At 48.5% G+C, this 144,179-nt stretch overlaps 2 protein-coding genes across 7 annotated transcripts in view; one reads left to right on the top strand and one right to left on the bottom strand.

Annotated features, from left to right (window-relative positions):
- Positions 1-25,369: 25,369 nt before the first annotated feature.
- On the bottom strand, positions 25,370-118,906 carry NF2 (NF2, moesin-ezrin-radixin like (MERLIN) tumor suppressor). 6 transcript variants are annotated; one of them, XM_077834654.1, is made up of 17 exons: positions 118,382-118,906; positions 91,264-91,389; positions 89,871-89,993; positions 85,951-86,034; positions 79,143-79,211; positions 77,992-78,074; positions 66,775-66,850; positions 66,202-66,336; positions 63,760-63,834; positions 62,010-62,123; positions 58,595-58,717; positions 57,959-58,176; positions 56,083-56,188; positions 46,214-46,341; positions 44,316-44,475; positions 41,935-41,979; positions 25,370-28,317 (listed from the first exon to the last, which is right to left on the bottom strand). In XM_077834654.1, exons 1-16 carry the CDS (start codon positions 118,493-118,495, stop codon positions 41,944-41,946), a joined length of 1,770 nt encoding a protein of 589 aa, XP_077690780.1. In that variant the 5' UTR covers positions 118,496-118,906; the 3' UTR covers positions 25,370-28,317; positions 41,935-41,943. The 6 variants fall into 6 exon arrangements, with proteins under 6 accessions (XP_077690780.1, XP_077690779.1, XP_077690776.1 ...); XM_077834653.1 differs by having other exon boundaries at positions 46,214-46,344; XM_077834650.1 differs by lacking the exon at positions 41,935-41,979.
- Positions 118,907-144,132: 25,226 nt separating this feature from the next.
- Positions 144,133-144,179, top strand: part of NIPSNAP1 (nipsnap homolog 1) — an 18,097-nt gene continuing 18,050 nt past the window's right edge. The window contains exon 1 of the mRNA XM_077834898.1: positions 144,133-144,179. This exon is cut by the window's right edge and continues 54 nt beyond it. Within this exon, the coding sequence (XP_077691024.1) occupies positions 144,157-144,179 (23 nt within the window). The 5' untranslated portion in view covers positions 144,133-144,156.

The raw sequence follows: 144,179 nt of genomic DNA on the forward strand, positions 1-144,179 counted from the left end.
AGCTCCATCACTGGAAAACAATGAGAGCCATGGTACAGGCCAGCCCATTTCACGTCCAAGGCAAAGTTAGCTTGTGGAACTCATTGCGACAAGTTACTGCTGAGGCCCAGGACGTAGTAGGCATCAAAGAGAGGCCTGAGCATTTCTGTGGAGAACACAAATACGCAGAGATTTTTAAAAAATTAGAAAGATAGAAGGGATATAAATCCTCATGCTTCAACCAGGGCATAATCTGAGCTCTAAATGATAGATGGCAGGAAGAAACTTCCTGTGGGAGCAGGTTATCCCTTCACTGCTTTGCACTCTACTTGGAAGCAGCTGGTGGGACCCGTCAGAGACAGGATACTGGATTAGCTGGTCTGATCCAGTCTGGCAGTTCCTATGCTCCTACACTTAACCCTTGTGCTGGCTAAGCCTAGTAAGGGCAGGGCTAGATGATGCAATGGTTAAAGCACCAGTAGTTCCCAGTGCCTTGTCTGTATTAGGGGGCCACTGTTCCAAGAAGCAATCTGGGGAATGACAACGAGCACAGACAAGGCCTAAGAGAGATGAATTCACAGTGGGGCAGAGGGACACTGGGGAAGGCAGTAAGTGGTGGGAAATGTCTGGACAGAAATCATAATGCTTTTTTGGGGGGAGGGGGGACTGTGTCTGAGGCTTTTAACAGACTCCCCAACGAAATCATAAATGACACTTGAACCGGTAAAGGACAACACACCCATTAGTCAACATGTTAGAGCTGGAGATGGATTAGAGCCCAGAATGTATATTTCATAGCGCTTGAAATTAATGATAAGGGAGGAAGTATGGCAGGGTGCGGGTGGTTGGCAGAATGAGCCTTGGCTCTGTAAAGGCAGGAGAAATGAATTCATGCCTCTTCTTTCTGATACAGAAAAGCCTGGAAGGGTTTTTATTTTAAAATGAATTTTCTGCTTGTGTTTTTAGGTTCTTGGTTCAGGTCTCGTCTCCCTCATCCTTTCCTGGAAGGCTCTGTGGATGACTGAAGACTTAGTAGGATGAAGAACTCAGAGATGCTACAGAAGTGAACCCCTGGGAATTAAAGAAGCAAAGTGATTTCTACTGCGAGTGTTTAAAACTCTGGCCTAGATTCTCTTCAGACGTAAATTGAATGGAGCGTGCTGACGGAGGCCGGACCACCAGTTGGTGTCATTGGTGCCAGGGGAGGCGATAGACACTAGTTGAGGATTTGGCCCTCTTTGGCTCATGTGTTGGCTTGCAGTTAAGACGCCAAGAGTGAGACGCCAGCATCTGGGTTCAATTCCTCGCTCTGCTACAGAATTTGTGTGTGGCCATGGGCCAGTCTCTTAGGGCCAGCTGAGGACACCCCCTAACTCACACTGAGACGTATCTTACTGCACAAGAGGAATTCACTGGGGCTGCTTCTAGCCACTGTGACAAAGCTCTGTCCTTGCCTCCGTGGGTCCCACGTTTCCTGGCGGATTTCGCTAGCCTCAGAGGCTCACTGTGATCCTCCATGTAACCCTTCTCTCTCTAGAGACAAGGGTCACGGTCTACTGAGCCATTTTCATCATAAGCCAGCAAGGGAGGTAAGAAGAAGTTATCCTTCCTTGCACAGTCTCTGTTGTCTCCCAGTCTCAGTGATTAATCAGGGGGCAAAGGTGGTGGGGGGGAGCCCGGGCCCACCCTCTACTCCGGGCTCCAGCCCAGGGACCCTAATAGTATCAGCTATGGTAGCTGACCTTTTAGAAACATGACATGTACAATTCCCTGGGCTACTTCCCCCAGAACAGCCCTCACTTCCCCAAGCTCCACTTCACCCTTACCTCAGGGTCTCCTTCCTTGTGCCTGATATGGTGTGTACTACTCAGCCTCTCCAACAACACAACTTCCTCCCACAGCTCCTGACATGCACACCCACCTGACTGACTGGGAGGCTTTTAACTAGTTTCAGCCAGCCCCTGATTGGCTTCAGGTGTCCCAATCAACCTAGCCTTCTGCCTGCCTTCTGGAAAGTTCTTAATTGGCCCCAGGTATCTTAATTGACCTGGAGCAGCTTCCATTTCACTTAACCTGGTACCAGGGATTTGTTTAGCCTGGAGCTAATATATCTATCTCCCACTACTTTTCTATAGCCATCTGGCCTTGCCCTGTCACACCACTCAGGGGGAGTAAAGGTATCTTAGTCCAGCCCATAACCCTCTCTCTGAAACGGGGGTGGCTCCTTCCATTGTCTTCCTGTCTGGACAGGCTGGCAGCTCTCTGGGCAGAGCCCATCACTCGCTGTGCATGTGCAGCCCCCAACACATGGGCCCTGATTTCCATTATGGCTTCTAGCTGCGACCACAAAACAAATAACGATCATCATTGTTGAGTTATTTTCCCTCCATCTTCACACTCTCAGGGCCTCCCCAACAGAAGTGAGTGAATCCTAGGGCATGTCTACACTACAGCCTATGTCGCCCTATGTAAGGCTGACTTCCAGCCACAGCAGTAATTACTACCCTCCTTCTGTCAACGGCGGCATCCTCACCAGCAGCACTTCCACCCACTGAAGAGGGGCAGTGTGGGGGGCTGAAAGCCAAGGCTTTCATAGGATCATAGAATATCAGGGTTGGAAGGGACCTCAGGAGGTCATCTAGTCCAATCCCCTGCTCAAAGCAGGACCAATCCCCAACTAAATCATCCCAGCCAGGGCTTTGTCAAGTCAGGCCTTAAAAACCTCTAAGGATGGAGATTCCACCACCTCCCTAGGTAACACATTCCAGTGTTTCACCACCCTCCTAGTGAAATAGTGTTTCCTAATATCCAACCTAGAGCTCCCCCACTGTAACTTGAGACCATTGCTCCTTGTTCTGTCATCTGCCACCACTGAGAACAGTCCAGATCCATCCTCTTTGGAATCCCCCTTCAGGTAATTGAAGGCTGCTATCAAATCCCCCCTCACTCTTCTCTTCTGCAGACTAAATAACCCCAGTTCCCTCAGTCTCTCCTCATAAATCATGTGCTCCAGCCCCTAATCCTTTTTGTTGCCCTCTGCTGGACTCTCTCCAATTTGTCCACATCCCTTCTGTAGTGGGGGGCCCAAAACTGGACGCAATACTCCAGGTGTGGCCTCACCAGTGCCGAATAGAGGGGAATAATCACTTGCCTTGATCTGCTGGCAATGCGCCTACTAATACAGCCCATTATGCCGTTAGCCTTCTTGGCAAGAAGGGCACACTGCTGACTCATATCCAGCTTCTCGTCCACTGTAATCCCCAGGTCCTTTTTTTTGCAGAACTGCTGCTTAGCCAGTTGGTCCCCAGCATGTAGAGGTGAATAGGAGTCTTCCTTTCTAAGGGCAGGACTCTGCACTTGCCCTTGTTGCACCTCATCAGATTTCTTTTGGTCCAATCCTATAATTTGTCTAGGTCACTCTGGAGCCTATCCCTACCCGCTAGCGTATCTACCACTCCCCACATCTTAATTTCATCCACGAACTTGCTGACGGTGCAATCTCTCCCATCTTCAAGATCATTAATGAAGATGTTTAACAAAACTGGCCCCAGAACCGACCACTGGGACACTCAGCTTGATACCGGCTGCCAACTAAACATCAAGCCATTGATCACCACCTGTTGAGCCCAATGTTTCTATTCACCTTATAGTTCACTCATCCAATCCATACTTCTTTAACTTGCTGGCAAGAAGACTGTGGGAGACCGTGTTAAAAGCTTTGCTAAAGTCAAGATATATCATATACACCTCTTTCCCCTACCCACAGGGCCAGTTATCTCATCATAGAAGGCAATCAGGTTGGTCAGGCATGACTTGCCCTTGATGAATCCATGCTGACTGTTCCTGATCACCTTCCTCTCCTCTAAGTGCTTCAAAATGGATTCCTTGAGGACCTGCTCCATGATTTTTGCAGGGACTGAGGTGAGGCTGACTGGCCTGTAGTTCCCAGGATCCTCCTTCTTCCCTTTTTTAAAGATGGGCACTACATTAGCCTTTTTCCAGTCGTCCGGGACCTCCTCCGATCGCCATGAGTTTTCAAAGATAATGGCCAATGGCTCTGCAATCACATCCGCCAACTCCCTCAGCACCGCTGGATGCATTGTATCTGGCCCCATGGACTTGTCCATGTCCAGCTTTTCTAAATAGCCTTTAACTTGTCCTTTCTCCACAAAGGGCTGGTCACCTCCTCCCCAGGCTGTGCTGCCCAGTGCAGCAGCCTGGGAGCTGACTTTGTCTGTGAAGACCGAGGCAAAAAAAGCATTGAGGACTTCAGATTTTTCCCCGTCATCTAGGTTGCTTCCCCCATTCAGTAAGGGTCCCACACTTTTCCTGACCTTCTTGTTGCTAAAATACCTGTAGAAACCCTTCTTGTTACCCTTCATAGAATCATAGATGATTAGGGTTGGAAGGGACCTCAGGAGGTTCTAGTCCAACCCACTGCTCAAAGCAGGACCCATCCCCAACTACATCATCCCAGCCAGGGCTTTGTCAAGCCTGACCTTAAAAACCTCAAAGGAAGGAGATTCCACCACCTCCCTAGGTAACGCATTCCAGTGCTTCACCACCCTCCTAGTGAAAAAGCTTTTCCTAATATCCAACCTAAACCTCCCCCACTGCAACGTGAGACCCTTGCTCCTTGTTCTGTCATCTGCCACCTTCACATCCCTCGCTAGCTGCAACACCAGCTGTGCTTCCTGATTACAGCCCTGCACTCTGGAGCAATATCTTTATCCTCCTCCCTCGCCATCTGTCCAGGTTTCCACTTCTTCTAAGCTTCCTTTTTGTGTTTAAGCTCACCGAAGATTTCTCTGTTAAGCCAAGCTTGTTGCCTGCCATATTTGCTATTCTTTCTGCACATTGGGATGGTTTGTTCCTGCAACCTCAATAAGGCTTCTTAAAAATACAGCCAGTTCTCCTGGACTCCTTGCCCCCTCATACTAGTCTCCCAGGGGATCCTGTCCATCAGTTCCCTGGGGGAGTCAAAGTCTGCTTTTCTGAAGTCCAGGGTCCATAGCTGCTGTTCTCCTTTCTTCCTTTTGTCAGGATCCTGAACTCAACCCTCTTAGCTCTGTGCAGCTTCCCACCGGGACCTCAGCTGCCCCCCGGGGTCTCACCTCCCAGGGCTTCTCTTCTTCCCACTCTCGCTGGGAGCACAGGGGGAGGAGGGAGGCAGTGGCCACCTGGGGAGTCTCACCTCCCTGAGCAAGGAGCCTCCGGGCAGCAGTCCAGCTGGGAGTGGGGAGCTGGAGGCAGCCAGGCTCTAGCTGCCCCACTCTCTTGTCAATTTCATGGCGCCAGCATGGAGCCTGGAATTGACAAGACGTTTAGCCAACCCCTGGTGTAAGTAAGGCAGTGTCTACGCAGACACTGAATCGCCCTAACTACACCAACACAAGCTCTGCACCCCTCATGGAGGTGTAGTTATTATGTCAGTGTCATAGTGCACTTACACTGGTGGACAAGGCTGTAGTGTGTACGCTGACATAGTTAGGTCGACATAAGCTGCTTCATGCAAACTGTGTAGTGTAGACCAGGCCTTAGACCCAGGAACTGCTGTCCAATGTTTTTAGGTTTAGTAGGAACTTCTCTTCTCCTTCCTAGTAAGTACTGTTTAATCTGATCCACGTGGCTTTAGCCTGATGCTTGGGAACGTCACAAGACAGGTTCAACTCTCAGCCCCTACAAAGAGGTAGCAAAAGGTGGGTGTCTTAGCTAGGGAGACTCCAGAGGTCCCATACCAGCAGATGTGTGGCTGCCAGGGATATGGTTGGCACAGAACTGTAGGGCTGGAAGGGCCCTTGAGAAGTTCTATCGCCTTCTATGATGAGATTACTGGTTCTGTGGATGAGGGGAAAGCAGTGGATGTATTGTTTCTTGACTTTAGCAAAGCTTTTGACACGGTCTCCCACAGTATTCTTGTCAGCAAGTTAAAGAAGTATGGGCTGGATGAATGCACTATAAGGTGGGTAGAAAGTTGGCTACAGTGTCGGCCTCAACGGGTAGTGATCAATGGCTCCATGTCTAGTTGGCAGCTGGTGTCAAGTGGAGTGCTCCAGGGGTCGGTCCTGGGGCCGGTTTTGTTCAATATCATCATAAATGATCTGGAGGATGGTGTGGATTGCACCCTCAGCAAATTTGCGGATGATACTAAACTGGGAGGAGTGGTAGATACGCTGGAGGGCAGGGATAGGATACAGAGGGACCTAGACAAATTGGAGGATTGGGCCAAAAGAAATCTGATGAAGTTCAATAAGGATAAGTGCAGAGTCCTGCACTTAGGACGGAAGAACCCAATGCACAGCTACAGGCTGGGGACCGAATGGCTAGGCAGCAGTTCTGCAGAAAAGGACCTAGGGGTGACAGTGAACGAGAAGCTGGATATGAGTCAGCAGTGTGCCCTTGTTGCCAAGAAGACCAATGGCATTTTGGGCTGTATAAGTAGGGGCATAGCGAGCAGATCGAAGGACGTGATCGTCCCCCTCTATTCGACATTGGTGAGGCCTCATCTGGAGTACTGTGTCCAGTTTTGGGCCCCACACTACAAGAAGGATGTGGATAAATTGGAAAGAGTCCAGCGAAGGGCAACAAAAACGATTAGGGGTCTGGAACGCATGACTTATGAGGAGAGGCTGAGGGAACTGGGATTGTTTAGTCTGCAGAAGAGAAAAATGAGGGGGGATTTGATAGCTGCTTTCAACTACCTGAGAGGTGGTTCCAGAGAGGATGGTTCTAGACTATTCTCAGTGGTGGAAGAGGACAGGACAAGGAGTAATGGTCTCAAGTTGCAGTGGGGGAGGTTTAGGTTGGATATTAGGAAAAACTTTTTCACTAGGAGGGTGGTGAAACACTGGAATGCGTTGCCTAGGGAGGTGGTGGAATCTCCTTCCTTAGAAGTTTTTAAGGTCAGGCTTGACAAAGCCCTGGCTGGGATGATTTAATTGGGGATTGGTCCTGCTTTGAGCAGGGGGTTGGACTAGATGACCTCCTGAGGTCCCTTCCAACCCTGATATTCTATGATTCTATGATTCTAAGTCATCTAGTCCAGCCCCTTGCATTGACTAAACCCAAGTAAACCTAGATCATCCCCAACCAGTGTTTGTTCAGCCTGATCTTAAACTTCCAGAGTCGGGGCCGCCCCAACTTCCCTTGGGATCCTGTTCCAGTGTTTAACTGCCCTTAGAGTTAGAAAGTGTTTCCTAATATCTCACCTAACTCTTCCTCGCTGCAGATCTAGCCCATTTCACGTCCTACTGCCCGCGGACATGCCTCAAAACAGACTGTGCAGTGACACCAGGGCAGCACCTCTGATCAAGGCCCGACTGGCTAGGCTGGCGCTGGCGTAGCTGAAAGCAGAGGGGGCCCTCGCTGGCCCGACCTACGCTAGGGACATCACCTGAAATTCCCTCCTGTTGTTAATGCCAGACTCAGCCCCTCCAGGGTGAGCGGCGCTGGGAGCTCCCATGCAGCCTGGATTGACGGCTAGGCCTGGGGTGTGGGTGGGTGGGTGCACCCGTACGCTTTGCCTCCCCAGGCCCTTGCCCTGTGTCTTACCCGGTGCAGACTTGTTTGTGTCTAATGGAGGAGCTCTCTTGGGAAGAGATTCCACCTTAATTGCCATGTGCAAATTTCTGGGTAAATGACATGTAATGTTGTTAATGCCAGCCTGTGAGAGTGCTGGAATGACAGCCCTGCAGCAGGCTGCCCACACAGCAGGCCTGGCAACGGAGGGGCAGGGCTACACTCCACACTCAGTCAGCGGCCTGGGGCTCACACTCAGGACACAGCCCCCTGAGTCCTAGGGAGGCACCACAGGGTTCGAGGAAGCTGGAGCAGCAGGCAGGGGAGGGGAGCTGCAGGTCAGGTTGAGGGAGAGCTGTTGCGGGCCCAGGGCTGGAATAGCCGGGGGTATGTGTGGAAGGATAGAGGGGGAGGGGCACATCTGGGGTTACACCAGGCGCCCAGGGATGGGATAGCAGGGCCTGTGTGTGTGGCAGGATCGAGGGACACTGCCCAGGGATGGACTAGCAGCGTGGGGAAGGCAGGGTACAGAGAGAAGGCTTCGGGTAAGGGGTTTACATGGCTCAGTAGCATTCCCTACTGGCCAGCCTAATGAGTGGTACTAACAGGCCCCAAGGGGCGCCCTGGCCAGGCCTGCTAGAGGCAGCAGGAAGGTGATAGGCGGTCAGGCATGCTGCGTGGGGAGCGCTTTCTGCCACCTTCCCCTCTGAGTGAGTAGGAAACCGCTCGCTCAGTCCCATGGCGCTGTAATGGCCGAGCCTGCCTGGAGGCCAGGGCGTTTCCAGCAGGAGCTGTGCATCCCTAGGGCACCGATCCACCAGCCTCAAGGCACGTGACTTTTTACAATTATTCCAGGCCCCAGCTGTGTGCCTCAGCCCGGACCTGCAGCGCCCCCTGCTGTTCCAGGCCTATTGCCCCCATTCAGCCTACCTGTCCTGGCCATCAGCAGGGGCGTCCTCTGCCAGCCTGGCAGCCCTCTCAGATGCAGTGTTTACATGTCTCTCCACCAGGTGCAGAGACGCCAGAAGCCTTAATGAGGTGACGCCCAGCAGGGGAAGGAGAACGAGATTCCAGACGGTTTAATTAGCCCGGGTTTAATTGTTCCGAGCCGCTCCACAGCACTAGCCCTGCTAATGCCTTTGCAATGGGGGTTGACAACAGCTGGATTCCACAGCAGAGCTGCCCTTCCCATTACTGATCGGCTGGGGCAGGGAGCGTTCCTAGGCCCCGGGGTGGGGGTCTCTCCTCCCCCCTCTGCTCTGGGAAGGGTGGGGGCTGAACAGCTTCCAGCCATAAGGGCTTCCTCTGGGGGCGTAGCCAGTCATAGAATCATCGAAGATCCGGGTTGGAAGGGACCTCGGAGGTCATCTAGTCCAACCCCCTGCTCAAAGCAGGACCAATCCCCAACTAAATCATCCCTGCCGCTGTCCTGTCCAGGCCCCTGGTGCCACCTTTGTGCACGCTCTGCTCCTCCCACAGCCCCCACCGCTGGGAATGGCCTAGGAGAGCCCTGCGACTACCATCCTTCATCCCTCCTCTGCTGAAATCTCTGTCTCAGACTTCTCTGCCTCTCGTCCCTCCCACAGCTCAGCTGCCTCGAGCCTGGGCCGGAGCAACTGCCACCTTCTCATACATACCAGAAAGGCTGGCCAAGGACCTGCTCCTTCCGGCTCTCACATCAGCATCAGTAACAAGGGGTCTGCAGGGGAGATTCTGCCCCCTCCCCCCCCCCGACACACACACACCAGCACCTCTGCTAGGGTTGCCAACTTTCTAATAGCACAAAACTGAACACCGTTACCCCCACCCCCTGACCCGCCCCTTCCCCGAGGCCCCACCCTGTCCCCAACTCACTCCAGCCCTCATCCCTCCATTGCTCACTCTCCCCCATCCTCAACTGGGCTTGGGCACGAGGTTGGAGTATGGGAGGGGGTGAGGGCTCCAGCTGGGGGTGTGGATGGGGCTCCGGGGTGGGGCCAGAAATGAGGGGTTCAGGGTGCAGAAGGGAGCTCCGGCCTGGGGCAGGAGGTTGGGATGTGGGAGGGGGCTCTGGCTGGGGATGTGGGGTCTGAAGTGAGGCTGGGGATGAGGAGTTTGGGATGCAGGAGGGGGCGCCGGGCTGGGGCAGGGGTTTGGTTGTGGGAGGGGGCTCAGGGCTGGGGTAGGAGTGTGGGGGGACAGGGTGTGGGAGGGGGTTCCGACCTGGGGCAGGGGGTTGTGGTGTGGGTGCAGGGTCTGGGAGGGGTTGTGCAGCAGGGGGTTCCAACCTGAGGCAGGGAGTTGGGGTGCAGGAGGCGGTTTGGGGTGTGGGCTCTGGCTGGGCGGCGCTTATCTCAGGCGGCTCCCCGTCGGTGGCGCAGTGTGGCTAAGGCAGGCTCCCTGCCTGCCCTGGCTATGCGCTGCTCCCGGAAGTGTCTGGCATGTCTCTGCAGCCCCTAGGCAGAGGCACAGCCAGGCGGCTCTGTGCAGTGCACACTGGCTGGCCCACAGGCACCGCCCTCACAGCTCCCATTGGCTGTGATTCCCGGCCAATCGGAGCTATGGGGCCTGCGCTGGGGGTTAGGGCAGCATATAGAGCTTCTCTGTTTGCCCCTGCACCTAGGGGCCGGACATGGGCCGCTTCCGGGGAGCTTTGCAGAGCCAGGGCAGGCAGGGAGCCTGCCTTAACCCCACCGTGCCACTGACCAGACTTTTAACCACCCCGTCAGCAATGCTGACCGGAGCCACCAGGGTCCCTTTTCAACCAGGTGTTCTGGTCGAAAACGGTCGCCTGGCACCCCTAACCCCTGCCCCGCCACTGTCCTGAGTGCAGTGCACAGGTCAGTTGAATTGACCTTCAGTTGGCACTTAATTAGCGCAGTTGTGCTGGCAATGCACACATCAGAATAAAATTCACCCCCCTCCCCCATGGCTGGGCCGGCCCTGCAGGGCTAGTTGTTAAAACAGAGTAAAACCTTCCTTTTGTCCCTCAAGTCACGGCTGGGACCAATGCTCCCAGGGGCCAGGTCAGGAGAGGGAGACAGGGCTGGTTTCAGTCCCTTTAGCGCTGACCGTCTCCTCCCTCCTGTCCTAGGAAGGCGTTTCCCCTGCCCCCCTCCCGAGCCCCAGAGGAACACGTGTTCTGCACCTGGCGAGGCCTGTCGGTCTCCCCGGCCTGCAGCCCCTCGCTCCCGGCACACGGCTCGAGCCGGCACCCCCCGCCGACCCGCCTCCCCGAGCTCCTGTGCTGACCAGCCGAGCCCCCTGGCCTTGCTGCAGCAGTTGGGCCACTGCTGGCTGGGCCCCCCGCGCCCCGTGTCGCCCCACTGCTCCCTTCCCTCTAAGCTGCACGGCGGCCAGTTAAGCACCGTGCAGGCGCTCAGGAAAGATTCCTCTTCCCCAGCCCCAGCCAGCCCAGCCCCGGACCTGCCGCGGCGGGGAGAGGCACCCCTTCCCCACAGCCCAAGGGCTGCTGCGGCAAGAGAGAGCTGGGGGGAGTCCTCTCTCCCCACCGTAGCCCCAGGGCAGCCTGCACCCCAAACCCCTCATCCCCAGCCCCACCCCAGAGCCCGCACCCCCAGCCGGAGCCCTCACACCCCAGCACCCCCAATCCTCTGCCCCAGCCCTGAGCCCCTCATCCCTGGCCCCACCCCAGAGCCCACACCCCCAGCCGGAGCCCTCACACCCCAGCACCCCCAATCCTCTGCCCCAGCCCTGAGCCCCTCATCCCCGGCCCCACCCCAGAGCCTGCACCCCCAGCCGGAGCCCTCACACCCCAGCACCCCAACCCTCTGCCCCAGCCCTGAGCCCCTCATCCCCGGCCCCACCCCAGAGCCCGCACCCCCAGCCAGAGCCCTCACACCCCCTGCACCCCAACCCTCTGCCCCAGCCCTGAGCCCCTCATCCCCGGCCCCACCCCAGAGCCTGCACCCCCAGCCGGAGCCCTCACACCCCAGCACCCCCAATCCTCTGCCCCAGCCCTGAGCCCCTCATCCCTGGCCCCACCCCAGAGCCCACACCCCCAGCCGGAGCCTTCACCCCCCGCACCCCAATCCTCTGCCCCAGCCCTGATTCCTCCCCGCACTCCAAACCCCTCAACCCCACTCCTTCCACATGAACTTTGTTATGTGCACAATAGGAAGGTCACGTGTCACACATCACTTCCATATTGGTGCACATAACAAAATTCATTCTGCACGTGGGTGGGAAAAATGAGAGAGAAAACACTGTCTCATGGCTCCCTTGTGCTCCCCGTAAGTCTGGCGCCACCTGCTATCTCGTCCTAGATTACAAGATCTTTGTTCTGTGTCTGTCCAGCGCCTAGCACACAGGGCCGGGGCCCACGGCTGGGACAGCTCAGCTCTGCGGAAATACACCTCAATAACAGTAGGCTCTTTCTGTCCCTCGTCAGGGCAGAGTAAGGCCTGTGGAAGCCATGCTGTTCCTGAACACTCCCAGCCCCGGGGGGAAAGCCTGCGCTGCCAGGGGTCTTTGTCACCACAAATCACAACAAGGTGACAAAGCACAACGAGTAGCAAACTGAGCCTTCCCCAGGCTGAGAGCATCCGGCCCAGAGCCCTGCTGCTGGGTGGTAGCCCCCCCCGGGCTGTGTACCCCCGGTGCATGCACTACCCTGTGCCCACAAGCACACCCATGCTAGAGTGACCCCCCACACGACATGCCCCTGTGCCTCCACTCACGCACGCCAGCCTTCCCATCCACATGCCCAGACATGGCCACCCTAAGCCAACACATAGCCACGCACCGGCATCCATACCCAACCCCTACCAGTGCACACCCTCGCACCCGACGACACCGCCTCACGCTCGCGTGCAGATGCACCCGTGCCCATGCAGGCCCCCCTCCACATCCCCCACAGGAACTGAACTCCTGCCCCACGCCCATCCCTTTGCCACGAAACCACCTTGATATGGAAATACTGAAGTCTCTTTCCCATTCCATTAGGAATTTACTTTCTCCTCCCCGAATAGTCAGGCCTGGCAACTGTCACCCCGGACCAGTGGCAGGTGCAAGGTCTGTCGTCTCGTAACCATGGTACCATTGAGATGGCAGCTCATGTTCCTGGCAGGGCCCAAGCAAGTGGCCCTTCGAACGGCAGCATTGTCCCATGGTGACAAGCGAGGAGTGATCGTCTGGGAGGTTTCTACATTGTAGTCGGCACGTACTTTTCTTCTCCCTTGGTGGCCTGGGCAGCTGGCCCTGCGCAGACCTGGCTTTACAGGTGGAGGGACATGGAAACTGGGGCTGCTCAGAAAACAAACACCCTCCACTTCTCCGGGATAAGCCACATCAATAGGGAGCTAGTCCCATGCACACCAGCCCTCCTGCTCCTAGCATGTGGATCCCAAAACAGTGCTGAGGCCTGCCAGCGCACCCTCCAGTGGCCATTCACAGCACAACAGGGGAGTCCTGTCTCACTTTCCCCTTTGCTGCCCCAAGGACCAACCAAGTTGCCCATCTTTTCCCCTGACCAGCAGCCATCTCGCCTGCCCAGGAAAGGAGGGAGGGCCTCTCAAGTCCAGTTCAAGGCCTGCCTTTGGGCATAGTTTATTAGTAGCATGCTACAGAGAGAAATTTCATAACCCTTAACATCAAACAGCTTGCCCTTGTACCTAGGGACCTCTACACCAGCCTTCTTCTCAGCTAGGCTCCCCAGCTCTGGCCACATCCATCACAGCCTTAGCTGCACCAGCGGCTCTCCCCCAGCCGCTTCCAGCCGCTGCTTTCCCAGGGTTCCAGCAGCTCCCTGGAGGGAACTCCCACCAAGACCCAGCTGACTCCTTCTTCTCAGCTATGGCCTGACCAAGGGCGCTGTCAGCCAATGAGTCACAAGTGAACCGGTCCCATTCCCTCTGGAGGGATCATTCACTCTGTGCCAACCCCACGGGCCACGCCCTGTGAAATCACATAACAGCCCTTCTGGAATATGGTTGCATGCATGTCTGGTGCCCAGCACGTCCTAGGCGGGTTTGCATTCTTGCAGTACCAGCCCTGTTCTTGCCAGGGTCTGTGACTTGCAGGTAGGTCTGCTTTGCAGCAGGACCTGACTCTTGCTAACGTCGCTTGGTATCAGCAGGGCCAAAACAGGACAAGTGCCCAGGTTTGCAAAAAACTTGGGTGGCAAACCCTAGCAGGGCGCCTGGAGGAACGTGCCGGGGGGGCGACAAGTGGCAATGCCGGCCCTGCCCGGGAGGGAGGGCTGAGGAGAGCAGCTCGGGCTGGGCCAGCTCTGTGTGGGAGGGTGGCAAGGGGTCTTTGGCCAGCCCCGCAAGCAGGGGCAGGGGGGGTTGGTCTGGTCCCAAATGGGCAGGTGGTAGAGTGAGACCTTGGCCCAACCCCAAGCAGGCAGGTGGCGGGGGGGCTCAAGCTGGCCCCATGCAGAGGAGAGAATCATAGAATCACAGAATATCAGGGTTGGAAGGGACCTCAGGAGGTCATCTAGTCCAACCCCCTGCTCAAAGCAGGACCAATCCCCAACTACATCATCCCAGCCAGGGCTTTGTCAAGCCGGACCGTAAAAACCTCCAAGGGAGGAGATTCCACCCCCTCCAACCAAGGTTGGGGACCCGTCGCACGACGTGCTGTGCAGACACATGGCAAGAGACAGTCACTTCCTTCACAGAGTTTACAGCTTAAATGAACAAGACAGACAAGGTGGAAGAAAGGGAATATTTTTACTCCTCTATTATGGCGGGAACTGAGGTACAGAGCAATTAAAGGATGTGCCCAAGGTCATACAGGAATTCTGTGGCAGAGCCAAGATTTGAATCCAGGGTCCTTCAATCCCAGGGCAGTGCTTTAATCAAATGTCTGCTCCCAGTTCTTCTAATCCCATCACAAACCTGCCAACTCCACCAAGCTTTTCTAGCTCTCTTTTCCATAAAGATCTTTCAATCCCATCCTCTCTCTGGAGACTGCCCCTTTCTGCCTAGATCTTCTATTCACCTCATTTCCAGGCCTTCTCCCCTCACCTAGGGAGTCCTTCCACCTTAGGCATGTTTGTAAAGTGCTTTGAGATCCTGGAATAGAAAGCAGTAGGGAAGCACAAACCAGCTCAATCATCATTAGGGTTCAGAGTAAACACCCAAAAAAAGATGAATAGGGTTGTTTGCACCTTTCTCTAAGCTCCTGATCCTTGACTGTTTTCAAGGGATGACAGCATAGTATCACCTCACATCCTTAAAGTTTCTTTCATAACAAGAAAGGCAAGAATCTTTTTTTTAAAGCTTATATTCTGCAGGAAAGATCAGAAATACCAAAATCCTGTGGGGAGGCCCCAAACCTGGGTTGCAGCAAAGAATTTCAGCCACATGGGTGTCCAGGGCATGCACTAGTTCTTCTCTCACACACACTTGACTTCATTCTAGTCACATTCCTCAGCAATTCCCTCGACTGTCAGGCCTTGGACGAACTTGCGAGTTACAGCGCGTTAAAGGAGCCCCCAGTGCCCTAGCTCACTACCCGTCCACACTGGCAAGGCAGGTAGAGCGCTCGGACTCCGCGGCTAGAGCGCTCCTGGCGATCCACCTCGGCGAGTGGAATCACGTTTGCTGCTCCCCTGGGGCTGGTGCAACCGCTAGGGGAACTAGGCGGTCGCCTAGGGCGCCAAGTGGTTGGGGGCGGCTCAAAGCGCGCTCCGGGGAGGCGGTGGAGCGGAGGTGAGCTGGGGCAGGGGGGCGTGGGGAGGGCCGCCTACAGCAAGTAACGGGGGGGGGGCAGGGGCACACTGGAGAACCGCTCCCCACCCCAGCTCACCTCTGCTCCGCCTCCTCCCCGAGCCCCGCCCCGCTCTGCTTCTCTCCCTCCCAGGCTTGCCGCCAAACAGCTGATTGGTGCCGCAAGCCTGAGAGGCAGAGAAGCAGCGGCGGCGGCCTGCTCGGGGGGGGAGGCGGAGCAGAGGTGAGCTGGGGGGGGGGGGGGAGTTGCCGCACGCAGCTCCCCGGGCCGAGGGAGGGGGTGCGCCTCAGGGCGGAGTGGGGGGCACGGAGCTGCCGCAGGGGGGGTGCTTTAAGGGGGGGCGGGGAACTGCTGCAAGGCTCCCGGGGGGGGGGGGGGGGGTCAGCAGGCGCAAGGTGGAAGTTTCGCCTCGGGCACGAAACATCTTTGCACCGGCCCTGTCAGTGCCCCGCTGGAGTGCTGCGGGGCCAGTGTGGATTCTCTGGGAAGTTTGAAAATCCCCTTCCTGTTTGCTCAGCCAGGCGTGGAGTGCTCTCAGTGCATCTGTCCAGGTGACCATGTCTCCACGCGCCAGGCGATCCCCAGTATGGAGCAATGGCGACGTGCTGGACCTCATCACTGTCTGGGGGGAGGTAGCTGTCCAGTCCCAGCTGCGCTCCAGCCGTAGGAATTACGATACCTTTGGGCAGATATCAAGGGACATGATGGAAAGGGGCCATGACTGGGATGCAGTGCAGCGCAGGATTAAAGTGAAGAGCTGCGGGATGCCTACCGCAAAGCCCGCGAGGCAAACAGCCACTCCGGTGCTGCCCCCGCGACCTGCCATTTCTACAAAGAGCTGGACGCAATACTTGGGGGCGACCCCACCTCCACTCCGAGGACCATCATGGACACTTCAGAGCCCAGTTCAACAAGGCAGGTGGAGGAGGAAAGTGAGAGCGAGGGTGCTGAGGCGGAGGAAGACACCCCAGTATCCCTAGATGCATGCAGCCAAGAGCTGTTCTCAAGCCGGGAGGAAGGTAGACAGTCGTGGTGGCCGGTGCTTGGGGAAGGACAAACACCAGAGGAGGTTCCCAATAAGCGACTTTTATTTTGGGAAGGAAGTTATTCTGTGCAGGCTCTTGGGGCAAGGAGGGTTAGGGCTGCATGCATGCCTGGATGTGGAATAGGGCGTTGATGTGCTCTCTCACATCGCGGTAATCAGCCTCAGTGATCTCTTCAAAGGTCTCATGCAGAAGCTGGGCAATCCGCTTGCGCATGTTCCTTGGCAGAGCTACTGTGCTCCTTGCCCCAGTCAGGCTAACTTGTCCGTGCCACTGTGCCATGGGGGCGGGGGGACCGTTGCTGCACACAGGCAAGCTGCATATGGGCCAGGGCAGAAGCCGCATAGCAGCAGAAGACCCTCCCTTGCTTCCCAGGTTACCCTCAGCAGCGAGATCTCTTCCAGGACGGTCTTCTGTGGAAAATGTGGGGACAGTGTTCAGTACAGGGGCCCCCAGCAGCTGTTGGCTCTCCCCAAGGCACAGAAACCCAGAGGACAGTACAGCCATGAAACAATCAGTCCCCCTTGCCCCTGTGCTTACTCACCATTCTGGGGCTTCTGTGGGTTATGTGTGCTCGCTTTGGGATGGGCAATTTCTGCTATTGTGTAGACTGTGCTTGTCTTTAAGTATGGGGGAATCACTGCTCTGTCTGGTGTGAACAATGCTGACTCTGGTAAGTGTTGTTTTTTTACCTTTACAGATGCAAGCTTGAGATCTCAGCCGTCCATGTTATCACCGGCTGAAAGACTCCAAAGAATCAGGAAGCGGCCACGTAGAAGCAAAGAAGACATGTTGTATGAAGTAATGCAGCATTCAAGTAATGAAAATCAGGAAGTGTAGGGATGGCAGGAGAGTGAAAGGAGGCTCCGCCTGCAGAATGCGGATCACTGGCAGCAAAGCACGGAGCAGCTGATCAGCATCATGGAGCGCCAAGCGGACTCTATCTAGGCGCTCGTAGCAATGCAGGCAGAGCACTTCTGTGCCCCGCCTCCAACCCGTCCCCGCAGCCATTGTCCCAAAACTCTTTCCCTTGTGCCCCCATGTCACCTCCGACCCACTTTCCCCAACATCCGGGTTCTTATCGCCACCAGCTGCCTCCAACACCTGTAGCTTCACCACCCAGCCCTGAAAACGACGACCCTGACCCGCTGCACTCAGCCCCCATCACCAGGCAGTAGAGCCATCCTGAAGTGCAGTGCTCATTGCACGGCACTCCAGACAGGACATACACAAATCTGTGATTGTACCGTTCCCCACCCCCTTGCCCTTTCCGTTTCCCAAGCAGTTGTGTCTCTTTTCAATAAATGGATTTTTTTGGCTTTGAAAACATTCTTTATCATTGCATAAAGTAAAAGATACCTTAGCCCAGGAAAGAAACAGGCCCTGCAAGTCAGCGTAGCAAATACAGATTCCTACTAACATTGGAACCACTGCACTTCACTCCCGTGCAGGGCACCAGACATTACTGGTGGCTTTCAGCCTCAAATTGCTCCCTCGAGGCATCCCTAAACCTTGCAGCCGCACGCTGGGCCCCTCTAATAGCCCTGCTCTCTGGCTGTTCAAATTCAGCCTCCAGGTGTTGAACCTCCAAGGTCCATGCCTGAGTGAATCTTTCACCCTTCCCTTCACAAATGTTATGGAGGGTACAGCATGCGGATATAACTGCAGGGATGCTGTCATCGGCCAGGTCCAGCTTCCCATACAGAGAGCGCCAGCGGCCCTTTAAAGCACACTCCACAGTCATTCTGCACCGGCTCAGCCTGTTGTTGAACCGCTCCTTGCTGCTGTCAAGGCTCCCTGTGTAGGGTTTCATGAGCCACGGCATTAAAGGGTAAGCAGGGTCTCCAAGGATCGCAATGGGCATTTCGACTTCCCCTACGGTGATCTTCTGGTCCGGGAAGAAAGTCCCGGCTTGCAGCTTCCTGAACAGGCCAGTGTTCCAAAAGATGCGTGTGTCGTGTACATTTCCAGGCCAGCCTGCATTAATGTCAATGAAACGCCCCTGGTGACCCACAAGCGCCTGGAGAACTATCGAGAAATACCCCTTCCAATTAACGTATTTGGAGGCTAGGTGGGCTGGTGCCAGAATTGGAATATGCATCCCATCTATCGCCCCTCCTCAGTTAGGGAAACCCATTTGTGCAAAGCCAGCCACAATGTCATGCATATTACCCAGAGTCACGGTTCTTCTGAACAGGTTGCAATTAATGGCCTCGCAAACTTGCATCAAGCCGAGTCCAGTGGTCGACCTTCCCACTCCAAACTGGTTATCGACTGATCGGTTGCTGTCTGAAGTTGCCAGCTTCCAGATTGCAATAGCCATCCGCTTCTCCACATCAGGGCAACTCTCAATCTCGTGTCCTTGCGCCGCAGGGTGGGGGCGAGCTCAGCACACAGTTCCATGAAAGTGGCTTTTCTCATCCGAAAGTTTTGCAGCCACTGCTCGTCTTCCCAGACTTGCATGACGATGTGATCCCACCACTCAGTGCTTGTTTCCCGAGCCCAAAAGCAGCGTTCCACGGTGGTGAGCATGTCCGTGAATGCCACAAGCAAACTCGTGTCATATGCATTACTCAAGTCGATATCATTGGAGCCCTCACTGTCACTTTGGATCATAAGGAATAACTCGACTGCCAAACGTGACGTGCTGGCGAGACTCGTCAGCGTACTCCTCAGCAGTTCGGGGTCCATTCCCGCAGACCGAAAGGGAAGACAGAGTGCGCAGTACAAAAACCATTGAAAGATGGCTCCAAATGTGGACGGAAGCACAGGGATTGCTGGGATGCGAACCGATGCATCACGGGGCATTGGGACAGGACCCAGAATGCCCCCCCATCCCCTTCTCACAAGCCACAGTGCCAGAATGGGAAGAGGTGCTCTGTGGGATAGCTGCCCATAATGCACCGCTCCCATAGCCGCTGCAAGTGCTGCAAATGTGGCCACGCCAGTGGGCTTGTTCCGGTCAGTGTGGACAGACTGCAGCGCTTTCCCTACTGCACTCTACGAAGGCGGGTTTAATTCACAGTGCTCTACATCTGCAAGTGTAGCCATGCCCTCAGCCTTCCCCAGCAACTAGCCAGATGTTAAAAGGAATAATGATCTCTCTTCGGTTCCCTGGTGCTGCTGAGCTGAGGATCTCAAAACTTGTTACGTCTATGAGTGAATTCAATCTGGCACCCTTAGCAGAAGGGGTATCGCAGCTGGGGAGAGGGAGGCACGGAGAGACGATAGCTGACCTGCAGTGGGGAGACGCAAGTTGTTTCTACCCTCCCCCACCTGCCAAATGTCTATGCTGATTGCAGAACCAGTAGGCTCATGATGTCAGAGACACCAAGGAAGGGAAAAGTGGGCTATTGAGAGAGGATAGGGTTTTATTCCACTCTCTGGTTTTGTTGACACCTATTTATCTCCAACACGATAAACAGCTGGAATAAAGATCTGTTGCTTGAAGATTCAACATCTACCCCCAACCCCGTCAATTAAGGACTGCTCTAACTTTATCGATTTTAATGAGAGATGAATTGAGCCCATAATGACAGAGAAAGCTCCCATTCCAGGTCTTTAGTCCATCGAAAACAGGTAACATTTTGCTGATATTCCTAATGGGCATAAAGCTGTTTTCCCCCCTTGCAGGTCACGGTAAAGTTCCTTGTCCAAGAATATAAGAACAGCCAGACTGGGTCAGACCAATGGTCCATCTAGCCCAGTATCCTGTCTGCTGACAGTGACTAGTGCCAGAAGCTTCAGAGGGAATGAACAGAACAGACCATCATTGAGTGGTCCATGCCCTGTCATCCAGTCCCAGATTTGGCAGTTGTGGGCTTAGTGACTCCCAGAGCTTGGGGTTTCATTCCTGCCCATCGTGGCTAATAGCCACTGATGGACCTATCCTTCATGAACTTATAGAATTCTTTTTTGAACTCTTTTATAGTTTTGGCTTTCACATCTCCTGGCAATGAGTTCCACAGGTTGACTGTGCATCACACAATGAGTCAGTGGTGGGGCCAGAAACAGAACCCACATCTTACAGTGATAGAAACAGTTGCAGTCTAGTTAGCATACCAAAGAGAAGACAAAGGGGTGACTTGATCTCAGTCTATAAGTACCTGCATGAGGAACAACTATTTAATACTTAGCTCTTCGACCTAGCAGACAAATGCATAATGAGATCCAATGGCTGGAAGTTGAAACTAGACAAACTCAGACTGAAAATATTGTGTCAATCGTTAACAGTGAGAGTAATTAGCCACTGGAATAATTTACTGAGGGCCGTGGTGGATTCTCCATCAGTAGCAATTTTAAAATCAAGATTGGCTGTTTTTTAAAGGATCGGCAGGAATTATGGTGGGGGAGGTCTCTGGCCTGTGCTATGCAGGAGGTCAGGTCCCACAATCACAACGGTCCCTTTTGGCCGTGGGATCTCTGAGTGCCCTTGGCCATTGCTCTCCCCACTAGAACACACTGTAGGCCATTCCCGCTGCTGCTTGCGAGACCCCACCCCCCGCAGCTTCTCCTGTCTGAGAGGTCAGCCATTATGTCACAAATTCACCACATTCCCCAGCAGCCTAGCAAGCAACTCTGGTTCCGCGGTGTTTGGCTCAGGCCCTCATTACTGTACCACCAGCATGCAGGCTTGGACTGGGCCCTGGGAACAGCACGGGCTGGCTGAGCAGTCCTGGCCCAGGCTAATCTGCTTAGCATGCAGGTGCAGTCAGCAGCGAGGAACATCCTGATCATTAGTGCTGCCATTAATCACTCTGCTGTTCCAAGAGAGGGGTGGGGCGAGGCTGGGGCTGGCTCGGAATATTTATTAGCCAAAGCAGAGCTTGTCTCTGGAAAATAAAAGGCACCTTTTTACCCAGGTGCCAAACGGGAAACTCAGCTTGCTCCTGGGAAGACCAATAACAGACTCAAATAGGGAGGGGGATGAGAAATGCCGGCTGCATTGGAATGCCAAACCAAGCCATTTCTCTAGCTGGCTTCCTACTGTGTCCCGTTGGTACGGGCCATGCCAGGGTCCTTTCCCCAGTCACTGCAGGTTCAGCTGGGGATTTGCTGTCCAGGACCTATGTCTCTGTTGCTGGGTGCAGAATGGGGCTTCTGGCTGCCAGGCTCAGTGGGATCTTGAGCTTGGAGCTTTCCACCTCCACACAACTTCATCTTGCTGAAACTAGGGGAGACTTGGAGCCCTCTGTCCCTTCTCCCCCACTGCTCTCCCCCCTTTCCCACCCAGCTGGTTTCTGAGGGAAATTAGGCCTCTAAAGACACCAAATGAGATCCCACACTGAAGAAAGGAACGGATGGAGGAGGAATGGGGGGAAACTGATTTAAATAAAACAACGAGAAGCAGATGGAATGACCCCAACTCTGCCTTGTAATGGTACGGTGGGCGTGGGGGGGGGCACGTCAGGGGCAGGAATCCCAAGGCATTGATGCAAACATGTTGCAGCAAAGACTAAAGTGAGGGTTTCTTTCTGGTGGCTGTTAACAGCTGGGAATCTAAGAGTGATATACAGGCTGGGAAGGAAACACAGTGCAGGGATGGGATGTGGGTGATGGGAGAAGGACTGAAGGCTTTGAGAAGGGAAACACCATGTTGCAATACTTTTGCACAGCCAGAAATTCCTTCCTGACTCTTGTGATCAACTTGTGCCCCGAATCCTGAGTATTGACAGCTCCTTATAACATGAGACAAGGAAGGACTAAGAAGCCATGGTTGGATTTCACTCCCCCCTCCCCCACTGCTCTCCATGGTGCTGATGTCTCACAAATGATCAAGATGGCTCGACTTAGGTGTGCGCTCACCCAGGTAACCACCACCTGTCACGTGGATCCTCTAGAGATGGGTTGTTTCCCAATGTTTTAAAAATAACACTGTTTGCTCAGGAGCTGTCAGAACATTTTTCAGAGGCCTGAGATTGATCAGTCACAGAACCATAGAATATCCGGGTTGGAAGGGACCTAAGGAGGTCACCTAATCCAACCCCCTGCTCAAAGCAGGACCAATCCCCAACTAAATCATCCCAGCCACGGCTTTGTCAAGCCTGATCTTAAAAACCTCAGAGGAAGGAGATTCCACCACTTCCCTACGTAACCCATTCCAGTGCTTCACCACCCACCTAGTGAAAAAGTTTTTCCTAATATCCAACCTAAACCTCCCCCACTGCAACTTGAGACCATTACTCCTTGTTCTGTCATCTGCCACCACTGAGAACAGTCTAGATCCATCCTCTTTGGAACCCCCTTTCAGGTAGTTGAAAGCAGCTATCAAATCCCCCCTCATTCTTCTCTTGCACAGACTAAACAATCCCAGTTCCCTCAGCCTCTCCTCATAAGTCATGTGTTCCAGTCCCCTAATCATTTTTGTTGCCCTCCACTGGACGTTTTCCAATTTTTCCACATCCTTCTTGTAGTGTGGGGCCCAAAACTGGACACAGTACTCCAGATGAGGCCTCAGCAATGCCTAATAGGGGAACGATCACGTCCCTCGATCTGCTGGCCCTCTTGGCAACAAGGGCACACTGTTGACTCATATCCAGCTTCTCGTCCACTGTAACCCCTAGGTCCCTTTCTGCAGAACTGCTGCCGAGCCATTCGGTCCCTAGTCTGTAGCGGTGCATGGGATTCTTCCATCCTAAGTGCAGGACTCTGAGCTTGTCCTTGTTGAACCTCATCAGATTTCTTTTGGCCCAATCCCTAATTTGTCTAGGTCCCTCTGTATCCTATCCCTACCCTCCAGCGTATCTACCTCTCCTCCCAGTTTAGTGTCATCTGCAAACTTGCTGAGGGTGCAATCCACACCATCCTCCAGATCATTTATGAAGATATTGAACAAAACCGGCCCCAGGACGGACCCTTGGGGCACTCCGCTTGATACCGGCTGCCAACTAGACATGGAGCCATTGATCACTACCTACTGAGACCAATGACCTAGCCAGTTTTCTATCCACCTTAGTGTCCATTCATCCAGCCCATACTTCTTTAACTTGCTGGCAAGAATACTGTGGGAGACTGTGTCAAAAGCTTTGCTAAAGTCAAGGAACAACACGTCCACTGCTTTCCCTTCATCCACAGAGCCAGTTATCTTGTCACAGAAGGCAATTAGATTAGTCAGTCATGACTTGCCCTTGGTGAATCCATGCTGACTGTTCCTGATCACTTTCCTCTCCTCAAAGTGCTTCAGAATTGATTCCTTGAGGACCTGCTCCATGATTTTTCCAGGGACTGAGGTGAGGCTGACTGGCCTGTAGTTCCCCGGAACTTTCAGCATATTCTCTTTTGCGTGTACTTTATTTTCCTTGGCCGGCTGGACATGCTTCATGTGTAGGAATAGCTGTTATGCAAAACTTTATTGGGGTTCAATCAGGCTACTCCTGCAAGCCCATCTCCTCACCTCTACCCCGCAGGAGGCCTTGGGGCAGCTGAGAAGAAACAAGCCTTGATGTCAGAGGCAGGGTATTGCTACCTCCCCATCACTTTCCCCTTTAGTTTCACGTAGTTAACTCCTCAGTGCATTACAGAATACACCACTCATCAGCTGAAAATCCTAACCTGGGACTTGCAGGGAGTATTTATAAAAACCTTTTAGTCTTTGTGTACCAGCTAAATTCCTTGAGATCTGAGGCTCTTGCCTGCCACACTCATGCACACACATGAGCTATATTATATAGAAATATTCTGTGTTTGATACCAGTGAAATCAGGTCAGCGTCTCTTTATTTTCCCTTTCTTTTGCAGCCTCGCCCTTATGGAGCAGTGCAGGCAGACCCCACTTTTCCTTTCAGCATCTCTTAAAAAAGAGAAGTCAACTCCTCTCCTAGGGGCAGGCCCAACATTGACACAAACCAGCAAAAGAAAAGTCACATCGGCCTACCCACTTCTGCTGAGTCAATTATTGACTGAAAAAAGTGTACATAAATGTGACAAACAGAACCATCGTTCTAGGACAAGCCCTCGTCAAGAGCTAAATTTCATCTCCAGGGGTTTTGCTGCCGGGGCTGTGCAAACACAGAGCAGATAAACAACTCTGCTGCTGAATTCATTAAATGACATATGCAAACACCGCGCTGCAAACCTGTCTGTGGCTTAGATGGCGAAGAAAGGGGCCAGTCAGAGGGAGCAGCCTCCTTGCTTTTTGTGTGCATGCCCTCATGCCCTCTGTAAAGGCCTGAATGATGGATAATGAAAATTAAACATTTCCTGATCCCAGCCTAGCTCAGAGGCAGCTGGGTCAAATATCTATTAACCCAGCTCTGCAGCAGCTCCCTGCACCCCAAACCCATGCGTTCAAGGACAGCACAAGTGGCTAAGAAATGACAGCTGATTGAAGGGGGCTCATGCCACAGAGCTGGTATTATTTATGTGCCAACAGTGTGCTTGGTGCTACTCAAAAACTCAGGAAGAGGCTGCCAGGCCAGTATGAACACAACTTCTGGGGACATGTCAGGGAACAGGACAGCTATGATCAAAGCAAAGGAAGACTTGAGTTTTCCCAAGTCAAGTCAGATCAGGATCCACAGCTGCCAAGACCTTCCCTCTGACATTTAATGAACAGCTTCCACCTCACTAGCCACTTCATTTATGAGCCAGAATGAGCCAATATATTAAGCAAGTAGCATGTCCACAGGCATGCCTCCTGTATGAGGGAAAGGGGATAGTGGATCTGCAATGCCTCCTTCCCCTCCTGCACTACAAGCTAGCTGCAGTACGAATAGCCCATGCAAGAGAGGCAGAGGCTGCCTTATGCCTTACTCTATTGAGCAGACATGGCGGACTAGGGAGAATATGGCCCATAGTGTTTAGATGTGGCAAAAGGGACACAGTCGTGTCTCAGTGCTGGGGGTTCCCGGGTGCCGTGCTGGGATATAGCAGAGGGGATGCAGTCACGTCTCGGTGCTGGGGATTCCCAGGACTGGGATATAGTAGAGGGGAGGCAGGTATATCTCAATGCTCAGGGTTCCGGTGTGCTGTGATACAGCAGAGGGGACGCAGTCGTGTCTCAGTTCTGGACATGCCTTTATGGTGCATTTAATACTCTGGAGATGATGCAATCATGTCTCTTGTTAAACCTGCTTTATGACATGCTGTAATATTACAATAACAAAGTGCTCTTTATTCTTTTTAACCCATCCCAAAAAAGACAACTGCACCTCCAACCGCTTTCAATTTTTATTAAAACACATGAGAAAACAATGGTATCTTCAGAATATAACAATCCACGGGAGTAGAAAAAAAAAGGCCTTTCTGTCCCAGACCCCATCCCAAGGAAAAAACTGCTTTATCCATCTGAATTTCAGACACATACACTTCCAAGTGGGAGGAGATTCAATGCACATCAGGGACCTTTTAAATAAAAGGATTCACGGGTGTGATCTGATAAAAGCCAGGATATACTATACCAGGGGTTCTACGGTCAGGACCCCTCAGGGGGTTGTGAGGTTATTACATGGCGGGGTCACGAGTGTCAGCCTCCACCCGAAACCCCGCTTTGCCTCCAACGTTTATAATGGTGTTAAATATCTAAAAAAGTGTTTTTAATTTATAAGGGGGGTCGCACTCAGAGTCTTGCTGTGTGAAAGGGGTCACCAGTACAAAAGTTTGAGAACACCTGTACTACACCAAGCCAAGGGCTGACTCTGGGTCAAATCCACCCTGTCCATAACTCGACTGAAGTCACCACAGGGCTAGATTCAGCTCTCTGTGATTAAACCAGGCTGTTGAAAAAAGTAAAATAAAGGCAAGTGAATTGGGTGGGTTAAAGACAGACCATTAGTGATTGCTCAGCATTGCTGAGAGTGGACAGCGAGGACACGATTGCTAGTGTTGTTTAAATAAGAACAGCCATACGGGGTCAGACCAATGGTCCATCTAGCCTAGTGTCCTGTCTGACAGTGACCTGTACCACAGGCTTCAGAGGCAATGAATGGTACAGGACAGCTACTGAGTGAGCCCATCCCATGGGCCAGTCCCAGCATCTGGCAGTCAGAGGCTTACAGACACCCGCAGCATGGGGCTTAATCCCTAACCATCTTGGCTAATGGCCATTGATGGACCAATCCTCCATGAATTTACCAAATTCTTTAAGCAGCCCCCTACTTCCAACACCTAGAAGATAAATTGTAAGTGATTTCTAGCACCTCTCCCCACTCATCCCCCAAACAGAGAATACAAAGCAGGGCAGGAGAGGGGCTAGCACTTGCAAAGGAGGCAGGGGGATGACAAAGCATGTGCCAGAAGCTATCCCTCTCCTCCCAAGGCAGCAGACCTAGGCCCTTTCAAGAGCTGAGGATGCCACTGACTTCTTCGACATAGCTGTCTAGAGTCCCTTGCTAGGAGAGAGCTACTTCACTTAGCAGCCAACATCACCTTGGCGGCTTTAGTACCTCAGCCCTGTTGCTTGGCTCTGTCTCACGGCAGGCAGAGGACGCACGAGTGTTCACAGCATGCTCCTTCAGGGACCGGAAACCACAGACTCTGCCCCAGCCAGAGCAAGGCTGCTCCTGCCATTCTCACACAACAGCACTGCTCCCTCTAAGCTGTGCGCGTGCACACAGACCCTAAACCCCACGCACACAGCGAAACACCGCACGCACAAAAATGTGCGCAGAAGAAATTTTTGGGGCACACGGCCTGTCAAAAATTAGAGAGAACATTGCTGACGGGACTCAGCAGCAAAGAGATACTGGAACTGCTCTCAGTGGAGCCCCAGCTCATGGGGTGCTGGTTACCACTCTAGCAGGAGTCAAAATGGAGCAAGGGAGGTGAAGTGCAGGGAGGCTGAGCGCGTGCAGCTCCCAGGAACAGGAACTGACATAGTGGATCAGACCCGTGGCCCATCTCGCCCATCTCCAGCAGTGGCCAGTGCCAGATACTTCAGAGGAAAGTGAAAAGAAGGCTATAGTAGGTTGCTATGGGATGACCAAGGCACAGAGGAAATTCCCTCCTGATTTACATTATTTAGAGGTCAGCTTCTAGATACAAGCATGAAGGTTCATATCCCTTCACTTTTTAAATGTTCACTGCTAGATTTCTGGCTGTTTTTGTATCCAGACAAAGACCTAATCCTACAAATTTCTTGGTGTCAATAGAATCTTGTAGTAAGGACTTCCAGAGGCTCATTGCACACTGTGTGGGAAAGTATTTCCTTTGATCAGTGCTGAATAGCCCACTTTTCAGTTTCCTTGACTATACCCTTGCTCTTAGGTCATACCAGAGAGGGTAGATCTATCTTCTCCATCCCATACATTAGTTTGCACACCTTTGTAATGTCCCCTCTATGCGGCAACTCTCCAAGGTAAACAGCTAGAGTCTTTTCAATCTCTCCTCATACAGAAGTCGTTCCAAACCTATTCCCTCGGCGTATCTCTGAACCCCTTCTATGTCTGTTAGATCCTCTAACAGGCGGGAAGACCAGACCTAACCATGCTCTCCTAGGTGAGGCTATACCCCCAATTTACAGCATTCCATTACACCAATGTGTGTGTCACCAATGGAGTCCACCAGTACTCAGCCCCCCTGAAAGTCAGGCAGAAGTACTGGGGGGTCTGACGAGAGTAGCACACATCCCACCCCCTGGCTCCCGAACTGCCAAAGGCACCAAAGCTCCGCCTGCAGGAGCGCACATTATTTGTGGCATTCCCTAAAGCAGGGCCGGAAGAGAAAGGGGCCCCTTCCAAGGCACACGCGCTTGCTAACCATCTCCCAGGAGGTCACATGACAGTCACGACCAAATACAAATGCTGCTTAAAAAGACTGCAAGGGATACCACAGCTCTGCATTATAAATGGCAGAAGAGGGTAGCTAGTTAAAAACCTACAAGGGGGATTAGGATAGACTAAACTAGAGAACATCACGCTGAAATCCATGGACTGCTGACGGACCAAGTCCATTGCACAGGAGCAGCATCATGTCCCAGAATGCACCCAGCCAGCAGGTAGAGGGGCTCCATCCCCAGCCATTGGGATGTGCCTACATGGCCTTGCTGAAGGAGGTTCTGGCTGGCAGGTGGCTGGCTCGCTGGAAGCAGCAGTGCACGATGGTTGGGTCACCTCCTACAGCTCCTCGAAGAAGGCCACGCGGGACTTGGTGCTCTGCAAGGTGAGCTGCAAGAGAGTTGAGAGAAAGGCTGAAGAAAGAGCTTGACCTGCTTTCCCATCAGCCCTCCACAATGCTATCTCAATACATTCTGGGGGACTGCAATATACCACATGAGTTTAGGTTCAGAGGCCTGACACACAGAAGCATTGAGCGCCTGTGTCTACCGGTGAGGTCCGTTGGTACTGCTGGTGTTCAGAACCCCTCAGGATCAGGCCGCACTTCAGGAAATCTAATCAAGTCCTAAACAGCATTGTCCTTCCCAGGCTGGGAACATCCAGAGGAGTCCTTTTACACAAGTTTCTGCCTGAGTGAAAGCAGCTCTTTCTGGTAGCCCAATGGAAGAGGGCATCAGCCATGATCAGGACAAGAATTTCCTCACCCACCCACACTGGGCAGATTTAAACATGCCAGCCTATTTGATAACTGGGATTGGTGGGTGGTACTCACCAGGGCAACAAAAGGCCCTGGGGCCCAGACCTCAACAGATCATGGAGATCAAAAATGAATAAATGGGAATGAGGGTGCAGGTCACAGGGTCAAAAGGACGCATTTGAAGGGCCACTGAGCAAAGAACCTCAGAGATCGCCCAACTGCCCCATGGAGTCCAAGGTGCCACTGGACACCACCCAGAGGAGCTCTGCCTGGATGCATGAATGGACAAGGGACCAGAAAAAGGCCCCACAGTCACAAAGGACACCCACATTTCACACATTTAGCCCTCAGATTGTCCCTCGAGACTTCCCACCAGGATGGCTTTCGCGACGCTGGCTCCCATCTGCTAGGAACTGGACTGAGGCCCCGCCAACCATTTTATGGAGGCCACTGAGCAGCCAATCAGTTGGCACTTAAATAGGGAGGTGTCTGCAAGCATGGAGACGGGAACACTACGATGGGGCCAGCCCTCTTGAAAGGCTGTTTATGCTGCCATCTTTTGGAAGGCAGTGTGACTTTACTATCTCACTATCTTTAAACAAAATAAAGAGTCATCCCACAAAGAGAAATATTATCCACTGAAATACATATGAAAATGGAGAGAGCTGTTTACAGAGAGGATGGATGGAATGCATTTCAATTGAAGCTCATGGAATTAATAGACACAACAACTCGGGAATATTTAGGTGTGGAAGCCTGCTGCCACTAACTACACCGCCAGGCAGACTCTGCTGGGGATGAACTAGGCAACAAGCCACTGTGCCCTCCTCCCTGTGGGGCAAGTGACAGCAGTCAAGATCTGCTCCCCACAACCTGCTGCCTGGCGCCTCCATCTCACTCAATCCCAAGACCCTAGGACAGGTCACACACACAGATACAGAAAGGCTGTTCCAGATTACAGACACTGATCAAACATTTACAGTCTTCACCTTTTCCGCATCGGAGAACAGTCTTACAGCATGAGAATACTGGCAGTCTGATCAGACAAAGAAAACACCTCAAGGGTCCTGAAACATTCTGGCCAGCTGTTGACTCATGAGCATCTTCCTCAGAAGAGGCTTCTGAGTAACACACCTTCTAAGGACTCCTCATTGTTTTTGCTGATACAGACTAACCCTGCTACCACTCTGAAACCTGATACCTTCTAATGTACCTTTGTATGAGGCATATTCATTGAGATGGGGGGATGTTTTCAGTCAGCACTGTAGCTCAGAATTACTTAGATCAGAAGTTTATCACGGCTGTTCCTCTAAGTTGGGTGATGGAACCGGATTCCCCCGGAAGCTGGTTGGTGAGACTTGGGTAGGGTCTAGACTCACTTGGCCACTGTTATCAGTTGTGGAGCTAAAATGAGATACCTGCTGTAGCAGCCATAGGAAGGAGAGGGGCAGGAATTCCCCATCACTCAGCCCAGAGAGTATCCTGGACCCAAGATTCCATCTAGCCAAGATAGCAGGAGGGAGGAGGTACAGGAAGAGCATTTAAATGAGGTGCCATTAGAGGAACATCTCAGAAGATGAGTCCATCAATGAGACCGACTCTCTCCCATGCAGATAACTGGTGAATGCTCCCGGCTTGGCCTTCTTCACCTCATCAACTACAGGGCCCAAAATCTCGCCAGGCCACCCCACTCTGTGAGCGGCAGAGGAAGAATCCCTCAGACCAAAGCTACCACGTTGAGACCATGAGTCTGCATAGCCTTCCCTCTCCCACATCAGCACATGACCTGCCCCACACACTGCTATGCAACCCCAGGCAGGGATCCCATGCACTCTAGGATTCCACAGCTAAGCAACTGGATGTGGACTTTGGTATTTTAGCAAGTTCTTAAGTATTCGGCAGACTTCTCCACTGTGCTGGAACCAGGGGAGCCCACCATTGTCTAGGCCTTGCAGCACCTCCCTGGCTGGGGATATTAGCTGCATGATCAGCCCCAGTTTCCACTGTGCTGCGCAGAAAGAGGAGATTTTTTTTGTCCCCATCTCTTCAGCCACTGGCCTGCTGGCTGGGGAACTGCAGCCCAGCCCAGCCCAGCCCACCCGAGCCATTGCTAGACATCCCTGCAAGAGGTATGTGTGGGGCATATCCCTGTGCTGTTCCTGGGAGCCTGGCAGTGGAAATGGCTGGGGCTTAGGAGGAGGAGCTCTTTTGGGAGCCAGTAAAGATGCCTGCTCAGGTCTCGCAGTCAGGGAGTAGGAGGAGCCAGAGCTGGAGTCTGGTCAGGAGTGGCCAGCGTTGCTGGGAATGGGACGGTGCCAAGCTGCTATTTACAAACAGCCTTTTAGAACAGCTGCATGGATTTTAGATCCACTCGCTTGGCCTACCCTGCCTGATACTTCTGAGGCCCTATCTAGAGACACCCTCCCACTTTGGCGTAAAAGGGAAGCCACCTTCAATGGCTCCTCTCTGATTCCTCAAGTGTCCATTGTCATCCCAGCCTGGCTCAATCCCCCTCCTTTCCCAAGGGTAATAGAATCACAGAATCATAGAATATTAGGGTTGGAAGAGACCTCAGGAGATCATCCAGTCCAACCCCCTGCTCAAAGCAGGACCAACACCAACCAAATCATCCTAGCCAAGGCTTTGTCAAGCCAGGCCTTAAAAACCTCTAATGATGGAGATTCCACCATCTCCCTAGGTAATGCATTCCAGTGCTTCATCACCCTCCTGATGAAATAATGTTTCCTAATATCCAACCTAGAGCTCCCCCACTGTAACTTGAGATCATTGCTCCTTATTCTGTCATCTGTCACCACTGATAATGGCCAAGCTCCATCCTCTTTGGAATCCCCCTTCCAGTAGTTGAAGGCTGCTATCAAATCCCCCCTCACTCTTCTCTTCTGCAGACTAAATAACCCCAGTTCCCTCTGGACCCTATCCCTACCCTCCAGCGTATCTACCTCTCCCTGCAGCTTAGTGTCATCTGCAAATTGCACCCTGAGCAAGTTAATCCCATCATCCAGATCATTGATAAAGACGTTGAACAAAACCGGCCCCAGGACTAACCCCTGGGGCACTCTGCTTGATACTGGCTGCCAACTAGACATTGAGCCATGGATCACCACCCGTTAACCCCACAATCTAGCCTGCTTTCTATCCGCCTTATAGTCCATTCATCCAACCCATACTTTTTTAACTTGCTGGCAAGAATACTGTGGGAGACCCATATAAAAATGAGGCAGGGGGTCTCCAGCAATGATAAGTGGGTAGGCGATGCAGGAGGCGAGCAGCAGGCTGGGAGGAGTGGCAGACCTAGTAGATACCTAGTAGGTGCACTCTGTGTTTTTTGACAACTCATCTGAAGAGAAGGGTGCTGCATGGCAACAGAATAAATTAACGTAATTAATATAATTAACATTGCTGCAGCACTTAGGTTTGTTATATCGTGGAGAAAACGGGGCCCTGCGATGGGTCAGATCCTGCTTCCAGTGAAGTCACTAGGAGTTTTGCACTGAGTGAACAGGAGTAGGAGCAGCTCCCTGTATGCTCACTAGGCTGCAGATAGTTTACAAGCCTGGATCACCGACTGCTGGAAGCCCTGTCCGAGGAGCTGCCTTGCTGCAAGCCATGGGGATAAACAATTAAAATCCGCCACAGTTTGAACCATTTTCCATGTTTACAGGAGAATTTGGAGGCTCTCTGCTGAAAGTCTGGTGGGAATGCTCCACAATCACTAAATATGACAGGCAGGAACAGCAGACAGCAAGCTGAATGTGTGACCGGTGTGAAGGTCTACAGGGAGTTCAGAAGGCGGCAGGCCAGGCAAACTGACTCATGGTGCCAGTGTTTGAACCTGCTGCCGCCCATGCTGGGTTTTTTGCATTGTGTGGGGATAGTTTAGTGCATTCTCCTCTTGATAATGGTGCTCCCAAAGCCAGGGTCCAATTGGCTATGCTGAGAAGAATCCAATACTACGTACTATTTGCTGATCCCAAGCAAGGAGTTTAGTGCAGTTCAGTCCTGCTACTCCAAAACTAGGGGAATGGGTATTCAGGTGGAGACTGTCAAGTACTCTTTCTCCACCACTTCCGCAATGCACAGATCCAAGAGGGGCAGAGCTCTTCTATCTCCTACTGAAGCTTCAGGTCTCAAGCCCCTCTGAATGTCAGCCCACTTGTAATTGCTTACTATAGCTGTGAGCCACATCTGCCTCAGCTGGTAGGCCCCTTCTTCAAACCCAGGCACACCTTCCTCCTCAACAAATCCCTCACCTGCTCTTATTTAGGGCCGGATCCTGCAAAGAGCTGAGCATCCTTGACTCCCACTGAAGGCAGAAAGAGTGGAGGACATGCAGCACCTCAGAGGGCACTTTCTCCTTTGCAGGGCAGGAAATGTGTCTCATCCCTGTCTGGCAAGCAGCAGCAGATTATTTATGCTGCCATAGAGGGTATTTATAAAATAATAGCCCTGGCAAGAACCACTACTCAAGTCTTCTTTGGAAACAAGACCCTGAGCAGGAAGATAAAGGAAACACTAGGGCCCCATAAGGAAGTCACTATACTTAAATACAGACACAGAAAAAAGTGCCGTAGTACAATGGCTGCCTTCTAAACAGCAGCTGAATCAGTAAATGAGTTGGGGAGGAACCAAAGCAGCTGACAGAACCCAATGCTCAATGGAGGTGGTTTAAACTCAGATGGATTTACCGATGTGCCTGGGACTGGCATTTTGCTCAGATAGGGGTCTTGGGTCCGAATCACCATACAATACAGTTTAAACACCACCCTCCCTTCCGCTGTGTGCCTCCCCTAGTCCCTTACTCAATAATTCCTGACGTCTCCAATTCCATTCAGAAAGCCTGTATTGCAGGGGAAATGACTGCAGGGGCTTAACATCCTCTGCTGGAACATTTCCAATAACACCCAGGGCCAGGGCTTGCTCAAATAGCCAACTCCTCCTCTTCCAGGCAACAGTCAGTTCCTTGGTTAAGAATTGCCTGCTACTTATCCCAGGGACAGCTGGTCCCATCCACACACTAAGGAGAAGAAAGAATCATAGAATCATAGAATATCAGGGTTGGAAGGGACCCCTGAAGGTCATCTAGTCCAACCCTCTGCTCGAAGCAGGACCAATTCCCAGTTAAATCATCCCAGCCAGGGCTTTGTCAAGCCTGACCTTAAAAACCTCTAAGGAAGGAGATTCTACCACCTCCCTAGGTAACGCATTCCAGTGTTTCACCACCCTCTTAGTGAAAAAGTTTTTCCTAATATCCAATCTAAACCTCCCCCACTGCAACTTGAGACCATTACTCCTCGTTCTGTCATCTGCTACCATTGAGAACAGTCTAGAGCCATCCTCTTTGGAACCCCCTTTCAGGTAGTTGAAAGCAGCTATCAAATCCCCCCTCATTCTTCTCTTCTGCAGGCTAAACAATCCCAGCTCCCTCAGCCTCTCCTCATAAGTCATGTGTTCTAGACCCCTAATCATTTTTGTTGCCCTTCGCTGGACTCTCTCCAATTTATCCACATCCTTCTTGTAGTGTGGGGCCCAAAACTGGACACAGTACTCCAGATGAGGCCTCACCAATGTCGAATAGAGGGGAACGATCACGTCCCTCGATCTGCTCGCTATGCCCCTACTTATACAACCCAAAATGCCATTGGCCTTCTTGGCAACAAGGGCACACTGCTGACTCATATCCAGCTTCTCATCCACTGTCACCCCTAGGTCCTTTTCCGCAGAACTGCTGCCTAGCCATTCGGTCCCTAGTCTGTAGCGGTGCATGGGATTCTTCCATCCTAAGTGCAGGACCCTGCACTTATCCTTATTGAACCTCATCAGATTTCTTTTGGCCCAATCCTCCAATTTGTCTAGGTCCTTCTGTATCCTATCCCTGCCCTCCGGCGTATCTACCACTCCTCCCAGTTTAGTATCATCCGCAAATTTGCTGAGAGTGCAATCCACACCATCCTCCAGATCATTTATGAAGATATTGAACAAAACCGGCCCCAGGACCGACCCCTGGGGCACTCCACTTGATACCGGCTGCCAACTAGACATGGAGCCATTGATCACTCCCCGTTGAGCCCGACAATCTAGCCAGCTTTCTACCCACCTTATAGTGCATTCATCCAGCCCATACTTCCTTAACTTGCTGACAGGAATACTGTGGGACAGCAATCCAGACAGCAGCGCAAGTTGCTCCACCCCTATTACTCTAGGTGTGGGGACAACTCTTGACATCCATCAGCAGGCTCTCTCAAATTGGGAGTAGCTTCCACCAGACCCTGGGGCTAACCCAGATCCCTCATCCAGCTGCCCTCTCACATCTGATTAAAATCTGTCCTGTGAATAACACAGAAGGAATTTAAGTTTGCTCTTGACTGAGCAGACTGTTACTTTCTGTCACTGACGACATCCTGCTCCTGAACAGAAAACTTTTTAAAGAGCTTGTAAATATATTTATTACTGTCCTTCCACTGTGGAGAAATTCCAGAAGGGCTGCGTTTGGTTGGCTCCCCTCCCCCACCTCTGGCATCAACAAGAAATGCTCGGGTGAATAAGCTCAGGGAAGCTCTGATCCCAGGCAGTGTTTCGCCACTCAGCCTGCCTATTGCTTTTGACAGCCACCGTGCTGCAGGCTGCCCAGAGAGCTGCACACTCACTCTGGGGTCGCACATAGCAATTGCATCCAGACTGCAAGTGGCATGACAAAGCCTGACACATCCACTCAAGTAAAAAGAAGGTCAGAGCCAATGAAGGCTCTGTCCTCAGCTTCTGCAGAGAGGAAACAAGCCTGACTCATCATACTGAGCACTGCTGGGTGGCCAGAGGACTTATGTAAGTGGGAGGTGCAGTGGGATTCCTTGAACCAAGCTTGTTTTCATTTCATTTCTGCTGCAAAAGAGACAGGCACCAGGTATCTGGTATCTGGGAAATCCCACTCCCTATTCTGGGAACCACCAGTTTCACTCTTACCTGCCCTGCACCATAGTTACATAAAAGTAGGAGACTGCAGTACTCCCTATGGTCAGTGTTCCTACACTGCTGCCCATAGCCAGAGGCTGGGACGGGAACAGCTGACACCATTCCCTATAGCACCCCTAAGTCCGGCAACTAAAACTGAGAGGCGCCCCATCACTGCCTCCCAGTGCCTTCTGGCTGGTACTAGTTTAGCTGTTAGCAACAACTCCAGCACGTCCTGCCTGGAAAGCTTGGCCCTGGATCAGCTGCAAGCTCTCCCTGCTGCCCTCCTAAAGCATTCCATACACCGATTCCATTTCCCCATAGTGATGCAAGAATAAATAATTGTCTATGTGTAACATAAGATTGTGCAGCCAAAGCCGAGTGATTAAGAGCAAATTACATTTTCGTCAGTGCAGACAGAAAATTGATTTACAAGGCAGTATTATGATAATCTCCTTCTTGCAGGAAAGGGAGGGGAGATGGACTCCACAATATACTACTAGAGCCATCAAAGAAAATGTAGAGGGAGAAACAGAGGGCAATTAGGCAGCTAGTGCTAAAATGCATCAAGATAAGGAAAAGAGAACATGGAGATTCATTCCCTGTCTCTCTTTGCTGGGGCTTTGCGGAGCATCTGCCTTTACCCAGGAGTTCCAGATTTTTTATTTGATTTTAAAGCAAACAATATGTCCCTCACATCCAAACCCATTTTACAGCAGCTAACCCAATAACTCCACATTCAGAATTTCTGCTGGCACAGCAAAATCGTGTGGCATTGAAATGAGACCACCAAATCCATTTACATACCCTCCCCAATGTTCTGGAGATTAAGGGTTGAAAGGAGGAGGGGAAGAGGTACTGGGAATAAAATGCAAATCTTTTAGGGCAGGAGCTCAATCCTCCAGGCATGGAGTCTGTTTACAGCACAAGGATGCTGCAAAACCACCAAGAAGCTCGGGGAAAAACTAAAAGCCTGGACACACGTGATAAACATTCCCTTTTCGCTCAGGGGTACAAAAGAGGGGACAGAGGAAGCTTCTGCTTTATGGGATGCTCATATTAACAGCCTGATTTTAAATAGCAATTTCCTTACCTGTGATACAAGCATCACCTCGAGGACGGCAACAGAGAATTCTCATAGTTGGTAAAAACAACGAGGAATCTGGTGGCACCTTAAAGACTAACAGATTTATTTGGGCATAAGCTTTCGTGGGTAAAAAACCCCCACTTCTCACAGTTGGGGTTGGTCCTGCTTTGAGCACGGGGTTGGATAAATGACCTTCTGAGGCCTCTTCCAATCCTAATCTTCTATGATTCTATGATTTAATTGTTTATGCTGCATCCCTGCCAGCCTCAAGGGGCGAGTGACCTATACCCCCCAAGAGAGGCAGGTCTTACCCCCAGCACCCCAGTCCAAGCATGGCATGGCACGGCACATCTTCAGATTGTTGGTAGAGCTACGGTCTCTATTAAATCATAAATTCAAAACACTGTATACAGCAAACACTCTCTCGCTCCCTCTTGCTTCCCATCCCATTCCCACATCTGCCCTTCCTAGTCTCCACTTCTAGCTGAATGCTTTAATTGTCCCTCTCTATTTTAAAAACTCCCATTGTTTTTCCTCTCCCCCACCCCCATTTTCTACTCCCCTTGGTGATCTCTCTATTTCTATTGTTCCCACACCACCTTTACTCCTCTCAGGATGGGGGCCAGAGCACAGGTCTTCCTTGTCCTCCCAACTTGGGTGAGGAATGTGTTGAATAGGAGCAGATGAAAGTCAATTTGCAGGTGATACCTTCCAAATGCTGGCAAGATGACAGCCCTGATTTTCACTTGTTGCATTTCATTCAGTGTGAACAAGAAAAAAAAAAGCTAGTCAGTTTCCTTTATGTTTCTAGTCAGTTTCACTCTCTGGCTCAGAGGAGGTCTAGAGCACATGGCTGTTAAAGCTAGTGCCTTGTCTACACAAACACTCATACCAATGAAGCTGCATCAGGTAGCTGTGATGGGAAAGAAAAGGTTAGTGAGGATATGGCCTTATGGGAACCCTAGATATGCTCTACAGGTCTGATTTTCAGAGCCACTGAGCACTCAGAGCTGTACTCCTTTGACTTTCTGGGCTTGCACCTTACCTGCCGTTTTAGTTCTCAGGGAGATGGTAGTGTGAAGTAGGGATTGCTCTTACAGGGTTGTTACCCTGCAGTCACACACTCCTCTTTTTGCTGCCAGAATGTGTGTTTGTAGGTGCCACGGTGCACTGCCCCATGAGACTGCATTGTTAACATGCACATTACCAGTGTCAACGTGAGGGCTCTGGCAGGGGATTGTCAAGAGGATTACACAAAAGTAGGTTGAGTCTATAAGTTTGACTCCTGATTCTGAACCTGACTTACCCCTTCCATTGCTTGATATCCAGTCAGCGTCCAGATATCCAAAATAGCTGAACATGTTATACTTAGAGCTATGCAGCAGGGCTACCATCCCCAGCCCAAAGACGCAAAGTAAGCAAGGCCAGCCTATTGATGGTAAATAATTGACGATTGAAGTGGGCTACCAAAACTCCAGCTGACAAGAGAGGGCTCTTCACAAATAGAAGACAAATTTTATATATTTACTTCCACTTTCAGAGCTTCTCTAAAAAGGAATGAATCAACTGTTGACTGGGCTAGTACAAAACAGCCATTACACAGTGAGCAAGAGCTTACACAGCGCCACGAACAACAGGCTCGGCTTTTACCGAGCAAAGAAATGTCAACCTGGCCAAAAGGAATTACATCCCTTCCCCTCTTCTCAGGGTACCAAGGGATCTCCAAGCTTCACCTGAGGATCCCATCGGAGAATGCACCTTGACTTACTCCTTGCTTCAATCATTGAATGGAAACCCTGGGCACTGGAAGACATGGCAGCTGCATGAAAAAAAGATTCCCATTTGCAGAACTACCAGATCATGGACTAACAACAAGACAACTGCCCTAGGAACATACAGTGCCTTGCTCCCAGACTGGGTACTTCACCTATCACACTGACCCCCTGTGGAGAAATCCAGGCAAGAAAAAAGGAAGTGGGGAAAAAATCAACACCTCAACAAATTCTGTTCAATCCTGTTGACATTAAGCAGAGCTTTGTTATCTGTCCTGAGAGGGGGCCCCTTAAGTCAAAGAGTGTGGAGAAGAGAAAATGCCTTGAGTTTTATATTCTACAGCAGTCTAAGAAGCAAACCCTCCTGAAGCTGAGCCAGCTGGAGTTAGTAGAGCCAATCGGCATCAGAGAGAACAAGCTACATGGAAAGGAAATCAGTTTCCAGATGAGATGCCTGTGCTGTGCCCACAGAGCTCATAAAAAGGGATTAGCATGTTAACCACATAATTAAACATGAAAAATTTAGCAGGCATCTTCAAAGGCAGGCAACAAAAACCCAGAGGTCACAAAAACAAAATTTGCTGTGAATCAGGTTTAATTACAGAAGGGGCTCCTTCCAGAACCAGAATTTCTTACAGTTAATGGATTATTTCTTTCAAGAGATGTCAGTGTTTCATTTTACCCCAGTGTTGTGCCCACAATTGGATATTGCTCAAATTAAAAGATGACACTGAATTTCTTAAAAATAACTGCAGATTAAGAGATGGGACAGCAGGCTCCAACACAAACGTTCATCCCGCCCCATCTGAACACTTGACCCAAACCTTTCAGAGGGGTGACAAAATCTGAATGAAGTCATTCAATGCCACTTTACACACTTCCATTTCATTTTTTTGGCCTCTTTGATCCTGAGGGCAGGAAATGCCAAAATACAATGAGAATGGCTTTTTTTAGGGCACCTGCAGTTCAGCCAGGAGCAGCAAGGAGCAGATTGCTTATACAAAATCTTGACTGAATGATTCACAGTCCAGCCGTGTAGATGCAAGAGGTCTGGACAGCTCAAATAAGCATCCAAACCACTCTATTAACAATGCAGATTCAAGATCCAGTACTGAATGGTCTATGGCTAACACTTTAACCTGTATCACATCATCCCTCTGGGTGAGCTCTAACTGAACAGAATGCTCTCCACACACTCAGCCTATAGATGCCACTCACACATGTAAAACTGGAGTTGCAGATTATTTGTTTTATAAAAGAAGCACTAATATTTTTGCCTACACTGACTGCTGCTACTTTTTGCACGGAGCAAACATCTTTGATTCAGAAATAGATCCTGCAACAACACTGATCAATCTGAAAAATAAAATACGGCAGGGAAGGAAAAATTACTCAAAACTGAACATCCAGAAAGGTGAAATTCTGGGCATCTTTCTTTTCCCCCAGTTTTAGTAATAGTGTATCATTAAATAGGAAACGAACTAAAATACAATGATAAAATCAAATTCCAAATAATACTTAGCTTTTACACATCCACACAACTCTAAGCACTCTGAAAAGAACCATTATCCCCACTTTACAGATGGGGAAACTGAGGCACAGAGCAGCAGAGCCAGAAAAAGTCAGGTCTCCTGATTCCAAACCCAGTGCTCTATCCACAGGCTGCACTGCCTCCCAAGACTGAAGCATCTCTTCCTGGTTTTGAACCAGGGGCCATTCATGTATTAGGCCAACCTGATCCCCACAACACTACAGAACACTGCATTTCAAAATAAGTTTGCCAAGAGGCTTTCTGCTTGCATTTGAGAGAGGCTACTAATGTGGCACGCAGTCACAGAGCTTCTTCTTTCAATGCTACGACAGGACCTACTGCAGCCCTCTGGTGTCTGAAGATCAGGACACAACTGCTTCTCTTTGGCTATGGTAAAGAGAGATACCACCTTTGAAGCTGTTTTGAGGTATCAAAAGGATCTTGACAAAGGCACACAAGTCAGTAAACTGCATACATGCCGTCACAGACCGAGGCTAATCCATGAAGCTAAGTCTTTAGAAAAAAGCACATATTGTAGACAACAGACATGGTGATAACTGAGCAGGAGGCATTAGTACACTCGGGGAGAGGAAGTAGGGCAAAAGCATTGCAGCAGAGGGATGAAAGATAAGAAAGAGACAAAATTTGAGAGATGGTAGCGTTAGTTTACGCTGCAATGGTCAGATTCTGATCCCACTGACTGCAACGGAGTGGTGTGCCTGTTACGGAGCAGAATTTGGCCCCTAGAGATTAGGGCAATAAAGAAAGATTCATTGGTTCCCTGTCCAGACTCCTAGTCTGGCCACGCTACCCCCCATGGTACTAGCACTGTGAAATGTAGGCATCGCTATGAAAGAGACAAAGGCAACATTGCTGCTCAGCTAACATTCCATCAATAAAACAGGTTCCCAGAGGAAGCACCGTTACCAGAATCATTTAAAAATGGATTGGATAATGCCCTGGAGAACGGATTATAGAGAACAACTGTGCTCCCAATGGGATGGGCAAGACGGGACTTAGAGGTCTTTTCCATTTCCAGGATTCTGCAGGACTGCAGACAAGGAACGAGAATGCGGCCCTTAAAACTGAGAATACCAGTCTCTGGGTACCAATTGTGGCAAACAATTCTAACTGTGTTAGTCTCACAGGACTAGCTTTAGCTGCACGCCTGCCTGGCTGATGCTTCCAGATACCGGCTGGCTTCAGTTGTTTCCCTTGACACCACTCTTGAATAAGCAGCTCTCAGCTGAGAGATGCTGACTCTATGTTCACCGGCTGCTCTGCTCCGAGACAGAGGCATGGCTTCCACAGGGCAGTTTTGAAGCACAAGTGGCAGCATCAAGAGTGAATTTAAGTTGAGGTTGGTTTTTTTTGTTTTTTTTTAAACTCATGAATTTTCATCTGCAGCAAATGGAGGAGGAAGCAACTTCCACTTTACTTTGCAACACCCTGCAGAGTCTGCAAAGGTCATCCATTTCTCTGGGAGATTTCCACCCACATGCAGTGAAGTGGGATCAGGCATGTGAGGCATTCCGCATTTATTCCACTCCCCACTTACTGTCCCAGTTCAGCTTTCATCAAGGAGGACACCACCAAGGACTTTGGACAGAAGTGAATAGACAAAAGCTGTGAACCCCACAAACAAGATGAGACACGACAATCCTGCTGTCTATTACATGCTCTTCTGATCCACATAAGGGTGGGACGGGACATAGCACTGGCTCTTGTGCTTGCAAAGCACACTGCTGAGGTGGCTCAGGCTCATGGTGCACTTTGGGGGCTGCAGCACTGACAGTTGGCTATAGCAGCATGTTTCACAGGCAAGCTCATGCGCAGGTTAGTATTACAGACGGCGATCCCATCACCACACACAGAGTACCTTGGAATAACCTACTTTGAAGTCTCAAATGCAGATAGGTCTTCTGCCTTGGGCTTGAGGCTAAACCAGCAAAGTAAAATGAACAAAAACAAAAACAAACAAACAAAAAAAAAAACAAATTCCTCTGTGATTTGAGCAGCACCAAGTCATTTGTGCAATCTGTATAGTTTGCCCGTCGGGCTGGAGTGTTTAGCAGTGTCCAGGAGAGGTGAGAGGGTTATTAGTTAAGTAGGGAAAAACTATTGATATAATTTTCTATGTCAGGTGTCTCAATCTCCACTTCTGTCATAGTGGTAAAGATTAAAACCCTCCTCATACCCAGATGGCATGAAACAAGTTGTCTGAGTATTTACTTTAACTCCTCTTGCTAACAGACTCAATTTTTAAAAATCTTTGCTCCACTGACTGATATAATAAACAACAATAATCCCTAGCTCTTAGGTAGTGCTGTTCGTTGGCAGATCTCAAAAGCACTTTATAAAGCAGGTCAGTAGCATTAACCCCATTTTACAGATGGGGAAACTGAGGCACAGGTGAAGTGACTTGCCCAAGGGCAGCAGGCAATGGCTGCCCTGGGAACAGAACCCCAATTTTCTGAGGCCTTGTCCAGTGTTTTATCCACTAGGCAACATGACCTAGTGGTGCCAGAGCTTCTCTGTTGCTGCCCCCTTAGAAAATACTTCAGAAGACAAGCGGAGAGGACAAGACTCAAGCTTCAGCTAGTGAACAAAGACTGAGTAGACCGTCCTGATTGCAATGACGATTCACCCACGATTTATGAATGCCTAGCCACCTTCCTGAATGAGACAAATGGGACTCTCTCTCCTCTCTGCCAACAGCTTTTGAGATTTGTGTACAGAGGTCAAATTTAAGCATTTTCAGCTTAAAAGGGGACTCTCCAGCAGTGTAAACTGAGAGCTTTATCAAAGTCTAATATGAACAAAAAGGCTTCCAGACTCTAAAAACACAAGGTCTGTGAGCATTTAAGTATCAGTATCTCTCTCTCTCAACTGGAAACCCAGGCAGCATAGGGCTAGAACTGGAGAACTAGGAAGTGAAACTGCTAGATTATTTTACTCTTTGTTCCTCATTCAGTTGGGACAGTAAAATCAAACACTCCATGGTGAAAGGCAGAGCAAATCAGAACTTTGAAATGCTTTGTTTTAATACTTTCAGGTGGGATTAGTAACACAGGGAAGATCTAATTTTTAAAGTGTGACTTTTAACACTGGCATTGTCCCCTTTAAATTGTAGCCTCTGGCATATATTTTAGGAGTTCTAAACCCTTCAAAAGAAAACAGACTGTAAGAAAGCCTGGGTGGAAGCCACTCCTTATGCTTGGATTTCCCATTATAATAAAAATAATAATAAAACCAGCCCCTTGTTAAAATTTCCCCTGTTGGGGGGATTGAGTAGCAGAGTTTCTCAGCAACAGAAGAAATTGGATCAGTTTTTAAAAAGGGATAAGTTTTGCTGGGATCTTTTCATTTGCTTAATGCTGATGCCAGTAAGGCAGAGTCATTTTAAATCCTTTGACCAAGTACAGGTAGCTCCTGGATCCAGATAGTGACTTGAAACAAGGGGTAATGAACAATTACCTCATGGAATAGGTGCAATTCAAGAATCTTACTATGAGTTTTTAAAGCTTTACAAGATTTAGGACCAGTCAACCTGACACACCCACCTGCCCCCTTTTGTCTTCCCATGAGATGGGAAGGGTTGAGACTACTGGCTGCCTAGATCCAGGCTAGGCTTCTCCACCTAGGATCCATAATTCAGGAATGTATAGTGTAGTATCTCTCACAGCATGGAAATAGACATGAGTCAGCTGTGATGAATATAAACAAAATGCTTTATTGAAGCTGCTGGACAAAAAGAGACCCTTGTGTTTTTTCCTGGCTCTCTAGTTCCCAGACTAAGGGCTGGTCTTCACTAAGGGAAGATCCATGCTGCTGCAATCGATGTAACAAGGATCGATTTAGCGGATCTAGTGAAGTCCCACTAAATCAACGGCAGAGCACTCTCCGGTACAGCTCTCTGTGAAGAGTAAGGTATGTTGACCAGAGAGCATCTCCCATCAATACAGCGCAGTGACGACACTGGGGTAAGTCGACCTAAGCTATGTCGACTCCAGCTACGGTTATTCACGTAACTGGAGTAGCATAACTTAGGTTGACTTACCCCCATAGTGAAGACAAGCTGTAACTAACACACACACACACCAGTCTGAGCTACCTAGAGTTCTTGTACAGAGTCTCCCTAAATCGTGGTCTGGATTAAGCATTCATGGACAAACACCTAAATCAAAATATTATTATTGACTCCTTGAGCAAAGTCTAAGCCCTGTTTAAAAAAATAGGAAGATTTCATCAGGAGCAAGGTAGGAACCTGGGTACCTTTTTAATAGTGTTGTGCTTGCTGTTGCCTCGGTCAGCATTCTCGTTGTGCAGTATATCCAGCGCTGTCTCCCTCTCCTTCAGTTTCAGCGCCTCAATCTCGGTCTTCAATTCGTTCAGTTGCTCCTGCAGGTGCTTGCTCTTCTCCATGTACTCCACTCTGGCACACATAATACACAGCGTTGTGGTTACGTGATTCCATGACAACTGATAGGGGCTTTTAATTTCATCATGCCCAGAGCATGAAATTGATTACACTAGTTTATGCTGTTCAATGAACTACACTGAGCAGTTTGTTCATTATTAAAAATAGATGCCAGATAGCCAATTCAAGAGCAAAACTATGTCATGTAGGTATGAAAAAATAGCCAGTTTAGCATGGCCAGATGATGTTTATACACCTCCGCATCTCTGCTAATAGCTGCAGCATGATGCTGGTTAGTCCTCTGCAATTCCAATGAGAGCTACCGGTTTGAACAATGCTGTTCTACGCTACAGTGTATTTATAAACCCAGTATACCAAAATGTATGAAGTTCTCAATTCATCTAGGCCAGATTTCCCAAGAGTGACTAGTGATTTTGGGTGCCTTAAAATGTCTTAAAGAGTCCTGATTTTTAGAGGGTGGGGGCTCAGCACGGTCTCAAATATAGGTCTCCTTAAGGTGTCAAGGACCCCAAAAACTGATGCATCTAAAATGGTTAAAAGAAAAGGAGTACTTGTGGCACCTTAGAGACTAAAATTTATTTGAGCATAAGCTTTTGTGAGCTACAGCTCACTTCGTCAGATGCTGTAGCTCACGAAAGCTTATGCTCAAATAAATTTGTTAGTCTCTAAGGTGCCACAAGTATTCCTTTTCTTTTTGCGAATACAGACTAACACGGCTGCTACTCTGAACCCTAAAATGGTTAGTCACTCTTGACCTTAATTGTCTCCCATAATGCATTGCCTAGCACACTCTAGGCAACCAAGACTGTGACTCAGTACCGAGACCCAAGCAATAAACACATGGCCAAGCATGCAGAGATTGCAAAATACCAGCACATCCCCGGTTACCTTGCTAAGCGTGAGGCCCTGTTACGAACTGCACCCAAGCACCTGAAGAGTGCAGACATTCCTGCAGTGGATCAACACAGACAGAATATTTTTGTCCTTATCATTTGAGCTGTGTGGTTAGAGAGGGATGATGTGATCTAGTGATTTAAGCACTGGACTGGAAATTGGAAACTCCTGAGATCTTATCCCAGCTCTAATCCTCTCCTTTGTGGCCTTGGGCAAGTCATTTAACCTCTCTGTATCTCAAGTTTCCCATATACAGTAAAAACATAGGAACTGCCATACCGTATCAGAGTGTGGTCCATTTAGTTGAATATCTCACCCCAACAGTGGTCAGCACCAGATAATTGAGAGGTTCAAGAAATCCCAGAATGGATAGTTACGGACCAACCAGACTATAGGGGAAATTTCATTCAAATCCCAAGAAGTTAGTAGCTAGCTCATGTCCACAGCAGATGAGTGTATATCCCATCTGTTTTTTAACATGGTAACTGAACAGGTTTCATTGTTCAAACCTGTTTTGAATCCTGCTAAGCTCTTGGTCTCAATGAATCAGGATTCCACCAGGGCAACATAGAGAACCCATCCTGGAGGACAGGAGTCTAAGTTTCTTAACAACTACACCACATGCCTGGCATGCTCCAGCAGATTGAAATGTTGGTCTGCTCCAGCAGATTGAAATGTTGAGGCCTTCCCATTTTGCCTCACATTGCCACCAATCAGAGATCTACCATTTCAGAACAATAGGCCAAATTCATCAGGCGTAACAACATTCATTTTCAGTTGTGCTAGACAAGGAACTATTCTGACTTGTGCACACAGACTGTTGAAGCAAGCTACATACTTCTCTTTCTCTATTTCCATGGAAAGTCTCTTCATGTCTGTATCCTTGAAGTCAAAGGAGAGGCTCTCACTGATGAGGTTGAAACTTGGCAGGTCAGCAGGCAGCGCTGTCATACCTGAGTTCATGGGCTGCTAAAGAGAAAGCACAGATTAATCATCTTTGGACACACAGCCACTGCTATCTGGAAGCATTCTGTAGCAGAAAGCTAAAAAGATAAGACAATGGCTGACCCTGTAATACAAGAAGCTACGTAATTGTGCTTTAGTGAAGAGCTGGCTCACTGACTGCATAGACAATGCTGGCGATGTGCTAATTCACTGCATCCCTTTTGAAGGACGTTATGCTGCCTCCAACGACATTGATCAAGAAAGTATCTCATTTACTGTGTACAGGGGTCTGAGAGTATTGCTGGGACAATGTGACTCATACCTTCATTATCAAAACCATCGGAAGAACCTAGCATATGCCACAGTGGAAATAAAAGATAACTACTTACATTAAACATAGTGCCTTTCATGCTGAAGGATTTCTAACACTTTAAGCACTTTAGGAGAGACAGCATGGCCCAGTGCATAGAGAATTGAACTGTGACTCAATGGACCTGGGTTCTATTCCCAGCTCTACCATTGGCCTGCTGAGTGACCCTGGACAAGTCACTTTGCCTATCCATGCCTCCGTATCCCCATTTTACAGATGGGGAAAATACTACTGACCTTTGAGATCTATTGAAGAAGAGCACTATATAAAAGCTAGGTATTATTTTTATTTAATATATATACAAGGATCACTAAAGACTGCTGGAAGGCAGCTGCCTCTAGGGTGAAACTCGGCAGCTATTTAACAGTAAAACTGCATACCAGTTAAGGACAGGAAGCAAAGGGTGCTAGTACAAAACCCTCTATGACAGAAGAATCAATTGGAAGTGCAGAGAAAAGGGTGGCAGAATGGATTTACCCAAATCAGAAATCGGTCAGGACCTCAGACACAACACATCCTGACCCTTGCAAAGTTCCATGGTATATTCAATTGTCACGATTGGCCAGAACATCCGTTTTAAGCTTCATCTGGAAGATGGCACCTCATCTCTCACACACCATCCTCTAGTATTATGCTGAGGAACCGGCCCATTATTGCCTCAAAGGAAAGAGTGCCATGTACTAAAATCACCAACACCAATTCCTGCACACACTATTCCTTTAAGGTCTCCTAGCCAAAGGCTGACCTGCCCCAACTTTGTCTGTCTTGGGGGATCATAGCAAAAGGTGTTATTAAAGGACTACAGGTTGGCGGGAGGTTTGACAATAACTGTCAAGAATAAGGCCATGCTTTGTGTGTATTGACTCTGGGACCGAGGGCAGGAACTGTCTGCGAATTTCACAGACTAGAATGCTGTGCTTGGTCTCCCTCCCTTGCTCCCTAGATTAAGATAATCCAAGGACTGTTATAGCTAGTCCAAGGCTGGCAGCAGTAGGTCTGATGGGATAGCAATGGATTTACTCTGCACAATAACTCTCCCTCCCTTGCCATAGGCATAAACTTCACAGTCAATAGGAGCTTGTCCCTCACTTGCAATGAGCAAATCCAGTGAGACATCATTTCATTTGTCCTGAAGAACTGGAGCTGAAATGGGAACATATTGTACAAGCAAAAGCAGTGAGAACAAGGCAGCTGAAGCTAGATGCTTGGCCTGGCACAAGGGTTACGTTAATTTACCCACTTTGTGCATGCAATGTAAATAAGATTTCCTACTCCTGTTTCTTTTCCAACACACAGCTTATCCTGCTGCTTTTGTGTGCAGTGCAGTCAAGTTAATATTGCTGTGAGACTCTTCAAAGGGACACCTGTGACTCTAAATTCCAGAATCTCAGAGAGAGAGACAAAATAGACAAAAGTGCCTAAGTGACTGAAGAGCCTAAGGGTATGTCTACACTGCAATCAAAGGTGTGACTGCGGCATGCATAGACATGATCGAGCTAGCTTGAACAACAATAGCAATGAAGCCATGGCAGCGTGGGCTAGCTGCTTGGGTATATACCCAGTGTCCTGGGAAGCGTTGTTCAGCCCATGCTGCCGTGGCTTCAATGCTCTTGTTATTCAAGCTAGCTAGATCACATACAGACTAACACGGCTGCTACTCTGAAAGCTAGCTTGTGTAAGTCTACACTTGCTGCAGTCACACCTCCTGACTGCAGTGTAGACAGACCCTGAATCTCATGGACTTTCAGTGGGACTTAGGCACTTTGGACAGCTTTACCTGTATGAAGTTTTCTGGCCTATGCAGGAAGTCAGACTAGATGATGATAATGGTTCCTTTTTTGCCCTTAAATACTTTGTCAAAAAGTTACTAGATTTCAAGTTTTACAAATTTGAACAGTAGTTTCAGATATTACATCTGCTGAGCTCCCATGCCAACTTTCTGTGGTTATACAACTACAATCCTCCCTCTCTTCACTGTTGCTGTATGGAAGAGCCACCTAAGCAGGTGAAGAACAGGCTAACTGATCATATGCACCGGAGAATGGATAGGGAGCAAAGAACAGTGAAACCAATTATACACAAAGTGCTATCAGGTACAACAGCTTCAAATCTGGGGGAAATATTTTCCCATCTCACGTCTCTCATTTGCAGTAATCCTAGGTTACACTTGTAACAAGAAAAGGAGTACTTGTGACACCTTAGAGACTAACAAATTAATCCGATGAAGTGAACTGTAGCTCACGAAAGCTTATGCTCAAATAAATTTGTTAGTCTCTAAGGTGCCACAAATACTCCTCTTCTTTTTGCGAATACAGACTAACATGGCTGCTACTCTGAAACTTTTAACGAGTGAAGGTGAGAAATTCCCAGCGCAAACGGTGATTACTAAACTGAGGCGGTTTAAGAAAAGGTTACTCACCTGGTGTGGTGACTGAGGTTCTTCAAGATGTGTATCCCTGTGGGTGCTCCACTTCAGATGTCGGTGCATCCCAGTGCTGTCAATTGGAGATTTTCAGTCTTGTGTGTCTTACTATGAAGGTTGTAACTGCCTTATGGCCTAATGATTACAGGCAGGTTCATGCAGTGATTTGTGGACTAGTGTTGAATACTGAGATGAGGTTGATCATTGTCATGAATCTGTTCATTGGTAGTGCCATTCTGACCTGTATGGAATCAAGGTGCACCCCGATGAAGTCCAACTGCTGCACGGACACAAGGGTTGACTTCTGTATGTTTATTTATAGTTTTAGGTTCCGGAAGAGTGTGAGGGCTCTCTGGGTGATCTCTGTCGCTGCCATCTGGGTAGGGCCTTTCATGAGGCAATCGTCTAGGTACAGGATAATCACTGTTCCTTGTCTGCAAAGGTGTGCTGCAACTACCCTGAGAGTTTTGGAGAAGACCTTTGGTGCAGTGGAAAGACCGAAGGGTAGAACCCTGTATTGGTAGTAGTTGCTTCCTACTGTGAATTGCAGGAATTGTCTATGAGCTGGGTGTATGGTAATGTGGAAATATGCATCTTGTAGATTGAGGGCTGAAAACCAGTGCCCACATTCCAGCGCAGGTATTCTCATACCTAGTGTGACCATCTTGAATCTCTGGGATTGGACGAACTTGTTGAGCATCCTGAGATCTAGGATAGGCCTCCATCCCCAGTTTTTCTTCTGGGTTAAGAAGTAATGGGAGTAGAAACCCTTCCCCCTGTATTGCAGAGGTATAGTTCCACAGCACCGAGTTGAAGAAGATGGTTTACTTCTTGTCATAGAAGGTGCTCATGAGAAGAGTACCTGAAGAGGGATGGGGACAGGAGTAAGGTGGGTGGGCAAGAGGTAAAGGGGATAGCATAGCCAATCTTGACCTCTAAGACCCAACAGTCCATGGTGATTGTTGCCCATGAACGGTCGCAATCGATGGCCAAATAAGCGAGATGTATTTGTCAGTGGTGCTGTCTGGTGGGGGAGGTTGTTCAGACCCTGGACCAATCTTTCAAAACTGTTTGTTCACTGTCAGCTGTGATGAGACTGTTGGTAGCCAGAGATGGTCTCAGTCTTTGTCTTTGCGTCTCATAGGGTCTCTGGAATGATGCGTCTCTATGTTGTGGGTATGGTTGGTAGCGCTTCCGTTTGGTGGGACGTGTGTAAGTACCCAGTGTGCAGAGAGTCGCTCAAGACCTCATTGGTTTTGGTGGAAAATAATTTTTCCCTATCGAAAGGGAGATCTTCTACTTTCACTTGCAACTCTTTTGGAATTCCTGAAGATTGTAGCCGTAACACCCTACACATGACCACCACTGTAGCTGTTGCTTGTGCTGCTGTGTTAGCGACGTTCAGGGATGCTTGCAAGGCCTTTCTGGCTGCCAGTTGTCCCTCCATCAATATGGCTCTAAATTGGCCCTGCTTCTCTTCCGGCAGACTGTTGATAAATTCATATAATTTGCCAAAATTATTGTGGTAGTACTTTGTAGGAGAGCACTGTAATTGGCTACTCTGAACTGCAAAGTTGCTGAGGAATAGACTTTCCTCCCAAAGAGGTCGAGCCTCATGCGGTCCTTGTCCTGCGGAGTGGACCTGTAATGTGGATGCTTGCCACGTTAGTTTGCTGCCTCATCTACTAGAGGGTTGGGTGGGAGAAGAGTAAATCCATTCCTTTGGCTGGCACATAATATTTCCCGTCTGCCCTCTTGCACGTTGGTGGGATGGTAGCTCGTGTTTGCCATACCTTCTCTGCTGTTTCCAGGATGGTGTCATTTATGGCCAAGAAGATCTTAGAGGTGGACGAGGTTTGTAAAATCTGTAATAGTTTGTACTGTGTGTCCTGGACCTCCTCCAGGGGGCTGTCCTTGCTCAATGCATTTCTTTTGAAGAGTTCTTGAAACTGTTTGAAATCATATGCCACGGTAGGCGGTGGTGGCATAATGGCTTCATCTGGCAATGAAGAGCAATTGTCAGCGCTCTTATGAGGAGGGCTCTTATTCAGTGTTCTCCTCAGCTACTGAGGTTTGTGGACTGGGGGATGATCTGAGTTCGCCTGTAGGTGGAGATACTGGTCAGATATCATGAGCCCTGTATGCCGCCTATGGGGCCTAGGGTGGCCATTGCATGGGGATTGGCATAGGGGGACACATCCAGGGCTGTCTATACCATGGATGGACTGCGTGCCTATGCTGAGTTTTAGACCGTAAAGGGTCCCCCTGCTACTCCGCATTCTGTAGGGGAGGAATGCTGCGAAGAAAAGGCACTCTCCTCCTCTTCGTCATTCTCTTCGTCACTCAGCATTGATGGTGCAACAGGCGGTATAGGCTGGTCTGTGGCGATGCATTCTGGAGAGCCATCAGTACTGAAGAAGGGGGACTGAGGTACTGAGGAGGCTGAAATGTCTGTTTGACTGAGAAATTGTTGTGATGCCATTGCTTGCAGTACTTGTGGTACCGACAATGTAGTCTTAGATGGAGCCATAGAGTGAGCCAGTGTCTTGCAGCTCGATTTAGCCTGTGTGGGTGGCACCATCTTGGACTCTGTCCATCGATGCTGACAAAGTCGATGGCGCGGGTGGTGGCGGCATGACTGTCAGCGAGGGTCTCTGTGCAGTTTCTCACACCACTGCGGTTGGTGCCGTGGAGGAGGCATGTCTATGTTTATGCCTTGACTCCGTGTCTCTTGTTTTGGACTCAGCAGATGGCCCAGTACAGACAGTGCTGGAGGTGCCCAGTGCCTTAAAGGTGCTCACCTGTGTGGTGGTCAGAACCAAGGACAGCGACCAGTCAGAAGAAAGTCTCTTTTTTTGTGGTTCTCTCTGCGGAGAGGTCGATACTCTTTTCTTCGAAACGGTCGAGGACTGAGCCTTGTCTTTAGTTGATTCCGAAGTGGATGGGGAGGTCTGTTGTCCCGGTTCGGTTGGAGCGATTTCTCCATAAGAATCAGTTTGAGGTGGAGATCATGGTCACACCTGGTTCTCACTTTGAGACTACTACAGTGAGCAAACTTTTGAGGGTTGTGCAACTCACCAAGGCATCGGAAACACAAGGAGTATCCATTGGAGACCGGCGGCATCGCTTTGCGGCAGGGGCCACATCTCAAAGCTTGGGGAACCAAGCATCATTCAGGCAGTTGAGTGTTCCCAGGGGGAACAATGATGAAGTAAGAAAACAAGTTTTTTTTGAACTAACTAATCTCTTATTAAGTATACAACTAACTTATCTAAACTATTTCTTGTAGAAGATGACATTGGAACACTTCCCCAGAGCTCTGTCTCAGGCTGAGGATGGTTGAGAAGGAACTGAGGGGGTCAGGTCGTGCACTAGTCAAGGTGCCAACAGCAGCACAAAACCACTACTATGCACACATGGCCCTGACAGACACTGCTGCCGAAAATCTCCAGTTGACGGTGCTGGGCCTCACTGACACCTGAAGTGGAGCACAAAAAGGGACATCACTCGAAGAACTTTTGCTTTTCCTCCCTTGAAGTGATTTTAACTGCACAACCTTAATGCTGCACTACCAGTCTCTTGCACTTAATAAATATAGACTAACAGTCTGCATGTTAGTCTATATGTATTAATATAAACATATCAAGAGGTAAGGTTTAAGTGCCTGAAGGCATGAAAGACACTGATTGGCAGAAGGAATGGAGACAAAGCCATGTCACAGTCATGCCCTGTAAGTTGCCATCATCTTTTGTCCTTGCCAGCTGGAAAACTTGGGGCAAGCACAGGAGAACTGGTTATGCTAAAAGGATCAAAGAAAGGTAGACAATATTTAGAACTGCCTGGAGTGTTCAGTATCCAAGGAAAGTGAAGTAGGCTGAGGGCACACTGAAATAATGAGATACAAGAGGTACCATGAATGGAAAAAAACAAAGGGCTGGGGTAGATCATTAAGCAAGGAGAGGGAGTGAAGGCAGCTGCTGAGAGCGGAGATCAAGAGTAGCATCTGAAAAGCATATCATTGATTATAAAGGATCCATCACGCTCTTCTCAGAGCCTCAAGGGGGTTCCCCCCTTAGCTACGTAGAGACCCTCTTGCCTTCCCACTGATGGGAACCTGATAACAACTCCCTTTGGAGCCAATCAGCCCCAACTGAGTCACTGAAGAGTGGTGCAAAGAAGCCTCCTACTCCTGCTGATCTGAGACTCAAATTCACATACTGGCGCTAAATAAGCCTAATTCTCCCTGCTTGGTAACATAAAAAAACCTAAAAGCACACTGGCCATGGGCTTCAAGAGCTCTGAGAACAACTTAGCAACTTTTATAAAGCATATCTGCTACCAGTTTGTTTCATGGAAGACTGAGTTACAAAAATAGTAACAGCCTCCTCCTGTCCTTTCTGTAGCCTAGCCACCTCCTGCTCTCCTCCTCCAATGATTTAGTTGGGGTTTGATCCTGCTCTGAGCAGGGGGAGGGACTAGATGACCTCCTGAGGCCCTTTCCAACCCTGATATTCTATGATTCCTCCTCTCCTTCCTTAGGCAGCACAGAGGTATTGGATCCTGCCGGCTCTGGAGTTGAGGGACTGCGTAACCAAAGTACAGGAATGAGACAAGAATGAATATGTTTAGTGGGACAGGCTGATTAACAGAGAGAGGAAGTCTGGGTACTGTACTGTGTACTAGACAGAACTACCATTCACCTGAGGGACACATCTCCTGATCCCCCTTAAGCCACTATGTTCTTATTCTCTTTCTTTGAAGGCTCTTGCCCAGCTGGGTCCCTCTGCATGCTGGCAGGGAAGGAGGACTTACCAGAAGCCAGCTCGCTGAAGCAATGTGCAAGAACAGGATTTCAATACATATCACTTGACTGCCCTGGAACACACATGCAGCAGAGCAGAGCAGAGCAGCGCAGCAAGAGAGAGACCGCATGGTAAAAACAAAACAGACAGGCACAGCAACGGAAGGACAGGAGAGAGAGCTTTAAAAATATGTACATAGCAAAGTATTGCTGTACTTATGAAATTACAATGGCCATACTCGCACACTACTGACATTTGGCACCTTGGAAAATAGCAGCCTTTGAGCTGGTGTGACGTGTTGGTACCTGCAGAGTTAACCCGAAGGGCAGAAGCAGGAGCACCAGCAAATCCACAGGGAACCTCTGCAATGTAACTGAGGAGGAGAGTGAGGCATTCCATTTCTTTCTCCATACTGGGAGGTCTAGTGGGAGAAGGTCCCCTGCCTCTAAGGAAAGGAGGGGATGTGGAAGGAAGGCAACGTAACACAGCAGGAAAAACAATTCTCTATTCAATGCCTCTAGGACAGATGCAGCTGGAGGGGTGGAGTGAAGCTTGATTCTGTCCAACAATCTTCCCCTTAATTATACTTCCATTCTATAGGCAAAATAGATCTACGCTGGCTGCTAATTAGCACAGAATGAGACAGAGGCGTGTGTGCAGAAGAGGAGAGAACTCACTAGTCTCTGCTTTGTGGGTTTAACAAAGGACAGACCCACCAGCTTGAGGGAGCTTGGAGCTGCAATCTCCTCACAGCTGTTGGTACTTGGCTGATATGACCACTGGGCTTGCAAATCACAATCCTCCACCATCTGGGTACGACAAAGTCATTATTAGAGTTATTGGACTCCAGCAGCCTGTTGGTCCATAGTGTAGTAAAGTTAGTTGTGTTCAAAGAGTAGGTTTATGAAGCAGAGAGGCAACTAGCACTCAGTGGAGGGGCCCTAAGTCTGGAAGTATCAGACATTTAATCATTGCAGTCTCTTAAAATAATGACAGGTTTCAGAGTAGCAGCTGTGTTAGTCTGTATTCGCAAAAAGAAAAGGAGTACTTGTGACACCTTAGAGACTAACCAATTTATTTGAGCATAAGCTTTCGTGAGCTACAGCTCACTTCATCGGATGCAAGTTTATGCTCAAATAAATTGGTTAGTCTCTATGGTGCCACTAGTACTCCTCCTCAGTCTCTTAAAAGTTTCTGATCATTTGCAGATAGCTTTGGAAAATGTGGACGAGAAGTCATTTACTTCTAACCACCTTCATGCTGCTTGTTTAAACACTTACTTGAGGTGATGGCATTTCAAAGAAAAATTGAAATGGTGAAAGGTTTGGTAATTGCTCAAGATGGGATGTATCTGTGGAAACTATTCACATCCCTTCATGCCACGATCTCCCACCTCTTGGGACTAACAAACAACAGGATGGATAGCAAGGCCACCAGGTGTATGCTGCAGGGTAGAGATCACTTGATGGCATTCACAGGTCCCAATAAGATTCACAGCAAAAGAAGCAAAGCCAGGAGGAAAGGAATTGCCAGACTGGATCAGAACAACTGTCATTTAACGCAGTATTTGGTCTTCAATGGCAACCAGTACCAGATCCATCAAAGGAAGATGTGCAATCCTCTTACTAGCAGTTAGAGTAATCTCTCACAGGGGAAGTTTCTTCCTGAACACAGGGAGGTTGGGTTAATGCCCTGGAGCATATGTTTATAGGTTCTGATCAATTTTTATCTGATATAAGGAAACAGAGGATGCCCTTATTCACACAAGTGTTTAATCCTATTTTGAATGCTACTAAGCCCTTGGCCTCAATACTTTATATTTGTCTCCATAGTGTTAACAAAACACAATTTTTATTCAGTTTAAATCTGTTGTCTTTTCAATTTCATTTGTACCACATTGTTCTTGTATTAAGAAAAAGGGTAGATGGGAGACAGAGTGAAGCAGTCTGTTCTCTGCTAAACTGCAGACCACCAGATCTGGACTTGGCTGAGGAGCACAGGAAATAGTTTGCAATTCCCCTTACTGAGTTCCACAACAAAGTAGTCTCATAACTCCCCTGATGAGGAGGTGGCACTATGGAAAACAGCCCAACTTCTTTCAAAGCCCTCAAGTGGATGCTGCCCTCTTCCTGGGAAAAAAATGGAGCTGAAATACAAAACACTCTTACCATGTAGGATGACTTGCTGGTGATCTCCAAGAGCTTCTGCTTTGCTCTCCGCTCGGACTCTCGAGCCTCCTGAAGATCCTGCTTTAGCTGATCAGCCTCCTTTGCCCTATGCACAGTAACAAACAATGACAAATATTAAATCAGAGATGGACAGGGAAGGAATGGAGTGGGATGAAAGTCAGAGAAGGGAAAATGGAGCAACACCAAAGTGTGGGTGTAGCGGGGATTGGGATTTATCCGGAAATGAGATCTATTAAGCTGAAGAATAATTTCCAAAAGGGAAATGGTGGAAACCCAATCACTTGAGACCTTCCAACTAGACTGGACAAATACTGAAGAAAACAAATCTGCACTGGACTACCAAGGATGGAGAAGACCAGCTAGATTACCTACCAGGTCTTCTCCTTCTAGCTAGGATCTGATACTGCAGGTGGGGCTGTTACCCGCTCAATTTAGGACACCCTAAATTTAAGGGTTTTTCCCCGCCAATTTTAGTGGTGAACTTCGAGTTTCACCCAAGACTGGTTTAATATGGGGTGGGAGAGGGGCTAATCAGGTCTCAGGCCTACAGGGCAGCGGAGAACCCAAACAAAGAAGCGGCAGGAGATCCACATCACAAAAGGGCAAGAGCTAAAATCTGGATGTTGTGTTAGCATTTGCAAAAAGACTGACACCTGAACAATAAGGTCAAGCTGCTGGAGTTGGGAGGACAACTTGGGAATACAGTGAGTGATTAAAATCAGAGCAGAGGTAGGAAGCTTTGGCTTGGGGAGTAGAAGGTTTGGTCTTCTGAATATTAATCATCTACTGAGGGTTGTTTGTCTAAAAGGAACAGAAGAAAATGCCCAAAAAGTCCTATATGGACTTTAACATGCCAATCTCAGGGCCAAAGGGTTCTAACACTACCATTTATCCTTGACGTATGGCAGCTCCTGAGGACACTCCCTGGGTAGAAAGCAAAAGGAAAGATGACGAGAGAGAGAGAGAGGGAAGCCTTCTTTGCTCCATCAGAATTTACAAGGAGCTCAAGATAGAGAAGGGATGGCTGGGGATAAAGCTATTGAACAAGCGAGAGGGCTGAAGCCCAATGCACTCATAAATGATAACAGGGAGGAAGTTAGTTCACCCACTAACGAAATGCAACGTGTGACAAGAGCTCTGGCATACCATAGGCTCTGAATAACACACAACAGGGACTCTGGCACAAAGGGTCCCCAGGCCCAACATGCAACAGAAGCCTCGTGACTAGTCAGGAAGGCGAGAGATCTGGGAGTGCAATGCCAGAGCAAGGGCGAGAATGATGAATTGTGTTTAATATCCAGAAGCAAAAAACTCCAGTGTTATTAATTAATGGAGCCAAATACTTTGGAGAATACGGCAGGTGTTTCTCTGGCTGATCCTACAGCTCCGTGATAATCTGAGCCAATGTCTGCACATTCTAGTTAGTGCTCCAAGAAGAGCCAGGGAAGAAGAGTCCTATGGACAGTTCGAAAGGAAGACTATATTCCAGCCACTCACTGAAGCCAGTAGCTGAAAGTCCCTCTCCTAGTCACTCTCTCCTCATTGCATCTCTCTCATAAGAATTCTCCGCATCAGGCTCAAATACAAGAAAATCAGGGAGGCCCAATATGTACATTGGCATTCGTTTACCATTCAGCAGAAGCCTACTTTTGACAAACACAGCTGCCTAAAGAAAGAAAACAGCTCAGTCTTGTGGCCAACTAGCCCTCACAGGTGTCTGAGATACCAAGGGCTCACTGCACACCGTTTGGAAGGCCTGTATAAAGTTGTGACCCCAGGATACTGTCTTGGTCAATCTCACTGGCAGATCTGGAAAGTGGAGCATGGAAGCAGGTGTAGGGTTCCTCCCTCTGACCTTCTCTCCGATTCTTCTGCCATCTTCAACGCCAACATCTCTGCCTCCAGGACCTTCTGTTCCATCAACCGTTTCTCTTCCTCTGTCCGGATTGCCGTGGCTTTGATCCGCTGCATCTCCTGCTCCGCCTCAGCTGCTTTCTGAGCCAGCAGCTTGGCTTCCTCTTCTGTGATCTGGGCTTTTTCAGCCAGCAAGTCTGCTGTCTCTTCAGATCTCATCTGGGAACCAACATATACAGCAGTGTCAGCATGCACAAGGCCCCACCCACCCTGACATGTCCAAGATTCCTGTGGTAGGGACCCTAAGTCCCCTGCCCCACCTTTTTACTATGACTCACATGTGCGCAAATTCCCCATTTCCACAATCCTTGCAGTGCTCTGGCCACTGTGCAATAAGCTCCCAACCAAGACTCTGATACTCTCAGGCTCTCTGCCTCCAGTTAATCCTCCACTCAGACGGTGTCATAGCAGGGCCCTTGCACCACACCATTCAGCTGACCCATCTGTCTTTTTAATCACTGTTCACCAGCCGGGGCTTACAAATAGCCCCAGAACGCACACTGCATGTCTGCTGACTTCAGCAAAGGGAGTCACAAACGTCTGCAGTGACTGGAGAACAACCACCATAAAGACATACCAGAGCCTCATTGGCCATTGTCGCCTCCTCCTTTAACTGCAACAACCTCCTCTCCAACTCATCCCTTGTTCGCTCTGCCTCTTCCCTCATCTGCTTCTCTCGAGCCAGCCGCTGTCGTTCCATCTAGGGAGATGAGAGGAGACGAAGGAAAGGAAATGACAAATATTAGAATAACCAACGTTCAGTGTATTCCTGTGATGGGGCACACTCGCCCCACACTGGACAGGGAAGGGTTAACACTACATTGTGTTAACCACACCCTCTCAACTCTACTGAGCATGCTCCAAATGCACTAGTATAAAAGGGAGCAGCTCAGCTCAGGTACTTCTGACTGCCAGGGAGGCAGGACACCACCGGCTCCAGCCAAGGATCAGCTGAAGCCCGAAGCCATGGGAGTCAGAGACACCACAACCCAGGCAAATGCCAAGCTACCCTCAGAGGCGCCACAGAGTCCGGAGTTGTCGGGGACAGTGCAGGCTAGGGAACCCGGAGACAGCTGAGATGCCCAGACCACAGCAGCGGAAACTACAGTAGGAAGCAGCCCAGAGCAACTAAATAGTGGCCTGGTTAGTGAACCTGAATTTTGAGACAGCATGTTTCAGTCTGAACTCCACGCTGATGCAGTGGCCCGCACTCCGGGCACAACCAGGGGCCTGGGCTGGGGTCCGGTGACTCCTTTTTGTGCGTGGCGGCCCCCTTCCCGACTGAGACCACTGGACCTCACTACCTCGCTACCAGAGATGAATTTACTGACTTTGGCCATTAGGTCTTACTGCCCTGCTAAGAGGGGCGAACCTATGTACTTTAGCCACTAGGCCTTACTGACCTGCCAACTGAGGCAAGACTATTGACACTGGCCGTTGGGCCGCACTGCCCAGCTATTAGAGGCAAGTACACTGACTTTTGCCTTTAGGCCTCATTGCCGTGCTAAGAACGGCAAGTATATTGACTCAGGCTAAGGTTATGTCTAACCTACAACCCTAAGAGAGACGGCACACACTCGCCCTACACTGGACGGGGCCTCCCACCAACCATGTTACAATTCCCTAGGTATGGTGCATTTCACGGACAGGATGGGAATGTTGTCTGCAGGTCGGAGAGCACTCGGATGAGTATGATCTCCTCCTTCTGCTTCACTTACCCATTTGTCAACTAGGGATATTTCACTACCAAAAGGGGACAGGCCTATTAATGTGTGTGAAGCACTTTGTGATCCCAGGATGACAAGCACTGTAAACCACAAATTCAAACAGGGACCTTTGTTATTTTCCCATCAGATACAACAGCAGCTAAAACCTAACGCACTGGAAGTTCTTCCCCATTCTATTCATTTAATGGGTAGGCCAGAAAGTGTATGCTTACCAACAATAAGATTCCGATACACGTCAAGCTACCTCCTCTCACCGTGTACAAGTAGTCACGGTACACGTGAGAAAGAACCAGTCAGGTCCTCTCTGATACAACCTAATCTAGCAGAATCCCTTCCACCTGCTCCCAGGAGAATGTGCAGGACCTGTACTACCCCTGAAAGCACCCAGCAGTCAGTAGTTTAGGCAGCAGCTGCACACTGTACAACTTGTGCCCTTTGCTAACCAAGCGGTGGAAGGGAACTGCAAAACCAGTCAATTCACCACCTCTTAGCACTCAGATCGCACAGTGATGGGCCCATTATAAATACAGTACCTTGGTTACACGTATAGATCACTGCATTACTCAGGCCACATACTGAGTTTAATGAGCCGAACAAGGAAGCAAGCCATCTCCCTGTTATCCTCAGCCACTGGCTGTGTTCTGAAAGCAGGACACCCATTGCTTTAACAGTGGTGCTTCTCTCTACTAAAGGTACCCTTCATCAATCACCACTTGTTATGATCAGGATCCCATTCAGGGCTCATGATGTGAGCAAACTGCTCGGAGCCAGTTCACACAGTAACCCTAGAGTGTAGGCAGCGAGATACAATAAAGGGGGTTAATCCAAGGGAAGGCGGCAAATCTCCACATTTCTTATATAGCCTGGTGGCGAGGGCACTGGACTGTGCCTAAGGTGACCTGGGTTTAATTAACACGCCTGCTGGGTGGCCTAGGGCAAGTCACTTTCCCTCTGTAAAACGAGATCATGAGCCTGACCTCCTCTGCAAAGCACCTTGAGATCTATGGATTAAAAGCACTAGCTATAAGCCAGGTATTATTCCTCCTCCTCTGGGCCCACTTGCAAAAGCTCTACCCATTTCATCTCAAAGTCAGTGATAAATGTGTACCCACCCCCCACCTCCAGAGCCAGGTGGTCACTTCCCTGGTAACTCTTCCCAAGCCCCTGAATCCCTACCAGGCAGTCACCCAAGGCTTCTCAGTTCTTCCTGGCTTCATTCAGACAGATCCTCCATATCCCTCAAGGAGCCCATCAGATTCCAAACGCTGCCCCCTTCCCCACTAATTCCTGAAGATTCCAGGTTACTCATCATCCTCAACCTCAAGGAGGATTGCCTGGGGCTCCTTTTAGTCTGCCAGCACCATTCCTATACTGGCCAGAGGCACAGAGGTTAGATGCAAGCATTCTCTCCTCCCAACCAAAGACGAGGGTGCTGCCCTTGAAAGGAGAACTGGACACAGGTCTCCTGCATGGCACTCCAGAGCATAGTAGAAGGCGGGGCAAGGTACTCAGTTCTAACCCCCAATCCTTTGCAATAAATCCCAGTAGACATGTCTGAATCCAAGAGCAGTACATCTGCGTTTAAAGTCTCTTGGTACAGCTGGCTGATACTGCTGCTATCTGGTGGCTTATCCAGAAACAAACATTTATATTCTAAGCAGCAGCACTCAGATTAGCTGTGTGGGTTTCAGTGAGTAGAAAAGGTCTATGAACAGAAAACAATGATTCATACAATCCAATTTGCTGATATATTCTCATTGGCTACAAGCTGGTGCCTGCGATGTGTTGTTCCTGCCGCCTGACCTATGGCGGATAGAGGCCAGGACTAAATCAGCATGCAGGCTGCATGCCCTGAAATGTCAGCATGCATTCCATCACCATCTAATTAGGAAATGAGAGCACAAAGCAATGGCAAAGCACAACTCCTGCCTTAATTACAATCAACTTCCCCAAGACACTACAACTTTCCTGCAACAGGGCTAGGTAGGGATGGATGCAAACATATGTACCATGCGCACAGGTTATCCTTTTCCCCATCTACTTATACCTCCGAGCCTGTAGTCTGGTGACTTGTCAGCCATTCTGCCATCAGCCCACATACCGAAGTGTAAGAACTACATGTAGTAACGGGGCAGGCTACTAGATGAGCTGCTCAGCAGGGCCTGCCTTGCACACTTGGTGCTTTGTGCTATTCTGTTCCCTCCTGGTATATTTATATTTCTGATTTTAGCTCACATCTGGGTTGTATTACAAGGTCTCTCTCACCTGCTTTCTGGCCTTCTCCTCCCTGGCTTGTGCTTTCATCTGCTGGACCTCCAACGAGTCTGCCTTCCTCCTCCTCATGAATAGATCGTGGTTTCCAATACAAAGCTGAAGAATCTGTTCCAGCCAAAAATAAGGGGAAAGAAAGGAAAGAAATTAACACATACATACTTAAGTGACATGATCTGTACTGCCAGCACATAGACCAGAGTTATTAATACTTAGTGCTCATATAGCACCTTCATCCATGGATCTGAAAGCACTTTACAAAGTATCATTATCCCCATTCTACAGATGGGGAAATCAAGGCACAGAAAGGTAAAGTGAGTTACTCTCAGAAATGGAACCTGGGTCTTCTAAATCCCAGTGCATTTTCCTATGAGCTGGATCAAAATGCCCCTCCAGGTTAAAGGAGCACTATGGGATGAGGTACCATAAGAAACATATCTTCACTCTCGGGAAGGAGGGGAGATGAAAAGACAGAAAGGCTACCCGATGCACAGCATTCAACCCACTTACACCAACCAGTCTGGAGCAGAACCACAGCCTCGCTGGAGGCCTTCAACCATGCCTGCTGCATGACTTGTGGAGCAATGTAGTTGATTCTAGCCCTTAGGGGCAGAGGAGAATGATCTGAAACTGAGTTGGTGGGAAGAATGGTAGGAAAAAGCTAAGGGGTAGGTGAAAACTACAGTCTCCCTCAGGCTCATCTCTAAGGGCCTGATTCAGACCTCACTTGTACTGGCATAAATCAGGACTAGAGTACAGTGAAGTTACATCAGTGTGAGACTGAGGAGAGTACAATAAGTATAAGGCCCAAGGATTAGGCCCTGCCTTGGTAAGGTAACAGTACCTTTCCTGAGTCTACAGTAGGTACAGGGCAGACTATGTTGGCAGAGTCAGGACAGAAATCCCTCTGCCTACCCCCAAAAGAACCCAAAATATACTGTACTCTCCTCTAGAGAGTACAGCTGAGTAATAGGTATTACAGATTCTGGGTCAGATTTTCAAGAGCCAGCAGCTCTTATTGTTCTCCTGATGCGGAGTGCTGTTGAAAGTCTGGTCACTAGTCAGGATGCCTCAAGAAGCGCTGCTGGCTACCGACCAATTTTGAAAATCTGGCTCTAGATTTATTACGTGGTTTTCTGGCTGTAAACTTTACAGTCAAAACAGACAATAATGTCTAAAGTGAGTGACTTTTTTCCACCTTGCATAAATGGCCATAAGTACATGAATACAGCGGATATGAGTTAGTCTCTTCTCTTCAGACAACCACTTGTCATGACTCAAGTGATGTGTCCCGATAGAGGCTGAGTACTGAGTGAGCACAGACCAGTTAGTGTTTTCTATTAGACACTGTGATCATCCTGAAATACATCAGCAGAGCAGCAAAGGGAAGCCCAGGAGAAGCAAAAAGGACATTTGGGGAACGAGGGAGACGAGAAGAATTTTGTATTTACAGCGCAGGTCAGATGTAACCAGAAGGCTCAAAAAAAAGAGATCAGTGGAAGAGATGGGGAGAAATTCCATGAAGGAGCTTGACTCTTCCCCCCACCCCTTTCTCAGAGGCTATAAATTCTTGATTGGATCCAAAACATTGGATCAGACGTGCAGTCCCTCAAGTCAAGTGTGCTACCTCTGACAGTAGCCAAGATGCGTGAATAAGGAAAACCCTGAAAGAACATTCCCTCACATTGCCTACAGAAGCTTCCTCAAGCTACAGACAATAAAATCACTGTGCCTTCAAACTTACCAGCTTATTCACACGCAGCTTTGATGAATTGAATTTAAAGACATCGATCTTTTTGTCCAATGGCTTAATTGTAAACTGAAAGGAGAGAAAAAGAAAAAAGTTATCAAACTCAGAGCCTAGAACAAAACAGGGTAGCAGAAGAATTACACAGCATGCTGGCTAAGAGCAGGCAAATGGAGTGCCAGATAAACAAGCCTGAGAGCAGTCCTCATGGCTTCCTTCCAAGCAGGCCAGCTAGGATCAAAAAGCAATCAAGAACTGCTGTTCCCCCATCAGGAAAGCTCAAGTGCCTCCCAGAAGCAATGTCCTTAAGCTGCAAGAGGAGAGAGTGATTCCTGTCTGCTCAGCGAGTGCTCTCTGATGACCAGCTCACAGGTCTTGGATGGGGTTGTATACCCACCCTTACAATCAAAGGCAAGGTGCTTCTATCTAGCAGGATATGGGGAACTAGGAACAGGGAGGATTAAAAACAATCGTGGCCCATCAGAGTAGAAGAACTAGTTTGAACTGCCCACTGGGTTGGTGCTTAATTATAGAAAGCAGAGATGGAAAGAAACAGTTCTATTTAGGCTTGGCAGAACTGGATTTTAATTTTTTTATAACTTTGAACATTCATTTATCAATTTAAATTTTCAACCTTTATCAATTTAAATTTTCACAGCTGCAGGAAACCGGGAGGTTCAGAAAACAGGGGGTCAGACAATAATAATTTAATCTCAGTAGATGTTGAGATTTATAAATCTTTATCTTTCTGATCATTAAAACACAAATTGTCAACAGCACATGGCAAAATATACAAAATAAATATCCTTAAAATCAAACTCTAAGAAGTTCTCAAGCAGCATTATTCTTACTTTGCCTATCTGTACATTTTGATCATCATCGACGGAAATAGTTTTTAATTGGTTTGTGTGTATGCGGTGAAACTGACATTTACCAATTACATATCTAATCCTTCCGAGCCAGTTATATTCCATCCATGCCTCTAGCCTATCTCCCCCAACCCTGAGAGCCAGTATGTGATTGCTCCATACAGTCTATTCTCCAGGACTTTGGCCAAACTTAACTTTATGTTACAGGCCTTATGTCCCACTTCCCTTGGGAGACTATTCTGCAGTCTAAAATGTTATCCTGTTACTCCTAAGTGTATTTACACAATCTTGTGCCACCCTAAACAATTTCATCCCCTCCTTGGTGCTTACTGCATTCAAAGTACTTCCCAACTACAATCAGCCCACTCCAGCTTCAGGTGATACAGTACTGGTTGTACTGCCAGGGATGGGGGTTCAAGGATCATGGTGCTGGGGGCCCATATCATAAGCTGAATGGATGGGGACTCACAGTTAACAAAAGGACACTTCACAAGATCACTGCATAAAGATTAAAGCAGGTCAAGGATTACTGACATGATAGAAGATGACAGTGCCTCCTCCAGGAGAAAGATCTATTACAGTCTATTGTGTCAAGGCCTACTTGCAGCTGCTTCAGCCCGCAGAGTCCTAGAGTAACGCATGAACAGGGAGCTCTCGCTGCACGGACCTGGGTGTGGGCAGAAAAGAGTCGTAGGAGAAGAAAGCCTGCCGTGCTTGGGCTGGTGCTCTAAGTTATGGAGAGCTTTCGTTTTAATTCCTAAACAAAGGGGGGGATTAAATTGTGCATGAATCACTTAAGAAAAACAAGCATAAGCTCAACTGAAGTGAGAATCGTTTGCTTTTTGCCCTCATCAAATATGTTTAAATTAAAAATAAAACAGAAACTAAACAGCTAATTTGTTTACCTATCATGAAGGTAGCTAATTTCCTTTGTGCAATTCCCTCAGACTGCCCAGGGGATTGGTCATTTTCACTTTCTGTAGCCAATTTCACCTCCTTACCCTAGTCTTAGCGGTGTTGGGATCACAACTACTCAAGAAGCCACTCCTATTCACATAAACAGTTTAATCAAAATCAGCCACAGATGTTGGGCCTACACTACTCGACACCTAAGAAAAGGTTCAATCTGCTGCACTGAGCCTGGCATTCTGGAAGTTTGGACGCTCAGAGTAATAGAACGAAGCAGTGAGAGCCAAAAGCTCTTCTTACCAGGAATGCATTTAATTATACTTCACGATGCCAGGGCATAGTCACAGTAAGACAAGATTCTCATTTTCTGAGCTTTCAGCTGGCTGGGCTGAGCACACTAGGGGTAATTTTCTTCTTAAAATAGTTAAACAGAGGGCTCTAAAAATAGCAAATAAAAAAAATAGCCCCTGGGCTGAGCTCTTGAACACTTGCTTTCAAAACCATACAAAAGCCTGGGAATGAAGGGTTCTATAGGAAAGACTGAGATAGCTTTGGCTGAGACTGTGAGAGCAAATGCAAGTGAAGCGGGACAGAAGAGAAGTCCCTCTGATTTGTTATTACATTCCTATTGGTATTTGTACATAGGATAAAGGTGCCCTACCTCCTTATCACTGTAAGAGATATTCCGAATCTCGTTCCACGGAAAAGAGATTTTGGGGGTCAGCCTGTTTTCTGGGTCGTAGATGTGAAGCCCCAGTGCATCAACCCCAAGCAACAGCTCGGTGCCCTTCTTATTCTACAGGAGGGAAGAACAGAGCAAAACAAACCATTTCCATTTGAAGCCAGAAGATTTGAGGAGGATCTGACACAAATGGTTACATTCTACTACTTTCATCCAGCCCTGACCAGAGATGCAGCACCAACTATGCCAGAGGGGATCCTGCTTCCCAAGCGCCAGGCACCGTGCACTGCAGTGGTAACTCATTCATTCACTCATTCTCTTGGGAGGCTTCTGGCAGCAGCTTATCCACTGCCTTCCCCGTCCCCTCTCCCCGCCCATAGGTAAAATACTGCAGGAGTGCAGCCAGCTTTGAGTTTCACACAGTCATCTCAAGGCAAGTTGGTGAGGGGACCTTTAACGCGAGGACTATTCCTCTCACATACCTCTTCCCCTGCCCCAGAAACACAATGGACTCAAGATGCTTTGAAAACATGACCCAAACTCTGAACTCACCCTAATCGCAAAGTAGTTTACTCCATACATCTCCAAGTCCTGAGCGATCTTCAAATATTCCATTTCAGCTTCATCTCTGTCAGGTAAATACAGGCCAAAGTTACAGACAGGAAGAGAGAGGGGGAAACAGACACCTTCTAAGCCTTACAGGCATGCAGTGCACTCGAGCCAGGACTTCTCTATTGCAAGGGTCAAGTCTCTGCTTACCAGCAAGATCAATCAAGATCCCCGGAAAATCCCAGTTTGCAGCTTACCTGCATCCTAATGTCTATTAATAACAGCACAGAGGATGCAATGTTTCAAGCCTTGTCTCTACCCCAATCCCCTGAACAGACTCAGTTTGTGTGGCTATGGTTTCAGATATCTCTTGCTTTGTGCTCATCCCCAAGGAGGAGTGTATTGTCCAGTAAGGGTATAACTACCCATACTAGCTTGAGGTACAAGGAATCATTGGATTTGTGAGATTTCACTCACTTAGACTCCTATTTCTCTCTCCTGCCCACTGAGCATCACTCCCATCTCAGACATCATTTCAGTGGGTCAGCAGCAGGAGTGCTGCGATGCCCTACCACATGCATGGCCCTGCTGCAGTGGTATTCCAAAGCCTCCCACTGGAATCCCATTAACATACTATTATGACTGGCCAGCAGAGGGCACTAGGAGTGGTAAAAGCTCTCTCCAACTGCTCATTTAGGACTTGTCTACATACAAAATTGTACCACATTAGCCATACTCATAACTAAAATGGTACAAACCGTGATTTAGTTGGGATTGGTCCTGCTTTGAGCAGGGGGTTGGATTAGATGACCTCCTGAGGTCCCTTCCAACCTTGATATTCTATGATTCTATGAAACACTCTTGCTTTGCTACAGTTCTACTGATATAATGGTGCGTATGCTGGTATAGCTTATTCCTGTAGGGCACGGGTGGGCAAACTTTTTGGCCCAAGGGCCACATCGGCGTTGCGAAACTGTACGGAGGGCCGGGTAGGGAATGCTGTGCCTCCCCAAACAGCTTGGCCCCCCGACTCCCTATCCGCCCCCTCCCACTTCCTGCCCCCTTACTGCCCCCCTCAAAACCGCCGACCCATCCAACCCCCCCGCTACTTGTCCCCTGACCACCCCCTCCTGGGACCCCCACCCCTAACCGCCCCCCAGGACCCCACCCCCCCCACTCCCTGTCCCCTGACTGCCCTGACCCCTATCCACACCCCTGCCCCAGACAGGCCCCCCCGGGACTCCCATGCCTATCCAGCCACCCCTGTTCCCCATCCCTGGACTGTGTCCCCGCCCCCCCGAACCTCCGCCCCATCCAATCTCCCCCTGCTTCCTGTCTGCCCCGACCCATCCACCGGAACTCCAACGCCTATCCAACCGTCCCCTGCTCCCTGCCCTTTATCCAAACCCCCCACTCCCCGCCCCCTTACCATGTTGCTCAGATCAGCAGGAGCTCGCAGCCCCGCCGAAGCCAGCCACACTGCCCATGCTGCCTGGCAGGAGCGGCAGGCCAGAGCACTGGCAGTGCGATGCGCTGAGGCTGCAGGGGAGGGAGGATAGCAGGGGAGGGGCCGGGGGCTAGCCTCCCTGTCCAGGAGCTCAGGGACTGGGCAGGACGGTCCTGCGGGCCAGATGTGGGTACCTCTGCTGTAGGGGAAGGGGTATAAGCTATATTGCTATGTACGTGCCTTATAGTGATATAGAAAAAACGGTTACTCACCTTTCGTAACTGTTGTTCTTCGAGATGTGTTCTTCATGTCCATTCCAATCAGGTGTGTGCGTGCGCACATGCATGTTGGCCGGAAGATCTTTCCCTTAGCAGCATCCGTCGGGTCGGCCTGGGCACCCCTTGGAGTCATGCCCTCATGGAGCCTAATATATAGCCTTGCCGACCCGCCATCCCTTCAGATCCTTCTTGCCAGCTACTCCGACAGAGGGGTAAGAGGGTGGGTATTGGAATGGACATGAACAACACATCTCGAAGAACAACAGTTACGAAAGGTGAGTAACAATTTTTTCTTCTTCGAGTGCTTGTTCATGTCGATTCTAATCGGGTGACTCCCAAGCAATTTTAGAAAAAGTGTGGTCAGAGCTGTCCACTGATTAGAGTACTGCTCTACCAAAGGCCGCATCATCTCTGGCTTGCCTAGTAACCGCATAGCGCGCAGCAAAAGCGTGTATGGATGACCACGTCACCGCCCTGAAGATTTCCTGGGTGGGGACTTGAACCAGGAAAGCTGTTGATGAAGCTTGTGCCCTTGTAGAGTGCGCCATTATCGGAATCCCTGCTAGATTGTAGCACTCTGTAATGCAGGCCTCAATCCATGATGAAATGCGCTGGGTTGAAATAGGCTGACCCTTCATCCTGTCCACTACTGCTACAAAGAGCTGTACCGACTTCCTGAACGGTTTCATCCTCTCGATGTAAAAAGCCAGCGCCCTGCGGACGTCGAGAGTGTGGAGCCTCTGCTCCCTCTTATTCACATGAGGTTTAGGGTAGAAAACTGGGAGGAAAATGTCCTGGTTGATGTGGAACTGCGACACAACCTTCGGGAGGAAGACTGGATGGGGTCTGAGCTGAACCTTGTCCTTAAAAAATATGGTGTAGGGCAGCTCCGATGTTAGAGCCCTGAGCTCAGACACCCTCCAGGCTGAAGTTATCACCACCAGGAACGTGACCTTGTAAGAAAGGTAGAGCAGGGAGCATGTTGCTAGAGGCTCAAAAGGGATGCCCCATGAGCCTAGCAAGGGCCAAGTTAAGGTCCCAAGCAGGAACTGGTTGGCGGACGTGGGGGTATAACCTGTTGAGGCCCTTCAGGAAGCGACTGACCAGAGGGTTAGCAAAAACCGAATGGCCCTGTACCCCCAGATGGAAAGCCGAGATGGCAGCCAGGTGCACTCTTATAGAGGAGAAGGAGAGACCTTCCTGCTTCAAGTGGAGAAGATAATCCAAAATCTGGGGCACTGAGGCTAGTGCCGGGGGCAAGTCGCGCTGAGCTGACCAGATTGAAAATCTCTTCCACTTGGCCAGGCATATGGCCCGAGTGGAGGGTTTCCTACTGCCACGAAGAACCTGTCTGACTTGTTCTGAACAGGAGAGCACGAACAGATTCAGCCATGGAGCCTCCATGCTGTGAGATGGAGCGACTGCAGGTTCAGGTGCTGGAGACGCCCATGAACTTGAGTGAGAAGGTCCGGGAAGAGCGGCAAGGTAATCGGGGCTCCCACTGACATGTCTAAGAGAGACATGTACCAATGCTAGGCGAGTGCTATGAGAATGACCCGAGCCCAGTCTCTACGGATCTTGAGCAGGACCTTGTGGATGAGCGGTATGGGCGGGAAGGCGTATAGAAGAGGTCCCCCACAATGGAGGAGGAATGCATCCGCTGTGGAGCCCGGACTGTGAGTCTGAAGGAGCAGAACTGCTGACACTTCCTGCTGTGTCACGTGGCGAAGAGGTCGATCAGGGGACAGCCCCACCTCTGGAAGACCGAACATGCGACGTCTGGGCGAAGAGACCACTCGTGGCTGTGAAAGGACCTGCTGAGGCGGTCCTCCAGCTCGTTCTGGACCCCGGGAAGGTACGACGCTTGAAGATCGAATGAGTGTTCTGTACAAAAGTCCCATAGCCTGAGGGCTTCCTGGCACAGGGGAGAGGAGTGTGCACCCATTTGTTGATATAGAACATCGCAGTCGTATTGTCCATCATGACCGATACACATCGAACTGCTAGATAAGGGCAGAATGACTGACATGCTAGGCGTACCGCCCTGAGCTCCCTGACATTGTTATGAAGACTGAGATCTGTCTGTGACCAGAGGCCTGGAGTCCTGTGGTCCCACAGATGGGCTCCCCATCCCAAATCTGATGCATCTGTCACCAGCACTAGGGATGGCTATGGGCAGCAAAGGGAACTCCTGAGCACACCTGCTGAACATCCATCCACCACAGGAGCAAGTCGAGGATAGGGCAAGGCAAGGTCACAATCCTGACCAAGCCGTCCCTGGCAGGTCTGTACACTGACGCAAGCCACGACTGAAGCGGCCAAAGCCTGAGTCTGGCGTGTTGTACCACATACGTACAGGCTACCATGTGCCCGAGAAGTTTCAGGAAATTTCTTGCAGTGGTAGTAGGGAACTGCATGAGTCCCTGGATCATGGTGTTGAGGGCCTGGAATCTCACCTGTGGGAGGAATGTTCTGGCTTGAGTTGAGTCCAGTACCGCCCCTATGAACTCGGGACAGAGTCGATTTGGCTTTGTTCAGTAGCAGTCCCAGATTCTTGAAGGTGGCTCTGATGAGCTTCCACCTGAGCCCTGGAGCGGCCTTTCCAAGGTAATGAAACACCTGTTCCTGATGTCTCTGCAGAAAGGCGGCAACGACTGCCATGCACTTGGTGAATACTTGAGGTGCTGCTGACAGGCTGAATGGGAGGACAGTAAATTGGTAATGGGAACCATTTACCACAAACCTGAGGAACTTTCTGTGGTTGTATGAGATTGCTATGTGAAAATACTCATCCTTCAAGTCGAGGGCAGCATACCAGTCTGCTGGATCCAGTGAAGGGATAATGGAGGCCAGGGAAACCATGTGGAACCTGGCCCTCATGAACTTGTTGAGGTCGCGCAGGTCCAGGATAGGCCTGAGGCCACCTTTGGCCTTCAGTATTAGGAAATAGAGGGAATTGAAGCCCTCACCCCTGTGGCTCCAGTGGAACCTCCTCCACTAGGAGCGACAGCACCTCCTGAATGAGAAGTTGCTCATGAGAAGGGTCCCTGAAGAGGGACAGGGAAGGGCGGTGGAAGGGCGGGAGAGCACAGAGTTGGATGGAGTATCCCTTCTCTACCGTGAGAAGCACCCAGCGGTCTGAGGTTATACGGGACCATGCATGGTAGAAAGGGGACAGTCGGGAGGAAAAGGTAAGATCCAGTCTCTGATCTGGTGTACCGTCCTCGACTGCACCTTCAAAAGGCCGGTTTAGGGCCAGAGGGCGGTTTGGGTTGGCCTTGATTAGCAGAGAGTTGTTGCCTCCTCCTGCCGCTCCGGTTCCTCCTCTGAGAACTGTCCTGGCGGTTCTGCTGCTGGAACCTTTGAGGAGGTTGCAGGTGGAAATGTCTCCACTGTGTGGCGGGGGTACGCAAGCCAAGATCGGAGAGCGGCTCAGGAGTCTTTTTGGCTGTGGAGCTGTTTGTCTGTCTTCTCTGAAAACAGAGTCCCTCCCTCAAATGGGATGTCCTGAATGGTTTGCTGGACCTCATAGGGCAACCCTGAGACTTGCAGCCAGGCCCCGTATCATAGCCACCCCTGTCGCCATGACTCTTGTGGCAGCGTCTGCAGCATCTAAAGCCGCCAGCAAGGCAGCCCAGGAGACTAATTTCCCTTCTTCCACCAAGGCGATGAACTCCGACCAAGAATCCGAAGGGACGAGCTCCGTGAATTTTGCCATTGCTGCACAGGTGTTAAAAGGGTACCTGCTCACAATGTCCTGTTGGTTAGCAATACGGAGCTGCAAACCACCAGTGGAGCAGATCTTCCTACTCACAAGCTCTAGGCATTTAGAGTCCCTATTCTTTGGGGAAGGAACTTGGAAACCCTGTCTCTCCCGCTGGTTAGCCACATCGACCACCAGCGAGTCCGGAGGCAGGTGGGAGTAGAAATGCTCAAAGCCTCTGGAGGGCACAAAATACCGCCGCTCATTACATTTGGCAGTGGGTGGCAGGGATGGCGTCTGCCACAGGGTCTTGGTGGTGTCCACAACCATCTTTATGAGGGGCAATGCTACCCATGAAGGTCCTGAGGGTGCGAGGATGTCCACCATGGGATCTGCCTCCTCTACCACCTCCTCAGCCTTGATGCCCAGATCCTGGGCAGCCCTGCAGCGCAACTGCTGTAGGACTCTGTTGTCCTCTAACGCAGGAGTTATGGCTGTCCCTGCCAACACTTCGTCCGGCGACGAGGAGGGGGAAGTGTGTGCTGGTAGTGGAAGCTCCCTACCATCTGTCCCAGAGGGGTCATGTGACTCCCAGGGCAGCAGTGGAGGAAGCGGTACTGATGACAGTGCCAGGGCCATAGGCATCGTAACCGGTGTTGGCATCAGTCTCACCAGAGGGAGTTGCGTTGGCACACTCACAGGAGCCGCCGGGGTCGGGGGGCCCGGTGCCGACATCAGTACCAGGGCTGTAGGTGCCTGCATCAAGGTCGACGTCGACAATGGTGCAGGCATGGGAGACGGGTGCGAAGACGCCGTGAAGGCTGGTGCCAAAGTCAGAGCTGAGCACGGTGCTGGAGTCGACGACGGGGCCGGAGGAAAAGGCGTCAGGACTGCAGGCGCCAAGGGCAGATGCGCAGTGGAAGGCGCTACAAAAGTGGTGGAGGCCACCAAAGATGTTGCTGAGCGTGGGCCCTGGGTTCCTCCCTGGCCCTGGTAATAAGCCCGGGGGTCCAGAAGGGCCTCTGAGGCGGGTTCTGCCACCTCATATGCTTGAGGCTCCCTTCTGTCTCTACCTGACCTCGCTCTATGACTTCTGCTCCTACCCAAGCAATAGGAGTTGGACTCCGACTCCGAGGTCTCAGACACTGAAGACCACGGAGGAGCTGATCCTCGATGCCTCGAACGTCGAGAGCTCGGGAAGCGGGTAGGCTCTGGGGTCGCAAATTCGTGGCTTAGCTGGAGGAGAACGGTCATCCGGCTTTTTCTTCTTTTGAGGCACCGGTGCCTACTGTCAGACAGGCCCCGTGAGGAGCCATAGCAGTGCCAAGCGTCCCTGAAGGAATCCTTCCTCAGCACCGAACTTGCCAACGGCGCCGGGGCGCTTTGCGTCAAAGACGACGCTGTAGAGGTTGGGTCTCTTGAGCCCAGGTCAGAGTGGAAGCATAGGTCTGCCTCCATGAGGATCAGCTTGAGCCGCTGTTCCCTTTCTTTAAGCATTCTCGGGCAGAACTCGCAGCAGATCTTACAATTATCTTCCTGATGGGTCTCCCCCAGGCATTGTAGACATGACGAGTGCGGGTTGCTTTTTGGCATGCGCTTGGTGCAGGCCACACAGTTCTTGAAACCTGGGGACTGCGGCATGCCACGGCACTGGGGCCAGAGTGAGGGGGGAACCCCCAACAAACACTACACTATACTAAACTATTAACTTGAACACTACTAACTAACTAACTATATACAACGAAACAGAGAAGAAACTTGCTAAGCAAGAGCCAAGAGAAGTTCCAGCCACCGTCACTGGCGGTAAGAAGGAACTGAAGGGGTGGCGGGTTGGCAGGGCTATACATTAGGCGCCATGAGGACGCGACTCCAAGAGTCGCCCAAGCTGACCCAACGGATGCTGCTAAGGGAAAAATCTTCTGGCCAACATGCATGTGCGTGCGCACACACGAACAAGCACTCGAAGAAGAATCATAGAATATGATCACTTATAGTGAAATAACTGCATCCACACTAGGGGCTGTACTGATTTAATGATTTTGGTAGAAAAATCTCCTAGCTGAGATAGTTGTATTACACACAAAAAACTGCGTAGACCCATTCTCTGTTGTAAGCATTATCTCCACTGTGCTGGCAGCCTAGAGAGAGAGGGAAGCTGCCTTGCAAAACTGACTTCTAGTCTAAAGGGCTGATCCAAACCACCACTGTTCATGTTTCCGCCCTCCCCACAATACAGTATTTGTAACTCAGGTCACTCTTCCATAGTCTCTTCCTTTTCAGTATCCAGCATGACTAGAGCCCTACCAAATTCACGGTCCATTTTGGTCAAATTCACGATCATAGCATTTTAAAAATAATAAATTTAATGATTTCAGCTATTTAAATCTGAAATTTCATGGTGTTGGAATTATAGGGGTCCTGACCCAAAAAGGAGTTGCAGGGGTGTCTCGAAGTTATTGCAGGGGGGGTTGCGGTACTTCTGCCCTTACTTCTGCACTGCTGCCGAGCTGGGTGGCTAGAGAGTGGCGGCTGCTGGCCAGGAGCCCAGCTCTGAAGGCAGCACCATCACCAGCAGTGGCACAGAAGTAAGGATGGTATGCTATGATATGCCATTGCCACCCTTACTTCTGTGCTGCTGCCTACAGAACTGAGTCTTCAGTCAGCAGCCACCACTCTCTAGCCACCCAGCTCGGAAGGCAGCTGCACAGAAGTACATAAGAACGGCCATACTGGGTCAGACCAAAAGTCCATCAAGCCCAGTATTCTATCCTCTGACAGTGGCCAATGGCAGGTGCCCCAAAAGGAATGAACAGACAGGTTATCATAAAGTGATCCATGCCCTGTCACCCAATCCCACCTTCTGACAAACAGAGGCTCGGGACACCATTCCTGCCCATTATAGCTAATAGCCATTGATGGACCTATCCTACATGAATCTATCCAGCTCCCTTTTGAACTCCTTTATAGTATCGGCCTTCACAACACCCCCTGGCAAGGAGTTCCAGAGGTTGACAATGCGTTGCATGAAAAAATACTTTCTTGTGTTTGTTTTAAACCTCCTACCTATTAATTTCATTTGGTGGCCCCTTGTTCTTGTATTATGAGAAGGAGTAAATAACACTTCCTTCTTTACTTTCCCTATACCACTCAGGATTTTATATACCTCTATCATATCCCCGCTTAGGAGCCTCTTGTCCAAGCTGAAAAGTCCCAGTCTTATTAATCTCTCCTCCTATGGAAGCCATTCCATATCCCTAATCATTTTTGTTGCCCTTTTCTGAACCTTTTCCAATTCCAAAAAATCTTTTTTGAGATGGGGAGACCACATCTGCACACAGTATTCAAGGTGTGACCGTACCATGGATTTATATAGAGGCAATATGATATTTTCTGTCTTATTATCTATCCCTTTCTTGATGATTCCCAACATTTTGTTCGCTTTTTTGACTGCCGCTGCACACTGAGTGAATGATTTCAGAGAACTATCCACAATGACTCCAAGATCTCTTTCTTGAGTGGTAACAGCTAATTTAGACCCCATCATTTTATAGGTATAGTTAGGATTATGTTTTCCAATGTGCATTACTTTGCATTTATCAACATTAAATTTCATCTGCCATTTTGTTGCCCATTCACCCAGTTTTGTGAGATACTTTTGTAGCTCTTCACAGTCTGCCTGGGACTTAACTATCTTGAGTAGTTTTGTATCATCTGCGAATTTTGCCACCTCACTATTTACCCCTTTTTCCAGATTGTTTATGAATATGTTAAATAGGACTAGGCCCAGTACAGATCCCTGGGGGACACCACTATTTACCTCTCTCCATTCTGAAAACTGACCATTTATTCCTACCCTTTGTTTCCTATCTTTTAACCAGTTACCAATCCATGAGAGAACCTTCCCTCTTGTCCCATGACTGCTTATTTTGCTTAAGAGCCTTTGGTGAGGGACCTTGTCAAAGGCTTTCTGAAAATCTAAATACACTATATCCACTGGATCTCCTTTGTCCACATGCTTGTTGACCCCCTGAAAGAATTCTAGTAGATTGGTGAGGCATGATTTCCCTTTACAAAAAACATGACTATTTCTCAACAAATTATGTCCATCTATGTGTCTGACAATTTTGTTCTTTACAGTAGTTTCAACCAATTTGCTCGGTACTGAAGTGAGGCTTACTGGCCTGTAGTTGCCAGGGTCATCTCTGGAGCCCTCTTTAAAAATTGGTGTCACATTAGCTATCCTCCAGCCAGTTGGTACAGAAGCTGATTTAAATGATAGGTTACAGATGACAGTTAGTAGTCCTGTAATTTCACATTTGAGTTCCTTCAGAACTCTTGGGTGAACATCATCAGGTCCTGGAGACTTATTACTGTTTAGTTTATCAATTTGTTCCAAAACCTCCTCTAATGACACCTCAATTTAGGACAGTTCCTCAGATCTGTCACCCAAAAAGAATGGCTCAGGTGTGGGAATCTCTCTCACATCCTCAACAGTGAAGACCGATGCGAAGAATTCATTTAGTTTCTCCGCAATGGCCTTATCGTCTTTGACTGCTCCTTTAGCATCTCGATCAACCAGTGGGGCCACTGGTTGTTTAGCAGGCTTTCTGCTTCTGATGTATTTAAAAAAAATTTGCTATTACTTTTGGAGTCTTTGGCTAGCTGTTCTTCAAATTCTTTTTTGGTCTTTCAAATTATACTTTTACACCTGATTTGCCAGAGTTTATGCTCTTTTCTATTTTCCTCATTAGGATTTATCTTCCACTTTTTTTAGGATACCTTTTTGCCTCTCATTGCTTCTTTTACTTTGTTGTTTAATCACTGTGGCTCTTTTTTGGTTCTCTTACTATGTTTTTTAAATTGTGGTATACATTTAAGTTGAGCTTCTATTATGGTGTCTTTAAAAAGTTTCCACTCAGCTTGCAGGGATTTCACTTTTGGCGCTTTACCTTTTAATTTCTGTTTCACTAACCTCCTCATTTTTGGGTAGTTCCCCTTTCTGAAATTAAATGCTACAGTGTTGTGTCACTGTGGTGTTTTCCCCGCCACAGGGATGTTAAATTTAATTAGATTATGGTCGCTATTACCAAGCGGTCCAGCCATATTCACCTCTTGGACCTGATCCTGTGCTCCACTTAGGATTAAATCAAGAATTGCCTCTCCTCTTGTGGGTTCCAGGACTAGCTGCTCCAAGAAGCAGTCATTTAAGGTGTCAAGAAACTTTATCTCAGCATCCCTTCCTGAGGTGATATGTACCCAGTCAATATGGGGATAGATGAAATCCCCCATTATTAGTATTGATACCATACCATGCCATCCTCACTTCTGTGCTGCTGCTGGCAGGGCACTGCTTTCAGAGCTGGGAACCCGGCCAACAGCCACCACTTTCCGACCACCCAGCTCTGAAGGCAACACAGATGTCAGGGTGGCAATACTGTGACCCCTGCCTAAAATAACCTTGTGACCCCCCTGCAACTCCCTTTTGGGTTAGGACCCCCAATTTGAGAAACGCTGGTCTCCCCCATGAAATCTGTATAGTACAGGGTAAAAGCACACAAAAGATGAGATTTAATGGGGGGGAGGGGGGGTTCACATTTCATGGTCCGTGATGCATTTTTTATGGCTGTGAATTTGGCAGAGCCCTCACCACAACCTACCAGAGGCACTTTCTTAGCAGAACTCGCCCATAGCCTGCTAGGGATCTTGGAGACCCCATTCACACTCTGACTGCTTGCTCACTGAGGGGCTAGAGAATTTACACCAGTCAGTGGCCTACCTTAACAGACACTCACCTTGCCCTGCCTCGATGTTCTGCATACCAGGCTGTTATTCTTTCCTCCCACATTTCTGGAGTCATCTGGTACAGGTTAATTACCTGAGAGAGACAGGCAGAGAAATCCTCAACTCACATTGTCCTACCTGTGGCTTTGACTCGTCACCTGATGAATGAGCCAGAAACAGAGAGCCTCAACCTCAAAATGCCCTTCTTGTCCCCTCACATACACCATCCCAACCTTAACATCTGAGCTCCAGTTCAGATGCCTTTCCAACTCCCTTGTGACTAAGCTAAGCTCAACCCTGCGCTCTAATTAACCAGCTCTTAGTTAGCCTTCCTGAGCACATCACACTCCAACCACCTCCATAGCCAAAACCAGGACACCTGCAGAACGCAGCTGCTATTCTGGCAAAAGCCAGTGGGCAGAAAACATTCACTTCCATATTTATTAGAATATTTTAGATACAGATTAAGGTTTCCTCATTCAGTATGGCCAGGTTTACACTACAAAGTTCTGTTGGCATAGCTCTGCCAGCCACAGAGAGTACGTCTACACTGCAGCTGGGAGGGAGCTGTATCCTCCCTGCCTGGGGACACAGACTTGTGCTAGCGGGGCTCATGCTAGCATGCTAAAAACAGCAGCATGGATGCTGTGGCTTGGGCTGGAGCTCAGGCTCTCAAGCCTCAACCGTCATGTGGGCTTAAGAGCCCGAGCCACAATCTCCACACTGCTACTTTTAGCGCTCCAACTCAAGCCCTGCTAGCAAGAGTCTGGCCACACAGGCTGGGAGGCTCACTCCCCACTGCACTGTAGGCATACCCAGAGCTATGCCAGCAAATCCCACAGAGTAGATGCAGCTAAGAGTGCTTCTGCTGGCACAGCTACTGTCATTCGGTGAGGGGGTGGTGTTTCTATACCTTCTGCTAGTATAAGTTGTGTCTACACTAGGCTGCTGTGCTGGTACAGCTTTACCCAGAAGACTATTTATGGCCAAGGGGCACAGCACATTGTATAACTTGCCTCAATAAGGGAACTTTGATCAAGAGAAAATAATTTACCGTTGTGGCTTTTGTAGGTAGTCCTACAGGGCTATTCCACAGAAGATGCCAGTAAAGTCCTAGAGACCCAGCCACGAATTTAGGCTTCTGCCTGGTTGAACTCCTTACCCGTTTTGGAAGCAACTCCTCTTGTGCTAAGAAGCCACGCTGATGAACAGTGGGATCGTAATCACCATACTGAAAAGAAACGCGAACACTGCATGTTTAAGATGGTGACAACACACAAAGACTCCCTCTGAAGATGCGATAGAAACTGTCTACACTCTTGAACTTTAATTCAATAGCACACACCCTTAAAATAACCACTGTGCGAGAGTAGAGAATACAGTTGGCCAGCGTGTCAGCCCCATAGGTTTTCTTTGTGATGTTAGTGTTGTTGTTCGGTGCAGGCCTGGAGACCAACTACCTTCTTTTATCTCCAGAGCAGCTGGATAATAGTACAGCAAACACCCCTCTACAGCTCCCAGCAGTGGGCCTCAGCCCTGCCCTCAAGGGTCACCTTATAGCAGCAAGAGGGGAGTTTGCTCTTCATAGTCATTCAGACCTTGACCTCTTAGCTGATGCTGTCCACAAGGGGTCCAGTTGCATCAGTGGTTTTTGTGGCATGGACCAAGACCAGCAAGTCATTTGATGCAGCTGGCACCCCCTTTCAGTCACGTCTCAATGTCCTATTTAATAAGTTTAACATTAGGAACATTTTTTTAAAGAGAGATTTCAATGGACAGTTGGGGACCCTTCTCAGACAGGAGTTTGTCCCACTGCCAGAAGTTCTCTTACTCAAATTAGGTCACAAACTACTACTCTTATTTGAAAAGTGTGCCCAATAATTATTCACACTAGTTTAGATTATAAATCATTTCAAGCTTCATATAAAATGAAATTGGCAAAACAACCACTTCAGATATAAAGAGCATCTGTTAAAGATTCAAATGCTGAATGCCTCTGCAGTGTGTGTAAAATTCAACGTTCCTCCTGCACAGTACGCAGGTCATGTAATGGCCAAGCCACAGTGCCTGAAATGAGTCAGATGACTGAAAAGGAGATGATTTACAAGTGATATGTACAGGAAATACTTAGATTTTAATTCATCTCTCAATGCAAGAGTCACAATACGGCATCATCCAATTAAAGACAGGACACCATTTCCCTACGTCAGTCATTTCATGATGAAAATGCCCTTCATCTCTCTTTCTTGAGGGGAACGTTGCTTGGAAAGAACACACAGTAGCAATTGTTATAAGACAGACAAATAATAACACACAGCAACAATAGGAAGTCAAGAGACATTCCAAATCAGCCTCCATTTAACGCCTGAGCTGCAACGACATACACTAACAATCTATACATATAACCCCTCAGCAGCAAAATGGTCAACATCTCATACAAGTGGAGATTAAAGACAGAATTATTGATTTACAGCCAAGACAGAGGAAAAGGTTGCAAAGATGCAACAATCAACTGACTCAGATGTAAATTAATACAACAGAGATACCATTGGCCTGATCCTGAGAGGTGCTGAGCACCTGGCAACTCCCCACTGGCTTCAATCATAGCTGCAGGTGCTCAGTGCTTCTCAAAAACAGGCTGCATATATGGATCTACTGAACACATGTCAAACTGAGAAATAATAATAAAAATGCAGGAGTTGGGAGGGAAAAACAACTCCCATAAACTTGGACAGGCAGAAAATAAGTTATTTCTGGTTGGAAAAAAAAATGATAAATAGTATTAATATGATTATTTTAGGTTGTGATTTATCATGGGGACCCAAGACTACGTGTGGATTATGTGATTTTAGTACTGTCAAGGATGTCACCACATCCCAAAGGAATGTGTGTGCAGGGAGCAAGTCTGGATGAGAACATTCATTATTCAAAAATGAAAATCAACAAATGGCCGAAATATTGCAGGATATATTGGTTCAAGTGATTTGGCAAACATATTAAAAAAAAAACTTTCAATTCAATTATAACTCAAAAACTGTCATGGCAATTTAGTTCTTGTTAATTGAACTATATGATTAATATTTGAGTTTATACTTTGAGATTCTCTTTATATCACTCAGACATCCGGTTTATATTGTACTGTATAAATCTGTGTACATTAATATTTTGAATATACATGCAATGCATTATTTATTTAGGAAAGAAATAAAAACAAATAGGGAAAAAATAACTCTTGCTGGAATCCTACAACATCAGAGAGGCTGAACAGGCTTAGAGTCAGAATGACTCTCACTGAAAAAAAAATAGGAAAATCTCTCTGTGATTTTTTTGTTTTCAGCAGGGATGTATTTTTCAATAGATTCTGTCCTAACACTTGCTATTTAAAACTGAAGACTATACCAACATTTGAAAATGGTGAAGGTGATTTGAAAGCAACACTGGAGGGAAAAATTCCCAGTAATTCCCAGAATGAACAGAGCAATATTACAAATAAAGACTTTTTTTTTATTTCCCTAATGGCTACATTGTTATTATAAAGGTAAAACAGCAACACAAACATGCACTTGTCAGTCAGCGAAATCAAACGTAAATACATCTGTTTGCATTGCTGTTAAGCACCTGCCTACAACAGCCAGCTGATCATTAGGGAAATAAATGCCTCTTTTAGTGGCTTCATCCCTACCTCTAGAGGCCACTCAGGTGAGAGACCAGCAGTTAGAATTTTCTCTCTTCCTAGCTCTGACCAGCACCAGCCCAACTGAAGGAAGTAAGCCAGGAGTCCCAGCTTCTGCTCAGCCAGTAAAGGGCAGTGGTGAGGTCACTAAAGGAAGCAGTCATGGAAGCACTGGGATTAAGATAAGAACACAAGAACATAAGAATGGCTATACTGGGTCAGACCAAAGGTCCACCCAGCACAGTATCCTGTCTACCGACAGTGGCCAATGCCAGGTGCCCCAGAGGGAGTGAATTTAACAGGTAATGATCTAGTGGTCTCTCTCCTGCCATCCATCTCCACCCTCTGGCAAACAGAGGCTAGAGACACCATCCCTTACCCATCCTGGCTAATAGCCATTAATGGACTTAAAAGAGAACTGGATAAATTCATGGAGGTTAAGCCCTGTTATAGTCCTAGCCTACACAACCTCCTCAGGCAAGGAGTTCCACAGGTTGACTGTGTGCTGAGTAAAGAAGAACTTCCTTTTATTTGTTTTAAACCTGCTACCCATTAATTTCATTTGGTGGCCCCCAGTTCTTATATTATGGGAACAAGTAAATAACTTTTCCTTATTCACTTTCTCCACACCACTCATGATATTATAGACCTCTATCATATCCCCTCTTAGTCTCCTATTTTCCAAGCTGAAAAGTCCTAGCCTCTTTAATCTCTCCTCATATGGGACCTGTTCCAAACTCCTCATCATTTTAGTTGCCCTTTTCTAAAACTTTTCTAATGCCAGTGTATCTTTTTCGAGATGAGGGGACCACATCTGTACACAGTATTCAAGATGTGGGCATACCATGGATTTATAGAAGGGCAATAAAATATTCTCCATCTTATTCGCTATACTTTTTTTTAATGATTCCTAACATCCAGTTTGCTTTTTTGACTGCCGCTGCACACTGTGTGGACATCTTCAGAGAACTATCCACGATGACTCCAAGATCTTTCTCCTGATTAGTTGTAGCTAAATTAGCCCGCCATCATATTGTATGTGTAATTGGGGTTATTTTTTCCAATGTGCATTACTTTACATTTATCCACATTAAATTTCATTTGCCATTTTGTTGCCCAATCACTTAGTTTTGTGAGATCTTTTTGAAGTTCTTCACAGTCTGCTTTGGTCTTAACTATCTTAAGCAATTTAGTATCGTCTGCAAACTTTGCCACCTCGCTGTTTACCCCTTTCTCCAGATCATTTATGAATAGGTTTAATAGGATTGGTCCGAGGACTGACCCTTGGGGAACACCACTAGTTACCCCTCTCCATTCTGAAAATTGACCATTTATTCCTACCCTTTGTTCCTTGTCATAGAATCACAGAATATCAGGGTTGGAAGGGACCTCAGGAGGTCATCTAGTCCAACCCTCTGCTCAAAGCAGGACCAATCCCCAACTAAATCATCCCAGCCAGGGCTTTGTCAAGCCTGACCTTAAAAACTTCTAAGGAAGGAGATTCCATCACCTCCCTAGGTAACGCATTCCAGTGTTTCTTCCAGTGCTGTCTTTTAACCAGTTTTCAAACAATGAAAGGATCTTCCCTCTTATCCCATGACAACTTAATTTACGTAAGAGCCTTTGGTGAGGGACCTTGTCAAAGGCTTTCTGGAAATCTAAGTACACTATGTCCACTGGATCCCCCTTGTCCACATGTTTGTTGACCCCCTCAAAGAACTCTAAGATATTAGTAAGACACGATCTCCCTTTACAGAAACCATGTTGGCTTTTGCGCAACAATTTATGTTCTTCTATGTGTCTGACAATTTTATTCTTTACTATTGTTTCAACTAATTTGCCCGGTACTGACATTAGACTTACCGGTCTGTAATTGCCAGGATCACCTCTCGAGCCCTTCTTAAATATTGGCGTTACATTAGCTATCTTCCAGTCTTTGGGTAGAGTAGCTGATTTAAAGGACAGGTTACAAACCATAGTTAATAGTTCCGCAATTTCACATTTGAGTTCTTTCAGAACTCTTAGGTGAATGCCATCTGGTCCCGGTGACTTGTTACTGTTAAGTTTCTCAATTAATTCCAAAACCTCCTCTAGTGATAGCTCAATCTGTGACAATTCCTCAGATTTGTCACCTACAAAAGATGTCTTAGGTTTGGGAATCTCCCTAATATCCTCAGCTGTGAAGACTGAAGCAAAGAATTCATTTACTTTCTCTGCAATGACTTTATCGTCTTTAAGTGCTCCTTTTGTATCTCTATCGTCCAGATCCTGAAAGTCAAGGGGTATTTTTTGCTGCCCTCTGGTGATTCTCTAAGATATCACAGCAGAGGTAGGAAACCCTGCTTAAAACCATGCTGCACCTTACAAACAACTAAACATCAAGCACAATTCAATAGTGTGTTAATAAGCATGTGGCCAATAGAGGAACTGCAAAAGTGGCTGGAGCAGGAGAGAGGGTACAGTGAAAATACCACATATGTCTTACCTAACTTCAGCCTGGCATTGAGCATGTGAACCGTAGTGGCAGTCGCTGGGAAACTAATGGCACAGAGTGTTTACTTAACAGTTCTACTATTTTTGTGATCAAAAGAGTCGCTGTGGGCTTGTCTAGACATACATACATGCTGCACTGCTGCAGCGCGTCTGGTGAAGACACTATTCCAATGGGAGAGAGCTCTCCTGTTGGCATAATAAAACCACCTCTGCAAGCGGCGGTAGCTACATCAGTGGGAGAAGCTCTCCTGCCAACATAGCACTGTCTACATGACAGTGCTATGTCCGTGTAACTTATGTCACTCAGGGAGGTAGTTTATTCATCCCCCTGAATGACATAAATTATGCCAACATAAGCTGTAGTGTAGACACAACCTGTATGTATATTCTGTATGAAACAGGAAATGAGAGAAATCAAAACAAATGTTTGCTCATGCTCTTGAATACAAGGGTGCTGAATGAATATTCAGTACAATGCTTCTTAGAAAATAAATATTTTAAAAGATCCATTTCCCTGGCTGATAACTGCTCTAAACAAAATTATAATGCTTTGTTAAAAACAGAGACAAGATATTGTAGTTATAAAACAAATAAAATCCAAAAGCCCTATACCTTTTTTTCCCTCAATAAGTCCCAATTTTTATCAATATATACTTATGTCAAATGCCACCCAACTATGCAGAGGTGGCAACACTAATGACATAGGTAGTCTGAACAAAGGGGTAGGATGACACGACAGGCGAAGGGCCAGGCTGGTAGGGAAAGACAAGGGGATAAGTGTTGGCTCTACAAAGACAGTGAGACAAATTCTCCCTTCTGCAACTACAGTTCATAAAGAAGAGGAGCCATCATGGATAGCTCGAGAGAAGCAAGATGTCTCTATGCCCAGTGTATCACTAAGCACTGCTCCACAGCCACTCTCTCATACATAGGTGGAGGGAGTAGGCCAGTGGTGTAGCCAGTGGATCCATGAAGTACACCACTCCTTTGGCCAAGAGCTCTGATTAGTAGGCATGTAGAAAGCTGTAAGTGTGACTACAGCCTGCAAGTTTCAATAGTGTCACTGTGGCTGCTCTGAGTTCTGACTCTGTGATCCCTTCTCCTCCCTGCTAGTCACTTTCATATCGGATCCCAGCACAATTCAGGTTTAGTATGCAAGACAAGAATTTGGCTCAAAGGGAGGAAACCCAATGTCTGCTGAGCCTGTGATCTGGCTAGGCCAGCTGTAACAAGAGAACCCATGATCTGATGCCTAAGAGAAAGGAAGAGGGGAAAGAAAAACACCTCACTAAAGTTATTTCCCTCACCCCAACAAATCTGCACTACTAACAACGTAAGATGGACTGGAGCAAGGCTTGGGGCCAGCAATGGAGGGTTTATTTAATTCCATGGTGGCAGTCCAGCTGGAGGGTCTTTGGCAGAAAGAGGAGTTGAAAGGTGCAAGAGTAGGGGTTAGAAATGGCTACTGCAGAAAGCAGGAGTGGGGTATGATGACTTATCTCCTGTAGCAACACCAGCTGGCGTGGGTACTGCAGTTTATAAGCTCTGCCCTCGTTACGGAGTCCTAATAGGGGATGCAGGGTCTATCCTAAGGACCGAAGGATCACTAGCACAGATTAGGCTATGAAGCTGGCATTCCTGCCATTCACTCAAGCCTGCACAAATCTAGCACCGCCCCAGTTCCTCAGCAGATGATGGTCTATCACGGAGCATCTGACACCTCAAAAGGCATGAGGAAATAAAACCAAACCACTCAGACACCAATGGGCTCATGGGAGATTTCCAGTCATTCCTCTGTGCCTACCTTGGCTTGGACGGCATAGGAGGCCAGCAGCACAGATGCCTCAGGAGGACAGTAGATCTTCTCATCTAAAATCTGCTTCTTTACCTGAGCAAAGCAGCAAAGGAGATAGAACACTGCTTTAATGGAGCTATTCAAGGCGCCACCATCACAGCAGATGGCTGCAGTTTGTTTTAACTAGGGCTGCCAACCAGCCAGTTAAAGATTTTCCTCATACTGGGCACAATTCTGCTGATGCAAACTCTGGCACTCTTCAGGGAACAGGCTCAGGTTTCCACAAGCCACTGTTTTCAGACGGATTTATGCAGTGGCGAATTAGTCACTGGACCCACAGGGCCTGGGGGCCTCTGGCTTCTGCTGCCGAGCAGATGAAGCCCCTGCGTCCCTCGACCAGGTCCCTGGCAGAAGCCACGGGATGGGGGAAGCCCCTCCCCCGCCCAAGCACACACCCCTACCCTGTCCCCAGCAGAAGCCATGGGACAAGGGAAGCCCCTCCAGCAGCCCGTCCTCGGCAGAAGCCATGGAATTGGGACCTCCCAACTCAGTCCACAGCGACCCCACAACCTCATCCCCTGCAGAAGCCCCTGGGAGGGGGAAGGCCCCCCAGCAACACCTGACCCCATCCCTGGCAGAGGAAGGCCCCAGTCCTCCGACCCCATCCCGGCAGAAGCTGAGGGCACCAAGGGAAACCCCTCCCCTGATCCCACTCTCCAGCAGAAGCACTGAGTGGGCAGGGCAGGAGAAACTCCAGCACCCCAACCTTGGTCCCCTGAAGAAGTGCAGGGAGTGGCAGGGGAAGCGGTGGTGCAGGGACAGAGCTTCTCCTGTCTGGGGGTCACCGGGGGGGTGGGGGAGACTAGAAATGGGTTGTGGAGCTGGCGGAATGGGGGGGACCCTGGATGGAACAGGGGCGGGGTCCCAGGGAAGGGGCAGAAAGGGATGGGGCTGTGGGCAGGGCCGCAAATGGAAGGGATGGGGAGAGGCCCCCCCACTTGCTCTGGCCCAGGAAAACCTTAATCCACCTTTGGATTCATGAGAAGAACTTTAGTTCAACATGCAAAACTACTGAGCGAAAACTAAACCCATCCCTTTGTTAAAGATAACATTTTACGTCTAATAAACACACACAATTCAAAATGATGACTTGTACAGCATCTACAGCTCCTTCCCCTTGAGCACATGAAGGAGTTTGTATTATTATATACAAGACTAATTGTGATTGCTTTTGTGCCCAGGCAGTGTTGGCCTACGAACCAGTCTTTTACAAGGCCTATAGCTTGCTCATGAACTAGACTCCTATGATCCTCTATGGTCATGCTAAGAAGGGAAAATACAAGCTTGCTAAACTTAAGATATAGTGACCTTTTAACACAGTGTCCTGCTCTTGTGACTGAGCAAGTAATGTCTTAAACCACAACAGACAGCAATATATAAAATATTAAAGTAATGAGTAACCAAATGTCTGTCTGATCACGTGCTTGAAAATTTATGAAATGTACCAGACAAATATGTATTTTTATCCATGATATGAAAAGAGGAACTAATGGGATTGTAAACAACCTTACTATAAATATTGGCAAGGGATAAGCAATTATCAGGACCAAGACAAGACTGTGATCAGTTTGTCATCGCTGTAGTGTTGCTTCTCCAGATTCTGGCAACCATGATTGATATCTATTTCCATCATGCACTGTTTTAATATGTCTCATCTAATACATTCAATCACTGACTTATTCAAGTTTTTTTAAAATTCCTTCATAAATTCAATCTGTATTAACTATTGATTAATAAATGTCTACTAGATATTGATTAATTATTGATTACTGGAAACCCTGATCTTCATCCAGGAGGTGCCAACCACCCTCAAATTCCACTGACCATTACCAGAGTTGTGGGTCGCTTTGTGACAGTACTTTTAGTGGCATGCACAGGACTGCACACACTCCCACAAGGGCCAAATTACAGCTACTGAGGACCACTACTTTGCATTTCATGACTTGTATGCATTTAAAAATTAACTTATGTTTATTTTTGTATTAAACACTAATTTTCCAAAGAGAAAAAAAGTGCATTTTATTTCAATGTGAGCTTTAAATGGATTGTCACACTAACACACAATCAGCTACAGTAACATCACTTTGCACTTACAGTGTGATTTGCATCTAAGTCCTTTCCTTACCAATCACAGAGGCTATACTTCTGCATTAACATAATCAGGCGAGTCTGCAGACTTATACATGTTCCTATGTCACAAACAGAGTTAGAGCTCCATCACCCCACTATGTTATTAAAAACCCCAGTAAAAAGTCACATACTGCAGATGAGAGATGCAGTTTTCATCCAGGATCAAACCCGTGGCAAATTTGCCATTTTAAAATAATTTTAAAATACCTATGTGAGGTATCTGAGCAACAAAAAGGACCTGAAAATTAACATGAATACTTTGCTCCCCAGAGTAAAGATACTAGAAGGGCACAGAGTACTTCATGAACATTAAGCCTCACAACAACCCACTGAGGTAGCTTTTATACCCAGTTTACAGAGGGACAGGAAACAGCACAGTGAGGTTTGAAGCCTACATTTGCAAGTGTTCACTGACCTGGATGGCTTCAGTTTGGGGGCTATAAAGGTCTAAATAGCCCCGAAACTACTAATTTTGGGTGCTTTAACTTGGGACACTGGAAAATCCAACCTCCTTCAACCTGAGGCACCCAAAAAGAAAATCAGCAGACACTTGAAAGTTTAAGCCTAAATGACTTGCCCAAGGAAAAGCAGCTGGGAATAGAACCAAGGAATCCTACTGTAACCACTAGACATCACTGTAATTTTCCCAGTCCTATAAGTCTCTCACACATACACACAAGTCCCTTTATGGGCTGAGAATAAACCTGGAATGTTGTAGCCCAAAAGGTAGTTATTTCAGAAATCATCCTTGCCTGAAAAATGGGACTTCTGATGAAACTGCCTCATTAACCTGAAGTAGAGTGCAACAGCATCAGAGCAGATTGCCCCAAAACAAAGTTGCATGGCATTTCCCTTCTCTCCAGAAAAGCTGAAGAGCCCATTACTATAAATTTAGCCTAGTGGACAGCACAGTGGAGTGGCACTCAAGAAATCTGGATTCTATTCCCAGCTCTGGCCTGCTGGGTGGCTTTGGGCAACGCACTTTGGCGCTCTGTGCCTCAGTTTTCCTATCTCTAAAAAGACAGTGATAATGACACGGACCTCCTTTGTCAAGCACTTTGAGATCTACTGATGAAAAGTGCTGCATAAGAGCTAGGTGTCATTATCACAGACTGCAAACTACAGTGGGTCAGTTGAAACATTTAGTTCTCCATCCCACTCCATCTTAGTCATCAGCTTCTGACTCCATTGGGCTTATGGGATTTTCTTCTGCTCCAGTTATTTGGGGCCTACTTTGGTGAAGAAGAGAGCTTTATAGTGTACCCTGAATATGGCATGGGCTGGACTTGTCCTGCTCTCCTTCAGAAGGATGCACCTGTGTTTTTTACAATAAAAATGCTAGCCATGCATTACGGACAGCTGGCATATCTTGACACAAGACATTCACACTCATTGCAAGGGTGTGACACCTCCTGCACTTTGCTTAGCTCCTGAAATTGCCCCTCTCTCACACAGATACCCTCCCGCTAGGAGGGTATAACCTATTAATATTGCTAGTCACCTCATTTACAGACTGAGTATGTTGAATGCTGCTAGGTTTACACAAACCATCTTTTCTCTATTTTTACATCACCATGTGCTTATTGAAATTGCTCATTTCAGAGTGGGTTTGAACTTAAAGACGAGAAGCCATGCTGGGATGACCAGAGCCAGTCAACATTAAGAAACACACCTACAGCCCTACCACCCACCACATTTCCCAGCCCTTGGGAAGGACAACCAGTTGCTGAAGCATATACCTGCAGAAAGAACAAGTGCTGTGTGATCTCCTGAACCAGCTCCTCCTCCGCATTCTCAGGGTAAAATTTGGCAAGGAAGTGAAAAGTGACCGGCTCCTCTGTTGGAACATCATGATCCAGGACCTGCAGGATTGGACAATCAATCAGTGACTCCAACCTCCCCAACACCATTGCCTCTTACAGCCTAGACACAGGTGCCAAACTTTTACTTCGCCTCAAACTGCAGTACTCCCTCTCCAGGTTTTCCAGTCACCTGGTCAATATGATGCAATCTGGGAAGTTCAGGAACCATTGCCCCACAGGCTTGTAAGAAGTTTGCAATTTCTACATATTTATAAAACAAACTCAAAGCAGAAACAAATCATCCTGCATGCTATGGAGTGCAATGTTTCATGAGGCAGAGGATTCATTTTTCTTCTTCCCTGCTGAGCACATACAGGTCCTACCAACACACACAAATCTTTCGTCAAAGTATGCAGTTTCCTGCTACAAAGACAACTGGTGAGCCTGGAAGTTGCTTTCATATTTTTTCTTAGGCAGAGAGATACAATCCTAACTTCTGTTCACTGAACTAAATATCCTGTGTTTGGAAACAGAGGCTCAACCAGACCTTTATTTCAATACTGCTCAAGAAAGGTTCATCTCAGACACCAGAAGGAAGAATTCCCTGGGGGCGGAGGGAGGAAGAGTATACAGGATTATTCCCTATTGTACATTTTCTAGTGGTTTGCCCAGTTTAGTTTTAAATCATACAAGCAAAAGAAATGATGGTTCCATTAGGAGACTATTCAGCAGTTGAGAGGATCACACTGTTGGGAAGTATTCCTTTCCTTAAATTCATCTCCCATATGTGTTCGCTATTGTGTCTCCTTCCTCGGCACTTCCATACCTCAAACACTGGCAGACTGTTAGTAATGAGATGTCATACTTCAACCTCACTTTTCCAGTATTTGCACAGTATATTTTGGAAAGCTACCGCCTCTAAAGGGTCTGCCCTTTATGTACACATGGAGATTCTCCAAATAAGATATTAGACCCCATTTACATTACAATCATCTTGGGGGTATGGTTATAACATGGCTGTCCCTTGAAACATGTAATGCACCAGTTTTATAATGTAGAAGGGACCTTGTATGTATAGTCTAAGGCTTTGTGATGGTTCAGGGATAGACTAAAGGTCCGACCTAACACTAACTGTGCTGGAGGACAATCATATTGTATTTGGATCTCTTGACTGATGTATCTATAAATCAGCCAAAGCCTAGTTCTGCTCCCGGTGCACCCCCAGAACTCCCACTGATGCATCTCCATGTTTCATGCATGGACAGCCAGGGAAAGGTCTACCCTCCCACTCCACCACACCCATCCCCTAAAAGGAAAGTTCTAGTCCAACCTTCTTGTCCATTTTGAGCCAGGCCACGGTATCCTTGATCGTGTACTGAAGTCCAAAGAACCAGGTCTCTCTAAGTCCCAGTGTCCTGCATACCAAGTCGAACAAATCCTTCCCTTTCCACTTCACCTGCAGCAAGAGAGCAAACAGCAAATGGCATTTGAAAGATTGAACTATAATCTTCCCCTCCGCCCTTTCTTTCCATTCAGACACATCAAATTCACTTTCTCCTGCGTGTGTGCTTGCCCTCCCCCACTACTCCCACTGTCATGCCTTGTAATGCAGATACAGCACTAGGAATGCCAATGTTATCCTATTGCAATCACACCGTACATTAAATCCTCCCATAGAATGCAGATGGCAGATCGGCAATTTTACCCTGCACTGCATGGAAGGGTGGTTTTACTCTGGAAATCAACCACAAACATGACTTTATGGAGGTCCCATGTTGAGCACGTCTCGGTGAAACCATATCAAATTGGTTCAGTTTAGAAGAAAGAAGTCAGTTTCTCTTACTGCTAATGCACCAAACCTCACCTGGGATCTGAAAAATCTGGGTTCTTTTCAACACCCGCACCACCCTCAGTGGTCAATATTCAGCATGCAAAATTTTGCCTTTAATTGCACGTGTGCAACCCCAATGTCTTCAAATCCTGTTCCCAGCTATCCCTAGACCCACTTCAATATCTTCTACAGAGTTTCACAGATGACACAGAGAGCACCATTCGACCCTGAAACTGGAACTTAAATGATTTCTAATGATGATGCACAAACAAGAATAGACCAGTTTATTCTCCCGGAGTCATTAGCTCTGCAGGACTGACAGGAATAAAAAGTAACAAAAGCCTCATTTTTATCACTAAAGTCTGCAACTCTGTTCCAGACACACACAAGGAGCAGCTGTGGTGTGAGTAACAAAGGGCCATTTTTACAGAGTACAACCACACTTTACACTGGAGACATTTGGTAATAAAAAGTAACTGCTGGAGCCGAGAAAACTGACCCAGGCCACAAGCCATGACCTTCCAACAGTTCCACAGTTGCCTCAGCCTTGTTAAAGTTTGATTTTAAAAAATGAAGGGGGGGGAGGAGGAAGATTAAGAGGGATATAAAACAGGAGATCCTATATTCCAAAGCCACTTCGCTTTTCCACTTGCATGGATGGAAATACTGCTGGACAGGGACATATGGCCATTTTTTCAAAACCCTAGGGCAGAAGAATCTCAGCACACCTCCCTGTCACAGCCGCTCAGTCTTAGTACCACCTGGACAGCTTCACTATTAATGCTAAAGAACAGCAGAGATCGTGCGTCACCCACACCAGCGGCTGTGACACACTGCCACCTTGTGGGTAATACAGTCAAGGAATATGTAGTCCCTTTCATTACTCCACGGCTGTTTTGAGTCAAAAGGAACAGATCAGAACTCCTTCCTTCACCCAATACATGCACAAATGTTACCAGAACATTCCGAAGAACAGAAGACTGCAGATGCTCAAATAAAAACAAATCAAATGTCAGAGAGCATCTCTGTGATCCACAGAAGATACAATCAAACCGTGAGGTTGAAAGGACCCAGGGTTGATTTTCCAGTGTTGCCATTACAAGGCCCTAATTCTAGGGGTTCAAACGCACCTCCTGCAATGGGATACAACTTGGTGTATGAGGACTCAGTCTGGGAGGGAGTTTTTTCTGGCCAGTTTTTTCAAGGGGAGTGTAATCTGAGGTTTTAAACAAAACACAGAGAGAGAATAAAAGATTCAAAATGCTATTTTGTGCTTCTAAAATTCAGAACATTTTTAGCAAGAGGTTATTTCCTAACTAGGACTAAATTGCTTTGTGTAAAAGGCCATCTTTATGGCTATTGTTTTAAAGGACCAATTAATGTTTACGTACAGACATTTATCCACCAGAGATGAGAAAGAAAGCGTTCACAAATTCAGGTTACTGCGCATTGCCATTTGGAGGCTTTCATCCACAGATGCAATTTGTACTCCATGGAATCAATGTTTTGAAACTCCAGCTGTGCTTTAGACTGCAAACTACACTGAGGCACCCCAGCTGGAGTTTAAACCAGCCTGCAGACTACAAATGATCTGCAGTTACATAACTTTGTGCAAAAACCTATGTTAAAATTCTCAACTACAAACACTGAGTTAACTATCACAAGTAAGTAAATTGATTCTCTCCTCTCCAGAAAGAGGTCTATGGTTAGTTTAAAATATCAGTTTCAGAGTAACAGCCGTGTTAGTCTGTACTCACAAAAGCTCATGCTCAAATAAATCAGTTAGTCTCTAAGGTGCCACAAGTACTCCTTTTCTTTTTAAAATATCGGCGGCCAGAATTTAACTGAGATCTGTGTTTTCTCCCCACAAATATAATTTCGCCCTTTGTGTATAAAGTATTTTGAATGACAGAGTTATGGTTGCTGTGGGAACTATACATTTTACTGTGGTGTTAAAATTCCAACCACTTCACATTAGCATACTCCCCCCCCCCACACACACACACACTTTAATTGAAAATAATAGTTGAATAGGAATCCAGTTTATTTCAACATATATGATTGTATTCCACACCTTGATATTTATAATTAAGGTTACGATTTAATCATGGGTATTTTTAGTAAAAGTCATGGACAGGTCATGGGTAAGAAACAAAAAAATTACAGCCTGCGACCTGAACATAAATACCCGTGACTGAATCTTAAGAGCGGGGGCACCAGCAGCTGTGGGGGGTGGTCCCGGGGACCAGCTGTCCAGGACCACCAGAGCAGCAGCCAGTGCAGCTGGCCTGAGCGCGGTTGCCACTCCAGCAGCAGCTGGTGTGGCTGGCTGCGGGGCCCCCGGAGCAGCTAACTGCAGAGCCGCAGCAGCTGGTGTGGCTGTTCCTGGGACCAGCTGTTCCTGGGACCAGCTGCTTGGGCGGCCCTGGGGTCAGCCACACTGGCTGCTGAAGAAGTCACAGAAAGTCATGGAATCCGTGACTTCCTGCAACCTCCATGACAAACACCATACCCTATTTATAAAACTTTGCATTTAGACAGCATGAACTCCAAATGCTTTACAGACATTCCCAAGCTAAGCCCCTGCACCCTATTAGATAGGCAAGTTACATTTTACAATCAATGAACATAAAAAAGCACAGAGAGGTGAAATGACTTGTCCTGGTTACACAGAGAGCCTGTGACACAGCCAGGAATAAAACTCAAGACTTCTTGACTCTCTGACCTGTGCTTTACAACACCATCCCCCTGCTTATGTTAATCATGGGAAGTTTTAGCATAAAGGATCATCTTTTAGAAAGTTCTGAGTGCCTGAAAGCAAGGTTTATAATTCTCCACCTCGGCCATAAACTAGAACGGTTGCTGTAATAAAAGCTAAATCCCCAAATGAAAACTACGTTAGGCGAGTAACCTTAAACTAACAGCAATGGCTCTGCTACTGTCCAAGCACAATGGAGTTTGGGGCCACCATGCTCCTTCAATGTCGCTGTTGAGCCGAAGCCTTCAAAAAGAACGTCTGGAATTTGTGGTCTTGTATTATCCCACGGACTTTATCGTCAAATGGTTTACTAGCTATATTTGCAAGTCTTGAAGGAATAGTGGATGAACTACTCTATAAACAGGGCTAAGTGCTGCAAAGCTTTTATTTTGTGGGGCTGGAATTTATTTTCTTTACTAAGTGCAGAGTACTTCTAATTTATCAGGATAGAGTGCATTAAGTAAACAGCACTAAGCACTTAAAAACTCAGCAGTTGGCTGCTGGAATACAGTACTTCCAGTCTATTCACACGATCAGATTTGGGATCTATTAACAGGGGGTACGTTATCTATTAATCTGCACCAGGAGTCATATGCAATTGGCAGGCAGCCAAAGCATCACTCTGATAATACAATCTATTTTGGTATTGCATCCTTACTAGAAGTGTCACAACTGCTTCTTAGGCAATTACAGCCTACACAGTAGCTTCAAATATGAGCAGAGAGGTTAGCTGAGCTTCCATAAATACTGCAGGGTAAATGGTAGGGAGGCCACATTTTAGTGAAAACACACACAAGGAGAGAATCCAGTTGCTGTGAGAGAAAGTTCATGTATGGATCTACTCTGCAAAATGGACTATAAATAGGCAGGCACCTTGCTGTTCCGTGTTTTTTGTTTCAATGACTCCAGATCAAATTCACTCAATTCACAAGGAAAAATGAGTTTTCTAACTACCAGCCCTGCAAACTGGTAACTCTGCAAACTCTGCCATCCGAGAGTCAAGCTGAGTTCTTACCTACTGGAGCTTCATCAGGAACACAGTTCCGCGGGCCTAATTTTGCTCGCAGTCACATTTGTGCAACACCACTGTCCCCACTGGGATTGCACAGGTTTAACCAAGAGCACAACTGGGCCCAGCAACTGGAATGTAATTGTTGATACATGAGCCACAACAGAATCCAGCTCACTCGCTTGTAGCTGTGTTGGCGCAGTAGAGGGAACAGGAGTCAAATATTACTTTTGTGACTAAAGTAAGCAGGTATGGCCCCACATATGAAACAGGGATAAGACCTGTTATGTAAGAAGGAGCTATTTATACAGTCACTTGTTAGAATCAAATTGTAGTGGTCAAACAGCCAGCTGAAAGTGTGACTTTTCAGACATGATTCAAGTCTGTAGAACAAACATTTGATTGTACTACTTTACTTAGGTGACTAATGCAGAAAATGGATCCTCAGTCAAGCAGGTCACTTTATTATTTATCTAAGCATCGAGATTCTACTGAGCCCCGTACCAGCCCTAAAGGACACAGTCCTGGCCCAGCGAGCTTACAGTCTAAAAAGACAAAGATCAGACACAGAGGAGTGAAAGAGTCCCAGAGAATAGCGCTAACTCTTAACATGACACACTTGTGTTTACGGGCCTCATGGATGAGGTGAGCTTTGAGGACATATTTGAATGAAAAGAAGATGGGCACCTATCACGATGGAATAAGGAGGAGGATCCAGGTGTAGGGAGCAGAATAAAATAGAAGTGACAAGAGGAGGGGAGAAAGTAAGCAGTTTCACTAGCAAAACTGAAAGTAATGGGATTGGTTGGAGTAAGTAGGTTGAAGTGGAGAAAAATTAGACTGGCTGAACATTGCTAGCTGTGCTTTTTAAAACAGCAGGGTGCATCAAATAATGGGTAGTAAAACGGAGGGTGCATCAAATAGCAGGCTGTAACAAGACAGATACATCTACCCGGCCCATAGGGAGATGTCCAAATGACTCCCAAGGCATCTTATAAATCCAAACAAGGCAGCTTGCTATGGGGTGTACTCCCCTCTCATCGGGAATTTTAAACTATAGCAGCAGTAGGAAAAAAAGACCACAACATAGTTGGATTTAAAACCTGAGAGCAGATAGGGAATAAAAATATTCAATATTCTTCAAATTCTTTTTTAATGAACAGATGTCAAATCCTTTAAACTGCCACTTACTAAGCCACAAGAGGCAGCTGTAAAAGTTATTTTTATTTACTAATGTTGTAGGACAACTTGATAATGAGATTTTAATTAAACTCTATTTCAGTTAACCACCAAGGAAATCGAAAACGCATGAAGGCACATCAACCCAGATGGTGCAGTTGAGCATGTATCTCAGCGTCTGCTCAGGATCTAGAGATGAGGGAGTGGTGCTGGAAACTCTATCCAGGTAACAGAGGTACCTTAGGAGAAAGTAACCAGAAGAGATGTTGAAAATTATAACAGACCCCTAGCCTGAGGGTGTTTCCCACCATTTAAACACTTGAGTTTGTAATTTGGGAGAGTTAGATGATCAGATAGCAACAGTAACTAGGACAGCTCTCTTCCCACCCCCACCCCGGATGTGTCCAGGAGGTTATGCATCTGTCAGCACACCTCAGTTCTGCAAACTGTGCCTTTGTCGCCTTCAGATTAGAGTACAATAATGTGCCCCACAAGGAGATGCACCTGAAATCCATTTGGAGACAGAAACTGGTGCAGAATGCAACTACCTGCTTGTTAAGTGAGGTTCTTCACTGTGAACGTCATACTGGTACTCCGTGATCTGCATTGGCTGCCAACTGGTTTCTGGGTGGAATTTAAGGAGAAGGCAACCAATCTTTCACTAACACTGATATACTATTGCTATGTTTCATAATCAATGGGTCACAATCCCTGGAGGTAGGTTGCAAAAGGCAATCAGAAGGGTTCGCAAGGTGCTGATGATGTTATTAGGGTTCTAAAGCAAAGAAAATAAAATTTCTGGAATAGCTTCACGAGGGCCAAAACCTTCAAAGTTGGTGAGATCAAATGTAGTTATAGTTGATTTCCAGGTCAAGTATTCTCTAGCGACTGCTACATACACACATAACAAAAAAAAAGCCCAGGATATTTTGATTTATGTAAAGCACATAAGCAGTGTTCTACACTACAAATTTAGGTCGGATTTAGCAGCGTTAGATTGGTTTAGCCCTGCACCCGTCCACACTACGAAGCCATTTTTTCCGACTTTAAGGGCTCTTAAAATCGGTTTCTGTACTCCTCCCCAACGAGCGGATTAGCGCTGAAATCAACCTCGCTGGGTTAAGTTTGGGGTAGCCTGGAAGCAATTTGACGGTATTGGCCTCCAGGAGCTATCCCAGAGTGCTCCATTGTGACCATTCTGGACAGCACTCTCAACTCGGATGCACTGTCCAGGTAGACAGAAAAAGCCCGCAAACTTAATTTAATTTAATTTCCTGTTTGGCCAGTGTGGCAAGCTGATCAGCACAGGTGCCTGTGCAGAGCTCTTTAGCACAGGTGACCATGGAGTCCCAGAATCGTAAAAGAGCTCCAGCATGGACCGAATCAGAGGTACCAGATCTGATCGCTATAGGAGGAGACAAAATCCATGCTATCAGAACTCCGTTCCAAAAGACGAAATGCGAAAATATTTGAAAAAAAAAATCCAAGGGTATGAAGGACAGAGGTTATTACAGAAACCAGCAGCAGTCCTGAGTGAAACTTAAGGAGCTTAGGCAAGCCTACCAAAAAACCCAAGAGGCAAATGCCCATTCGGGGTCAGAGCCACAGACATGCCGCTTCTATGATGAGCAGCATGCAATTCTAGGGAGTGCCCCTCCCACTGCCCCACCCCTGTACATGGACTCCTGCAAGGAGGAAGTCTCACACAACAGGGATGAGGATTTTGGGGACAAGGAAGATGACGAGGAGGGGGAGGTTGAAGTTAGCGCACACCAGGCAAGCGGAGAAACCGCTCTTCCTGACAGCCAGGAACTGTTTATCACCTTGGATCCAATACCCTCCCAACCCAGGCTCCCAGACCTTGAAGGCGGAGAAGGCAGCTCTGGTGAGTGTACCTTTGTAAATATAATACACGGTTTAAAAGCAAGCGTGTTTAATGATTAATTTGCCCTGAAGACTTGGGATACATTCTAGGCCAGTACAGCTACTAGAAAAGTCTGTTAACATGTATGGGGATGGAGCGGAAATCCTCCAGGGACATCTCAATGAAGCTCTCCTGGAGGTACTCCCAAAGCCTTTGCAAAAGGTTTCTGGGGAGGGCAGCCTTATTCCGTCCTCCATGGAAGGACACTTTACCACGGCAGGCCAGCAGCACGTAATCTGGAATCACTGCATAAGAAAGCATGGCAGCGTATGGTCCTGGTGTTTGCTGGCATTCAAGCAACATCCGTTCTTTATCTCTGTATGTTATCCTCAGGAGAGTGATATCATTTATGGTCACCTGGTTGAAACAGGGGAATTTTATTAAGGGGCATTCAGAGGTGGCCGTTCCTGCTGGGCTGTTTGCCTGTGGCTGAACAGAAATCATCCCCGCTGTTAGCCACGCGGTGGGGGGAAGGGTGAAGCGATCATCCTAGAGAATGGGGAGGGGGTTAGTTGGGTTTGTGCTGCACGTTAACCCGAAAACCACAGCCCCTCCTTTTAAATGGCCAACCCATTTTAAAGGGCCAACCCAATGGGTGCTTGGTATGGGAAATGAGGGTGCTGCTGTTGGAAACCATTCCCACACGTTAGGAAGGATAAAGAAGCCAAAAGACTGTGGTTTACCATGGCTGCCTGCAAGCTGAATTCTGTTGCCCGCCGGCCCTGCGTGTGTGTGATCTCACACCATACTGGCAGGCATCGACATAAGAGGCAAAACGTGACCTTGTAAAGAAAGCACACGTGCTATGTAATGTTAACAGCTTGGTTCACCGTGAAAGAGTCTACTCATTGTTATCTAAAATGTCTCTTTTTAAAAACAATCTCCCTTTTTTCCTCCCGCAGCTGCAAATATTTCAACACTCCCCCTGTCATCTCCGTCCCAGAGGCTATCAAAGATTAGAAGCCGGAAAAAAACGCACTCGTGATGAAATGTTCTCTGAGCTCATGCAGGCCTCCCATGCTGAAAGAGCCAAGCACAATGCGTTGAGGGAGACAATGTCAGAGTCCAGGAAAGCACAAAATGAATGCAAGGACCGGAGGCATGAGCGAGAGGACCGGAGGCAGGATGCAATGCTGAGGCTACTGAAGGATCAAACTGATATGCTCTGGCGTATGGTTGAGGTGCAGGAAAGACAGCAGGAACACAGACTGCCACTGCAGCCCCTGTGTAACCAACCACCCTCCTCTCCAAGTTCCATAGCCTTCTCACCCAGACTCCCAAGAATGCAGTGGGGGGCCCTCCAGGCACCCAACCACTCCACCCCAGAGGACTGCCCAAACAACAGAAAGCTGGCATTCAATAAGTTTTGAAGTGCAGTGTGGCCTTGTCCTTCCATCCTCCACTCCTCCTAAACCCCACATGGTGCTTCCCTCCTCCCCCACCCCTTGGCAGTTATCCCCCTATTTGTGTGACGAATTAATAAAGAATGCATGAATTTGAAACAACAATGACTTTATTGCCTCTGCCAGCGGTGATCAAAAGAGGGGAGGGGAGGGCGGTTGGCTTACAGGGAAGTAGAGTGAACCAAGGGGGCGGGTTTTCATCAAGAAACAAACAGAACTTTCACACCGTAGCCTGGCCAGTCATGAAACTGGTTTTCAAAGCTTTTCCGACGCGCAGATTTTGTGGAGCACACAGCAAGCAGTAATAATGATGGGAATATTGGTTTTGCTGAGGTCTAACCGAGCCGGTAAACTGCACCAGCGCGCTTTTAGACATCCAAATGCACATTCTACCACCATTCTGCACTTGCTCAGCCTATAGTTGACCAGCTCCTGACTACTGCCCAGGCTGCCTGTGTATGGCTTCATGAGCCATGGCATTAAGGGGTAGGCTGGGTCCCCAAGGATAACTATAGCAATTTCAACATCCCCAGCGGTTATTTTCTGGTCTGGAAAGTAAGTCACTTGCTACAGCTGTTCCCACCAACCAGAATTCCTAAAGATGCGAGCATCATGCACCTTTCCTGGCTATCCCATGTTGATGTTGATGAAACGTCCCTTGTGATCCACCAGTGCTTGCCGCACCATTGAAAAGTAGCCCTTTCGGTTTATGTACTGGCTGCCTTGGTGGTCCGGTCCCAAGATAGGGATATGCGTTCTGTCTATAGCTCCACCACAGTTAGGGAATCCCATTTCAGGAAAGCCATCCACTATGACCTGCACTATGACGGGCTCCACCTAACAAAGTGAGGGAAGAGCATCTTTGGAAGCAGGCTGGCTAACCTAGTGAGGAGGGCTTTAACCTAGGTTCACCAGGGGAAGGAGACCAAAGCCCTGAGGTAAGTGGGGACGTGGGATACCGGGAGGAAGCATGAGCAGGAGAACGCGAAAGGGGAGGGCACCTGCCTCATACTAAGAAAGCAGGACAAACAGCAAGTTATCTCAAGTGCCTATACACAAATGCAAGAAGCCTGGGAAACAAGCAGGGAGAACTAGAAGTCCTGGCACAGTCAAGGAATTATGATGTGATTGGAATAACAGAGACTTGGTGGGATAACTCACATGACTGGAGTACTGTCGTGGATGGATACAAACTGTTCAGGAAGGACAGGCTGAGCAGAAAAGGTGGGGGAGTTGCACTGTATGTAAGGGAGCAGTATAACTGCTCAGAGCTCCGGTATGAAACTGCAGAAAAACCTGAGTGTCTCTGGATTAAATTTAGAAGCATGAGCAACAAGCGTGATGTCATGGTGGGAGTCTGCTACAGACCACCGGATCAGGGGGATGAGGTGGAAGAAGCTTTCTTCCGGCAACTACCGGAAGTTACTAGATCACAGACTCTGGTTCTTATGAGAGACTTCAATCACCCTGATATCTGCTGGGAGAGCAATACAGCGGTGCACAGACTATCCAAGAAGTTTTTGAAAAGGGTAGGGGACAATTTCCTGGTGCAAGTGCTGGAGGAACCAACTAGGGGCAGAGCTCCTCTTGATCTGCTGCTCACAAACCAGGAAGTATTAGTAAGAGAAGCAAAAGTGGACGGGAACCTGGGAGGCAGTGACCATGAGATGGTCGAGTTCAGGATCCTGACACAGGGAAGAAAGGAGAGCAGCAGAATACCGACCCTGGACTTCAGAAAAGCAGACTTTGACTCCCTCAGGGAACTGATGGGCAGGATCCCCTGGGAGAATAACATGAGGGGGAAAGGAGTCCAGGAGAGCTGGCTGTATTTTAAAGAATCCTTACTGAAGTTGCAGGAACAAACCATCCCGACGTGTAGAAAGAACAGTAAATATGGCAGGCGACCAGCTTGGCTTAACAGTGAAATCCTTGCTGATCTTGGACGCAAAAAAGAAGCTTACAAGAATTGGAAGATTGGACAAATGACCAGGGAAGAGTATAAAAATTTTGCTTGGGGATGCAGGAGTGAAATCAGGAAGGCCAAATCACACCTGGAGTTGCAGCTAGCAAGAGATGTTAAGAATAACAAGAAGGGTTTCTTCAGGTATGCTAGCAAGAAGAAGAAAGTCAAGGAAAGTGTGGGCCCCTTACTGAATGAGGGAGGCAACCTAGTGACAGAGGATGTGGAAAAAGCTAAAGTATTCAATGCTTTTTTTGCCTGTCTTCACGAACAAGGTCAGCTCCCAGACTACTGCACTGGGCAGCACAGCATGGGGAGGAGGTGACCTGCCCCCTGTGAAGAAAGAAGTGGTTCGGGACTATTTAGAAAAGCTGGACGAGCACAAGCCCATGGGGCCGGATGCGCTGCATCCGAGAGTGCTAAAGGAGTTGGTGGATGTGATTGCAGAGCCATTGGCCATTATCTTTGAAAACTCAGGACGATCGGGGGAGGTCTCGGACGACTGGTGAAAGGCTTATGTAGTGCCCATCTTTTAAAAAGGGAAGGAGGATGATCCTGGGAACTACAGGCCAGTCAGCCTCACCTCAGTCCCTGGAAAAATCATGGAGCAGGTCCTCAAGGAATCAATTCTGAAGCACTTAGACGAGAGGAAAGTGATCAGGAACAATAAGCATGGATTCACCAAGGGCAAAAGTCATGCCTGACTAATTAATTGCCTTCTATGACGAGATAACTGGCTCTGTGGATGAGGGGAAACCCGTGGACATGTTATTCCTTGACTTTAGCAAAGCTTTTGATACGTCTCCCACAGTATTCTTGTCAGTAAGTTAAAGAAGTATGGCCTGGATGAATGGACTATAAGGTGGATAGATTGTCGGGCTCAACAGGTAGTGATCAATGGCTCCATGTCTAGTTGGCAGCTGGTATCAAGTGGAGTGCCCCAAGGGTCGGTCCTCAAGCCGGTTTTGTTCAATATCTTCATAAATGATCTGGAGGATGGTGTGGATTGCACCCTCAGCAAGTTTGCAGATGACACTAAACTGGGAGGAGAGATAGAGACGCTGGAGAGTAGGGATAGGATACAGAGGGACCTAGACAAATTAGAAGATTGGGCCAAAAGAAATCTCATGAGGTTCAACAAGGACAAGTGCAGAGTCCTACACTTAGGACGGAAGAATCCCATGCACCGCCACAGACTGGGGACCAAATGGCTAGGCAGCAGTTCTGCAGAAAAGGACCTAGGGGTTACAGTGGACGAGAAGCTGGATATGAGTCAACAGTGTGCCCTTGTTGCCAAGAAGGCCAATGGCATTTTGGGATGTATAAGTAGGGGCACTGCCAGCAGATTGAGGGACGTGATCGTTCCCTCTATTTGACAGTGGTAAGGCCTCATCTGGAGTACTGTATCCAGTTTTGGACCCCACACTACAAGAAGGATGTGGAAAAATTGGAAAACGTCCAGCGGAGGGTAACAAAAATGATTAGGGGGCTGGAGCACATGACTTATGAGGAGAGGCTGAGGGAACTGGGATTGTTTAGTCTGCGGAAGAGAAGAATGAGGGGGGATTTGATAGCTGCTTTCAACTACCTGAAAGGGGGTTCCAAAGAGGATGGATCTAGACTATTCTCAGTGGTAGAAGAGGACAGGACAAGGAGTAATGGTCTCAAGTTGCAGTGGGGGAGGTTTAGGTTGGATATTAGGAAAAACTTTCACTAGGAGGGTGGTGAAACACTGGAATGCGTTACCTAGGGAGGTGGTGGAATCTCCTTCCTTAGAAGTTTTTAAGGTCAGGCTTGACAAAGCCCTGGCTGGGATGATTTAGTTGGGGATTGTTCCTGCTTTGAGCAGGGGGTTGGACTAGATGACCTCCTGAGGTCCCTTCCAACTCTGATATTCTGTGATTCTATGATTTCCCGGAGTCACTACACTTGATAGCAGCAGCTCAGTGATCGCGTTGGCTACTTGCATCACAGCAGCCGCCACAGTAGATTTGCCCACTCTAAATTGATTCCCGACTGACCGGTAGCTGTCCGGCGTTGCAAGCTTCCAGAGGGCTATCGCCACTCACTTGTGAACTGTGAGGGCTGCTCTTCTCTTGGTATTCTGGCACTTCAGGGGAGGGGAAAGCAAGTCACAAAGTTCCATGAAAGTGCCTTACGCATATGAAAGTTTGCGGCCACTGGGAATCATCCCAGACCTGCAACACTATGCGGTCCCACCAGTCTGTGCTTGTTTCCTGGGCCTAGAATCGGCGTTCCATGGCATGAGCCTGCCCCATTGCCACCAGGATGGCCAGATTGCCAGGGCCCGTACTTTGAGAGAAGTCTGTGTTCATGTCCTCATCACTCTCCTCACCGCGCTGCCGTCGCCTCCTCACCTGCTTTTGCAGGTTCTGGTTCTGCATATACTGCATGATAATGAGCATGGTGTTTAGAGTGGCCACAACTGCCACTGTGATCTGAGTGGGCTCCATGCTTGCCGTGGTATGGCGTGAGCACGAGAGCAGAGTGGCAGCGGAAGTGGCGGGTGGATGACAGTGCTGACAGCAATATGGCACCCACACGGAAAAAGGCGCAAAACAATTGTCGGCCGTTGCTTTCACGGCGGGAGGGAGGGGTTGGCTGGCAGCAGATGGTGCTGCTGGCTGGGAGACCAGCCTGAAGCAGAATGGCCCCCTCAAGGATTGAACTCACAACCTTGGGTTTAGCAGGCCAATGCTCAAACCACTGAGCTATCCCTCTGCCAATATTCCAGGCAGGACTGAATCTCCATTAGACAAAACTGAAGAGAATGACCTGAGTCACCCCCATTTATGTGCAGACACCCCTGACAGACCTCACTGAGATCTACCAGGAGCACCCATGTCTGCTCAGGCACCCCAACCAACCTGACCAAGGCTGGCCAGAGCACCCAGGAGACGACGAGGATGGCTACCAGTTATAATGCCGCCACAAGGCAATGAGCTCCTGCTGTGTAGCAATGCAGTCCCACGTCTGCCAGCACCCAGAGACATATGGTGACAGTGAGCTGAGCAGGGTCCATGCTTGCCATGGTATGGTGTCTGCACGGGTAACCCATGAAGAAGGCACGAAACGATTGTCTGCCGTTGCTTTCACGGAGGGAGGGAGGGAGGAGGGGCCTGACGACATGTACCCAGAACCACCCGCAACAATGTTTTTTGCCTCGTCAGGCACTGGGATCTCAACCCAGAATTCCAATGGGCGGTGGAGACTGCAGGAACTGTGGGATAGCTACCCACAGTGCAAGGCTCCGGAAGTCGACGCTAGCCTCAGTACTGTGGACGCACTCCGCCGATTTAATGATCTTAAGTGGGAACACACACAATCGACTGTATAAAATCGCTTTCTAAAAATTCGACTTTTATAAATTCAGCCTAATTTTGTAGTGTAGACAACCCTATGAGTGGAACACTCTTAACTTCATAGGGTCTCTGCAATTCATTCCCCAGCATTTGTGGTACTACGCAGTAAAGGCACTGTTGCAGTTTTATGTTGCACTGTAGCCACAAAAAGTTTTTGCTCCTCTGTATTATTCATATTGTGCATTTTTAAAAGCGGATTGAGCATTTACACATATTGTAATATTAATACAGATACAGACAGACAGACTGGGGAGCACAAAGAAACAATCAGACATTGTTACACACTGTGTAACAGAACTTAGATTACTAAGACATCTGGTATGCCTTGTCTTATCCTTTGATTGTAAGCTCTTTGGGGCAGGGACAGTCTTTTTGCTCTGTGTCTGTACAGCGCCTAGCACAATGGGGGCCTGGCCCACACCTGGAAATCCTAGGCACTACAATAATACAAATAATAATAGGATAGACAGCTGTTGGAGAAATGCTGTTTGTTAGTTGTGGTGCAGTGCTTTCTGGAAGCAAGATAAGCCATCAGTAAAATCGTTTCCTTGTCCACATTGCTCAGACCGAGGCTATGTCTACACTACCGTGGTAAGTCAACCTACACTACGCAACTCCAGCTACATACCTTAGGCCAAGTTACTGCGGGGTCTACACAGCAGGGGGTCAACGGGAGAAACTCTCTCGTCGGGGGTAGAGTACAGGGGTCGACAGGAGAGCGATCTGCTGTCGATTTGGCGGGTCTTCACTAGACCTGCTAAATCGACTGCCAGTGGATCGATCTCAGAGCATCGATCCCAGCTGTAGCGTAGACCTCCCCTGAATCTCCTAGGCTGCAGCTGCTGCCTGTAGGATGCCACTGCAAGCAAAACAAGAGCATTATATAGTATTAAAAATACACACACAAAACCAGATAGATGAATTTCTAACTCAAAAAAGAATGTCTATCTTAAAAATAAAGACAGTCTGTCAGATCCAGAGAAACTGTCATGGTTTATAGGGAATTCGAGGACTGTGGGAGAAAAGGTAGGATTTGGAGGAAAAAATTGGGAGGAGAAGACGGTTACGGGGCACACAGGATCAGAGAGGGCCGTCCGTTCATAGGGGACAGTACAAAGGAAGGCACATAAACCACAGAATGTCTCATGTGAATGACTTGTAAGTATTCTAAGAAGGGAAAAGCAGAGCTGAATTATACCACAGGCAAGGCAGATGTCTCTGATAAACTAACCAATTTATTTGAGCATAAGCTTTTGTGCTGTAGCTCACGAAAGCTTATGCTCAAATAAATTGGTTAGTCTCTAAGGTGCCACAAGTACTCCTTTTCTTTTTGCGAATACAGACTAACACAGCTGTTACTCTGAAATCTGATAAACTAATTCCCAAATCACACAACCTGATAGAATTCAATGGGCATTATGTTCTTTATTTGTGTGCACATCTCCTCATTGTATCACCAGAAAGTTCAAATGAAAACAGGAGCCTCTCCTCTGCATTTCCTGTATTAAAAAAAAAAAAAAAAATCAGCAGTTTCCAAATCGCACCCACCTCCCAGACAGTCTCCGAATACCCTAAGAGCACTGGGCAATCACACCCTGATTTGGCAGGTGGCATTTCAGCTACTTCACTGAAATTCACTTTGCAGTTAGGGAAGGGTTTGGTTTTTTTCCTCTCCTACTTTTTAAAGAGAACATTTACTGCTGCTGACAACCACACGTTTTTCCCCGAGCTGTTAACTTGCCAGCCATTTGTTGAAGGTCAGCTGCATTAGAGAGTTCGTTGTCACTACAGTACTGGTACACCATTGTCAAATTGCTGTCATTTGGTGTTTATCTACATGTGGGGAGGGATGTACACAACTTTGTTTGAGTATTGTGCAAAGGAAGGGGAATTTCACTCATCTCCCATTTACTCATCTGCCATCACTTTTTAGCACTAAGAACCAAATTCTGCCCTGATTTACACCCTCATCCCTTCCTGTGCAACACCCATGAAGTCAATTTGGCCCTACAAATTGCCAGAAAGAGAACCCTGGTTTACTCCTGGGTTGAAACATAGGTGTCATGGCTCAGCTAAGTAGCTCTTAACATCCTGCTAAGGAATCTTATGACAAATACTATACCATACAGTGCCAGCATTGGGCCCTGTCTACTTAAAAGTCAACTGAACAGCTTTCCAAGCAATAAAGAATTAGTTTAAGCCCCAGACCAGCAACAAGATGCAAGTTTAGACTGACAAATATGTTTAGTCTAAACTTGCATCTTGTTGGTTTGGGAGCTTAAATTATTTCTCTGTATTGGTTGCAAAGCTTTTCAGTTCACTTTTAATACAAGACCCATAAAGCTCCTGCTGTCAAAGCCCTGACTGGGATGATTTAGTTGGGGATTGGTCCTGCTTTGAGCAGGGAGTTGGACTAGATGACCTCCTGAGGTCCCTTCCAACCCTGATATTCTATGATTCTAGGATTCTATTAAGGTCAGAGAACCAGCTGAGGCAGCAGCTAAATCTCCACAGAATAAGAAGTGAAGAAGAGTTTTGGGTCCAAGATCCCAGGCCTTACAGAAATGGTTGAATGGAGAGCCCACCCTACTGGAAGGACAGATGTGGAAATAGTGACACAAATAGATAACTCTGCAGAGAAAAGGAGAGAGTGGGACAGGGAAGGAGACACACAAGTGAAGAGCAAAACAAATTGGGTCCCAGGCCAGCGACAAAATCAGAGGGGGTCAGGAGACCAACCTGTCCTTAATTCATGGGGAGAAAGAACACCCCCCAAAAAGCATGGAAAGATGCAATTTCCTTCCTAAATGAATTTGATCATCTCACAATGGCATGCAGGGACAGGAGTTCAGATACAGCAGCAGAAATCAGGGATATTACAGTATCTCATCTGGGAGTCTCACCTACTGACAGAACCGCATTACCTTTGCTAGATTACTTTAACATCTAGCATCATGACTTTTAAGGATAAGATGTCATGGATTCCGTGACTTTCAGAGACCTCTGTGACATTTCCCACTTCAGCCCCATGGCGGCAGGGCTGGAGGTATCAGCCAGTGAGGACCCTGAAGCTCTGAGCCACCATGGGCGGTGGGGGGAGTCGGAGTGCTCAGCTACTGCAGACAGCAGGGGAACCCCAGAGCTCTGAGCCATTGGGGTTGCAGCACCGGTGCCGGAGCCGTCAGCTGCTGCAGAAGGGAGACTCCCTTCTCCCACAGCAGAGCTTGAACTCTCTACCCCACTCTGCGAGGCTCAGGCTTCAGCCCTCTCCCCGTCAGCCCCTTCCCCATTATTTTTAGTAAAAGTCACAGACCTGCAACCTGTCCGTAATTTTTACTAAAAATAACCGTGACAAAATCTTAACCTTAATCACAACAAAGTGCTAACTGTACTGGAACATTTAAATAAGACAATCTTGCTGAAAGAAGGACTATGTTGATCTCCAAGCAGGTTACCCCTACAAAGCCTGCTGGCTGTATTATAAAACATCTGTGGTCTAGTTCTCAGGGAGGTGGGGCAAACCCAGCTTTTCCATAATGCAGTGATATTACAAGATATGCAAGTAGGGTATGTCCACATTTAAACCACTGTAGCTGCAGCGGTAGCACTTCAGTGTAGACACTTACTACAGCGACAGGAGGGGTTCTCCCATCACTGTAGTAAATCCACCTCCCCGAGAGGCAATAGCTAGGTCGACAGAAGAACGCTTCCATCAACCTAGTGCTCTCTACAAGGGGGTTTAAGCTGGCTTAACTACAAACTCAGGGTGCAGATTTTTCACACCCTGAGCGACATAGCTGGGTGTTAGGATATAGATATTCAGGCCTGTCTGTAAAGGCCTGTACTTTAAGAATTTAGGGGTATTCTTATTACTTGGCTAGTTAGAGGTATAAAAGAAAGAATCAAAATCACTGTCTGCTGGTGTAAGGGCCTTCTCTTACTGTGACAGTTTGAGGCCCTGTTCTTAGGCTAAGGCCTTTGCCTAAGCAGCAGAGGCAGCCATAAGCTAGGAAGCGAACAATCACATCCTCACATTCCAAACTAGTCACATTGAAATAAGGTGCTATTGGGCGGTCAGGCACTATCAGGACAGGATTGTATTCCTATCACCTCCAGAGAAAGGGAAGTGCCTAGAAAATGTAAAAGGAAACTTAGTTTGATAGCATCCTGTCTGGCAAGAACTCACGTATCAATAGCTGGGATGTGAAATCCTCACTTCTGTATTGTTTTGTCATTATAGTTCCCACTTTGCTATTGTTTGTCTGTATAATCTCTGTCTGGTTCTGTGATTGTTTCTGTCTGCTGTATAATTAATTTTGCTGGGTGTAATCTAATTAAGGTGGTGGGATATAATTGGTTAGCTAATCATGTTACAATATGTTAGGATTGGTTAGTTAAATTTCAGTAGAATGATTGGTTAAGGTATAGCTAAGATTATTACTATATAAATTAGGGGCAAACAGGAAGTAAGTTGGGATTCGAAAATAAGGAAAAAGGAACTTGTATTTAAGCTTGCTGGAAGTTCACCCCAATAAACATCGAATTGTTTGCATCTTCGGACTTCGGGTATTGTTGCTCTCTGTTCATGCGAGAAGGCCCAGGGAAGTGGGAGAGTGAAGGAATAAGCTCTCTAACACTGGGTTGATCTGATTTTCTAGTGTAAACCAGCCCTAGGTCTCCATCCTTAATATGCTGCTGATTAATTAAACTTCACACTTCAATGGCCATAATGAAAGTAGAAAGCAGGGACAGAGGGTGGGTTTGTGCCTTTAATATTTCCCTAAACAAATAAAAAGCTTTAAAATAAAACCCCAACTGCATTTATTAAGTTTTATAGTGTAAAAGACATTAAGCTTCCATTTCTAGGAATTATTACAGATTTGGGTTTCATTTAGAGGAGGTTTAATCTCCGAAAATATACATCTGGGAATTGCTATGGGGCAGATTTAAAACAGAATTTATTTAAAGAAACCAAAACTAGTGCTCTATGAGGTTTAGTATAAAATGAGAGGAGGAGCCCATGAGAGAGCCTTGTACAAAAAATTATAAAAAGTATGCCCTGTGAGGTATCATTTGAAAAGTCAATCTGCTGAACATTATTGCTCTGGTAAAATACATGCATCAACATTGTATGTGGAGTTATAAGATTCTACTTCATATCATTGCTGTAACATGCTCCAAGTTTAAGAAAAGCAGGCTCAAACAAGTGTTCAGAGACAAAGACACGCTAGCATCCCAGAGCTGTCACGGCTTAAGCAGCCATTCTTCAGCAATAGGGACCATTCAAACTTCATGTCCTGCATGACCTGTATCACCATGACTCAGCAAGGATGTTTCTAGCACAAGAAATTAAGTTATAAAGGGAGAGGAAAACACTTGACTTCACATCTCCTCATCCCTTCTCTCTGCTCATATTATTAACTACTCTGAAAAAACTGAAGTAAGCAGAAGTGGTCCCAGGCTGGAAGGAGACCCAGCCTGTAAAATTTACTACAGTGTATAGCAAGACAAACCTTTGCTTTTAAGTTCATTTAGCTTGTTAAATATTAGCTTGCATATTACTCTTATTTCTTTTGTAACCAATCCTGACTTTTATGCATCATCACTGGTAATCTCTTAAAATCCATCTCTCTGTAGTTAATAAACTTATTTTATTGTTTTATTTTATCCAGTATGTTTGGATTAGAGTATGTGGGAAACGCCATTTGCATATATTATTGGTGCATATATCATTTTCCTTTGATGAAGTGATGGGCTCAAATTCTATGAGCTTGTACTGTTCAGAAAGGTACTGAGCAGCACAAGACACACATTTCTGGTTGACAAGGTTGGGAGTAAGAATTTGCAGGTGCCGCCCTGTATGTAATTCATTAGTGATTCCTCAGCATGCTCATGTATTTTGCTGGGAGTGAATTTGCGCGCTGAAGGCTGTGGAAGTAAGTCAGGAGTGGCTGTTCTGACAACAAAGCAGTGTAAAAGGCACCCCAGGCTAGAGACTTAAGGGGACACCAACGGTCAACAGTACAGATTGTACCTTGGGGAATGTCACACCCACAGGGGTCAGAGGCACTTAATTCATTTACATTTGTTAAAGGCTTTGAGATTTTTGGATTAAATGCGCTAGAGAAAAGCAAAGAAATATATTATTCCCACAAAAAAGACCTTTTAAAATAAGAGTTAAGTTTGTTGAAGTTCATTTCCCAGAAACAATATAAAGCATGTAAGCCACCAGTTAGAGCTACAGAACATACAGCACAACCTCAAACACATGGTCTACCAGTCAGCATCATAACTACCAGATCTCCTCAAACTCTTCACCTCTACATCACCATACAGCTGCCAACACACACAGCCAATTCATCTACACTCCTGGTGGAGGCAGGGGCAGCAGAAAGACAGATGAGGATGGAGTGAGAGAAGCTGCATGCACTGAAGGGCAGAGAGGGAGGGAGGCAAGGGAGCAGATGGTGCCAGGCAGGTGGATATCAGGAGACTGGGCAAGAGGTTGTGGGGATACCAAGGGGTTTGAAGCAGGGAGGAAGTAAAAACAGAACTAAAAGGCATTCCCTGCCCAGAAGAGCTCACAATCTAGGCCAGTGGTTCCCAAAGTAGGGGCGCCACTTGTCCAGGGAAAGCCCCTGGCATGCCGGGCTGGTTTGTTTACCTGCCGCATCCGCAGGTTCTGCCGATCGCAGATCCTAGTGGCCGTTGTTCGCCGCTCTTGGCCAATGGGAGCTGCAAGAAGCGGCGCAGGCCGAGGGACGTGCTGGCCGCCGCTTCCCGCAGCCCCCATTGGCCTGGAGAGGTAAACTGCGGCCACCGGGAGCAGTGATCAGCCAAACCTGTAGATGCGGCAGGTAAACAAACCGGCCCGGCCCGCCAGGGGCTTTCCCTGAACAAGCGGTGCCCCTAGTTTGGGAACCACTGATCTAGGCAATTACTAACTAACTAATCCTTCTCAATATTTCACAGCCTCAATAGCAACAGGGTCCCCAATGGTTTGCCAGAAGCCTTGGGAGTGAACCGCAGTGTCGAAAGACATGGGGAGGGGCAAGCAAATGCAGGAGGGACAGAAGGCCGAAAAGTAGTAATTCCCTGCCTTCTCCACCCAATAGAGCTGCCATGGCTCATCAAGGAGAGGAGTCCTGGATTACTCCTGCAGGAATACTGCAGCAGCTCTCCCCCTGCCTGGCCTAACTGGCCATTAGCTCCTCCCATACCAGCCAGTACAAAGGAAAAGTTGCTTTGTGCACAGATGACAAGTGAATGGGAAGAGTAAGAATAAATCTGCACCCTACATTTCTCCCAGGAGAACAAATCTCTAGGAAGCCACTGTTGGGAACACTGGGGCATGGCCACTAGGTAACTCGAGGGGATGGAAGACCACGAGTGTCGATGAAGCCCCCTTGCACTAGGCCCCGGTGTCCTTGGCCCCCCCTCCTGCCTGGAGGCACTCGCAGCAGCTCTGCGTACTAGGCCCAAGTGTCCTTGGCCCCCCTGCCTGGAGGCACACACAGCAGTTATGCTGAGAATCTGCAACAGTATGTTGCAGAGTCAGACTGCCTGAAACTAAGCAAGGCCAAACAGGGGAGATATGGAAGAACAATGCTGAATAAAGCAGCTTTACGTATAGTTTAACAAATGATACAGAGAATCAGGGAACTAGCTGGGAACTGGATTGGCTGGCTATATGGATACTTGGGGCAGCTTGCTATTGGATAAGTATGCTGGGAAAAAGGATGTATAAAAGCCTGTGTAACTTCCTGCTCTGTTGTGCAGGATTTGAGATTTTATTCTCCCTGTACCTTTTTGCAGCTGCAAATAAACTTTTCTGCTTCTCCACCCCGTTGTGATTATTGGGTGCAGCACACCGGGTAACGAACCAACTCAAGCTGTTGTTCAGCCTCTCGGCACTGGGTGCCGGCAACACCACTGCACTGGCAGTTTCATTCCCTCACCACAAAGTCTTGCTGCTTTGGGGTGTGACCATCCTTCCAACCCGAAGACAGACTCTTCATTACAGCTCTGCATGTGGATGGGTTTCCAGGACAACCATGTGGCAGTTAGTAGCTGCATATCATTCTTTCACCCCATGTCCCAACAATCTTTTCAGGGTTCATTCCAGGATCCACATCAAAGACTCAAATTGCAGCAGACTGCCTTTTGGCTGGTGGGTAGTTATCAAATCCCCTGCAGCTAAACATAATCCCTCCAACATTGCTTCTAGCCTGGAAGACAAGCGATGATGGTGGAACGCAAGCTCTTGTGCCACCAGGCCACAAGTCAGCTCCCTTCACTTGTTCCTTCCCCACAAAGATAGGGCTCCCCAACAACAGCAGCAAAGGATTGCAGCCGAGTTCCCGCAGGTCCTGCTTTTATAACAGCACTGACAATTCTTGTCAGTTTCTCTGTGTGGTTTCAGGAGAGGCTGTGGAAGTTTATCTGCAATGATAAAAATAGGGCTTCTTTAGCAGAAGCGTCCTTGAGGAGTCATTTGAAGACGCAAGACTTGCCAGTTCAAATCCAACCCACATTGTTATCATCATCCACAGCCTATAGGAAGTGACAAGTTTTCACACTATAGAAAGCCACTACATATGTTATTAACTGACATTTTTACAGGGAGACAAGAAGACAACTCCCTCTTTGTCCCGGAGGGGAAAGAGGTGTCCTCCAAAGCAAGTTTGAGAAATACAGTTGAGGAAAGTTTGCATTGCTATGGTCTATTAGCTCTACCTCTTCTGGGGATTGTGGATTTCATTCTCCAGGGCCATTAAATGACATTTTACAAATGATAAAAACATACAAGGCCAAACTCACCCTGGCATAATTGCGTTGGAGTCAACGGAGTTACAGCAGACCCATGACTCTTTTTTTAAACTACTTGTAAAAAGGTTGCGGTTTTTTAAATGGAGGGTAACGTCAGCTTCCTATTATCCCATGCCCAATTTAGAAGTCCACCGGATCATTAGAAAACACAGCAATATAATGAGTTAGGCTCATGAGGGTTAAATATCAACCACAAAGAAAAAACAGTGTTTATGAACTATTATGAGCTAGAAAATGGAAATACTGAAGAAACAACAGATGGAAAAGGAAGAGAAAGCCGTAATAAAATCCCTTTAGCCTACACATCTTCTTGAACAATTTTCAGCTAGTAGAGAGGCCCAATAAGCCATACAAGATTTGAAGGCTTTGTTTATCATTGTCACAGGCAGCATTTGATCAGTCATTCTAGGAGCTGTTAGATGTGTTAGATTTAAACTACACCAGCCAGTATAACTCAAGCTCTACAAAAGCCAATTCACTGGTTGCTCAGTAGCAAGTGCACAATAAACGAGTTACAAAGTTCTGTTCCTTTAGTGTATAGCAAGGGAGGGGCGAAATGCGTGGCAGCCTTTGGTATATCTAAAGAGACACAAGTGACTCGTAAATTCAATCTTCAGAAAAAAGGTATTTTCACTGTATAATGTAACAACCCTCAGAACTAAGACTTGCTAAAACTTTCCACCATAGGTTCTTGAAAATGTTTGTTTATATTGTCCTTTTTTTACTGCAAGAAATGTGAATCATAAAATATTAGGGTTTGAAAAGACCTCAGGAGGTCATCTAGTCCAATCCCCTGCTCAAAGCAGGACCAACACCAACTAAATCATCCCAGCCAAGGCTTTGTCAAGCCAAGCCTTAAAAACCTCTGAGGATGGAGATTCCACCACCTCTCTAGGTAACCCATTCCATTGGTATTGTATTTGAAGTGGTGAAGGAATTCCTGCATCCAATTCTCTGGCTTTATGAAGCCTATTAAAAGACTGTTCTGAAACAAACACAAAAAAAAAAAAAAAAAAAAAACCCACCTCTTTTTGTCCCCCCTTACTGAAAAACTCTCGTTTTGGGCTCAAGTTTTCCATGCTTGATCTTAGCTGAAACATGATATATTTATTTAAGAACATATGGAGAGAAACCATTCAATTGTTTGTAGTTAAATTAGGCCAAGGCACGGGTGTTGGATATTAACTTTCCTTATTCTTAAAGGTGACTCACAAATAAGGGGAAAAAATGGGTTTATACCCTCTCTGTTCAGGGTTGGCATAAAGGCCTGAAAAGTGGCCTTTTTTAACTAGGGGAGCTACTATTTCTTAGAAATAAGTAATCTCAAGTCTTCTCTTCCCTTTTCTGAAGGTCTTCGTGGAGGACCAGAGAACACACAAAGCTTTCTCAGACCTTAACTGAAGGAGGAGAAGAGTTGAATTTTTAACAATTTTTTTTCTTTCTTACTGTTTATCAATATTTGAGTTAAACAGGAGATGTGGTTTAAAAAAAAAAACCCAAGAGTTTTTAAGCAGTGTCTTTCCTCTCTCAATGGCTCAGACTGAGGAGGATCGCAGATAGCGTCCCTCAAGGCAGTATATTATAATTAAGGCTAAGATTTTGTCACAGATATTTTTAGTAAAAGTCATGGACAAAAAGGAAAAATTCACAGAAGCCATGACCTGTCCACGACTTTTACTAAAACGATCCATGAAAAAAATAGGGATCTGTGGGTCCCCATACCACCTGAAGCAGGCAGCTGCACAGGGGCTAGCAGCTGCCTGCAGCAACTGGGGTCTGTGGGATACCTCTGCCGTCTGCAGCTCCGAGGGCCCATGGCAGCCAGGAGCTCAGGGTTCCCCACCTCCCGTGGCAGCAGGGAGCTCAGGGGTTCCCCCGCCACCAACTGGGAGCTCGGGGGTTCAGGGGTACCCCATGGCAGCCAGGAGTTGTGGGGTACCCTCCTGCCTGTGGCAGCTTGGAGCTCTGGGGGCAGCGGGGGACCCTGCAGCTCCCAACCATCGCAGGCTGAAATCATGGAGGTTGCTGGAAGTCACAGATTCCATGACTAAATCATAGCCTTAATTATAATTGCCTCGAAGAATAAGAAAAGCACTCAAACTAGAGACAGTATGCTAGGAGTACCTAGGGAGAGCGAGCAGCAGAGTGGCCCCAGTACACAGCAACAACCTGACGTGAGTATGATGCGGAAACTTCAAGTGTAATTATACACCTTCTAGCGGTCAACTAATAAAACAGATGGAGGCCCAAACCAAGTCTGGAGACAACCACCTGCCAGGAATCTCAGCAGCCACCCCTTCCAGTAGTTGAGGGGTGGAGACTTCTCATCAGAGCAATGCTTCTGGAATAATCTGATGGACCCCTCCAAATCCTCGCTCACATTGTTTGCATCATTCTCCAGATAGCAAGTGCCTGGATACTGTACATTCTTAGGACTCCAGTTTAGTGACATGTTTTGCCTAGGAACAGGTTATTTATACTGCACTAATGCCCACAGGCCTGACTCAGGATCAGGGCCCCATCATGTTGTGAAGACACTCAAGAAATCTCACAGCCTATGATTGGTCTCTATTACTGCCCTCCCCACACCCCCTTGGATACTTCATCCTGCTTCTGTTTGGAACTGCATCATGCAGACTGCTAGCACCACACAGCTGTAGTGCCAACTTACAATGGCAAATCACTAGGTCTGCTATGGGCTTTGCAAAATGTGATCTCTGGAATTTGCTGTCTGCTAGCTAGTAAGATCAAAGCAGATAATCATTTGCATTTTCATATCAAAGAAAACACTTCTGGAGCAGGCTAAAGTAGTGATGTTGCTGGGGTGATAATGAAGGGGATGAAAGGCCAAATGCATATGGATACTAGAGCACTCATTCAAAGTTTATCCTTTAGAGTCCCCAAAAGATATTTCAAGTCATCCAAAAACCTCATGTAAATTAAAGAGTTATTTGTTCACCGCTTTCTGCTTACCTATTCTACACAGAGTACCTGCAAGCTATTCTTCTTTAGGGGCTAGAGGAGAGTAAAGTACCTAATTTAACAGCATAATAGGGGGCGACCCATAGCCGACTGTTGTTCTGCAATATAATCAGAGGAATTATTTTTGACCCCACCCCCAATTCCTTTGCTCAAGGATGTTGTACCATATTCCAGTAGCGGTTGGGACTCACAAGAGAATTGCATCGAGGAACCTTCTGTGCGAAGACATGACTTCCCCTCTTCTATATTATAGTGCAGGACCCTGGAACCTCCCACAAGACACGACTGCATCCCCTCAGCTATATCACAGCACCCAGAACCGTGGGCACTGAGACATGACTGCATCCCCTCTGTTATATCACAGCACAGCACCAAGGAACCTCCTGCACTGAGACACAAGTGCTTTTACAGATCCAGACTAACAAGGCTACCCCTCTGATACTTATATGCATACAGTTTCTATCCCAACACATCTTTTGCGTAAGACATTACACTTCGATGCTAGATTAACAATGGATTCCTAGAGGGCCTCCCTGTAGTCTTCCAGTGCCTGTACAATGCAGGCAAATGAAAAACAGCACCATTTAGGAACAGGGCTTCCTAAACAAAACAGATGCAGGTGGCCGTGAGTAGATCCAAGGACATTCAAATTGAAACCCTGCATGTTCCATCTTTGGCTACAAACACGTTCATCTCTCCAGAGAAACTCTGGAGGATCTGTATTTAGCTAGCAGCTCCCCACCACTGGTAGACAGGAAAATCGGGGGGAGGGGGGGCACCAGAAAGTGGATTCAGTGGGGAGCACTCTTCTGTGATTTACCAATAAGCCTGAGCCCCAACAGGATGCAACTGGCCGTTTGTGGTGCTGGAAGTACTATGTTTTACATGATATCAAGCCCCTTTCTGTTCAATAAAGTTCACATACAGCTTTTCACAGGGGTGTGCTCGCCCGGCATCCTGATCAAACTCCACCTTGGGTAGCTACGTTTTGCCTCCCTCCATGCCCCCTGCAGTCAAATTGTCACGGCGCTCATCTCCAGGCCTGCCCCAAAGCATCGCGTGGCACGGGGCTGCCGTGCGCTGCCCAGCCGCTGCCACGCTCCACCCCAGCAGCGGGCTCCCGGCGCCAGCCCAGGGATCCCGCTCGCGGCAGGCGGGCACCGGGGCCGAGAGGCGCGGCGGGCGGGTACCTCGCAGCTGAACTCCATCTCGGCGTCCATGGTCACAATCCGCACGGTGAAGGTTTTGGGCTGTTTCCTCTTCAGGGAGCTGAAGCTCATCCGAGAGGCGATGGCGCCGGCCATGGCGAGGCGCTGGGGAGTTCGGCCCCCAGGGCAGGACCCCCCCCGCTGCCCAGCAGCCCCAGGCCCCTACGGCAGGCTCAGCGGGCCAGTCGGGCAAGCCGCGGGGCCGAGCCGCGGCCGGCCGCAACACAAGGCCCGAGCAGGTCCGCCAGCCCCCGGCCGGCAGCGGGGGGCAGCGCGAGGCGAGCGGGGGCAGGGACGTTGCATAAGCCTGACTCCGGGCCTCAGCTCACCCCAGCGCGGCTGCCCCGAGAGCTGGGCGGCCGGCGGACGGGGACCGGGCCCGGGACCGGGCCCGGGACGGGGGGGCGGAAGGGGACCGGGCCTGGGGAAGTCGGGGCCCCGGCCCGCGGCGCAGGCGGCCTCCCAGCTCCGGCGGCCGCTGCGGGATCAGGCCCTCCCGGGGGGCGGGGGCGGCGAGAAGCCGAGCCGGGCAGCAACCCGCGCTACCTGCCTCACACAGCGCCGCTCGCCTCAGCGGGCACACCCGAACCCCACCGCTCTCCGCCATTGGCCAGCAGCGGGACAGAGCCCTTCCTCCCGCCTCCTGGAGGGGCATCGCAGCCAATAGGACCTTCCGCCCTCCTCGACGGCGGAGCTATCTACACTTTGACTGGTTCTTGGCGCTGCCCTGCGCTAGCCCGTGCTTCCCCTAGGGTCCCGCCTTCCCAGCAGGATTGATTGAGAGACAGCGGAGCGCGGCAGGCCCCTGGCGGGAAGGCGAAGCACGGGCTCTGGCTCCCCCTAGTGGTGGCCCTAACCCTGCTCAGCCCTGCGGTGCCGTCCGTGACAGTGAACCGGCAGGACACGTCGCCGCAGCGCCACGTGGGCGGGGCAGGGGGGCGGGAACAACTGTCCGGGGGCGGGGGGGGGGGGGGTGTCAGATCACAGGAAACCCCTGGGGACCTGCTCACCCGTGTGCGGAGACGACTTCTAACCCCCTTCCCTGCTAGCCTGGGACTCCAGAACCTTGCCCCTCTGAGCCAGACCCGCGAGCCTGCTGCAGACCCCGACCCAGGTCTGACCCAGGGCCCCCACGAGCTGCAGGCTTAACTGAATTATATAATGTTATATATCATAACACCAAGATGTTCTATAATATAGAACGTATATAATGCCTTCTGCAGTTTCCACAGTATGCATCCGCTGAAGTGAGCTGTAGCTCACGAAAGCTCATGCTCAAATAAATTGGTTCGTCTCTAAGGTGGCACAAGTCCTCCTTTTCTTTTTGCAAATACAGAGTAACACGGCTGTTACTCTGAAAACAGTAGAAGTGATTACAGATGAAATTTCACCCTCAGATGTTCCAGTAAGCTTCTTTTACAGACTGGACTTCTTCTAGTCTGGGTCCAGCAATCACTCCCACCCCTGTGATTACTGTCCTTTGATCCAATCTCTTGAGCCACCTGAAGACAAAATGGAGGGGTCTCCAAGGGGCTTAAATAGTCTCTCTTGTGGGTGGAGACCCCCTCCTCTCTCCTACCCAGAATTCAGCTCAAAGATGGAGTTTTGGAGTCACATGGGCAAGTCACATGTCCATGCATGACTGAGTTCCTTACCAACCAGGCAACATTTCTGGGGAAGCTCAGATGTGGATTGGCATCTCCAAGTTCATTGTTGGCTTAAGTGTTTTTTGATTGGGCACTTACTGAGAATAGTCTTTTCTCAGGAAGCTGACCAACTGCTTCACTGAGGCTACTTAAACAAGTACATAGCCAATTTTCATAACTTTCAATAAAAAAAAGTGATACATGCATACAAATAGGATAAATAGAAAAGGAGGACTTGTGGCACCTTAGAGACTAACCCATTTATTTGAGCATAAGCTTTCGTGAGCTACAGTTCACTTCATTGGATGCATACTGTGGAAAGTGTAGAAGATCTTTTTATACACACAAAGCATGAAAAAATACCTCCCCCACACCACTCTCCTGCTGGTAAATAGATTCAGTAGATCATAATCTTTACAGAGATGTTACATGGCATACGTAGCATAAAACATATTCCAGTTATGTCATATATACATTCATAAACATATTTCCATAAAGCATTATGCAACATCACAGGGGTGTTGATGATGGAAACCATGTATTTGGTGTTTGTTATTACTACTTCAACTCAGGAGTGCATGAGCATCCCCAGCATCCCTAGTTCCAGCACAACTGCCCATGGCATGGCAGGCCTCACAGATCTGTGCATGGTCATGTTTGCGCCCACCATAGCAGACTGATCGTGCTATCCTATGTGTCATTGTCACATCTGCATCACACCAGGACAACAGCTATGCAAGACACTATGATGTTGCATGGCAAAGTGAAAACATGGTTTAAACGTAGCCTTGGAAGGATTTGATTTTTTAATTGGTAAACGTCAATTTCACCATGTACACACAAACCCATGCAAAAACATCCCCATCAGTAATAATCAAAACTGGCAGACAGGCAAAAGAAGAAAAATGCTGCCTTAGAACTTAGAGCTTGAATGAAGGATACTTTGTCTATTTTGACATGTGATATTGACAATTGATCCTTTAACTGTCAGAGCTTTAATTATTTAATGGCAAGAGATGGTGAAATTCAGAATGTTATTGTCTCAGCTGCCCCATCCAGAATTTCCTGGAACTGTAAACATTTTCATGGATCAAAATTGAAAAATATGCTTAAAATCCATAATTTTGCACAACCAAGAAAACGTAAATAGACAAAATTTAAAAATAAATTCTTATAAATAAATCATAGAATATCAGGGTTGGAAGGGACCTCAGGAGGTCATCTAGTCCAACCCCCTTGTCAAAGCAGGGCCAATCCCCAATTAAATCATCCCAGCCAGGGCTTTGTCAAGTCTGACGTTAAAAACTTCTAAGGAAGGAGAGGTTCCAGAGTAGCAGCCGTATTAGTCTGTAGTCGCAAAAAGAAAAGGAGTACTTGTAGCACTTTAGAGATTAACCAATTTATTTGAGCATAAGCTTTCGTGAGCTACAGATGAAGTGAGCTCACGAAAGCTTATGCTCAAATAAATTGGTTAGTCTCTAAGGTGCCACAAGTACTCCTTTTCTTTGTAAGGAAGGAGATTCCACCACCTCCCTAGGTAACACATTCCAGTGTTTCACCACCCTCTTAGTGAAAAAGTGTTTCCCAGTATCCAACCTAAACCTCCCCCACTGCAACTTGAGACCATTACTCCTTGTCCTGTCATCTGCTACCACTGAAAACAGCCTAGATCCATCCTCTTTGGCACCACCTTTCAGATAGTTGAAAGCAGCTATCAAATCCCCCCTCATTCTTCTCTTCTGCAGACTAAACAATCCCAGTTCCCTCAGCCTCTCCTCATAAGTCATGCGTTCCAGTCCCCTAATCATTTTTGTTGCCCTCTGCTGGACATTTTCCAATTTTTCCACATCCTTCTTATAGTGTGGGGCCCAGAACTGGACACAATACTCCAGAGGAGGCCTCACCAATGTCATAGATTCATAGATTCATAGATATTTAGGTCAGAAGGGACCATTATGATCATCTAGTCTGACCTCCTGCACAACGCAGGCCACAGAATTTCACCCACCACTCCTACAAAAAAAAACCTCACACCTATATCTGTGCTATTGAAGTCCTCAAATTGTAGTTTAAAGACCTCAAGGAGCAGAGAATCCTCCAGCAAGTGACCCGTGCCCCATGCTACAGAGGAAGGCGAAAAACCTCCAGGGCCTCTTCCAATCTGCCCTGGAGGAAAATTCCTTCCCGACCCCAAATATGGCGATCAGCTAAACCCTGAGCATATGGGCAAGATTCATCAGCCAGATACTACAGAAAATTCTTTCCCAGGTAACTTGGATCTTACCCCATCTAAAACCCATCACAGGCCATTGGGCCTATTTACCATGAATATTTAATTACCAAAACCATGTTATCCCATCATACCATCTCCTCCATAAACTTATCGAGTTTAATCTTAAAGCAAGATAGATCTTTTGCCCCCACTACTTCCCTCGGAAGGCTATTCCAAAACTTCACTCCTCTGATGGTTAGAAACCTTCGTCTAATTTCTAATCTAAATTTCCTAGTGGCCAGTTTATATCCATTTGTTCTTGTGTCCACATTGGTACTGAGTTTAAATAATTCCTCTCCCTCTCTGGTATTTATCCCTCTGATATATTTATAGAGAGCAATCATATCTCCCCTCAGCCTTCTTTTAGTTAGGCTAAACAAGCCAAGCTCCCTGAGTCTCCTTTCATAAGACAAGTTTTCCATTCCTCGGATCATCCTAGTAGCCCTTCTCTGTACCTGTTCCAGTTTGAATTCATCCTTCTTAAACATGGGAGACCAGAACTGCACACAGTACTCCAGGTGAGGTCTCACCAGTGCCTTATATAACGGTACTAAAACCTCCTTATCCCTACTGGAAATACCTCTCCTGATGCATCCCAAGACGACATTAGCTTTTTTCACAGCCATATCACATTGGCAGCTCATAGTCATCCTATGATCAACCAATACTCCAAGGTCCTTTTCCTCCTCCGTTACTTCTAGTTGATGCGTCCCTAGCTTATAACTAAAATTCTTGTTATTAATCCCTAAATGCATGACCTTACACTTCTCACTATTAAATTTCATCCTATTCCTATTACTCCAGTTTACAAGGTCATCCAGATCCTCCTGTAGGGTATCCCTGTCCTTCTCTAAATTAGCAATACCTCCCAGCTTTGTATCATCTGCAAACTTTAGTAGCACACTCCCACTTTTTGTGCCCAGGTCAGTAATAAAAAGATTAAATAAGATTGGTCCCAAAACCGATCCCTGAGGAACTCCACTGGTAACCTCCCTCCAACTTGACAGTTCACCTTTCAGTAGGACCCGTTGTAGTCTCCCCTTTAACCAATTCCCTATCCACCTTTCAATATTCCTATTGATGCCCATCTTATCCAATTTAACTAATAATTCCCCATGTGGCACCGTATCAAACGCCTTACTAAAATCTAAGTAAATTAGATCCACTGCGTTTCCTTTATCTAAAAAATATGTTACTTTCTCAAAGAAGGAGATCAGGTTGGTTTGGCACGATCTACCTTTTGTAAAACCATGTTGTATTTTGTCCCATTTACCATTGACTTCAATGTCCTTAACTACCTTCTCCTTCAAAATTTTTTCCAAGACCTTGCATACTACAGATGTCAAACTAACAGGCCTATAATTACTTGGATCACTTTTTTTCCCTTTCTTAAAAATAGGAACTATGTTAGCAATCCTCCAATCATACGGTACAACCCCTGAGTTTACAGATTCATTAAAAATTCTTGCTAATGGGCTTGCAATTTCTTGTGCCAATTCTTTTAATATTCTTGGATGAAGATTATCTGGGCCCCCCGATTTAGTCCCATTAAGCTGTTTGAGTTTCGCTTCTACCTCAGATATGGTGATGTCTACCTCCATATCCTCATTCCCATTTATCATGCTACCATTATCCCTAAGATCCTCTTTAGTCTTATTAAAGACTGAGGCAAAGTATTTGTTTAGATATTGGGCCATGCCTAGATTATCCTTGACCTCCACTCCATCCTCAGTTTTTAGCGGTCCCACTTCTTCTTTCTTTGTTTTCTTCCTATTTATATGACTATAGAACCTTTTACTATTGGTTTTAATTCCCTTTGCAAGGTCCAACTCTACTTGACTTTTAGCCTGTCTCACTTTATCCCTACATATTCTGACCTCAATAAGGTAGCTTGCCTTACTGATCCCTCCCTTCTTCCACTCCCTATATGCTTTCTGCTTTTTCTTAATTACCTCTCTAAGATGCTTGCTCATCCAGCTTGGTCTACAACTCCTGCCTATGAATTTTTTCCCCTTTCTTGGGATGCAGGCTTCCGATAGCTTCTGCAGCTTTAATTTAAAATAATCCCAGGCCTCCTCTACCTTTAAACCCATAAATTCTTCAGTCCAATCCACTTCCCTAACTAATTTCCTTAATTTTTGAAAGTCAGCCCTTTTGAAATCAAAAACCTTAGTTGCAGATTTATTTTTGTTAATCCTTCCATTCAGTTTGAACTGAATTAGCTCATGATCACTTGAGCCAAGATTATCCCCTACAACCATTTCCTCTATGAGGTCCTCATTACTCACCAAGACCAAATCTAAAATAGCATCCCCTCTAGTCGGTTCAGCAACTACTTGCTGAAGGAATCCATCAGCTACCGCATCTAGGAAAATCTGAGCCCTATTATTATTACTAGCACTCGTCCTCCAGTCTATATCTGGGAAGTTAAAGTCTCCCATGATCACACAGTTTCCATTAGTATTTACTTTATTAAAAACATTAAAAAGGGCTCTATCCATATCCAAATTAGATCCCGGCGGTCTATAGCACACCCCAAGCACTATCCCAGGGGAGGCTCTAATAGTTTTCTTCCCCAATTTAATTTTTGCCCAGACAGACTCAGTCATATCCATTTCATCGCTTCTTATTTCTTTACATTCTATCTCATCATTGATATACAGTGCTACTCCACCACCTTTACCTTTATTTCGGTCTTTCCTAAACAGCACATACCCTTCAATACCTGTAGCCCAGTCATGACTACTATTCCACCAGGTCTCTGTTATACCTATAATATCTGGTTTCACTTCCTGCACCAGTAACTCTAGTTCCTCCATTTTGTTACCTAGGCTCCTTGCATTAGTGTACAAACATCTTAATTTTTGCTGTTTAGCCTCACTCACATTCTGTACCCTATTAGGCACGGTTATTTTACTACCAGTATAACCTATTAGACTTGTATCTACACTGCCCTTCCTCCTACCTACAGCTGTATCCACTCTTACTTCATTTTCTTTCCACTCTATGCTTAATTCTGGCGTGGAGATTACCTGGACATCTCCCAACCATCTCCCCCAAATTCCTAGTTTAAAGCTCTCTTAATCAGTTGTGCCAGCCTCCATCCTAGAAGTCTATTTCCTTCCCTACTCAGATGAAGTCCATCCCGAGAGAACTGTCCTCTATCCATGAATGCCTCCCAATGGCCATACATCCCAAAGCCCTCCTTATAGCACCACTGCCTAAGCCATCTATTGATAGTCATAATCTTGTCACACCTTTGTTGCCCTTCTCTAGGAACAGGCAGAATCCCACTAAAGATCACCTGAGCCTCAATTTCCTTAAGCGTCCTCCCCAGCCTAGCATAGTCTCCCTTAATACTATCCAGCGAGAATCTAGCCGTATCATTTGTTCCCACATGAAGGATAATTAGGGGATTCTTTCCCGCTCCCTTTAGAATCCTTTTCAACCTCAGGTCTACATCCCGTATCTTAGCACCCGGAAGACAGCACACCCTCCTATTTTCTGGATCAGCTCTGGTTACAGGCCTATCTATTCTTCTCAGTAAAGAGTCCCCAATCACATAGACCTGCCTTTTCCTAGTGACTGTGCTATTCTCCAGTCTATCCCCTGTTCCCTCTGGCTGCAAGTTCTTTCCATTCCCATTCTCCCTTGTAATCCTTTTTAACCCATCCTGTATCCTCCTGGGGCTCATATTTGGTGTAATCTCCATTAACTCTTCCCCTTTTCCTATATGTCAAATAGAGGGGAACGGTCACGTCCCTCGATCTGCTGGCAATGCCCCTACTTATACATCCCAAAATGCCATTGGCCTTCTCGGCAACAAGGGCACACTGTTGAGTCATATCCAGCTTCTTGTCCAGTGTAACCCCTAGGTCCTTTTCTGCACAACTGCTGCCGAGCCAGTCAGTCCCTAGTCTGTAGCAGTGCATGGGAGTCTTCCGTCCTAAGTGCAGGACTCTGCACTTGTCCTTGTTGAATCTCATCAGATTTCTTTTGGCCCAATCCTCCAATTTGTCTAGGTCCCTCTGTATCCTATCCCTACCCTCCAGCGTATCTACCTCTCCTCCCAGTTTAGTGTCATCTGGGAACTTGCTGAGGGTGCAATCCATGCCATCCTCCAGATCATTAATGAAGATATTGAACAAAACCAGCCCCAGGACCGACCCTTGGGGCACTCCACTAGATACCAGCTGCCAACTAGACATGGAGCCATTGATCACTACCCGTTGAGCCCGACAATCTAGCCAGCTTTCTATCCACCTTATAGTCCAAAATGTTGATATTATCCATCAAAAGGTTTACACTTGATTTTAGCCTGCAGGCTGAGAAGCAATATTGGTTGAAATTACTGAAAAAAATTGATGTTGAATTCTGCCAAGTCTACTCACAAGCTAGCACTAGTAGAGCAAACTCCCAAAGGTGGCTGGCAAACCTATGCTCCTAGGAATTTTAGGTGTAGCAAGAGTAGTGGCTACAGACTCGTGGATTCTATTCCAACTTCTGCCACACTCACCATGAGATCTTAGACAGGGCATTTAATTTCACTGGTTCATCCTTGTGCTGTGGGTTTACTAGCATAAGGGATCACTATGCTGATGGATCCAGGCCCTAGGGAATTCCCCCAGTGTAAGGAGCTTTCGCTGATGGCATAGTGGAAAAATGGGGGTGTGACTAGAGTGCAACCGCCCTCTAGTTATTCCAAGCTGTTGGAACAGTCATGTGGACCCTAGGCAGGGGGTTGGACGGGAGGACCTCCTGAGATCCCTTCCAACCCTGATATTCTATGAAGCCCACAGCTGGCTCATGACAGGCAAGGCACAAAGGAGGCCCAGCCTTCTTGGGCCCTGTGCTGAGCTCAACTCTGGTGCTGGAATGCCATGAGCGATGTGTGTCAGCTTCCTTATCTGACAAATAGGGATCCTGATCCTTCCCTGATTCCCAGGATAGAGGGTTTGTGAGGCTTATGGAGTTAAAAACGGTGTTCCACTGTGGAAGCATGGGTATCTCTGGCTCCCTGTCGTGGCTAGTCCCAGGCTAGGGCAACTAGACAGCAAGTGTGAAAAATCAGGATGGGGTGCGGGGGGTAATAGGAGCCTATAGAAGACAAAGCCCCAAATATTGGGACTGTCCCTATAAAAATTGGGCATCTGGTCACCCTATCCCAGGCATAGGTGCTGGAACTCGGAGTGCTGGGGGTGCTGCAACATCCCCTGGCATGAAGTGGTTTCCATTACACACGGGGTTTACAGTTTGTTTCAATGGCTCTCAGCACCCCTGCTATACAAACTGTTCCAGCACCCCTGGTCCCAGGGCATCATAACAGGGGGCATGGCACCATCATTTTAAAAAACTCAGAGCACATGGCAGGAGGGGGATAAAAAATCCCAAGCCAAAGGACCTAGCACCTCTATGCTGCTTGGAGGGCAGGGGTTTCTAGGCATAAGCAAGAGCTCCCCAGCAACTTAGCCTGGGTTAGCCCTAAAGGACAATTACAGCTTGCTGATGATAGAAGCTTATATTACCTTTTGAAACTTGAGCTTGTAACTTATTTGTGTGTCTATGTTCCCTTGCTTTTGCCTTGTAAAAAACTCTCCAATGTTCTTTTCCTGCTTAATAAAGCTTCATATAGTTTATTATAGGATCAGCTACAAGTATGGTCTTTGGATGAGACCTAAAGAGCAGAGTAACCCAAATATTGCTTTGATTCTGGGTGTAAGGGGCCATCTATCACAGAGCTACACTCACCTGGTGGCAAGACAGACCAGAGCACCCATAGGGACTGTCTGACTCCGTGTCCATGCTGGGAAGGTGCCTGAGGAGTTTGCACTTGGTGCAATCAAAGTTTAGAACTCACACCCAATCTGGGGATTGTGCCCTGGTTTCCAACGCCTGCGGCAAGGTTTGTACTCACAGTCTTGGGAGCGTCACACCACATATAGGGGTTCATGAGTCCACTTCACGGACTAGTGCCAAGGCTGTTCTTCACCCAGGTAATAGAGCTTCACACACTGAAATCCCAGGCCCAATCTCTGCACTTGATGCCTGTAGCAGTGCAAGACTCACTAGTATGGTGCCTCCTGCTGGTCCTCTCAGAAATTAGCTCTCCAGCATACAGAGAGCCTCCTACTGGCCAGTGTCTCACCTGCCATCGGCCCCCAATGTCCCTCCCAGACCCCAGGGCCCTTTACCTTGGGGTTCTGCCCACCACAGTACCCCCACACACTCAATCTCTCCTCCCAGGGGAACCCCCGACATTCTACACCCACCTTGCCTCAGTGGCTATTGCCAACCATCACCTAGCTCCTTTCTCAAGGGGCAGACTGCAGCGTAATGGCCACTCATCACCAGCAACAAGGTTAGACCAGCTGCCTCTGCTGATCTCTGGGCTGCACCTCCCAGCCCCAGTACCTGCATAGGCCTTTACCAAGGCCTCAGCCTGGGGAGTTGCCAGGCTGGAGCACCCCAGCTCCTCTGGCCTTTCCCCAGCCCTACTCTGCTTTGCTTCAGGTAACCTTTTCTCCCCACCAGCTAGATTCTTCTCTCTTCACAGCAGGAGAAAGACTGACCCAGCTCCACCCTGAGCCCTTATAACAGGGCCAGGTGTGGCCTGCTTGGGGCGTGGCCTCAGCTGTGGCTGCTTCCCACTCAGCCCAGCCTTGCACAGCTTGCGACAGTGCCCGATCCAGGGGCAGCATGTCACATAAAGCAGGAAGGCAGAGGAGGGCAAAGCATCGTTTCTGTGATTCCATGTTTCAGGGGTGGTCAAACATGCAGCCTACAAAGTTCTCCAGTGAAGCTTGTGGGCGTGGATGCCTCCATCTTTACTGAAGCATGGCTTGTGCTGCAGCGCCCACAGCTCCAACTGGGTATTGTCATGGGCCACACTGCATTTGATGAGGGACAGAATGTGAAGAACACCCTCATCGCTTCAGCTGTGTGTGTGCGGGGTTGGGGGGGTCCTCCTGCCAGGCCTGGAGAACTCAGCAGGGGGATGGGAAGCAGCAGATCTTAAGTTCTAATCCTGACCCTACCATTGCCACGCACCGTCATGCCATGTCACTGCTAGGACACCGGACTGTTATTACTGAACTAGAGAGTCACACACTGTGTTGCTCCCGTAGGTCGAGCGCCGCATGTTATCCATTATTTTAAGGGCAAACAGAGGTGAGGGCCTGGGCCTGGCTGTAAGGTTGCCAGGCATCTGGTTTTCAAGCAGAATGCCCAGTTGAGAAAGGACCCTGGCGGCTCCGGTCAGCACTGCTGACCGGGCCATTAAAATTCCACTTGGCCGCCAGCAGCGGGACTAAGGCAGGCTCCCTGCCTGCCGTGGCTCCACATGCCTCCCGGAAGCGTCTGGCATGTCCCTCTGGCTCCTAAGCGCAAGTGCAGCCAAGGGGGCTCCGTGTGCTGCCCCCGCCCTGAGCACTGGCTGTGCACCTCCCATTGGCCAGGAACCATGGTCAATGGGAGCTGCGTGGGCAGCGCCTGTGGGTGATGGCAGCGTGCAGAGCCACCTGGCTGCCCCTTGGCCTAGGAGCTGGAGAGACATGCCAGCCTCTTCCGGGAGCCACCTGAGGTAAGCACCACCTGGAGCACAAGCCCCGCACCCTAACCCCCTGCCCCAGCCCTGAGCCCCGTCCCACACCCCAACTCCCTCCTGGAATCCTCACCCCCTCCAGGGTCCTTTCCCCCGCCCCAGCCTGGATCCCCCTCCTAGACTCCGAACCCCTCAGCCCCAGCCCAGAGCCCCTTCCTGCACCCCAAACCCTTCATCCCTGGCCTCACCCCAGAGCCCACAACCACAGCAAGAGCCCTCACCCCCTCATGCACCCCAGCCCCCTGCCCCAGCCTGGAGCCCCCTCCTACACCCTGAGCCCCTCATTTCTGGCCCCACTGCAGAGCCCACACCCCTAGCCCAGAGCCCATACCCCCTTCCACACCCCAACCTGGAGCCCCCCCACTCCAATCCTCTTGGCCCACCCCCCAGCCCAGAGCCCCATCTTGCAGGCCAAACAGCTCATCCCCGGCCCCATCCCACAGCCCACACCCCCAGCCGGAGCCCTCACCCGCTCCCTCACCCCAACCCCCTGCCCCAGCCTGTTGAAAATGAGTGAGTGAGTGAGGGTGGGAAAGAGCACGTGAGGGATGGAGGGACAAATGAATTGGGTGGGGGTGGGGCCTCAGGGATAGGGCAGGGAAGGGTGGGGCAAGGGTGTTCGGTTTTCTGCAAAAAGAAAGTTAGTAACCCTAGCTGGCTGGTGTCGGGGCCAGGGGCCAGTAGAGGGTGGTCTGGTTGTGCTGGGGTTGAGGGCTTGGCTGGGGCCTGGCCAGAGTGGAGGCAAGTGTCCTAGGTGAGAGGGAGGGCAGCTGGCTGCGGGGGGCTAGCTGGAATGGGGGCAAGGGACATGGCTGGGTGTACTGCTCTGCTTTCATATACATGCAGCATGCAGCCCCCACGTAACAGGTGGCCCCATGTTCCCATTATGGGCACAGAGAGACGTCCCCGTTTGTTGAATGTGGGGCTTCGCTTGACCAGTTAGAGCAGCTCTTCAGCAACTGCTCAGCCACCCCTGCCTAGCTCCTGCTGCCCTCTCCCCTTTCAAAGATCAATCCCCAGCCCTACTTGTCCTCTCCCCTCCCACCCCATACAGGGATTTTACTCAGTCCCCCCCGCTGCCCGCACCACAGTCAGCCCCACACAGCCCATTCTCATCCCTCAGTTTCCCCAGCTGTAAATGGGATGACAGTTCTCCCCCCGGCCACTAGACTGTGTTGCCTCCACTGTGAAAAATACAAGGACAGAGTACCGATCCCTACCCAGCACAGCTGACAATTCATCCTAAGCTAATGCTCTGAACCACTGTCCTGGCCACTTAAAGTCCTAACGTATTGTTTGTATTGCAGGAGCACCTGGCAGCCCCAGTCACGGCCCAGGCCCTCATGGTGCTAGGCTCTGTACAAATACAGGACAAAGAGACAGTCCCTGCCCCAGAGGGCTTGCTGCAATCTCTCCCCTATACAGGCTGGCTGACCTGTCTCAGTGCCTGGGGGCAGAGTGGGACATGAAGGGAAGAGCAAATGCGGTCTTCTCCCTGGAAGCAGGTCAAAGGGGATCCGCCCCTACCCCTTGATGAGACCCAGTGTGGTGAGGAAGCGAGCCTCCCCCAACCGGCCAAGCAGCTCATCTAAGCGAGGCATCGGGTGCGGGTCGAACTTGGAGATAGCATTGACGCATCGGAAGTCGATGCAGAGGCTCTACATGCCATCGGGCTTGGGTACAGCACTACCGGACTGCACCATTCACTGTGTGAGGGTTCAGTAACTCCCAGCTCTAGCATGGCCTGTACCTCCCCTTCGACCCGCCGCATTCACTGCGCCAAGGGCCTGGTCGTCTCTCTGATTACTACCCCAGGCTCTGTCTGAATGGTATGGTACACTAGGGTTGTGTAGCCCAGCTGGATGGTGAAGGGCGCCTGCAGGAGGCACTGGGTTTGTCTATGTTGCTCATCTGTGAGGGTCTCCCCAAGCTGTGGGTCCTCGGTCCAGGGTGCGCGGGGCTCCAGTTCTGGCTCCAGGGGGCAGGGGTTAATTAATAAGCCCTCTCGCTTCCGCCAGGGCTTCAGGAGGTTGAGATGGTACTGCTGGTACTTACGTCGGTCTGACTGGTTGACCTCATAGGTGATGAGCCCAACCTTCCAGACCACCTCATGGGGTCCTTGCCAGCGGGCCAGTAGCTTTGACGCCCTCGAGGGCAGGAGAAGCAGGGCCTGGTCACCAGGTTTAAACTCACGGCTCCACATATCTCGCTTATAGGTTTGTGCTTGAACCTCCCTTAAATTTTCCCAAGCGAGGGCTCTGGCCTGAGTGAGGTGTTCCTGGAGCTGGAGAACATATTTCAAGAAGCCCTGGGTTGGTGATGGAGCTTGCTCCCAGGTTTCACACAGTAGGTCCAGCAGCCCCCATGGGCAGCAACCATACAGCAGCTCAAAGAGGAAAAACTTTGTAGAGGACTGGGGCACCTCCCATATCGCCAGGAGCAGGGATGGGAGTAGCTGGTCCCATCGCCATAATTATTCTGGGGGGAACTTGCACAACATGTCCTTCAGGGCACGGTTAAACCGTTCAACGGAGCCGTCAGTTTGCGGATGGTAGATAGAGGTGCGCAACTACTTGATTCCCCAGGAGCTCTCACACCTTCTGCAGCAGCTGGGAGGTAAAGTTGGTGCCCTGGTCACTGAGAATCTCCTGGGGCAGGCCTACATGAGCGAAGACCTTCACGGGCTCCCCCGTGATGGTTTGGGCAGTGATGCTCCGGAGTGGTACTGCCTCTGGGAAATGGGTAGCATAATCCACCATGACCAATATGTACTGAAATCTGGCGATGCTTTTTGGGAGGGGACCCACCAGATCCATGGCAATGCGCTCGAATAGCATTTCCACTATGGGCGTGGGGACCAGCGGGGCCTTGGGTGTCCACGGGGGTGCGGCTAGCGGGCATTCTGGACAGGAACTACAATAGTTCTTCACTTCCTGATGCACGCCGGGCCAGAAGGACTGAGTCAGTCTCCAGACTAGGGTCTTCCCTGCTGCCAGGCACTTGGGCCACGGGATGTCATGGGTGAGTTTCATTACCGCTCGCCAGTGACGTCAAGGCACGAGTAGTTGGGTCTGGGTGCTCCAGTGCGTGGGTCCCGTACTACCCAATAGAGCCGGTCCGGATGCTGTTCGAAGTGTGTCCACTGCTTCGCCCAGCGCGGGTCAGTTACAGCCCCATTGACAGCGGCTAGTTGCTCATAAGCGCGACTGAGGGTGGGATCCTCCCTTTGGTCATGGCAAAAATCGGTGTGAAGCAGGGGCTCAGCAGCAGCTCCTGGTAGGAGGGAGGGCAGTCCTCAGGTTCTTCTCCCTGTTTGCGGGGGTCAGGTGCCTCCAACTCTGACTGGGCCTCAGGGAGGCCCCCCTTCCAGTACTAGGGCGATCGCGGGGCTCTCCTCAGTGTCTAAGCAGAGGACTTCCAGGAAGTCTAGCCAGTCCCGCCCCAGGATCATAGAATCATAGAATATCACGGTTGGAAGGGACCTCAGGAGGTCATCTAGTCCAACCCCCTGCTCAAAGCAGGACCAATCCCCAATTTTTGCCCCAGATCCCTAAATGGCCCCCTCAAGGATTGAACTCACAACCCTGGGTTTAGCAGGCCAATGCTCAAACCACTGAGCTATCCCTCCCCCCCAGATCACTGGGTAGGCGGGTCTAGGAGCCAGACCGACCACCATCGGTCGCCTGACCCCATCCACAATCCACAGCCAGCTGGACTTGGGCACTGGGGTAGGGTCGTATGGCACCGTGAATGCACTGTAACTGGATTGTCCCTAAGCTTGGGTCGGCCTGGAGGCCTAGGCTTTGATGCATTAAGGTCTGGCCGCAGCCTGAATCAATTAGGAAGAAGGCTGAGCAATCCCCGACAACCACTGGCACCGTAATCTTGGCAGCCTGTGGTCATCAGGCGTGGGCTTCTCCCATGTAGACCTGGTCGAAGCTGCAATCCATCTCAGTGCAGTCCCGCTGTAAATGTCCATATTTCCCGCAGGGAAAGCAGGATCTGAGCTCCGAGCGCCCAGGCCGCGCAGGTGCTCCCGCCAGGCCCCTGGGGAGGCTTCGGTTGGTCCCTTTGATACCTGGCCTAGGCTTGTTGAACCAGGACCTCGGCAGGTCTGGGTCGGGGCTCCTGGCCCCGTGAAGGATTTCGCAGTTCAGGCTGGGTGGCCCTCTTTTTCTCTGTGTTAGGGCGCTCTGGTCCAGGTGGAGCAACTCGCATAGTGGGTTCCACCGGGGCTTCGGCAGCGAGGAAATCCTCCGTCAGGGTGATGGCAGCAGCTGGCCTTGCCGGCCGGGGGCGGGGGACCCAGGCTCAGGCCCAGCTCCGGGCAGCAGCAAAGCAAGCGTGTGCTTGGGGCAGCACAATTCCGGGGTGGCTTCCGAAAGCCATGCGGGGTGCGGCAGTCCTCCGGCCATGCGCGGGGTTTGGGGGTATTGGGGTGTGGCAGTCCTCCGGCCATGCGCGGGGTTCGGGGGTGTGGCAGTCCTCCGGCCATGCGGAGGGTTTGGGGGTGCAACAGTCCTCCGGCCATGCACGAGGTTCGGGGGTTTGGCAGTCCTCCGGCCATGCGCAGGGTTTGGGGGTGTGGGGGAGTGGCAGTCCTCCGGCCATGCGCGGGGTTTGGGGGTGTGGCAGTCCTCCGGCCATGCGCGGGGTTCGGCGGTGTGGGGGAGTGGCAGTCCTCCGGCCATGCGCGGGGTTTGGGGGTTTGGCAGTCCTCTGGCCATGGGCGGGGTTCAGGGGTTTGGGGGTGTGGCAGTCCTCTGGCCATGCGGCGGGTTTGGAGGTGCAGCAGTCCTCCGGCCATGCGCAGGGTTTGGGGTGTGGCAGTCCTCAGGCCATGCACGGGGTTTGGGGGTTTGGGGGTGCGGCAGTCCTCAGGCCATGCGTGGGGTTTGGGGGTTTGGGGGTGTGGCAGTCCTCCGGCCATGTGGCAGGTTTGGGGGTGCAGCAGTCCTCTGGCCATGCGCAGGGTTTGGGGTATGGCAGTCCTCAGGCCATGCACGGGGTTTGGGGGTTTTGGGGTGTGGCAGTCCTCCGGCCATGCGCGGGGTTTGGGGGTTTGGGGGTTTGGCAGTCCTCCGGCCATGCGCGGGGTTTGGGGCTGTGGCAGTCCTCCGGCCATGCGCGGGGTTTGGGGGTTTGGGGGTGCGGCAGTCCTCCGGCCATGCACGGGTTTTGGGGGTTTGGGGGTTTGGCAGTCCTCTGGCCATGCGCAGGGTTCGGGGGTTTGGGGGTGTGGCAGTCCTCAGGCCATGCCGGGGTTCGGGGGTTGGGGGTTTGAGGGTTTGGGGGATTTGGGGGGGTTGGGGGTTCGGGGGCTGGGGAGTTGGGGGGTTGGGGGGGTTCAGGGTTTGGGGGGTTCCGGGGTTTGGGGTTTTTTTTGGTGCTTGGGCAGTTGCTCTCTCGGAGCAGCAAATTTTTTGCTTGGGGCGGCAAAACCTAGAGCCGGCCCGGCCCAGGCCCTCCCTCGCAATGGGAGGATGTGGACAAATTGCTCCAGAATAATTTTTTCAATGAGCTTGTCCAGGATTCGCCTTTTGGGCTGTAGCCACTGCTTGCCTGTCTCCCTCAGCTCCTGTGCTACCATCCGGGGTTGGGCACCCGTCGGGTAAACCAGACTCCAGAACCACTGCCGGAAGGTCTCTGGGCTAACATCCAAGGCATCTAAGATCACCACCTTTACCCAGGTGTAGTCCCATGCCTCCGCTGCAGACAGGCCTCGATACACTGTTTGGGCGGTCCCAGTCAGGTACGGGGCCAAGAGGGTAGCCCACTGGTCTTGGGCCCACCCTGTGACTAACGCCACCCTTTCAAACATCACAAGGAAGGCCTCTGCGTCATCATTGGGGCCCATCTTGGTCAACCAGATTGGAGGGGCTACACAGGATGGTCCGGTGGCACCCCCAGGCTGGGGCTCTGCAGGACGGGGCAGCAGTCGTCAACTGCTGCAGGCACTGTTGCTGGTGGTCCCGGTTCTGGCGTCCCAGCTCCAAAATCAGCTGTTGCATTCCAAGCTGCTGGACCAGCTGCTGCTGCTGCTGGAACGGGGCCGCCTGCTACGGTTGTTGGCGGCTTTTGGCCCAGAACTTAACAAGCTTGTCCATTTTCATGGCCACCTGGGCACGCTCCTCCTCCAATCCCTTCTCACAGGGATCGGGGGACCACTGCCCACATTCTCCACCACGTGTACGCTGAGCCGTGCCAAGTATCGGCTGGCCAGGCCAGTCTCCAAGTCCGCCGCTGGTTGCTACAGTTTCCCTGGCAGGAGCTGGGCCAGAGGCGTCTGGCCTCTTCAGTGGCTGCCTCCTGAGTGAGTTCTGGGGTGGAGCTCTTATACTTCTTGTCCAGCCTCTGACCCGCTGGAGATACAAGAACGAAGTGAAGTGAGAGCCCTGCTGTGATATTGTGAACTTTGTTTTATTGTATAATTGTGAGAGTGTATTTGTGTTTTAAGACTTGAAGAGTATCAGTAGCGACTAACAATGGACATATTTAATGAGACACCAGAGATATCCATCAAACCGCTACCTACACAACAATATAAAATACTGGTACTGCTTTTGCCATGCTTAACATGTAATGTTTATGACTTTCTAACACTGTGTAACATAGATTTTTGCTCTCCCAATACTGTTTTCCCTCACCAAAAATAAAAGATGCCCCCGAAGAAGTCTTCAGGAGCTCAGTATAGGAAGCAGGAAGCTCAATTGCAAAATAGTTTGCAGCAAGGGGCAAATCTGATGGGAAAATATCTGAAACAGAACAACATAGACCAGGCTTTAGGCAGTAGCGATCATCCCAGTGCAGAAGAAATTGAGAAGCAAAGTGTAAATGATGAAAGTCCTATTACTAAGGAATTAGCAGATTTACCTGAAGATAAGGAATGGAAATGTGAGGAAAGTGATGGAGAATTGTCCAGTTTTCCTGGCGGCGTGAAGGAGAGGGATAATAAATAAGAAAGTGACTCACGTGGAAAGGAGAGAAACGATAAAGAAGAATCAGCCTCGCATGACAGGAACAGCAGTGAGAAAAATTGCATACCATAACTCGATTGGGGGGAGGGATAGCTCAGTGGTTTGAGCATTGGCCTGCTAAACCCAGGGTTGTGAGTTCAATCCTTGAGGGGGCCATTTAGGGATGGGGCAAAAATTGGGGATTGGTCCTGCTTTGAGCAGGGGGTTGGACTAGATGGCCTCTGAAGTCCCTTCCAACCCTGATATTCTATGATACATCAGATCCTGCTCTATGGCCGGCACTCCTAAACTCTGCCCATATTTGATCGTACAATTTTGAACGTGCCGGGCAAAATTGAGGATATGACGTTTCCAGCAAATGAGCAGAATCGACACTTCTCAATGTCACACTGCAAAAGAGTGCTCGAGAATGGTGAGAAACTGAATTGGCACTGGCTAGTTTACTCAAAATCAACTGACAAAGTGTTCTGGTTTTCTTGAAAAATATTTCATAAGAATGCCAAATTGTTTGCTTGCACTTTCCGGGTATACTTAGCTGATGCTCTGAAGCAACATGAAAAGTCACCCGGGCATTTTATGGCCTACTCCAAATGGATAGAGGTTGAGTCTGTTACCCACACACTCTAGGGCACCCCACCTTTACCTTTCCATGGGCTCAAGGCATAATCCAGTTAATTTAGGCACCGACCTTACCCCCTTCCTAGGGCTCCAGGACACCCATACCCAGTTCCTAGGGCTCAGGGCGTAACCAGGTTAATTTAAGTATCCACCCTTACCCAATTCCTAGGACTAAGGGCATAATCTTCTGTGGGTTTGAGGGGCCTTTTACCAGTGAAAGAGCCTTACACAGTAATATTCTTAACTTCTACTTATTAACAGTTACCTAAGCAGAACACACACACTAAGCATACAATGCTCACCACTCCCCATAATCAGACGAACTTTTCCTAGTGGCCAGCCAGGATCAGATTGTCCAGGGACTCCAGCTTCTGCACAATATAGTTGGCAGGGTGTTGAGGTCTGGCAGCTCTGATCTTGGGCTGCGCCCTGGAGTTGGTTCCCAAGAAATTCCTGTTGGACCCCAGTTATTATAGTGAAACTTGAGTCCTGCTTAGCTCTACCGTTCCCAACCATTGTAAACTAAAGTCCTGCAAACCGGCATTTTCCACCCATCCTAGCCCATTACGAAACCACTCTTTACCCAATCAGAGCCCACCACCTGAGCTGATTTAAATCTTGCAAAGTTAGTGATGCAACAGGCAGAAATGATCAAAGAACCAGACAGAGTCCAGACAGATAAATAATAGAGAAGCAGGGACCATGAAGGCCAATAAAGAAGTATAGATTTCACAATCACATCTGTTAGGTGATTCCTTGCCAGGCAGAATGCTGTCAAACAAAGTTTTCCCTAAACATCTTATGATCTGTTTCTTTCTCTGGTGATGCTGGGCACTATTAGAACAGGTGCCTGCTTATAACAGCCTGATATGTCATAGTTTTAATGTAATTTAGAGGGAATGTGAGGATGTGATTTCCTGCTTCTTAGCTCATGGCTGTTGCTGTCCTAATGTGGCTGCAGAAAAAGCCCTCAGGCCTGACAGAGGCCGGGCTCACGCTGAATAAATGCATTACACGCAGAAGACCAGCGCATTATTAAAGTAGAAACCCAGATTTGGGAAATGTGCTCAAGCATCTGATTTCAGTTACCCTCTTCCTTGCAAAGAATAATTTGGCTTTCTGGGGCTCATCAGATAAGTTGTCCACTGAACATACCGGTAATTTCTTTGGTTTGGCAGAGCTCCTTGGAAAATATGACAATGTCACGCGTGAGCAACTATGTCAAGTAGTTCGTAAAGAAGCGAAGGACCATTACTGCAGCAAAACAATTCCAAACAAACTGATTGACCTTATGGCAAGAAAGGTGCTTGATGACATGTTGATGTGGCTCGGCAAAGTACTACGCTGTAATAATGCACTGCATTCCTGACATTAGTCACAGGGAAAAGATGCCATTTACAGTAAGATCTGTTGACGACGAGGATGACTGTATCCAAGTAAAGGAACACTTTATCTGCTTCAGGTCTGTGGAAACTCTACTGGAAAAGGCCTAACAGAATTGTTTATGAACGTTTTAAATGAGAATAAAATAAAACTTCAGGACTGCCGCAGCCAAGGCTACGACAATGGTGCAAACATGAAGGGAAGAAACAGTGACGTCCTAGCAAGGATTCTTGTACTGAATCCAAGAGCTTTCTTCATGCCTTGTGGCTGCCTTTCCCTCAACTGGTTGTGTCAGATGCAGCATCATCTTCTTTTGAGTCAGTATCTCTCTTCGCAGTACTGCAAAGGATATACGTCCTGTTTTCAGCATCAACTATCAGGTGGAAGAGCCTCACGGCCAATGCTACAAATCTGACTGTGAAGCTGGTAAGTGACACTCTCTGGGAGAGCTGCATTGACAGCATAAGGTCAATGAGGCACCAAGAGACTGAGGTTTACGACGCTCTGATGGAATTGGTGTAGTCGAGTAAAGCCAAGGCCAGAATCTAACACAAAGCGCAAAACCTGGCAAGCCAGATCACTGACTTCAAATGTCTGGTGTCAGTTGTGGCTTGGCCAATACCTTGTTCCAAGTAAACATTGTAAGCCAGGCATTACAAACTCAGTCCATGGACATTGCGACTGCTACTACTGCGATGAGATGCTGCCTTGATTTCGCTGTGGCCGACAGGGCAACGTACTTGAAGGTGCCATCACTGCTGCCAAAGAAATGGTGGGAAACATAGGAGTTGAGCCTGTCTTCGAGGGAACTAGTATTCACCAGGTGCATCTGAAGAAGTGGGGTTTTTACCCACGAAAGCTTATGCTCAAATAAATCTGTTAGTCTTTAAGGTGCCACCGGACTCCTTGTAGTATTCCACCAGAAGAAGAGACAGTTTGATTACCAAGCAGAGATGAGGTGATGGGAAGCTCAGAAGAAAAAATCAAGTGGGAGGTTTTTTTGCTTGCTCGTTGACACTGCTCGAGTGTCCGTTGAGGAAAGGTTTGGACAAATGAAGCACCACGAAAAGACTTGGGGCTTTTGAATGACCTTAGTAAGCTGCCGGCGGAGAGGAAAATGCTCAAACAATTGTACAGACCCTCACCGGATGCTGACACATGGGGAATGTTTGGACATCAGTGATAAGATCTCTATGTCGAATTGGACAATATCCGTCACATTTTGCCACGTGGGAAGCACTCTGCACTCTGAATTCTCCAGTTCATGCATGATACAAAGCTGAAGGGCACTCTTCCTTATGTGTGGATAGCTTTGAGGAGTCTGCTCATGCTGCCAGTCACAGTTGCGAGTGGTGAGCGCAGCTGTTCAAAGTTTTGGCTCATTAAAACATATATTCGATCAACAATGGCCACGAGAGACTGACATTGCTTGTTCTTTTATCCCTTGAAAATGCCGTTGGCCAGTCTTTGGATCTCTCTGATGCTGTGCTCCAGTTTGCGAGGGCAAAGGCGAGAAAATGTGATGGGTTCCCCATGGTGCAGCTTGGGACTGTGGGACTGCTGTGCCACCTTAACTCTCCAGCCTGAACTGTCTCTTGCAATGCTTTGCTAGTGACGAGCAGCAAACCCCTCCAGGTGCTGTGATCACTCAGCACAACAGCACATGGAGCCCCATACCCAGGTAGATTGCATGAATGCTCCCAGAGCCACTCATGAATCACACAGAGAAAGGCACCAGCCAAATCCCCCTAACTCCCAGACTTGTACCTCAGGAATATACCATCTTGCGTGGCTCAAGATGAGCAGTTCAAGTTTATTAATTGGTTCACCACTTCATCAATGGAAAGTGGACATACACCAGCCTTTGTAAACCTGAGCAGATTTATCAGACACTTCAGGCAAACTCACCGGTAAAGATAAACAGTAAAACAAGTGTATTGACTACAAAAAATAGATTTAAAGTGATTATAAGTGATAGGCAAAAAGTCAGAGTGGTTACCAAAATAATATAAAATATAAGCATGCAATCTAAACACTCAACCCTATTAGCCTGGGCAATATCTGGATTAAGCAGTTTTTCTCACCCCACTGGATATTGCAGTTCATGGTACACAGGTTTCACCCTTGAAACCTGGGCCAGTCTCCTCTGTTGGAGTCTTCAGTCTTCTCAGTGGCATTGTTGCTTGCAACATAGGTCGGGGGAGGAGAAAAGGCGAAGCATGGGGCCACTGTGTTCTGTTTTATACCCTTAGTCCCATGTGCTTGGAGAACACAAGTCCAGGCATGTCTGGTGGGCATTGCTAAGTCCCCAGGCAAAGATGAGCAATTCCCTGGGGTGGCCTTATGCAGGTGAGTCATTGCATTGTAGCTCCCTTGCTGGACAATGGCTGTTGATAGTTGTTCAACACCCTCCTGGGCATTGTTTACTTTCCTTGCTGTTGTCTCTGTGGAACTAACATCTGGCCGATTCCCCAATTTACAGCATATTTTAGTGATAACCATACAACACAATCTCATAACTTCATGTGCACTAATGATATACATATTTAGATACAACAGTGACTTTCAGCAGATCATAACCTTTCTCCTGATACCTCACGTCTTGCTTTATATGCAATATCACAATTATATATAAATAAGGAATATGGGGGTTACAGGGTGCTCCCCCAAGGTATAGAATATCACACTGACCACGTGGATCTGTGCAGGACTGGGGTCGAGGGTATGTTTGATCATCTTCAAGTGTAGCTTTACTCTCACAAGGTAAGTATACTGTCACCTTCTAACTCAGCAGATCTGCCTGGTTCATGTTCAGAAACATCTGCACACACAGGAGGTACAAGTGTAAGGGTTCACTACTTTTTGACCTGTGAGCCCTGCAGCCAGCTCAGCTCCAGCAGAGGGAGCTAGAGGCTATTCTGGCTCATGCATCACCAACACTGAACAGAGGTCCAGCGGCAAGGCTGAATTCGAAATGAGGACTCGAGTAACCTTGCTGGGCTTGGTGCGGTTGCACAGCTGGAAGGCAAGATGGAATGGGGCCTGGAGAAGTTTTCTGAGCATTTCCATTCTCCTGGTATTGTGGAGGGCTGGTGGAGTGGATTTTCTGCCCATAGGCTGCTTTTATGTCCTGATTTTATAGTTACAATCCCAATATATTCAGGGCTTTTTCTTATATAGGCACCTATTACCCACAACCCCTTTTCAAATTGTTCACACTTGTATCTGGTCACTGTGACGGTGCCCCCCATAAGGCTTTATGGAAATATACTTATGAATGTATATATGACATAACTAGAATGTGATTTATGCTACATATGCCATGTAACATATTTCTGTAAAGGTTATGATCTACTGAATCTATTAATCCTATTTGTATGCATGTATCACTCTACTTTGTATCTGGACTTTGCATAGGAGAGAGGAGGAGGTCTCCATCCACAAGAGCAAGTCTATTTAAACCCCTGGGATACTCCTCCATTTTGTCTTCAGCTGGCTAAAGAGAGAGCCTCTCCACCCCCAAGGATACCTGAAAGAAACTAGAACAAAGGACAGTAACTACAGGGGGTGTGAGTGATTGCTGGACCCAGACTAGAAGGAGACTAGTCTGTAAAAGAAAGCTTACTGCAACTGGTGAGGTTTTATCTGTATTCAGTTTGATTAGACATAGACTTGCGGGTTTTATTTTATTTTGCTTGGTAATTCACTTTGTTCTGTCTGTTACTACTTGGAACCACTTAAATCCTACTTTCTCTATTTAATAAAATCACTTTTTACTTATTAATTAACCCAGAGTGTGTATTAATACTGGGGGGGGGGGGACAGTTGTGCATATCTCTCTATCAGTGTTATAGAGGGCGAACAATTTATGAGTTTACCCTGTATACACTTTATACAGGGTAAAACTGATTTATTTCGGGTTTGGACTCCATTGGGAGTTGGGCATCTGAGTGTTAAAGGCAGGAACTCTTCTTAAGCTGCTTTCAGTTAAGCCTATAGCTGTTAGGGGTCGTGGTTCAGACCTGGGTCTGAGTTTGCAGCAGGCTAGTGGGTCTGGCTCAAACTAGGCAGGGCACTGAAGTCCTAAGCTGACAGGACAGGAAAGCAGGAGCAGAAGTAGTCTTGGCACACCAGGTAGCAGTCCCAAGGGGGTTTCGGGCTTTTTCTTATATAGGCACCTATTACCTGCAACCCCTGTCCCTATTGTTCACACTTGTATCTGGTCACCCTGACCCCTTTGTTGCACTGTGGCTCTGGGGATTAGGTGCTGCAAGGTCACAGGTGGGCAGAGTAGGGAATGGAACAGCCTAAGGCAGGCGGGACTGAGCAGGGGGAGTGGACCCAGGCTTGGTGCTTTGGGGAAGGATAAGAAAGCCCTGGTGAGACAAAGGTTTGTATAACCCAGGCAGGGAGGGGAGAGGTGGGGGCAGGAGGCTGCTAGAGACAGGGAGTGTGTAGGAGTCAAATGGGGCCGTGGGGGGTAGGGTTGCCAGGTGTCGAGTTTTCGACTGGAACACCCTGTCGAAAAGGGACCCTGGCGGCTCCAGTGAGCACTACCGACCGGGCCATTAAAAGTCCAGTCGGCGGTGCTGTGGGGCTAAGGCAGGCTAGTCCTGACCTCTCCTGGCACCGCACTGTGCCCTGGAAGCGGCCAGCAGATCCACGCTCCTAGGTTGGGGAGGGGCCACGGGGCTCCACGTGCTGCCCCGAGCACTGGCTCCCCACTCCCATTGGCCAATGGGAGCTGGGGGGGGCCCGAGAGCAGCGCGCAAAGCTGCCTGCCGCGCCTCTGCCTAGGAGCCGGATCTGCTGGCCACTCCTGGGCGCAGCGTGGTGCCAGGACAGGCAGGGAGCCTGCTTTAGACCCGCGGCACCGCTGACCGGGAGCTGTGCCAGGTAACCCTGCGCCCCAACCCCCTGCCCCAGCCCCAGCCCAGTGAAAGTGAGTGAAGCACCGAGGGAGGCGGAGCGTCGTGACCAGGGGGCGGGGCCTGGGGAAGGGGCGTGAGGGGGCGGGGCCTGGGGAAGGGGTGGGGCTGGGATGTTTGGGTCTGTGCCATGAATGGCAACCCTGGGGGGCGGCGGGTAAGCCGGGGCGGGGCTGCGCCAGGAAAGGCAATGGGGCGCGGGGAGGGTATTTGAGGGGCTCGGGCGCTGCGGGCTCCTCCTGGCCCGGCCCGGCCCGGCCCCGCCCCGCCCCGCGCCCGCCCCGCGCCGCGCCGCGCACCGCCGGGCTGCGGCTGAGCCTCCGCAGCGCGAAGATGGCGGCGCGGGCGGGCGGGAG

This window comes from Eretmochelys imbricata, chromosome 15, assembly GCF_965152235.1.
Source record: "Eretmochelys imbricata isolate rEreImb1 chromosome 15, rEreImb1.hap1, whole genome shotgun sequence".
Classification (NCBI taxonomy): domain Eukaryota; kingdom Metazoa; phylum Chordata; order Testudines; family Cheloniidae; genus Eretmochelys; species Eretmochelys imbricata.

Bases quoted from the DNA above. Each gene is read 5' to 3' on its own strand.
- NF2 (XM_077834656.1), bottom strand. From the start codon at position 118,495: ATGGCCGGCGCCATCGCCTCTCGGATGAGCTTCAGCTCCCTGAAGAGG. The intron at 78,075-79,142 runs GTAAGGAGTTCA...TGTCTCTCTCAG, and splicing joins AGGAGTTGCTTCCAAAACGG to GTAATTAACCTGTACCAGAT. The intron at 46,342-56,082 runs GTAAGAGTGTTT...TCTCTTTAGCAG, and splicing joins CCAGCAAGTCATCCTACATG to CCCATGAACTCAGGTATGAC.